This window comes from Mugil cephalus, chromosome 1, assembly GCF_022458985.1.
Source record: "Mugil cephalus isolate CIBA_MC_2020 chromosome 1, CIBA_Mcephalus_1.1, whole genome shotgun sequence".
NCBI lineage: Eukaryota > Metazoa > Chordata > Actinopteri > Mugiliformes > Mugilidae > Mugil > Mugil cephalus.
In genome coordinates, this window is record NC_061770.1 from 47,377,297 (window position 1) to 47,493,767 (window position 116,471).

Genomic DNA, 116,471 nt, shown 5'->3' on the forward strand with positions numbered 1-116,471 from the left:
CCAAACAGAGCTGTTTTTCTGTGTATGTACTTGTCCACTGATGCGGAGAAAATCTAAATCAAGTTGCGATTCTTCCCCTTTTGTGCTGAGGTCCACAGCCGGTCAACAGGCAGTCCAAACCATGAGCTTCATAAACAAGAACGAAGAAAACTTCTGACCCGCTACCCTGCCTCTTACCCGTGACTGACACCTCATTCTGCCTCCTGAATGAAAACAAGAAACATCTTGACATCTCGCCTTTCTGCCTTCTGTTTTGCTGGTGTTGCATTCTTTCCGCAACATCGGGGAGCCTTGTGGTTTTGGACTTCCTGCTTTGTTTGTTTCCCCTTCTGTCTTTTCCAGAGTCCACACAGCCCCAGGCCCGAGCCAGAGTTATGTTTTCTTATTAATAAATAGCACAGTGCTCGCATTGTGGAGACACGGTCAATGTAGCTGGCTTGTTTAACGAGCACCTGACCACACAAACATGGAGCTGCTGTTCCCGCCGCCATCCAGAGCCTGAACTTGCTTTTTATTTTTCTCTTTCTGCTGTTTGCAGAAAGAGAAAAATAGAGTTTATCTTGGCGGCACGTTGCAGCTCGTTGAAACCAGGGGTGACCTTGTTTCTCGTAATGAGTTCACGCAATTTTTATCCTGCAATTTCCAACATAATCTAACATGGTACTTTTTTTTTTTCTAGTTTTATAATGATAATATATCGAGGTAATTAATCTTATATGTTTGATAAAATGTGTGGTGGCTGTTTACATTTAATTTTTAAAGTTAGAATAAATGCACTAATCTACAGTTATTATAATTTTATAACATTTCTTAAAATGTTAACAGGTGGAACAGAGTTTGTCAATAAATTACAGATTTTCCTTGTTTTTTTTACTTCTTTGTATTTTGTATTTTAAGGAAGGCTTTGTAAAAAAAAAAAATCATTTCAACAGCATAATGCTGCTTTATTCCTCTTTATTATTTATTTTTTTAATTCTCTGCTGTGGCTTTGCGGCTTAACAGTCGTATGAAAGAGGACATCACCATCACTGGTGATGAAACACTGTACAGGTCAAATTAGCTACTGGCTCCCTACGCTTTTCACATGAGAGCAGGTTCACCCTGAACGCGTGTGACAGATGTGAAAGGGTCTGTAAGAACGACCTGTGATCGTTCAGCCTGACTGACTTTGTGGTGGCCTGTGGAGACATATCCCTCATTCCTCCTGGCGTACGGCAACGCTCAGCAATACCTATCACCGCTGACTGAACCCTTGATAGAAGATTCATGTTATTTGCACCATATTCTGACCTGATACCATCCAAATATCACAGCAAAAATCCCAGCAAACCAGGCAATATTTTCCCAATTTTCTCTTGTCCAACCTTGCAGAGCCCTTGTGAATTATAGCTTCTGTTTCCTGTTCTTTACTGACAGGAGTGGGACACGTTGTGGACTTCTGCTGGCAGGTCAGTGTAAACTGTCTGATACCGTTTAAAAGACTTTGTCCAACTTGTCAGACCAGACCGTACCTTAAATAAATCTATATCTTGTGCTTCATGTTCCTCGTCTGTCAGTGTCTGGCAGGAAATGCTTAGTCACCCGCTCGCTGACTCACCCGCCCTGTGGGGGTTCGACTTGTTTCAACCCCAGCGTCGACAGTTTGACCGTCCACAGATGGTCAGCAATGCTCAATTAAAAGACATGCTGCGTACAGTAAACACTGCATAGCAGCACTTTTTTGGGCTAAAATGATGAAAAATATACACTCCTTTAGAAATACATTTGACTGAGCGCTTGTAACAACAGTCTTTTATTTGGCCTTACATTTCAATCATTCATTCAATAATTAATATACATGATATATACAGGAGCGAACAAAGGCGTTTGTGTCTTTGTTTCACCGTCTTGCAGTAAAGGTTGGCAGTGCATTCTTGGCCTTTTTAACAGTGTCACTGGGTTTCTTTCTTCCGTCTTCGCGTGCACACACACACACACAAGCTCACTCACAGATACACACTCACACACACACACACACACACACACACACACACACACACACACACGGCGTCAGTGGGGCCAGAGCCTTATCATCATGTGTTTCTGCTGCAGAATTTCCATCCAGTTCAACCTCGTCTCAGCCGTCTCTGCTCTGTTCATCTGCGCCAATACTGAATAGATGGAGAGATAGGAACATATCAGAGCTGAATATTTAAGCTTTTTCTTTTAAATCACATCACAACAACGACTATTTGATGTTTATGTTTTAGTTTAACAGGGAGTTGGAGTCACCACTCTGACACTTGTACACACTTTCTGTATACAAAACCATTTAAATCAGATTATGTCTGTGTTAGATCACTGACTGGTGTTGAATCGAAAAGAATGCGGTAATGATCAAAACTCATTTTTGGACCTGTTAGAGTCGTGGCTTAGTTTCTATATTATGTCGATGAGTGAAATGTCCCTATAACGAGTCCTGAACATGAAGGACTGAGCTACAAAAATAGACGAGAACGAAGGGGTAGGAAAAACAAGATGAGGATTACAAGGGAGATGAGGAGGAAAAGGGGAAGAGCATGACAAAGGAGAAGATAAAAAAAAGAGGGAGGAAGTTGGAGAGAGAGAAGATGACTAAGAAAAAAAGAGACGCAGCAGAGGACGAGGAAGAAGAGAAGGACAAAGAAAAAGGTAAAAGATTTTGAAGTGGAGAGGGAAGAAAGACGAGGAAAAAGGCAGAAGGGAGAAAACTGGAGGAAGAAGACAAGAAAATAAGATTAAGAAACTAGAAGACAAAGACGAGAGGTTAGAGGAAGAGGAAGAAAGGAAGATTTATTTTTTTTCAAAGTTTGAACAATATTTCCTATTTGACCATAAACACAACAGTATTATTCAGATGTGTTCCACCTCCTCTTCGACCAGCTCTGTTCTGTGTTGTATATCTGACAACTCTTACCTGAGCAAACTTGTGTATCTGCTCGACCACTGCAGCAAACAGAGCACCCACGCTCTCATCAATCAGACTCTGCATGTAGTGGACCGCCTCCTCATCCGACAGGTCCAGCCTGAACTTGTCCTGCACCTGGAGGCAAATAAACCGTCTTGTTATTATGTTAGGAATCAGTTTCTCGTTCAATAAATTCTAATTCCGTCCTTTCTAATAATAGGCTTAATGAGCCACCCTTAACTTGACAAAACATTTGATTTACACATCAACAAATACTAAACAACACAGACTTGATTAAAGTGAGTGACTAACCTACTAACTAACTCACCTTCTTGACAGTCTTGTCAGGCTCCAGAGCGATGTCGGGAATATTGGCATCCACCATGAGTGAGAACAGATTGAGGATCAGGTTGGAGTATCTGAGGGGACGAAGGGGAGAAACACGCTTTAGTTCAGAGACTGAATATAAGCAGGACATGTGTGTTTGTTCATGATGCTACTGATATAGAAGATATAGAAAAAGAACTGCAGGAGGAGGAAGAGGAGGCCTGTCTCTGTTTGCTCGACTGTTGGCCAGAGGAATGGAAAATAAAAAAAAAGGAGAAGGAAGAAGAAAAAGGAGAAGGTGGTGGTAGAGGACGTGGAAAAATTGAAAGAGCTGGAAGAAGGTGCAGGAAGAAGACAAATAGAAGGAAGAACAGGAGAGGATCGGGAGGAAGTCAAAGGGCAGAGGGGGGAAAAATAAGAAAGAAGGAAGAAAAGCAGAAGAGGAAGGGCATGAAGAGCAAGAAGGGAAAGATGGAGAAGAGAAATGTAGGAAGAGCAGAAAAAGGTGATGAAGAAGGATAGAAACAGGAAGAAGGGGGGAGAGAGGAGGAACAGAAAGAAGAAGCAGCTGAAAATAGTTTTTCCTAAACAACTATTGCCCCCTGTAGAAATAACTGGTGACTGGCATCTACCTCCTTAGGTGAAGGAATGCGGTGTAGCACTGCTTCCTGAACTCCTGGTACTGCTCACTCTGCATGCCCCCCATCCCCTCCACCATCTCTTTACTCAGCTTCATGGGTGGAGGCAGCGGTTTGGGGTCTCGTCCCAGGATGTAGCCGAAGTCGATGTGGAAGAGCTTCCCTGGATGAAAGGAGGAGAAAAATAATCTGAAGAACCGCTCTTAGAGAGAGTCCCAAACTCATCACGTCACCATGAGTACGTCCGCCTCACCAGTCTTGGTCAGAAGCAGGTTGTCCAGATGTCTGTCTCCAACTCCCAGGATGTAAGTGATGACACAGTAACCAGCTGGAAGGAGACAGGGAGGGAGACAATGGTTAGACCTCTGAGATCAGTTAACCTGCTGGGAGGAATAATCTGTAGCGAGTGTCGCACCGCAGCTCTTCACGTAGGTGTCCATCACCTCCAAGCTGATGCCGTACGGTCCTTTTTCGCTGGGTGCATGCTTCCTGAAGAAGCTCTGTGAAAACACGAGGTCAAACGTAAGCAGCGTTTCACTGAGTTCACATCAGGTCTCGTGGTTGACGCTACTCACCTGGATGTTGCCTTCAGTAGCCAGGACTTCAGCAACAGGAACCGACTGGACAAACTGCATAAAACCTGGAACAACAAAATTCAATTTGGTAAATATTCAGTTTTTCAAATACATCCCGTCAGCAACTTAAAGCTTTTGTCTTCTGACATAACAAAAAAATCCTTTATTCCTTTATTTGGTATGGAGAGGTTTTCTTACCATGTTTAGTGCTGGTGGCTAGAACCTTGTAGGGCGTCAACTTCAGGTCCAAATTCTCTTTCCTCAACAGCTATAAAGCCAAAAATAGGTTCAAATTAAGGTTTAATTTTAGCCACGGTAAACAAGTCTGTGTTCCAAAGATGATGCTTGATCAAAAATATTAACTCATGAACTATTCATCTAAGTTAATTAATAACTGGGGGACTGAGGGATGAAAATATTGTGTAAGTGAAAATTTCAAGTCAGCAGCATTGTAATCTACTACCTCTGTCAAGGAATTTTATTAGCTATATATATTAGCTATCATAACTATATATAATAGGATTCATGAAGTTCATCTAAATGAAAGTGGACCACTGACAAGATGTGCAAATATTGATTGGGAGCTATGTTGCGCTATAGATATGTTTTCTAAGTTTTCTAAAACAGACTTATCAATTTACTTATCAATCCCCTGTGTAGGATTTTCACTGCTGAGTTTATTACTGATGACGCACACTGACTTTAAGCTCTATCCCGATTTTAAAAATATAACATTATCTTTGCCTGTGGTCCCACACCCCTGTACACTCATATCAACAGTCTTTACTTTGTCCATGAGTGAGATGATCTGCAGGATGAGCTGGTCTTGTCTCAGGTCGTCTCCGTGTTTGAAGATCACAGGGTACATGGCTCCGTCCTCCGCCTTGAAGATGAGTTTGGCTGGCATCAGAGCACTCTGACAGACACACAGAGAAGAAAATTCAGTATTTACCGCACACCGCACCGATATTAGAATCCTACCCAAGGTGAAACTTTAAATTCTAGTACTGAATGTCTTTTCTAACGTGTCAGTGATTAGATTACTTGTGCTGCAAGTAATCTAATAAATTAGATTACTGAAAGTAATCTAATAAAAGAAGAGTGTAAAGGACCACACAAGCAAATACCCAGACCTCAGCAAGTCCGCAGGTATGTTTCAATGCTGTTATATGTGGTTGTCTGAGCAGTAGATGACCTATTTAGCAGCTAACTGACAGTATCTGTGCTTTTTCTTTTGTGAGAGTTTGTTTGAACTCTGGTTCAACAACCTATGATGCAGGACAAGAAGTGTGTTTGTGTTCGTAAGTCAGAAAAGGAGAAAAGGAAAGCAGTAAACTCATGTGATTGTTGTTCAAATGTAATCTTCCTATGACAAAACTGTATACAAAAAAAGTCTTTAGTTATGCAGATGACACTTGACACTACAATGCTACTATAATGTTACTGCTAAATTCATTCAAAACTACAGAAAAAAAAAGTCAATTTATCCCCATTTTTTTTCCATGCTTTACAGCAGACCTACTATATGTGTTCTATATTAAGCTTAATGAAAATTACAAATATACATACATACATACATACATACATAATTATCGTTCTGTATTCAATATTAAGCTATTCAAATAATACACTGTTTAAAATATTCCTTTTTTTAATTTCTATTTTTTGTTCAAGTGACAAAGCGATCTATTTTGGCCTCAGTAGTTGGCTGATGGGAGCGAGCTGCACTGTTAGCTTCTCTGCTAATATTGCAGCATGCCTTTAACCTCGGGACTGACTAGGCTCTCGGAACCTGACAGAGTTGGCATGTAATGTGGCGCCGCGTGATTGGCTCAGCAGCAATAGGGACGGGGCCTACTGTGTTTAGGTTGACAGATCTAGTGTGGTGCTCGGTGTGAAATGGTGCGCTGCTGAGACAGCTCCTGTATCGTTGAATGAGTGCTGAATGAAAGATAAACTCTTCTGCCTTCTGTATTTATTACTAGAATACATTGGTTTTCATGTTAATGTGTATTTAAAGACATTTTAATTTGTGGGGGAAAACTGAAAAAACATATATAAAAAATATCTAATCTCCTGTTTGCAGATGATGGTGACATCTCCTCTACCTTAAAGAGCGTTGCTGTCTCCGGGACGATGCCTCTGATCCTGATCTGAGGCTCCAGAGGAAGTGGAATCGGCTCAATTTCGGAGAGATTCACCTTCTCATTGTCAGCCAGCAGAGCCTGCAGCCGCTCTGTCTGCACACACACACACACAAACACGGATATACTGATGTTAACACAATTGGGCAGGAACAGCTGCTACAGTCGACGATCAGAAGCTTGAAATATTATAAAGGGTGTTTTTTTGCATCAAGTGCATTCAGAGTGAAATGGAAGAAATTAAACAATTATGGTGAATACTTGCCAGTTATCAGTGTCTACAATCACTTAGATCTGAATCATAAATACATTTTGCAGGTTCAAACACATATCTACCTTCTTCTTGCGATTTCCACTCTCCCGCTGGACAGCTTTCATCAGCTGCACCAGTCTGTCTACAAACGTCTGCTGGGCGGCTAAGAGTGACCGCATCACCCTCACACTCTTATCACCCTGGAGGGAAGAGAAAAGTGTGAACGCAAAGGGGTATTTAGTATCATTCTCCTCATGCAGTGACAAATTTGGCAAATTTATTTATGACATTTAGCAGATTTCATGGAGAAAAGCTAATTTAAAGTTAGGAGGGATTCAAAAGACAAGACCATTGCAATAATTTATTATATTTCTTTCATCTAATTGTTCTTTCGAGCGCGGACCTTGAGTAACGCCTGACTGAACCTCCTCATGACGTTCAGGTACATCTCATGGGTTTTCGGATCTCTCTGCTGGGTGTCTTGATCCTCACACTCCACAATCACGTACCTGTGGAACAATTTACACATGCATGTGTGTCATAATAAACTTTAAACTGGGATTTTTAATTAAAGAAACACTATGTCCTAACTGTACTCACCAGTACAAGTAGTTGGCTAGCGTAGAGTTCTTGCAAGCGCGCGAGATGAGGAACGTACACAGGTCTTGCTACAAAGGCACACAGACACAACGTTGTGCTTAACACACCTGACCTAGATTAATATGTCTTTATTTTTTTAAATAAAAGACAATTTTGATATTTTCTAACCTCTAGAGTCTCACTGTCGGCTCCTTCTTTGCCTTTCTGTGAGACAGTGGGCGGTCCAGATGTACCAGAAGCAGACTGAGAACTACAAAAAGAATGAAACAGAGGGGGAAAAAATGATCAAAAGGAATTAACCAACGGCAAGAAATTTTAAAGACAAAAACTCAAAAGAGACGTTTCATTTTAATGTCTGCATTGTTTATCCGCGCTTCACTCTACACACAGGTCAGAACTGGTTGCAGAGCTGCGGTCGTCTGCAACCAGCCGACAGCCTGAGATTCTGAGCACAGCTGCAGATCTGCCAGTAAAATCATAACACCCAATGAGTTCATTACGGTTTCTGAAAGAGAAATAATCACATTCTGCAAGTCAGCAAACGCTCCCGCAGCCAGCGAACATTTTGGGGTAAATTTAGATCGTAGAAGTGAAGAAACACGTTTCACACTTCAAAGACATTTTTTTATCATATTTATTTTTTTTTTTCTATCAGAAAGGACGAGAACTCCTGACCCTGCGAGTGTGGCTAGTAGTTGTTAGTTTCCCGCCAGAGTAGCTTAGAAGTGCTGACCTGTCCATTGTGGAGTCATCTGTAAGTCCCTGGGTGTCTCTCTTGCCGGGGTCCAAGCCCCCCTGAATATCACGGAAGTTCTCATACTTGAGCGCCTGGACCAGCTGGAGAAGGTACATCAGAAGGTCCTGGAGAAGACATGGGAACAACTATGATGATGGTACAACAAAGATATAGCCTTTAAAAAAATGTAATGAAGTATTTAAACTATATGATTATTTTTTGTTGGTTGGGGTCAGGCTCACATCTGACCCCTGTACAATGATAAACTTTTCTTTAATATAAATATTGAAGGACAACATAAAAGTGAATGCATTTAAGATAAGATAATCCAGGATTCACGTATCCGTCCACCTTTGCCTACCTCATCATCAGCCTGCTGCAGGCGCGCCACGGCGTAGCGTCTCACTGTGGGGTTTGTGAAATGGGAGGACAGCAGCTCCAGGGAGTCCTCCACGTCCATGGGCCGCCACTTCCCCAGCAGCTCAAGAGCCTGCTTGGCCTCCTGCGGCAGATCCCAGTTCACGCACTTCAGGAACTTCGTCAGGGCCTGGATAGAGAAGAAGGCAGGTAGCACTGAATGCGTGAGCAGGGATATACAGTAGTTTCCTCTTGGAGAGAAAAGTTATGTTTTTTTTTTTTACAGCTGGATAAAGCAGAGAGGAAACTACTAAGACACTCACCTTCTCCTGTGTGGTGAGGTAGTACCTGAACTTCCACACCAGGTCCTGCTCTTCAGAGGTCAGCTGCTTGGTTGGAGGGTAGCTAACGATGATCTGTTGGTGAATACAAACACAAAATATGTCAACGTGTTCTGATTTATAGAGCTCTGCATGTTCACACAACTCTCTTCACTGATCTAGTGTAGTCCCTACTGTGGACCCATTTAAAAAAAATTCTGTGTAGTCTTACATTAATGTGAATTGTGGATTATTTGCATCTATGTGGCTTTTATAATTTCTTTAATCTGTACAGTGTTATTCTTTATTCTTTTTTGTCTGTGACACCTGTACTTAAAGTACTCAGAGCTCATAGCTGCGTACATTGAGCTGGTCACGTGTGGCAGCGTTGGGCTTCAGGTCATGATCCGAGGGCCCACTGCGAAGGCTACGAGCCAGTTTGTGATGTTTGCTCTCCACCAGGTTTTCCTGTTAGGAAAAGCAAGAACAAACCGTGAATGAAATACCAAATCTGCTGAATTCTTTTATGCTTCATCGAAGCCACTATAAATGTGTGTCTCACCATCGCCATCTGTGGGTCGGGAACTTTGACGATGTCACAGCTGGTAAGAACGGGCGACGTGTCATCTCCGTCCTGAACGGAGACGAAGTACAAATTACTAATCAGCCGACACCATCTCAACTGGTAAGATACTGACATATGCCTGCAGTAAGGATAATACGTGATCGTATGCACTTTTTATAAGAATAAGAAAATACCTTCTCGTAATAGACAATGCTGTATTCCTTGTCATTTGTTTTGACACGAGGAAACTCCACCATGAGGTACATGAAGTTAGAGCTGCGCTTCTCACTCTGCAGAAACACACAGACGGCTTTTTAAAATGACTCTTAGAAACATCACATATACTGCATTGTTCTTTCCCAGTATGTTACTGCATTCCTCTGAGATGTGCACACAAGTCTAGCAGATCTCGATGTACAGCGTACACAACATAACGCGGCTAAACCACCTCACCTCGTTGATCATCTCTATCTCTCTGAAGGTGAGACGGTCCAGCCAGTCCACCTTCACCATGTGGCCCTGTCGGTGAGCCTTCGTCAGCTGGATGGAGACGGGGGAAATATGAGAAGAGGAAAGAGGGCAGGGAGGTGAGCTGTTTATAAATATACAAATGCAGAAATTGAGGTTTTGTTTTGTTGCAGAACTGGTCACAGCACAGTGGTTTGTGTGCAAACAGCTCGACTAATCATGCACAAACTCAGTGCCAGCAGCCAAACCAGCATGTCCAGTCACACACTCAGCAGCCAATCCACTCATCAGTTAGTGAGTGTTGGGGATGTAAGCGAATGCTTGCTGATGAACACAAAGATCACAACTCAGCTGGTTAGAATTAGCACTCTTTTTAAAAAAAAACAAAAACAAAACATGAACTGGCAGCAGCCTGAATCTGAAATACAATTAAGTCAACTACACTCAGGATGAATAAAAGAGATTAAAAAAATAACGAAGGAAAATAAGAACATAAACAAATATGAAAATAAAATGGACTCCCTGACAGCATCCTTTAAGTACCTCCAAAAGTTGCAACAAGTTAATAAACTTAATTCTCTTGTGTCCACGTAGATATGAAATCCATGCACACTAAAAGACACACTGACGTATGACAGGAACTAAAAAAAAAAACAACAAAACAAAATAATGTGTGTGATGCTTTCAAGAACGCAGCCGTACACCTGGACAGACAAGTGGTCACATCAAAACCTGGTCAAAATGTATTTGTAAATGCGCTACACAGATGTAACCTACTTATGGGGCTTCCCACATAGAACAATGCAACGTGAACAGACCTTTAACGGAGAAACTAAATACTTGACTCCCCTGCCACAGTCTGAATTGTCCTGATGTGGTGATAATTAATTAACGCAAGTGGAAATTTATTTGCAAATACTTTTTAGCCATGGTCTTGTCATACACACACACACATATTCTGCATTGCCAACACTAACTCCTCTGCTTGTACTCACATCACTGAGTACCTCCAGGTCAGGGCCCTGGAACAGATGATGGTTTAGACATCGGAGGGTTTGTCTCTTTTTTCCAAACGCAGGCACAATGTTTCTCGTTCACCTTTCATCCAGTTTAATTTTTTACCCTCTTTTTTTTATCCATTTCCTCGCACACAAACTCCTATCCTCACTTTTCACGTTTGCACACGCATACGGTTATGTACCTTAGCGAGTCTCCCCATCTGGTCCTCTGCCAGGCTGCTGCTGGTGCGTCCTGGCGTGGTGGTGGGCTCCCCTCCGTCCCCCTCCACCCCGGGCCAAACCTTCAGGTCGTGCATCCCTTGCCGAAACATGCTAGAGCAGGAACAGAGAGAGGTGTTTCAAACGTTCACATCAAGGATGTATTTGTGCACTTTAAAGCTCAAACAGCAGTGAAGTTAAATTGTCAATACTCATCTTTTAAATAATGCTCAGGGGTCGTGAACGTTTTTCAAGGCAATGACCCCAAACTGAGAGAGATTAAGTAGGGACCCCCTACCTTCTCTACGTGTCCTATATTAAATTCGGCCTAGTGCTGTTCGTAAATATACATAATTATTATCATTTTGCAATTTAATATTAAGCCATCCCTTATCCCTTTACTAAAATATGTTGAATTCATGTTAATGTGTGTTTAAAGAAATTTAAATTTGTGGGGGGAAATAAAAAAAAAATTAAAAAAATGTCTAATCAACCAAAGATTTTGCGACCCCCCTTGCAGTACCTTCACAGACCCCCTGTTAAGGACCTATGCACTAACACATAATTGGTAAAAAAACAAAACAAAAGTACACTCACCCATATTTGCCAAATAAAGTAACAGTTGTTCCCCCAACAGGGACGGCTCGCCCGGGCCCATATATGTCCCACACTGTGAGGGCAACTTGGGCACTTTGGGGAAGGTCTGGGTACTTGACCGGTAGCCGCAGCCACTCATTCCAGCTGCACAGGACAAAAACAGAGAGCACAACGAGAGCTAAACTAAAGAGGAGATATACATTCAAAGCTGGTAAATGTCACCTTTCTAAAGTTATATGAAACCGTGTTTTTATAAGGTATAGTTTTAGCTCTAAAAAGCCAACGTCGTGGTTCTTACTTCCAACGTGTGCTGAACGGTTTGTACGAGGTGCGAACGGGGAGAGCAAGAGGTTTTCCTTCAGCAAACACCTGACAGGTGACATAGAGGTCCGAGCAGTTCTCCTGGTAGAGGCCGGAGAAGCGCAGCATCGGGTCTTCGAGCAGCGCTCTGTAGCTCTTCTGCTCCCGCTTTCCTTCCAAGCTTCCTCTGGAAGAGGAGAGAAGAGGAGTCGTGGCGGTAAGACAGGGGAGACGCCATTTGTTTGCTCAAGAAGAGCGCTCAAACTGGTTCACTAACAACAGTAAGCGTAAATATTTGGACAGTCTAAACTTTTTTTTTGTCCATTTATCAACTGTGCTTGTTTTAAAGTGGTTTAAAGTACGCTGTCAGGATAAAGGACATGGAGTAATAGCTTAAAGAACGTATAAAATAAAAGTATGCACCACTATTTCCACTAAGTGGAAAGTTATTGTTTTGCACATTGTCCTCACCAAGTCTTCTATTTAACTTTAGTATTGTATTGTATTGTATTGTTTAGATGGGGACAGCATGAAGAACTGGTCTAAGTAAATGGATACCGGTAGTGACTTTGACCCATATGCCACGAGAGTACAATATGGCAGTCAGATGACGACAAAGGCTTAATAATTGGCCTATTATAATTCAATATTAGTTCACATCGTGGTGGTATGATGCTAAAGGTGCTCAGCAGACACACGCTAGCTCAGTCACGATACTGAAAGTAAGCAGCCAGCTAAACTCACGAGCTTCAGTCGCTTACTTTCAGTCTAGCAGAAATGTACTGCAGTTTTCACACCTAACTAATAAATGTAGACAATTTATTTATGAGAAAAATACTAAACAAATGTGAGGAGTTCCTCGGCCGGTAGGTCAGACTATGAATGCGACCTAAACTTCTTTTAATTATGAAGTAATCTGTAGATTATACTCCAGGAACTCTGTTAATCGACTAATCGGTTTGTTTATTATACGCCGATTATAACTGGCTAAAAGGGAAGCTTAAAGTGTTCACACACACACACAACTATTTGCTTTTTTAAGCACGAAACAATCAGTTTAATAGATATGCGGCGTGTTTCATAAACTGTAAACCGTTTACGATTTAGAATAAAATGAGGGGAAAAAACCGTAAATGAAACAAACACGGCGAGCATCCTGTCAAGTCACAAGACAGATTAGTTAACACCGCCTGAACAAAAGCGGCGTATTAAGTGCAAAACTTACATCTTAAGTTGGACGTTGATGTCCAAGTCACAGCTGTAAACATAGTTGAATTTGTCAGTGTCCATCTTCCGACGGGGAAACACTAAATTCTAACCAAAAACCTGACGACTTCAACATGAAATCCCTGACGGTTATGCGAGACTTTGCGAGCGGTTGGGTTTGCGACAAGGCCTCGGATCAGCACAAAAACGCTCCACGGAGCCCAACTAACACTACGACCGCGCGGTTAGACACGTTGTCAAGACTGTACACAAGTTTAAAAGGGTAATTTAAGCGCGTGTAGTCAATGCAAAGGCATTCTTTTAACGGCTGTCTCACTGGGCATGATTTGATGTTTTTGATAGCTACACAACAACACAGCAGCAACTGAAATCTACAGTCAGGCATGAGTAGAAGATTCGTAATGTAGTGAGGCCGCAATGAGAGTACGGCAGACCGTTATTTCGTGGGTGGATTGATCGAGTCTGAACCGGAAAAGCAGGAAGTGTGGAAAGGGGCGGGGCTTAGAACGTTTATTAAAGGGCCAAGTATATTAAACCCTAAAACGCTTCAGACGAGATAATGTTCAGATCGTTGCTATAACGATTACAAAACAACACAATATAATACCAGGTTTTGTACCATCCTTTTTAATAATTAACGAATATATTTTTCTTCATATGTTTACAGAGCTTGTAAACATGATTTATTTCATGCTTTTTCTCTATTTAAGATAGGCTTTATGAATTTATTCTAAAATGTAATATTACATTATGTACTCATTACATTTTGTAGTACTGTAAACAATACTTCTCACTAAATAACTAACACTAAGAAAAACTGTGAACAAACTTCTTCTGTGTTACTTTTTCTTAATTATGGACAATGAAAAAGACGTAAAAAAATAGTGCTGGTACTATACCGTTTTTACACAATTAGTAGATGTATCAAAGCAATTGCTTATTTGATTATGTAAATAATTGTGCAACCACATATGTTTAACTGATTTAGGGAAATCTCAAGTGAATTGGTTGACTAGCTACAGTATTTCATTTTCAAGTTGTTCTTACCTTTTGTGTATTTTTTGGCCATTACTGCGAATTAAAAGTTAAGTTACATATAAAAGGCTACCAATACAATCAATAATGGGAAACAAACATATGATGTAACATGTACGACTACGATTACTTCTGCGCTGGAATTCACTTAACAATAAAAGAATATTCACACTAATACACAATGTATTTTCCATCTGTCAGTCGTACAAACAGAACCAAGGATGTTGACGCCATGGTGACGACCATCTGAACCTTCAAACAGAGAGTCCTCTCTAATTAAAACACACTTGTCGCCAATTAAGTGCATGTCCGTGAAGAGGCAATAGGCGTGTGACAGGAAAATCCTCATCTTTTGTTTTGACAAGAACCTCCCTTTTCATCAACACTGACGACAACACGGTTGTCAGATCAGGGTGTGAAGTCTGCGTCTGTGTATGTATGGGACCCGCAGGCCCTGAACAGGTCAGCACCAGTTGAACTTCTGGGAGAACACGTATCATTAAAAGACCTCCCATCCTTTGAAACTGTATGGAAAGAAATAAAAAATGGAGAATCAGAATAATCTAAAATGACCAAAGGATCTGTTCCATCAGGACTTATATTTAACAGTTTGTTTTATTAACAAATAATTCAACCTAGGTATGAACTGTGCAGCTTCAGAGAGGCAACTGTGACTCATATAGATCAAGTGAATGAAGAAGCACCCTAGCTGATCACAGAGACCCATCTACAGTTTCCAACTACTGTGGGGGTACCAGAGAAAACGCACATAAAACACAACGTTATGAGGCCCCGGGGTCTCCGTAAGAAGCTTGAGAGGATTTTTCCGATTATGTGCAGATATTAAACAAGTGGAAGAAGATGAGCTAATGTTTTTTTGCCACATGGACCGATACCTCACTGCAGAGTCAGGAAAGATGACAGTTTTCAGTTTTGATATATTTCCTTGAGTTTTGTGGATGAACTTGCACAAAGATTACAAAGAAATACAGATAGTTAAAGACAAATTCTGATATATCTCGAGGATGTACTGTGGACTTTAGCCCCAGTTATAAACATAAGAATATAGACTCTTAGTGTACAACTTTTGTGAACTTACAATATAAAGTACAAAGATTAAAGATTAATTCTTGACCTTTAAAATCTGGCAGTTTGACAAAAAGGTGCACTTGTTTTTTTGTTTTTTTTTATACAGTTTTGATCCAGTGGCTGAACATGATGTGGCATATGATTAATATATATAACATATTCTATAATATTGTACAATTTATGACCAAATTAAAGGAAATATATATAAAAATGATCTCAGAATGTGTTGGTTGAGCCTGAGCCACTTGTTTGTTGTACTCAGGGAGTGTTTCGTTGCTGCCAAAATCACCCATAAATCTTTAGTTGGGTTGTGGTTAGTAGATGTGATTGTAAAAGACTCCTCGTTCAGTGTGGGAAAGCATCTGTTCCCAAGTGTATTTATCGAGTTCATGCCCTTCTTACACCTAACACTCTAAATCTGTGCATCTGTGTATGCAAAGTGGGCGAACAAAAGAAAAATCTAAGTCACATCAATATTTGGTGTTAAGCTTATCTCCCTTTGAAATCCAAAGATGTCCAGCAGAGCTATTAGCTCAGAACTGGCAGAAACCAGTGGGACCCAGGTTCACCCATCTACTGTCTGGAGAGATCTGCCCAGAAGTGGTCTTCATGGAAGAGCTGCAGCCAAAAATCCATCCCTCTGACATGGAACCAAGACCAAGAGACTCAACCATGCACAGAAAACACAGCAACTAGGGCACAGAAAAATGGCAGGAGGTGTTTTGGGCTGATAAGTCAAAATCTGAAATATTTGGCTGTAGCAGAGGTCTGTTTGTTCACCGTAGGACTGGAGAGAGCTACAGTAATGTCCACAGACAACAGTGAAGCATGGTGGAAGTTCCTTGAAAGTTTGGGGCTACATTTCTACAATTGGAGTTGGCGATGTGGTTATGATTAATGGTGTCCTCAATGCTGAGAAATACAGGCAGATACTTATCCATCATCAGTACCAACAGGGAGGCATAGGATTGGCCCCAAATGTATTCTGCAGCAGGACAAACACCCAAAACATACAGCCAAGGTCATTAAGAACTATCTTCAGTGTTATGAAGAACAAGAAGTCCCGGAAGTGATGGCATGGCCCCCGCAGAGCCCTGATGTGAACATCATGGAGTATGTCTGGGATTACATGAAGAGACAGAAGGATTTGAGGAAGCTTTCATCCACAGAAGATGTGTGGTCAGTTCTCTAAGATGTGTGGAACAACCTACCAGCCGAGTTCCTTCAAAAACTGTGCAGCTAGAAGAATTGATGCTGTCTGGAAGGCAAAGTGTGGTCTTGATTTGATTTATATTTCTATGCTGAATGTTAACTGTTTATCTGTCTGTCTGTCTATATATCTAGATACAGAGTTTATATATATATATAGAGAGAGAGAGAGAGAAAGAGAGAGAGAGAGAGATCCATAGATCCATAGATAGATAGATATAGATAAATATAGATATAGATATAGATAGATATAGGTATATATAGATCCATTTTTAGACATGTGTTTTAGATGTGCATTAGTCACGTCTTCAGTTGCTCCACAGTGACCTGGCCTATACTAAACCAAAAGATGTTGGTGATGAATCATTTCTCTCCTCCTCCTACTCTCCTTGGACGTAACCTTTCTCTCTCCCTGCCCTCCATCTCACCTCTCTCCAACTCTTCCCTCTCTTAGTCACCACATGGATGTGTCATTGTTTCTGTCAGGTTAGAGGTTCATGCCCGCTGAAGCGCATCGAGCCGATCTCCAGAGTGGCAGAACCGTGCCAAAATGCAAGATTCCCTTCTGTTTACCCCCCTCTTCCACACAACACAGCCACCTCCTCATTCCCAACGGATGGCACCGCCGACACCTACCACAGCCAGGGCTGTAGGCCACATGACGGCGCTGACCACACCTCCACGCCGTGGTCGTAAACCCTCAGGATGTATAAAGGAGTGAACAAAAGCCAGAAGAGGAACCACAAGCCGAGAAGACCAGATGAAGATGGAGCTGGTGAACTGGGTGCTTGCAGCTGCAGGGTTTCTTCTCTGGACCAGCGGGGGCTTCGCTGCCCCCATGGAGTGCCACTTCGACTCCAGAGGTGAGATGCCACGCTTTCAAATCTTATTACACTTCAGTTTGACGCGCATCTCTGAGTTCGGTTTTTCATTCTGATCCAGCTCTGTGCGAGTTTGAGGGGAGGCACTACTCGCTGGGGGAAACCTGGATGGACAACGCTTGCATGCAGTGCACCTGTCTGCACCCCGTCGGCGTCGGTTGCTGCGAGACGTGAGTAAACAAACAGCCGGTGTGGTTTGGTGTCCAGATGCTCAGTCACTAGAGACTGAATGGAGTAGAAGGATGTAACATCATTTCTCTTCACAGGAAATTCTCCATTATAGTTGGCAAGAGTGGGAAAATGTAGTCAGTATGCAGACAAGTTTTATTATTAATGCAAATAGGAGTTGACATTGGAAGTAGTGGAGGCTAAGTTTCTGAACTATTTTGAATTTCTAGTCCTTTTTCACTTCACCGTTTATAAGTTGATTGTAAGTTGTTTATTATTTACTGTAACCAGTGCCTGAATTTGCAAAGGAATGGGAGTTAAGAGGACTTGTTTACTTTTAATAAAACTCCTTCCTTGAAATTTTTTTTTAATTTTTAGGAAAGTTAGTGCCAGACCTTGAAACTTCCTGAGATAATTTCAGTTAGAATGCTGCGACACTGCTGTGCCAGCACAGGTTTATAGTACACATTACAAAGAATAAGGTGGAAAATGCACGGAATTTTTTTATTTTTTTTTTTTGTTCCAAAACATTACCTCCATGACTGCCCAGGGTGCATCGGCCGGTTGACTTCCCTGCGTGGTGCGAGGTGCGGGTGGAGCAGGTGACCTGCAAAGTGTTTCTGGTCCAGGCGGCTGACCCCCGGCTGCCCTGCTCCCCGGGTGACGAAAACAAGGACCCGAGCCATGGATCGCTTCAGCTGCAGCAGCAGCAGCTCGAGGGCTAGAGCGCCACTCGCACCATCTGTTTGCCTGTGAAGCGGATACTTGCTGCAGTAGAACACCAGTAGATATTACGAGATAGTAACTTTCAAGTTGTGCATCAGTGTAGGAAATGTGAAAGATGCTCGTGAGGGTACATTCAAGTAACACTGCAGAATTATCCAGAATATTTACAAATGTAACAACATTAAGTCATGTTACTTCTTTTTCATTTATGTTTAATATCATAATAAGCTGTCCCTGTATTAATGGCTGATCTGAGCTACATACTTAACGAAGCAGAAGCTTAACAACTTTGTTGCAGTCAGTTTTACAGGCTAGACATCATCAGTACTATATCTCTACTTTATGTTTTCAGTTCAGTTAATCCAGTAATGAATTGTAAATATATTCATACATTAATATATAATTCTGTTTTCTGATTTTGACCTGTTCTCTGCTGTAACTCATTTATGCTGCAAATAAACCTCTCGTTCACAAATGACGCCGACTCAGCGAATTTTAAGCCACTCTTTTAATTTTCTCTCGTAGTTGTTACACGCAAGAGCAAACCGAAAGAAAAGCAGTCGTTCGGAAAAAATATCTTGCGTAAGAAAACGGCTGAATTCCTAAAAGGAGAATGAAATAGTGTGCATAAAAGGAATAAATGAAATAAATACAGAAATGCACGACAACCGCAAAGATGAAATCTTCCAAAAAAGGGAAGATGTTTAAAGTTCATCGGCAGAATGAACTGAAACGATGAATATGAAAAAAGGTAAAACGTACAGTAGGTCCAATACTTTACAAATAGTATCCAGTCTGGCTCTGCTTATACACTGGAATAGCTCCTTTGTTCCTGGAATAAAAACCTCAGAGCTAACATTTCTCAGGCAAACACATTTCTCATCTGGAAAAGAAGAAAAAAAAACGGTCCATCTCTCATGCACACACACACACACACACACACACACACACACACACACACACACACACACACACACACGCACACACACACACACACACACAGAGGCTGACGCTCTGAATCACAAAATTAATCCCCGATTAGCTCATGTTAAACAACGTCATACACACACACACACACACACACACACACACTCAGATATTAATGCTGTTGGTCCCTGTGAACTGGGACACGTAGGACGCCAAAGCTGGATTTGTAGGCAGCACTTTGATTGGCAAATTCCAACTGAAGGTGTCCACTTCAACATGCTCCGCCCCCGCCCAAACAGTGACCTCTGATTGGTTCTGCAGGACAGTGGGCGGTTCCACAGGCTCCCGGGCAGTGACGAATTCAAAGTGCAGGCGCCATCTCAGGGTCACTAGATAGAAAAATGTGAAAAAAGTTTTTAAAAAAAGACGTTAAGAAGAAAGACATCATCATTTGAAAGTGGCATTTGACTGAGACACTGGCGTCTGACCTATGTCTGTGCTGAACCCCGGCGTGACGTTCAGGGGAATGGGGAGAGAGAAGTGGCTGGACGCGGTGTGGAGGCAGGACTCCATGTGTCGCCCATGTCCGGTCACACTGATGGCCTGTCCGGGTCGCCGTTGGTACTGTTCCTGGATCTCCTCCTCGCTCTGAAGGCTCACTGAATACTGGAAAAAAGAATACGTGGCCATACATGAATCACATGCTGATTTGAAATTAGAGGTGTTAACAAAAAAACTGAAAGCCAAAAACACACCTGCAAACAAGGAATGTCTCCCTCTGAGAAGTTGAATGTGCCAATGATGTCCTCGCCGAGTCTGTACACGATCTTGAAGATGCAGAACTTTGCCACTTTTCCACGCATATTGGTGATATTAAACATGTCTGTACAAAAAGTGCACAAGCATGGATATAGAAATAAAAAAAATACATGCATACATAAAATACAACATAAAAATATGTAAAAAGTAAAATAAAGAACTACTGTATATGTCTAAAAATACTTAATTTTCCTTATGTAGCTATCAATCATAAGTTTTTGTATGATGATGCTAATTACTAAACAACTATGCTACCATTGCTATACTTACGCAAATTTGCATACGGTTATAGGAAAACATTTATTTTTAATATAGTAAAATATTAATAATCCAAACATACAAAAGCTGAATAAGGATTTGCATGAAACTTGAGTGAAATAATGTGAGGGTTTAAACTGAGACAAAGACTAGAAAGATGGTGAATGCAACTCACGAGGGCATCGTCTCGAGGTGGTGACCATCAGCATGTCCAGTGCTCTCTCTAAAGACCGAGCATCCCTGCGGCTCGCTTCCTCTTCCTCCAGGAATGGGTTGGAGGGAGAAACCTCCTCATCCTGAGGAAACGGGGGCTCTGGCATGCCTTCCGGTTAGATGGGAAATCAGACATTAAAATGTGAGACAGAAGTCAAATACCGTGATTACACCAAGGCATTAAGTTGGTTTTACTTCAGAGAACAAAGAATAAACGTAAACACATTTGTAGGCATATTGTAGGCAGTTTTTATGTAAAACCGTATGTGAGTTAACGTTTCACAACTTTTGTGATGGCAAAGCAGGATGAGAGCAAAATGCAAGAAACTTAATTTAAAACTTGTGCGAACTCATCTCACCTTGCAGAACCAGAACTCTGAAGGGAACTCTGAGGAGTTTGATTGGAGAGTTGACCCTCTGGCAGCCGATGGTCAGTTTGTAGACGTACTTCACGGCCTGACCACGGAAACTGGGAGGCCCATCGCTGGGCACGACCTCACTGTATGAATCTGTGGGAGAGTGACTAGAGAATGTCAGACCGGCTGAATCTGAAAAGACTTTAATTTATTCCTCCAATGTATTTGTTTGTCAGTTTTAGGGACACAGTTTGTTAAAAAAAAAAAAAATCTGGATTTTTAGAATCCAAAATATTTTAACACGTACAGGTTTTACTCTCTCCAGGATCGAGGCGCAGGTCACAGAATAATATCTTAGGGGGTGTGTCCAGCACACACTGTCCACGTTCTCCTGTAGAGGAAGAGAGGAGATTTGAAGCAAATTACACACGGCGCAATAGAGGTATAATATCCAGATACTTTTAGATCTTTGTCATAGGATTTGCAGCAAAATATTTTTGGTTAATTCAAAAGATGACAAATTATCATTACAGATTACATCAGATGTAATATTTTCCTCCTTACTTTTAGTCCTACTCACCTCTGCTTGGAATCAGCACTGTGTCGCTTTCAGCCTGGACATCCTGTTTGTTGCCCTGGGCCGGCAGGGCGACTCTGCTCTCACTGGCATGAAACTGACAGTGGATCTGAGCGCTGGCCCAAGCCAGCATCTCACTGGGACACAGTCAGAAAACAGTATTACAGTATAATGTAGGGGAGAAGGCATCATGATTGATTGATTAAATCAGAATACACACGTGTTCTTACAGGGTGATTGATTAAATGTTTCATTTAAGTGTCCTGCATTTTCTCATTCACATTACATCAGATGACTTAACTGCCAAACCAAGATTAATAAATTATTTTCGTATCAGAAAAGGTTAAAAAATACTGGAATGTCTCTTTTGGACACGGTAATGTGTCAATAAATCTTATGTCAATACAATATATTCATCAAAACACAAGCACGTTAGCAACAGACAGCAGAATAAAAAACAGTGATCTCCCTTTTTAATACCAGATCATTCAAATATGGCAAGGAAATACGATCATGCATTTCCTCTTCAAAAATCGAAAGGATTAGCTTTACTACTGTGCAGTGTGGTGGCATCTCAGCTGGGCAGACACGACTTCTTTTTCAGTATTTAATTATATTACACAGCAAATTCAGAGACAGACACTGAAATCTTATATGTGCAGATCTGTGACAAGTGAGGAGTACACAAGGGTAAAAATCCTACCTGCTCGCTGAAGTGGAAAGATGAGACATCGGGTTGGTGAACGTTATAAGACACTCCATAAGCTCCCCGGCCAGAAACACCGGGCCTCGGGCCATGGAGGCCACCACCTCGATCATCTGTAATGTTAAAAACAAACAACGCCACGTTACCAAGTTAAAAGTTAGCCACTATTACGGAGAACACGACACATTAGAAATAGATTATATTGTTAATCCAGTACATTAAGTTTCTGAATAAACGCACCTCTAGCAAAACTAAAGAAGTCAACTTGTTTGGTCCTGTTGTTTTAAGGGCAATTTACACACATACCTTGGGTCTCAAGCGAATCTGCGACGAGACAGTTGCACTGTATTTTTCCGAGACAATCGTAAATTCACTTCTCGAATAAACCCATGCAGATAATTACAGTCTTTGCTGAAAAACAAAGCATCGCTTTTTTAGGTACTTAGCATTCCAGCTACAGTAAACAAGAAATGTATATGAAGGCATTCCATTTCCGCTGTTGCACGACCATAAACTAACCATGGGGAAACGAATCGTTGAAGAAAAAATATTTATCAGTATATTGCACATAGATCTACGTGACAGTTACTTATTTCAAGCAGATGTTCTACTAAATATACCTACTGTATTTCACTTTTACGTTTTTAAAGAATAAAATAAGAACGAAGTGTTTCGGGAACGTTTTTGGTCGACCCTTCAGAAGACGTCCCACAGGTTAGTAGGATGTGGGCTGTTACTATGGTAATATATAGGGAGGAGGAAAGGCAAAAAATAACAAATAGCCTTGACTTTTCTACGTTAATAAAAAACATTCAGCATAATAAATCTATTAAAATACGATATAATAATGTATATTTATCGTAGTGTATCAACTTTTGTAAACTGCATCGGAAACTACGAGTTAAGGTTGAAGGCGACTTCCCCCGTTTTCCAGTCGACATGGCATAACCTTCCCAGCGGCTATGTCCGCATTTGCTGTTTGTATCCCTGCGTTTGGGTTGTCAGGCATAACAGACGTCCTGGCTCCTTGTTAATTGTTGCTCCATCACACCGCTACACAGGAACTATTACTTCATGGGTTTTTATTTTAAAACGTAGCTGATCGTTAGGTTGAGGTTTGGATTTGCCAAATTGTAGAAAGAGCAGTTATCTACAAGCAGCCTGGGAGAAATCGGTGCCTGAATTTTGAGCAGAGATAAAAACTAAGCCCTCTGTCTAAGTGACAGTCGTAAAGGATTGGCTTCAGAGCGCAGTGCTAGCAGGAGCTTCGGGACTCAGAAACAGAGGCTGTCTCGGAGAAGCATCGGGATGACGCCGTCGCTAAGGTATTTTCTAAAACAGTTATTTCAGAAGAGCGCGTTAGCTAACGAAGCGGCCCCTCGCTCTTTGGCTGGATGTTAGAGGGGTGTTTTTGTTAGCCAACGGTACTGATGTGGGTGGCATAATGTTGTGAGTTTGCAGCTTTGGAGCTAACCGCCTGTTAATGAGATGCTTGCCTCATATTGTCCCTGGTGACTGAAAGCGATGTGAATGTGTAAGCCACTTTCTAACCATTCCCCCCCTCCCTCCCTTTGGTCTCATTGTAGGTGTCCCGGCTAAATGAGCGAAGCATCATTCGTGGTCAGTGGTTGGCATCAGTCTGTCCGGGGTCCAGATCTGACAGCTGCACGGACTCCAAGTCAAAGGGGCGAAGAGGGTCGAGCTTCTCTAACAAAAACACCCAGACTGTGTTCAAGACATCTCTGGAGATACGATCAGACTGAGCCGGAGAAGCTAGATTCTCATGAGGACTGTAATAACTACATAATGGCACTGGAACCTCCAACTTGAATAATCACTTATTTATTGCAGATCCGGTTTACATGAATGACTACTTCTAGTTTATTTCGGCATTGCTAGGGAAACTGTGACTACCTCCCGAGTGATTTTGCGCCACAGCGAAAGCACAATAAACTGATTGTGTGTACAGAAGGTGGAGGCAACTCCCTGCCAGTAATCTCAAAGCATCTTGCTCCCATTCTCTACACTACAAGCTGCTAGAAAGCCTGCAAAGAAAGAAAAAAGGAAAAATGACTTCAGAGTGGGGTGAGAAATCCACTGCGGACCTCATGAGCAGGTATGTCTCCAAGGAAGTGGGATACGGCGTGCCCAAGGAGGGTTGGCGGATCTGCCTGGCCCACGAGTTCAAGGAGAAGAGGAAGCCCTTTCAGGCGAAAGATGTCTCGCTTTCCAACGTCTGGGAGCACATCGGCCTCGGAGTCAGGTTAGACACTCTCACGCGTAAAGATGCAGATTAAGGAGTATCTGTTCTGTATGAAGTGTGGGATCCTCCACGCAGAAATCAGCTGCCGCTGAAAATGAAAGCATTTGTGCATCATGTGCACAGAGTTTATTTTTTTTTATTTGTTTCACTTCTCACCTCCTTATGTCATAGCCGCCTTTACCGTGTGTTTTTCAACCCATATGCCTGTTACCATGGCGTAGCGCCTGGGGAGGCCTTTCCTATAGGCTCACATTTCTCAGCACGCACCAGAAAGCAAGTGTGAAGTTTTCATATCACATTTCACAGAAACAAACTAGGAAATGCTTCAATCGAGCAGAAAAAAAGCGCTGAGACCATGTTGCACATGATACTAGTTGTTGACACTGTGTGTTTTAGCAGTTCCCTTACGTCTGAGCGTTGCTTGCTCAGGAGTAAAAAGGTAATCAGCCTTTGTGTTTACATTGTAGTGAACTGGACATACATACTACATATTTTGCGTTGGGCGTTGACAGACAATCCCTGCTCCTTTGTGAAGAAGTCATCATGAAGTTGACCCTTTTTCAGACTGCCTTATGAGCTCTGGTTCAAGTTCAAGGCGCACGTTATTTACCCTCTTTATGGCCTCTGCGGCAATAAAGGCTGAACATTTGCAATCCTAAAACCTTACATCTGCTACAGCCGTAGAGAAAACCAAACACTGGGCTAGAATGCAAAGCAGTGCAAGTGGATTGCAGAGCCAGTGATGCTTTCTCCCCCGTGTATCGATTCAAACTTTGACCTCGGAGTCCATTGCGTTAGCGGGTCAGCTCTCTGCTTTTTGGTTTTGACCTTAACTGAATGTGTTTACTGTTGGAAACGAGCTCTCTGCATGTTACTGGATCCATCTTTTATTTTTAGTCTCCCATCCAAATTACATCCACTTCGCTAATTACACATCTCTCCATGTGATGGCTCCAGTGTAATGGAACAAATCAAGACATGTAATTTCATCTAGCATTACACAGTTTGAATACTTGCCTTTAACATCAGAATTGCTTTACTGTTTCACTACGCTGCAGTAAAACATACGTAATGGATGCTCTACCTCTCATTGGTTCAGAAGCTTGTGATTGGCTAATTGACGTCATTTGAGTCAGTTAGAGGCAAAAGGCATTGACTATGAACAAAAGTGTGGCCCTCCAAAAGTCTGATTCCGATTCCTCCTTGAGAGATTTTTCCAAATGCCCGATTCTGTACAAGGAACACGTCGCCAGTATGAACACCATGGGACCAGCGAGATCAGACCACTCGAGAAAAGGAGTAGCTTTCTGTTTCCTACAAATGAATGCACTGTGGTCCAAAAAGAAAAAGATCCATTCCAGGAAAAAACTAAAGGAGCTTGCGAGGGCACTGGAGGAAATAAAAATTCCTGTATCCACAGTCAAACCGGTCTTACATCAAGATAACCTGAAAGACCGCGTGGCAATGAAGAACAGATGCAAGATGAACAATTTGCAGCTGTACACGGAAACAACATTTTGACTGGTCCAGTGAAAAAAAAATGTAACTTGTTGGTCGCAATGACTGTCGCTCTGTCTGGAAAAAGGTGGAGGCTTGCAAGCTACAGAACTCCATCACACTTATAAAGCATGAGGGCAGCAGCATCATGTCAGACTTGAAGGAGTATCTTGCATCTTTAGAAGTGTACATTACTTATACATTGTCCATTTGAAAGACCCATATGAAACCAAGCTTTAACATCCTGACCGATGTCTAGAGGTGTTACTTCAAAGGTCAGTTGCACCTAACTGACCCAAGACAAGGAATAATTACTAGGATTAAATGCTTTCTGCTTTAGGTGTACGTGACCCTCTGACTTCAACCGTACGCACTTGACCGCAATTGTTCAAAGACCCTGTCATAGCCGCACCTTCATCTCTCTTTTATTTGAGAGAAGGGTGTTTCACAGTGTGATTATTCAAATGTGGAACGTGTTTCACCGTGTCGATGTAAACTAGATGTAGATTGGACTTCCGTAGGAAGCACTTAAAAGCAGCTTGAGCACAAAACAGTTTAGGTCCACGTTTGCATAGTTGTCGTGTATTGACAGATCAAGATCAGAGGGAGGGCCATTGTTTCCATTCCAACTGCGCTGCAGAACAACGAGTTCCTGACAGCAGCACAATCTGCTGTGGCTTCACATAACGTGCTTCAACTCATCCTATTCATGTCCTCCTGCGTTTTTGGGTCATTGTCGTTTCCCTGGACTCAGCTTTGTTGTCATTGTTTGTAGTGCAGTCGGCGGTCGTGCACTGAAGCGCTGCAGCTGTACAGGATCCTCCTGTCAACAAGTAGAAAGCCCTTTGTGGCAGAAACTTTATTAATTATTCTGGCACTCGTCCCTGCCCTATTCTGACTCCCCACAATGGTTGCTTCACCAAAGGTTTGTTGCAAGGTATTGCAGCGCAGATGAACCACTTCCTGCAATTAAAAAAAAAAAAAAAAAACACCTCAACTAATGCGACCATGGTGAAAAGAAGGGGCTGCCTGTTCACACAACAAAGGCCATGTTTCAATGGCCACAACAACTTTTTAAGCTGTCGCCTGCTCTCAGATTTGAGATGAGGCGCTGCAGTGTCTCTGCTGGAAAAGTTTGTGGTGAAAACCCTGCTTAGCTGAAAGCGCAGAGACGTATCTGTGCGCCTTATTGTGTGTTTAATGCAGCCAATGCATGTGTCTCAGACCACATGACAGCGTAAAATTGTGTTTGTGTTGGTAATAACAGGTGGAATCGCATCAGTGTCGAGTTGCTGCTTTTGTTCGCCAGCCTGTTGAGCTTGCTGCAGATGTGGCCATTACTAAAGACAACAAGAGCTCCTCTGTGGACATAGAAGCAGTTAGATAATGAGCTGTTTAGTTGAGTTATTGCTCAACTAAAATCCTTTATTTGGCACATAATCAGAAAATCCAGCATGCCTCGGAGGATCAAAGTTCAGAATACAAACAGATTAAGACCGTAGGATTTAGGAGTCCTTTGATACGGTAACGAAGCCTAATTAATATTTGAAAGTGGCTGGAAAGAGAGTGCTGCACCCAGACACGCATGCATGCACGCACACAGACACACGCAAACGCACACTAACACACACACTGGGTGTTGCTCCAATAGAGCGGACCAGCCACCTTTGACCACACTCTTCTCATTTTACAAGTGCCTCCTTTCGGCAGTTGAAGAATTCCTCTTTTTTCTGTCTGGGTCTCTCTCTGTAAGTGTGCGCATGATGTCCACCGACAGATCGAGCTGAAATCAGGCTCGAAAATAGAGAAAATACACAAGCGAGGCGAAAAACATTCTTGCTAACTGCATTTGTACTCGTGATGGCAATTTCTAAACTCCTTCGAAAGTCGAGAGCCTTCCTAATCAATACCTTTCAACAGGTGCTCTTACATTCCTTACACATTTGTCCTGTGATGCTATCAGTGTTATCAGTCTGCTGTGTACATGTTATCGTCCAGGTATCTAAAATGGTGGTACAAGAAGACCCAGGTGGAAAAGAAAGCTCCATTCATTGACATGTTTGGCGCCCTGCCCTTGCGTCAAATATATGGTGAGTTCAGGTTCACTTGAAGTGTTTCAGGTGTTTACACTGTCAGTATAAATCTTTCAAATCTTTTCTTTGCCCTTCTTTGAACTTCCTGTTGTACAAGATATGGATCGTCCTTGACTGTGCTCGTGGCTCGCTCTTTTTTGTGCTCTTACTCAAAGGTGCTCCGCTCGGTGGCATTGGAGGAGGTACCATCACGAGAGGTTGGAGGGGGGAGTTCTGCAGGTGGCAACTTAACCCTGGGATGTACCACTACAAAACTGTCACAGCTAACCAGGTATGTAGGATTACTGGGTGAATCTTGACACTGAAAGGAAATTCAGATTGCTTTGTGTATTTTGGTCTCTTTAAGTCGTACGTGATGGCTTGTTGACTTAAATTAATGTCGGCAAATAAAGTCGGACAATTACAACTCCAGCACCCGTTAAGATTTACAGCTATAATTTATCTAGGCTTATGTGTAATACTACATCCAACCTGCCAATGGGACTGCAGATGGAAACTAGCCTTCGGGCTATAATTTACATGTACACTTTACTGTACTGTACATTAACATGTCAAACCAACACAGTACACCAATCACTCATAATATTATGACCTCCTCCCTAACATTGTCTAAGGTCATATTCACACATACCAAAACAATCTTTTTTTCTCTGATTTTCCTTGGCTTCGTAAAGATGGATCCATTGCAAAACCGCATCTAGTTGTAGAAAGGCTGTAGTACATATCCCAGGCCTATGTGTGGTGGATTGCAATGGATCGATATTTTTATGGGGAAATACTTGAAACAACGCCAAGCAAAACCGTAGAAAAAAAAGATAGTTTTGTGGATGTGGTCATAGACTCCACTACACCTGTGATGCTGTGCTTTGGCGCATTTGACACCAAGATGTTAGCAGCAGATCCTTTAAGCCCTGTAAGTTATGAGGTGGAGCTTCCGTAGATTGGACTTGTTTGTCCGGCAATTGGATTGGATTGAGACCTGGGTAACTTGGAGGCCAAGTCGGCAGCTTGTTGTTGTGTTCCTAAAACCATTCCTGAACCATTGTTTGTTGCTTTGGGGCATTGAGTGCATTATCCTGCTGAAAGCTCCAGGTGGTGGTGCGTGTCAAAGTTACATCCATATGAATGAGAGGACCCAAAGTCTCTCAGCTGAACAGTCCTCAATGCGCACAACACAGACCAGCTTTCGCTCTCCACGTGCATCACTGACCCTTGGCCACACATGACCCTGTCACTTTATCACCACGTGTCCTTCCTTGGATCGCTTTTGATCGTGCACAGCCCACAGGAGCTGCAATTTTGTAATGTACTCTGACCCACTCACCTGGCTATCAAAATCTGGTCCTCAAGTTGCCTAAATCCTTCCACGCCCACTTTAACACTTTGGGGAAAACATGTCCACTAATATATTCCACACACTGACAGTTGCCATAATAACCTCATAACAAGTGTTATTTACTCACCACCCAGATATGATGTTATACTTGATCAGTGTCTCTCAGATGCTTCTGCAATTTTCATGTGGATTCAATTCTCAGGAATACATTCCTTGGCAGGCTCGTGTTTGTCTTTCTAGAAGAGGGTGTGACTCATTTAGTCCTTCCTGTTTGTGCCTTCCTGTTCTTACTATTACAATCACTGTTGTTGTCTCCCCATGAATAAACACATAATAGCTGGAAGCACATTTCATGTCAAGAAATGACGAGGGGAAATTCACGGGGGAAGAGGTTGCTTACAGTCTTCTCTATTCACTTCCTTGACAAGACCTAATGTCTCCTGACATCTACTATAAGCTGAAGATAAAGAATTTATTATTCTTACTTTTCTGTTTCCCCAGTTCACAGTGTGTTTGCGTCGCGGAGGGCAAACTGTTTACCAGCAGGTGCTTTCTGTAGAGCGTCCGCCCACATTACAAGGCTGGAACTGGGGCTACTGCGGGGAGTACGCCTTCTACCACGCCTTGTACCCTCGCGCCTGGACTGTCTACCACTTGCCTGGACAGAATGTCACCCTGACCTGTAGGCAGATTTCACCAGTCATTCCTCACGATTATCAGGTAACCGGTGTGTGATGTTTTTATCTGCCACTCACACTTTATCTGCACCAGGCTCTGAATAGTCTCTCTACGTCTTCTACTCTCTCAGGACTCGAGTCTCCCGGCGGCAGTGTTCGTGTGGGACGTAGAGAACAAAAACGACTACGCCCTGGACGTCTCCATCATGTTTACCATGGTCAACGGATCAGGGCACAAGGACGACAAGAGCGGCGGACACTGGAATGAACCATTCCACCTGGAGAAGGAGGGAGAGGCGGTGTCTGGGGTCTTGCTACACCACTGCACCACAGTGAACCCTTACACGCTGTGCATCGCGGCCCGAGAACAGGTTTGATATCTGAATTTTTACGGCTTCACGAAGGGTTTAGTGTTTGGCTGCACGAGCAGTTCCCAGGGAGTGCACTCGTTTTTTGTAGCAATAGTCTTTGTTACACTGCTGTTATTTAACGATACAGGGGGTTTATGTTTGTGCTCACTTCACCAGCCCGACAGGGAGGTCAGTCATCAGACAGCGTTCAGCCCGAAGGGAACCTGCAGCACTCTGTGGAGCGACCTCATCACCGATGGACGGCTGGACTCTCCTACAGGTCAGTGGCCGGAAACTGTGGGAAGATGAAACAGATGTCTGAGCTTGTTGTTGACCTAGCATGAAGAATGCAAAGAAGAGATAGAAATAGAAACCACATAAAAACTAAGCCTCAGAAAGGCTCTAAGCCTATTCCTTTATTTGTTTTAACACATGCTCATTAGTGTAAACTGTATTTATTAATTTCCAAACAGCTAGGGTTAGGGTTATCCTTAAAGAATTAGTTAGGGGGGAGGAATTATTTAGATTAACCCTAACCCTTACCCTTGATCTGTTTCTCTGTAAATCATTGTTACCATTACAGAAGTAACCTATTAAAGTCTACCGGATTTGTAAAATCTCCCCTCTCGTTTTTTTTCTGTCATAGTTTAATCTTCCCTAATTCCAGGGATTTCATCAGCTCAGTTATTAAATCTGTCAGTTGCAGTTTTCTCTTTTCCAATTACATAACAGTCCTTGCAGACAAACAATACACCACATCCTGTGATGCACTGTCTGGTATTACGTTAGAGTTTGGTGTAGTCACACAAATATTTCTTCAGTAATCTGAATGAAGGATGTGTGTCAGGAAATATTATTCCAAGCTTCTGTTTGTAGAGGATCTACCACCTTGAAATGAAAATTGTAAAGTAGATTTTTAATGTAGTTTCACCTTCTTTTAATTCTTTTCATTTTTGTGTTTTTAACCATAAATTACTCTAAACCTTAATTTATTTTGATAAGGGTTTCAGTTTCTCTGCACAGCGCCTTTTATGAAATGTGCTTTGTAATTAAAACTCAATGAAAACCCAATAACTACATGTCTTTGTCTGTCTGACTTGCAGGATCCAGCCCGCCTACACCGAAGGGAGAAAAGGTAGCGGCGGCGTTAGCTGTGGGCTGCTCTGTTCCAGCTCAGGGCCACAACGCCCTGGAGTTCTGCTTGGCCTGGGACATGCCCAAAATCACCTTCGGGTCTAGGGAGAGAGAACACATTAGGTACATGAGACACACAAGCAATACGCTTTGTAAAAGACGCTGATGTCCCTTTTTTTCTATGTGCCTGTGGGTATGTCCTGTGATGTTTTCCTCATTGCCGCACTTCTGCAAACACAAGAATCTCCCTGTTATAAAACCTCTGACTTCATTCTTAAATTATTTGAAACACGTTGTTTGCTTTTGTTTCATTCGTTTGTGTCTTTGCTGTTTGCAGGCGATACTCTCGTTACTTTGGGAGCAGAGGGGATGCCGCCCCCTCGCTCAGTCATTACGCATTAACGCACTACAAACAGTGGGAGAGGAGCATTGAGGAGTGGCAACGGCCCATACTGCAGGACAGGTATCCTAAACCTCCGAAAGCTTTGAGGGTTAAATAAAAACCATCTAGTGACACACGTCTCATATTAAATAGTTTATCAGAGTGTGCGACTGATTTCCTTCATCTCTTACGCGTCGTAGTTCTCTCCCCTCCTGGTATAAGTCGGCCCTGTTTAACGAGTTGTACTTCGTGGCGGACGGAGGGACCGTGTGGACGGAGCTGCCGGAGGATGTGGACGTCAGCGGCGGCAAGCGCAGCGAGGACGGAGGACTTCCGGCTCAGCCTCCTGTCGTCAAGGAGTACGGACGCTTTGCTTACCTTGAAGGTGAGTAAACGAGTCACAGTGTGCAAAGCTACTTTAATGTTCAATGTTTAGACCTTTGTTGATAGCCGTTAGCATCTAATTCATAATGTGGCACGTCTTATTTGAGAGTCAAGATACCAGCCAGTGCATAAGCATCAAAATTACAACATTTTCTGCAGCACAAAGTTTAATCACAGCCTCAAACATTTAACAAAAAAATGTATAGAAAGTCATCCATCTTTAACACACATTATCTGTTTTCCAGGTCAGGAGTATAGAATGTACAACACCTACGACGTGCACTTCTACGCCTCCTTTGCCCTTATCATGCTGTGGCCCAAGCTAGCCTTGAGCGTGCAATATGATATCGGTAAGTGAAATCTTCTTGAATTATCTAAGCACGGGTGATTAAAGGCAGTGACACGCCACGCCGACTGCCGGGCCGTCTGGGTGCGTCTGTTGCCCAAGTGTCAAAGGTTTCTACCACACAGTTGCCAGTACTCGCACTTCTGGTGTCTGCTTTTCAGCCAATTTGGCTTGTTGAATTGGCAGCGGAATAAGCCAGAGAGAGAGATCGCTTTGATTGGCTGATCATCTTGGCAAAGCAGAAACGTGCTCATCTAGATCACCCAGAATGAATGAACTGCAGACCAGCATGACTCAGAAGAGACCAGCTCTGTACGATTGTTTGTAGCTCTTCCTAGCGTCCTAGCTAGGTAGCGTCCCAGCTCTGTGGTCTCTGTGGTGTGTTCAAGTGCAACTGTTAGATCCACACACAGAGGTGAGCTGATCTCCCAGTTGGCCTTTTGTTGCTGGCGGTTTTTAGATGTCGACTTTGTGAGTCAGTGCCTTCGTGAAGACCTGTACCAGATCCTGGTTTTAGCTTTTTTTTGTCTCTTCTCAGCCGGCAGCGTGGTTCAGCAAGACCCAACAGAGAGACTCCATCTAATGAGTGGACTGTATTCTCCTGTCAAGGCCAAAAATGTGGTGCCTCACGACATAGGAGACCCAGGTAGGAGAAAGAACACAGAGTGGTGCACATTTATTTCCCACAGTATCCCTTTAAATTTGATTATACCACAAATTGTCTTTCTCTAGATGATGAGCCTTGGCAGAGGGTGAATGCCTACCTCATACACGACACAGCGGACTGGAAGGACCTGAACCTTAAGTTCGTCCTGCAGGTCTACAGGGACTTTCATCTTACCCAGGACCATCAGTACCTCCAGGACATGTGGCCCATCTGCCAGGTATAACTGATGAAATGTGCTTAATTAATCTAAATGCGGAATTGTCTGCGACTTGTTCAGCATTTGTTCTCTCCACTCTTACTCTGGGACCCGTTAGGCGGTGATGGAGTCAGAGATGAAGTTCGACCTGGACGGAGACGGCCTGATAGAGAACTCTGGATATGCTGACCAGACCTACGACGGATGGGCGGTGACTGGACCAAGGTGAGAGTTTAAGGAGTCGACAGGATGGAAAAAACATGACAGCCTTCTACACCAGCCTGAAAATATATACAACTTGGCTCCAAACGGCAGAAGAATACAAAAGAACTTATATTTTATATTCTCTGGTAATTTCTACAAATTCCCTTCCCCCTGCCTGGATAGGATGCCCGGGGGAGGTTGACGAAGGAAGGAAATGGGGCTTGCTGAGGTGTGAATGGCTGCAGTTTCTCTTTAAAAGTCTTACACTTACACAGCTTCTAAAACTTTTCCACTTGATGCGGGGAATATGTAGAATTGTCACACAGTGGTTATTACATGTGATTCTACAGCTATAAAATACATCCTGTGTCATCTCATCTTCCTACCGCTTAATCCTGCACTAGGGTCTGGGGGGTCCCAGCTAATACATCCGATGTAATACTGTGTATCTTTGTCACCGTATTTACATCAAATTAAACTGGTAATAAAATATACACCTACTTTTAGTTTGAACTTTACTTAACATTTTTTCTATCAAGTCAAACGTTTCAGGTCTGCGTGTTTACAGCTACGTAACATTTGACTCAGAAATCCACACTGAGTGTTTATGCAAATCGTTAAAGATGTTCCAATCCAGTATCGGGGGCTGATCCAGGCATGTTTTACTGCATCTAGGTCAGCTCCTATAAACCCAATGAAAATATTTTCCTCAGTGAAAGTGAGTTTCTTTTTTTAAAAGTATTTAAGTGTTTAGATCTAATACGGTGTGTGGTAAATCTAAAAGGCTACAGCGTCAGTGTTTTATTCAACATGGAGGTTAAATTAATGAGTATGTATGTAAATCCAGGTGGAGAGTAGTCACGTTAATGCATTGATTTTTTTTTTTCCTAGTATATTCTTCTTTTTGTATTTTACAGTGCATACTGTGGCGGTCTGTGGTTGGCATCCCTGTGTGTGATGTGCAAAATGGCCAGACTGGTGGACAGCGAGGAGACGTACCAGCGCTACAAAGACATCTTGAACAGTGGAAGTGCAGCTTTTGACAAACTGCTGTGGAACGGTAAGTTCACACGTCTTTGTTTAGTACATACTCTAAATGGAAAGGTTACTCGCGGTTGCACTTCTCGTGCACATCATAAACAATATAAAGATGGATTGTGGAACTGCTCCTCTAAAGTGAAGCCAAAGCAAGTAGAGCTCCCCCTGGTGTCTGGCTGCAGTATTAGGTCATGACCTCCACCTCCTCGATGTTAGTGGACGGGACGTCAGATACAAAGGTGGTTTCTGTCATTTTATGTAGTTAATATAATGTTGGTGCTTGTTCAAGTGTCAATTGTTTCGATAAGTTTAGTTTTAGTTTGTTATTTGACGTCAGTTTGGCCAATGTAATGTGTTTTGACCATGCATGTCAACTCGACTGATTATTCTTGTGTTACATTACTGACTTAGTTAAGTCCATTCTCCCATCGTGTTTAGGCAAATACTACAACTATGATAGCAGCGGTAGAGACCTGTCTAACAGCGTCATGTCCGACCAGTGTGCTGGCCACTGGTTCCTGAAAGCATCTGCGCTGGGAGACGGAGACTACCAGGTAAGTTCAAACACATTTTCACCTATAGGGAAAAAGTAAATGCAACAGAGATTACTTCAGGAATTCTATGCATGTAAATATAAAGAACCAGCTGGCCCACAGCGCATGGAGAGGTGCACTGCTATATGGGAGATCATGAAATTAAAACTTCATATTCATGTGTTAGTCGATTTAAACCATTAACACGTAACATAAACAACATTAACACAATGAATTACATGGTGTGATTATATGGTTGTGTGATCTCAGCATTACTTTCTCTCTCCCTCCAGGCTTTTCCCAAAGAGAAGATCCAGAGTGCACTAAAATCCGTTTTTGACTTGAACGTAATGAGCTTTGCTGGAGGTCAGATGGGGGCAGTTAACGGCATGCGTCCGGAAGGGGTCCCTGACCGCTCCAGTGTTCAGTCAGATGAGGTCTGGATCGGAGTGGTGTACGGACTGGCAGCCACCATGATCCACGAGGTAAATGTTCGTATATTCTCACCAGTTAATAATAGAAGTGGTAGCAGTAAGTCAAAAACATTGTTTTTAAGTACAGAATAGGATAAGGGCCAATTTTTTTTTTTTGCATTCTGACTTTAATCTCAGAATTCTGAGATTAAAGTGATAATTGATCCATTAAGGAGTAAAATAAAGTAATCATACAATTTACAGTGTGTGAAGTGTTTTAAGCGTGTCATAGACACGAGGAGCTGAGGAATTGCCCAACAACTGTTGAACCGTTGAAAGTAACTGCTCTCCAACTTGAGAAATACTTCCTTGTCGCCTCCTGACTCTAAATAAGCGCGCATTTGTGTGCGCTGGCACTGTGACATTAAGTGAAATACATCCTCATGCTTCAGTGACCGTGTTTTTTTTTTCTCAGGGTATGCTGGAGGAAGGTATGCGCACGGCGGAGGGTTGCTACCGGACTGTGTGGGAGAGGCTGGGCATGGCCTTCCAGACTCCCGAAGCCTACTGCGAGAAGGGCATCTACCGCTCCCTGGCCTACATGAGGCCTCTGAGCGTTTGGGCCATGCAGCTGGCCCTGAACGCCTCACAGAAGGATCACACCACGTTGACTCAAAATGGAGATGGAGCGAGGACCTGAGTTATCAGATAGAGCCTGGATAGAGTAACATAGAAACGCTAATCTGGACTGACTCCGGTAGTGGGCAATCAAACGATTGCTGACCTTGAATCCACAGTTTGTTTGCCTTCAAAATGTCTTTCAAGGCCAGGTCAGAACGGTAGTTTATGTTTGTTAGCTATGAAGTAACGGTTTTTAGGTGAAGACATATTTCACGAGACGGCAAGTCACCTTGCAGTGAACGGTGTTTGCAGGGCAATCTCAAAATCCTAGCCTACACTACATTTCACAATCATGCCAACATTAATATTTGCAGACATGGAACACAATAATATATATATATTATTCTCCTTCCCCCGTTTGAATTTGAATGCTGTACTGTGTAATAAGTGATGAGTGCTGTTGAAAAAAAAATGAAGTCTGAAAAATATATATATATTTTACTTTCTTTTTTCTTTTTATAGCATTTGGTGCCTTGTTGCATGTCAGCCTATATCTATACTGTATAAACCTAGTGGCAGCATTTACTGTTTTATAGAATCCACTATTCACGACAATCATGTTGAATAAATGACTGAATGAGATGCAACAGGAGATTTGTTGTGTTATTAATCAGCCTGTGGAACCGTTAAATCCCCCAATACTGGAAGCAGCTGCTCACAGAGATGGTCCTAAGGTGTGTTAGAAAGGCTATTTTGGAGAGCTCCTTTAAAAAGGAATCTATTAAAATGTATCTGCTTCACTCAGCATCAGGCTTGGTACATGTAACCGTGCAGGCCTTGAAACGAATACTCCAATTAGGTAGGTGTGAGTGTAGTTATCTGTCTCTGTGTTAGCCCTGCAAGACACTGGAGACCTGTCCAGGGCCCAATGACAGCTGGGATAGGCTCCAGCAACCCCATGACCCACCAAAGAAAAAAAATAGTTGTCATCAGAGAAAACAGTTTGAACAATGTTTCTTGGGGGATGAAGGATAAAGATTCGTCCCTGGGTGGGCTCGAACCACCAACCTTTCGGTTAACAGCCGAACGCGCTAACCGATTGCGCCACAGAGACGCGCTGATCTGATCTTGTGGCCGTGCCGACCACGCCCCCTCATACGTACCTCTTCATGTTTTCATCTATTAGCAGATAAATTGGGCTAAAATGTTCCATCTCAATGAAGTCGTCCTCCAGGAAATGTTCACTTCCATCCGGGGGACTCTTTCTCTGCAGGGGACAAGTTGTTTACCTTTAATGCTAGGACAAGCTCTGAAATATAGATGATAAGATATACGTAACATATGACTGTTGCACATTCGTTTTTAAACTTCTAAGCTTTGTGCATCTGCTTTCAATTAATGATTCTGCAATCTACAAAGATGCAAATATATATTAGATCACCATGACCTGGATAACTGAGAACCACAGACACATGCAAATATAAAGACATCGTGTATCGCCTTAACATTTTGGGTGTGTCTACACTTTTGTTGTTGCAAGTTGGTTTCTGTGGCGCAATCGGTTAGCGCGTTCCGCTAAAGCTGGGGAACAATAGTTTGGATGGGGGGGGGGGGATTTTGGAGAAGCGCCGTCGTGATTGGCCGTCGGAAAGATGGAATTGGCGGGCCGCGATTGGTCCGCCTCGGCAATTTTGGACAATGGCTACGGGGATTGGCCGAGAGCAAAGATGGCGAAAGATGGACACGGGGCGACGTGATTGGAGGGGAAGATACAGACTCTCGCCCTCCCGCAAACCGAGAGGTTGGAGGTTCGACCCCACCCAGGGACGACGTGTTTTGTTCTTACTTACAATGCCATGTCCATTCCTAGATTTGGACTAATACACTAAATGAAGTTCTGGTGGGGCCCTGCAGGAAATTCTTATAACGCAGTACAGAAATATCATAATCACAAACACACACACACAAACAGTAGCAAGTGAGAGAGAGGACACAGCCCATGACAACAAACAGGTACGACAAGATTGCAAGCATTTGGTTGGTCTCATGTACTCACTGGACTTGAGCTATCCAACAAAGCAGAAGTACACTTTTGAGGTTGTGCAAAAACATTGTGATGGAACTAGATGGCAACATACTCTTAAAGACGACCCAAGTGCTAAAGGACAGACTGTTATTTGTTAAACAAATAAGTTCAGTAATTAAGTTATGTGTAATAATGTAAAATGACAGAGGGAAAAAGTATTGAACGAGCTTAATGATATTTCTTTAATATTTTGTACCAAAGCCTTTGTAATGACAGCTTCAAGACGCCTCCTGTATGGAGAAACTAGTCACATGCATTGCTCAGGTGTGATTTTGGCCCATTCTGCCACACAAACAGTCTTTAAATCTTGAAGGTTCCTTGGGCCTCTTCTATGAATTCTGATTTTTAGTTCTTTCCATAGATTTTTATTTGCATTCAAGTCAGGTGATTGGCTGGGCCATTCTAGCAGCTTTATTTTCTTTCTCTGGAGCCAGCTGAGAGTTTCCTTCGCTCTGTGAACGGGAAGTCGTTTATTTTAATAGTTATTTATCTCTTCAATATATCATTAATATCTGCCTAGCTACCCGTTAGTTTATTTAATACAACATTAAAAAGGAGCGTGTTTACGTTTTGCGATGAATGAAAATTTAACTCCGACCAAGCTAGACAGTTGACGGAATACAATGATATTAGCCACATATTTACCTTTTGTAGTTGCAGACAGCTGAAGGTTGGACGTCTTTCTAATAATTTGAAGCGGTAATTTTGAAATGACAGTAGAAGTCTTCTACGCCTGCGTGAAGGCCGGTCGGTTGAATTTTGGAGAAGCGCCGTCGTGATTGGCCGTCGGAAAGATGGAAATGTCGGGCGGCGATTGGTCCGCCTCGCAATTTTGGACAATGGCTGCGGGGATTGGCCGAGAGCAAAGATGGAGAAAGATGGACACGAGGCGACGTGATTGGAGGGGAAGATACAGACTCTCGCCCTCCCGCTAACCGAAAGGTTGGTGGTTCGACCCCACACAGGGACGACGTGTTTTATTCTTGAACGGGATCATTGTCTTGCTGAAATGTCCACCCTCATTTCATCTTCATCATTCTGGTGGATTTCAGCAGATTTTTCATTGTTTTTTTTGCATTAATTCTCCCTTCAATTATATGAAGCTTGACAATTTTGCTCTAATCTGACCAGACTATGATCTCCCAGTATTTCACAGGCTTGTCCAAATGCTGTGCAGAAAACTTTAAAAGAGCTTCAACATGCTTTTTCTTCAGAAATGAAGTCTTGCGTGGACACAGTCAGGACAAACCGACTTAAAGCACCTCTTTGAGTGCATTAAGAAGCATGAACGATCAAGAGTTCATTATGGAAAACTGTGTCAAGCTAGCTGTGCTAGTAAAGATTAGCATAGCAATGCAGCTGGATGATGGACACTGCCTTGCGGTAAGACCACACAATGAAGAATCGGTAAGAACGGCAGGGTCATTGAGAAATTTGCCGCTCAGAAAGACAGACGAGGAAAGTCCTTATACAAATGAGAACTATATTCTCCTCCACTCACTCACTTACACTCACCTTAGAAACACAAGCATACCTGTCTTTCTCTCGCTCACGCACTCACTTACTGTTGATTTGTATAGATTCAGCTGTTCACAGCCTTGCTGTAAAGTTCTCTCAAGAACTACAATATGGTATGCTGCTATTGTAGGCTGCTTGTGACTCAGACTAAATTGGCTGTCAGCCTGCGAACTACAAGAGCAACTACAGACGTTTTAGATTTAAATTATTTTAGTTTTACAGATAACTACTAGATGGCATTTGGATTTACTATAATGACAAGATGTCTTCATGATCTGCCCATCAAACAAGTTCCACTTCAAAGAAAACAGAAATTCGGGAGAGTAATAGATTTTACTATGAAACACTTTGTGACACGAGAAACGTGCAGCACATGTGTTTTGAATTTAAAATTCCTGGGATGATAACATTCCTTCACAAATCAGTAGTAAGCAGTCTACATTCCTAGTTGCCTGATTTCATACACGTGTGGCCATGGAAGTGATTGGAACTAAATTCAATTATCTGGATGGATTAACAAATACTTTTGGCAATCTAATGTATAGATTGGCTACGTTTTAATCTGAAACTCTGTACATAACGGTCATGTGGTCTCTGTGGCGCAATCGGTTAGCGCGTTCGGCTGTTAACCGAAAGGTTGGTGGTTCGAGCCCACCCAGGGACGACTTGTTTTGTTCTTACTTCCATTGTTATATGCATTCCAAAATATCACAAAAAAGCCCACCCAGAGACAACTTTTATCTGTCAGTGGTCTGATTCAATAACTGCTTTGATAAAATTTTTGATAAATAATATCTCGTCTCGTCTTCTGCTACCATTTATCCTCACTAGGGTCGCAGGAGCCCATCCCACAAATTCAATATTTCGGAGTGAATTTAATCTCATTTTCTACGGAACGGATCATCAGAAGCAAATACAATAAGTTTTATTAATTTTTTTATTTTATTAATAATTAAAAAAAACTGCCGTCCCTGGGTGGGCTCGAACCACCAACCTTTCGGTTAACAGCCGAACGCGCTAACCGATTGCGCCACAGAGACGAGAACGCGTCACGTTTGATAGTTTAAGGTCTTTGTCAAGAAGAAAGAGAAAATAACAGAAACGTTGGCGTTTAGTATGAGTGTGACGAAATGATGACGTCTGTCGCCGCCCGGCTAGCTCAGTCGGTAGAGCATGAGACTCTTAATCTCAGGGTCGTGGGTTCGAGCCCCACGTTGGGCGCAGTGTTTTTGTCCCATAAACCTAGTTAATTTTATTGTGAATTCTGACATGTACAACACAATACAGGATTGAAATTACCTTCGTCAAAGGCCTACGATGCAGCAGCTAAACAAAAATGGAGAGTCCTTGGTTAGTGTGAGTTTATATTCTTCTTAGCAATCAGTGAAAACATTCATAATACATTATTGCTGAAGCCGTTGTAGTAGCAGCAGCAACACTAGTAGTTATTATCTAACACTTTGCCCCCAACTTTCCTCCACCCGGACACTGAGCACAGGTTCACTACAGGGCTGCATGCTGAGTCCCCTCCTGAACTGCCTCTACAGTAACAACATCATCATCAAATTTGGTGACGGCAAAGAGGAGGTCCAGAAGCTAACGTCCTGGTGTTCAGGCAACAACCTGGCACTGAACACCATAAAAACAAAAGAAATCATCACAGACTTCATACTTAAAATATTCAGGGTCTTGGGAGTCCAGATCTCCGATGACCTCTCTGGACAGATGTTGTAATGAAGGCTCAGCAGAGTCTCCACTTACTAAAAGTCCGCAGGAAGAACAACCTGGACAGAAAGCTGCTGCTGGCCTTCTAGATTAGATTAGATTCAACTTTATCATTATTGTTGTACAGAGCAACGAATTGCAGTTTAGAATCTAATGAGTGCAATAAGCAGTAAGTGCATGTAGCATAAATAGTATATTAGAGATATGGTACAAGTTGTTTTGTTAGCATATGGACAATATTTACAGATGAAACCTAGGTACAGGTGAGTGAGCAAAATATACATAATGATTGACTGAGGTATATGAACATATTATATAGATAAATTGAGCCTTAAACAGTGCATGAATAATAAGCAGTGGCTACCTAATGATACTAAACTAGTACAATTGGTATAGAGCACAGTACAAAGTGATTATTGCAGAGATACTGTGTGTTTACATGGTACGTGACCTGCACCGAAGAAGACAAGGCAAGGAACAGAAGATTAACAAGAGGGATTTAAGGGGGAAACGTAACATATTTACCTTTTGTAGTTAAAGACAGCTCAAGGTTGGACGTCTTTCGAATAATTTGAAGCGGTCGGCCGGTTGAATTTTGTAGAAGCGTCGTCGAGATTGGCCGTCGGAAAGATGGAAATGTCGGGCCGCGATTGGTCCGCCTCGCAATTTTGGACAATGGCTACGGGGATTGGCCGAGAGCAAAGATGGAGACGGCGGGCGGCGATTGGTCCGCCCTGGCAATTTTGGACAATGGCTACGGGGATTGGCCGAGAGCAAAGATGGAGACGGCGGGCCGCGATTGGTCCGCCTCGCAATTTTGGACAATGGCTACGGGGATTGGCCGAGAGCAAAGATGGAGACGGGGCGACATGATTGGAGGGGAAGATACAGAATCTCGCCCTCCCGCTAATCGAAAGGTTGGTGGTTCGAGCCCACCCAGGGACGACGTGTTTTATTCTTGAGCGGGATCATTGTCTTGCTAAAATGTCCACCCTCATTTCATCTTCATCATTCTGGTGGATTTCAGCAGATTTTTCATTGTTTTTTGCATTCATTCTCCCTTCAATTATATGAAGCTTGACAGTACCATATGCAGAAAAACAGCCCCACACCATGATGGTCCACCTCCAAACTTCACTGTCAGTATGGAGTTTTTGGGGTGATGCATTTTGTCCACCAAAGATGGTGTGTGTTATGGCATCTAAATAGTTAAATTTTGCTCTAATCTGACCAGATTATGTTCTGCCAGTATTTCACAGGCTTGTCTAAATGATGTGCTGTACCACTAATATACTATTTATGCTAGATGCACTCACAAAACGTTACAGTAGAGTGAATTAACACATTATAGGACAAAAACATTGCGCCCAACGTGGGGCTCGAACCCACGACCCTGAGATTAAGAGTCTCATGCTCTACCGACTGAGCTAGCCGGGCTGGTGAGCTGTGCGACCCAAGATGACGTCATGTATGACAAAATTTCACGATTAATCGAAAGAGTCTTACCATTAGGGTCTACTGCCGGAATTTCTTAGCAAACTTGGCTTACCCATCGAAGAATTAAAGGGACCAAGCACATTTTCCAAACACAAGAGAAGTAGGATAATACAGTATTACAGTAGTAATCTTGTCAAATGTTACTATGCACAGTTTGGTCAAGGGCTATTTTATCACTAAGGGTAAATAAGTTTGAAAAAAACAAACAACAACAAGTAAATGGGACACCCCTTTTAAGGGACCGACTGGTTCATTCAAAGATAAACTGCACGACAGAAAGGAACTATAATTTTAAACTTGTGGACACAACTCACCACCAGGTGGCGCTTTCCCTCTACAATAAATCACCGGGGGCTGAAGAAATAGGTGAGCTGCTGATTTTACGAGCGGCTTTGATTGCTATTCTTCGCCAGTAATGAAAAGTAACGAGAAGGTATTCAGCTAACCAGCGGAGCGTGTATTATTATTTAAGCATGAGTGGAAAAGCTGAATTGTAATGTGAGCAGAGTGGGGGCAACACCACGTGATCCAATGCGGAAATTGTCCAGGAGAGACCTAGAGAGAGCTGAGGGGAGTGGAGCCGAGCTGCAGATGTACACTTGTGTCTGGAGCCGAGGCTGTGTTACACTCTGCACCGCCTGTGTTAAACAACAGTTCATCAGACACTTCGCTTTGGGGTTTCTGCTCAGGTTAGATGTGCGGCCTCCGTCTGTTGTGAAGGGAGCAAGGTAAGTTGAGCTTGACGGGGGAAAAGGAAACAAAGCAAAGGGACGTTTTGACAGTTTGCTTTAACGCGACAACTTTTTAGGAAACACCTGACTGCCCAGAAAAAGAAATGCACATTTGGTGAGACTGCTAGCCGTAGCTAACATGTTGATTCATATTCATGTTCCTGAGTCACTAGTTAATTAATAATTTCTCTGCTGTATGAAACAATGTGTTATGTGCCTGATACCAGCTACTCCTGCTGTAATATCTCAGTCATTTTTTCTGTACACGTATTAGGTTACAAACACAGCCTTTGTTTATTTTGAAACCGTACTGAGACGCAGATTAAGGCATTTGTGATTGACAAGTAACTTTACATTTATTTATTTTTTTCTGCTGTTTTACTTATCCACCAATTTCCTGATTGTCTGTGAAGATTCTCAGTCATCCAGGTCATGGCAATCAATTTCCTGATAGTTTATACTCTTATTATAAAAGTAAGAGATTCCCCAGTGAGACCTACATGCCTGGTAATGTTGTACACACAACATTTACTTTATATGTTCTTCTGATTCCTGTCGCACACTGCATGCACCTGTTCCTCGAAATAACACGCCAAACAGGAAACGACCTGCCCCTGCTCTCTGTGACATCTGCAATGTTAATTTGTCAACAGCAGCTCAGAGGGCCGATGGTAACAAAGCCTGGCTGTGCTTTACGATTTAAATGAGGCGGCTAGGCATGTAAATGAAGCTCCACGCTCACGTACCGCGAAGGTTACTGTAGGAGGAACGAGTGCTTCTCAATCCGCAGGTCAACGCGGTGTGAAGATGAGCAGCAGAATCACGATGAGCCCCCTCATTGCTGGGGTTTATCTAACCTTGCAACAGTAACATAGGAAGTTTTTACTTAAGAACAGGTCACATCCGCCATGGATATCTGTCTGTATCAGTCATGTAAAACAGTGGCGTTATAGGTAATTCCTTTTCATTGCTGGAGAAACGTCAACGATGGATTTGAGAGAAAGTCACATTTTATTACAACTTGACTTCTATTTTTGATGGTTTTAGCAGAATTCCCATAATGTTTCCTCATTCAAACGTGAATTGGGCAGATATCTGGCTGTGTAGTGATCAGTGAAGTTACACACTACAATACAGTCTTAGTGAGATGATCTGACAAGTTGCAAACGGTTGAGCCAGATTATCTCAAACTTGGCGCACCAGGACGTCTCTATTATACGAGAAACAGTGAGCGTGGTGTTCATGTACGGGGGGATTTCTTTTCTTCATGCAAGTTTAGCGCACTTGGGCTTTGTTTAAAACTTGTCTGATCATCTAATGATTGGGATTAACTACAAAACTGCAAAAACGCGCTCGGTGTATAGTAAACTGGTATTGTCGTCGAGGAAGCTGCGCACGGTGGCAGTGGGACCAGTGAGCTCGTCGAGCTGTTTTGATTTTCTGCTCGGTCATGCTCGCCGCGTATGTCACCCCACTACTTTCACAGCTGGAGGCTTGTGCATCCGAATCCCACCGGTGGTCTACTAATCATAGCGACCCAATTTAGGTGCCCAAAAGCGGCACGGGTATTTTTCAAAAGTGGATCATCCCCTGGTTTTTGCGAAACTCTCAGTGGGTGTGACACTGTGTGAGCTTTCTGTTCCACCGTGTTACACCATTTAAGCGATGACTTAACTTCTTGCCTTGGCTCATGAAAGAAGGAAGTGAAAACACGCGAGGGATTCTCTGTGTCGCTGATCTCACAGGTCAGGTCGGTGGTTCCTGTTGGAAAGCGTGTGAAAGTGATGACACTTTTAAATGTTCATTCTTTGAGAGGTTTTTAATATTAACTAGACTAGAAAGCATCCATGGACCTGATGTGACATCTGTTGAACCAAACAGGGCGCAGGTGTTATCGTGGAATAAGGAACGAGAGAAATCAAAGTTTATTAAATTAAGTCCCTTTTAAACAATTATTCTCCGATGTATATATTCAGAGTCGCCACGCAACAGCCTGCACAGCTGTGTAGGGAAAGAAACACAAAATATGTAGGCGCCAAATCTAGTTTATTGAGAAAATTCAGATAGTTTCGATCTCAAAGGAGGGCACTATTGCTGAATTATAACCTCAGTAAATCTTAATTGTGAAAGGTACCTGAGTGAGAGCAGAGTAGGGCTACTGAAACAAATGAAAACACATCAGCAGCAGTGTTTTTATTAAACTTGGCTCTCACGTGCTTCCTAGCACGCAGGTTTTTCACAAAGCTCCAGTAGGCATGCTTTTGTTCTGGTAATAGCATTAGTTGCCTCCCCAACTTTTGCGGCTACTTTGCATGGATTTAGCAAACTTTGCTGTTTATTTTTCTCTTTCTTTCTTTTTAAAAAATGTTTTTTGTACTTGTCATTACAGTATATCACCGCTGCCCTTTCCAAACCACCATTGAGTTTGTGTAATAATGTAATCACTTGTTTGTGGTCATTTGCTGCTTTCTCCCGGTTTTTAGTCTCACGCAAAGTCACTGCTTTGCAGAAATGTGTCAGTCTCACTGTGTGTTGGCTATTGTTGTATAACAGCCTGATAATGGCTGTTATACAACCACATTAACACAACCAACACCTAAATAACACTGCTGTCTGTCTGAGTATTATCATGACAGCCGATTATCTAGAGCCAACCACTGTCCCTTCGCTCTCAGGCTTCAGCTGCGTTTATTTCACCATATAAAGCACTAAATGTAGCACCTATTCTCTATATGTCCATGTTTATAATAAGAACCTCCCACAAATACGATGGACATTATCCTCCCGTATAAAGCCCACCAGCAGCAGCAGCAGCAGCAGCAGCAGCAGTGGCTTCAGCCCTCAGATAATCCTCTTAGACTATTTTGTTGTTTTCCTTTAATTGAAGTCTCCGTCGGGAGTCTCTGGTACTCCTGGCCGGACTTGCACGGCACAGCTGTGCTCCCGGCTACGATACAGGCTAACCCGAGGATTGTGGATTTAGACAGACAAACTCCCAGGGAAGCATACGGTGCTGAGCCAGTGTTTCCCCATTTACTCTTCACTCACGTCCGCCCCTTTACGTCTCTCCTTATCTTCCAGTTCTCATCTGCTGATCTGATCATCTCCTCTGGTTCTGCCTTCCTCTTCTCCCCTCCGCTCTCCACATAATGATAAATGCTGCTCCCTCATCGTCTCCTAACTTGTTTTTGCAGGGTCGCTTTGAGGTCAGGCTGCTGGGATGACAAGGCTGTGACACTGTGTGTATCCAAGTGTGTCTACATTGGACCAATTCCTGTGACATGGCTACTGCTAAGAAGAGTGAGTTTTTATCATCCTATTCGTCGTCATCTTTAATGGCTGTAGTAACCACATTAAAATGGAGATTCCTCTTTTAGCGAGACAGTAGAAAACATGTCATGTTGTGTGGTTAATGTAGTGTGTTGCAGTATTTTTGTAGGTTCGATTCTGTAGTAGCCACAGACTTTACATGTAGTAAATGATGGTTGACAGTTTCGAAGCCTTGTGGTGCGTTCACAAACTACATGCAACCAAAGCTCCGTCAGCGTAGTCGTTGAGTTGCCGCGCAAAGAGTGTCACTCAAAGGCTCGGTGACGTGAAGTCAACTCATCAACGTATCAATGTTTGAGGGACCAAAAAGAGTTGGAACTGGCCTAACTTGATATGTCGACATAAAGCATTGGAGCTACGTGTTGGGCTGCCGCTACAGATCTCTGCCTTCCTTTGAAAATCTAACGTCGCTCTTGTGATTGCACACTAGTGTCACGCTCAGTCACCGTGACCCGCTAGTTGCTCAAGCGCTCGTTGGCGTCGTTGGTACAGTTATTCATTTCAATGCATAAACGCATATCATTGGTTGACACGGTGAGGATGAGTTGAAACCGGCTCAATTTTGACTTGTAGTGCGTCACGTCTGTCACGTAGTCAAGTCTTCACTCGAAAAACCGCTGGGTTAAAATATAACCCAACCTGTAACCCAAGGTTTGATCGACAACGGGACAGAACACGTGCTGGGTTATTTTGACAGGGTGTTGCAGCTGTGGGTGTGTTGCATATGGATGAGTGTTAACCAGGAATCCTGGGTTCTTCATTTGAACCCCTCACAATGAGTAAACTGGGCTGTCTCATAACATCACTACTTTTATATATAAAATCAAATGAGTCAAACTCATTTTAGTTAAAGAGTCACATTCACCCCAATTCATTCTCAAGAGGTCAGACCAGTAGGCAACAATTGCAAGACATACGACAACAACTCCACATTCTTCTTTTGTGTTAGTGATTTGCAATCCTCCTCCTACTTCAGCCTTCTCCTCCTTCTCCTACTCTTCATTGTTCTCCCTCCTCCTCATCCTCCTCCTCCACTCCAGCGTTTTTACTCGTCATCTCTTAACCATTATTTCTAGTGAAATGACATGACAAATGTAATATGATAGCTAGTGCTTGTAACATTAAACTGTACTGTTTATTATGCCATGTTAAAGTTTGAAGATAAGTGTGTGATTATGTGCAATGGAATAGTGAAGCAAAATTATGGCAACACCCTGAACCACCAACCATTTAAATGTGAAATTCAAAGAGCTATTGTTATGGTTAGCTACAGAACGTTAGCTTAATTTAGCTAGGAAAACAGTTGCTAGCTTAACTTTGTTAATAAAAGAATAAAATAAAACATTAAACCCTCTTATGAACCATGATGTGAATTGTGAATTGTATTAAGTTTGAAACTATTAAAAATGTAAGTAAATATTCAATTTAACCTACCAGAAAAATCTTGTGTCTGATCACTCGCATCCAGAAGAAAAACTGATTTCAACAATAAATGAGCGGGAAAATTAATGAACCAGGAGTTGGGTCAAACCCAACCAGGTGTTCAGCTATAAATGAACCCCTTTCCACCACTTTGACCGACGCAGAACAACCCAGCAATGTGTTTAAAGTGCCTCAAAAAAAAAACAGAAATATGAGCCAGCATGAACAGCCCAGAAATGTGTTTACAGAATCAACACAGCAATTTTAAGAGTGTTGTGACTGAGAACCAGAGGTCGGTTTGTCATCAACTGACCCATCAATCCTGCCATGCACATCCCCAAACGTAACTTTTATTTGCGGCCAAAACTTGTGTCTCATTTTCAAGCTGCTAAGATAACTGCATATGTTGTGTTGAGAAAGTCATCGCTAAACCAGTTTGAGCGCATAAAATAAACCAGTTAAGAGATGCACGCAATACAGGAAGCAACAAATGGTTCAAAGCAACAATCATTCACATTCATGTAAACTGTTGACTCAGCTGGGAAGTATTTCTCCCGCATTCGGTGTTTGCCCTATGGGGCTGGTTATTGAAATAAATAAACAGGGTGACACATTGTTAAGTTTTTTTAGATTGTGATTGTAAACCTCGAGCGAACCTTCTCACCGAACTGGAGGCGTTCTAGGAAGGATAATCAACGGCATTTCAATTCACAATCGATTCTTCTCTTTCTTGGGAATAGGGTGTGTTTATGTGTCAGTGTGTGCAACAGATATTTGTTGAGGCAGGCAAATGCATTTTACCAACGAAATGAAGGGGAAATAATTCTTGGAAACAAGCCGTGCAAGAGAACAATGACTGATCCCAGGTTTACTACTGCCATGAATAAGCTCCATCCTCTCCTCAGTGCAGGAAGGGAGTACTCGTCTTCAAGGACCACGTCGCAGGCCTTTGTTCTCTTTGATAAGGTCACTGAGTGATGGCTTGTGCCTCTTCACTGACACGCAGTTGATGGCATTTTAGAAAGTGTGCATTTCATGTGTCTTTGATGCAGTAAAATGTCACAGGAAGAGTGTATCTCTTGTTCCCTTTTCAGGGAGAACTACATATACAGTATATTGCTACCTTTGGGAGACTAAAATAATTTCATAAATAAGCTAAGCTCATTGCATAGGTTCAAAGTCTGTCCTGTTGTCCAGATATGACTGAAGATCCAGCACACAAGTAGGAAAATGCAGATATAGATATTTTCTTTGGTTTGTTAGACTGTCTTTCAAGTCGATCCTTTTTAAATGCTTGTTGTGAGAATAAACAGTAAAAACATAGACATGCTTGTCGTCTGTCGTGCTTTAGATGACTCTCTCTACCATATAACTCGTTTTCTTTTGTTAACGCAGCCAACCGTAATGTACGGGTGTGTGGTTATTAGGAAGCGTTTGTGTTGAAAAATGCGGACGAGCTCGGCGACTCCGAAGAAGCACTCGCAGGTAGGAGAGAAACAAAATGAGAAGGGTAGACAGAGACGAATGTGTGCAATCTCACTCCTGCAATTCCAGCCATGCACTTAAGAGAAACTAGTTAACAATCTGTTGCACCGAGCTTACAAATGCTGCATTGATCAAAAAGCACAGCCGTCATTTACATTGGGGGCGATAGGGACGGGTCCCCTGGGGTAAATGACAATAACACTATTTCAAATAGCTGGTTTTTAATAAGTAAAAGAAAATGTTCAGAAAAATAGCATGCACCAAGAAATGTTAACCGACAAATGATAATACTTGGAGCAAAAGACTCAGCATGAGAAGAAAACATACTTATAAAGTATAATGAAGATTTGCTTGAGTCATGATTGGTTGACTCAAGCTATTTTAATTTAACGTTACCTACGCTGGTACTAACAGTCCTTCAGTTGTTTCTATTGTGTCATCTGTTGGGGCAGTGTTGTTGGATATTATTGCTTGGCTGACATGCACTGGTGCCTTCTACAAAAGTGATATTGGCAATGTTCAGTCGACGTAGTGTTGCGACTGTAGATGTGCTGCATGGTCAACGACGTGCGTTCCACACTAAGGATTCCTCTGTTGTCAATTCTGTGGTAGCCATGAACTGTATACTGTAAATGACTGACATTATTTGTGGAACACCACTTCGCTGCCCTGGAGTTTAGCATTTGGACGTTGCCATCTTGGTTTTTTGGAGGCAGAAGTGACCATATTTGGACAAGGGATGGATATGACTTGGGCCATATCGCCACGAATATGATATTTGAGTGAAACCAAACAAGTCTTGCATGTTTAGGCCATGACGAATTTGGATTTTTCTGTGACCGGAACCGCACCTTTTTGAATCCTGGTCCCAGGATTCAAAAAGACAAATACACAGCCTGTGCGGTTTCGTTTTGTCATTTGTGTAGAGGCCTGATAAGAAAACAATGATGTCTTGCTCCCGACGTCTGATAACAACAACATCAGTGGTGGACTCCAGGCTTGTGATGATGCTTCATTAGATATTGATCCTTGTTGGGTGGCTAATATATATTGTTACTTTGTCACTATGTTGAGCTAAAAAGGATTGTGGACTGTAATCTGGAGTCTTTGTTTGTTTACGGCGTGCAGGTTTGATGCACGCTCCGCCTCTTCTTCTTTTCATGGCTGAGTTCTGTAGCAGAAACAGCGCCATGCATAGGTCTGGCATATATACTGCAACCTTTCTACAAGTAGATGTGGTTTTGTAATGGATCCGTCTTTCCAAAAAAACATATCTCAAAACGATGCCAAGGAAAACTGGATAAAAAATATCGTTTTGGTATGTGTAGACATGGCCTTAGTGTTTGACACCAGCCGGCGTCCTCTGGGTCTGAGCATGAAGCCTATGCGAAGTGTAAAAAGCTGCAGTTCATAGAGTGACCACTTGAGGCTCCAAAAAGATGCAAATCCCCACAGACCCCCAGGCTAAAAAGCCCAACTTTACAGCATTATTAAACATGTTTACAGCCCAGTACTAAAAATTTACAAGGGGTGAAAATAATTTGTTTAAAATTTTGCATAATTGAGGGCTTTCTCACTCTGAGTGACAGGCAGTAGCCTGAGCCTGAGCCTGAGCGGAGAGTTGGGTGGGCGGGTCACAACTTCCAGGCTGCTTTCGCTGTGTCCCAACACGACCCCCATGTCCATATTTGGAGTATCCGAGCGTGGGCTGGGTAAAGCTCATCCAACAGCTCGTGCATCAGGTGAGGTGAATCTAGCCAATGACTTGAGAACAATAGAGTATTTCGTTTGAGGGCGTTGGCAGTTATTTGAATGGTAGTCTGTTGGTGCCAGCACCTAGCAACCACCCACTTTCTCAGGTAGTTTCACCTTTCAGACTTTATGTCCAACTTTTACGCACCGTATATTTCTGCCCTTCTCCAATGTGACTTTACACAAAAATATTTTTCATCTAATTTCATGTTATTCCCTTAATTAAAATCTTAATCAAACCCAAACATGGGTCTAAACCAGCCACTATCAGGTTATCGTGATATGCAGCAGTAGCAGAAACGGGTCCACAGACAGACAGATGGATTACTGGTAGGACACAAATAGATATAGATTAATCTGAAATAAGCCAGTAGAGAATGCGTGCATGTTAATTTGTTTGTGCACGTGGATCTGTGTTGTCACTAGTCAGCTAGTGAGAGGCTACGAGTCCCTGCTCCCACTGTGTCTGGGATTATCTAACCGATCTAAAAGGCCCCAGATATGAGTATTGTCATAATAAGCCTTACGCAGACGTTTGTCCCACATCTCTACCCCTGCTTTGATGCACGTCCAAGTGACTCAAATACTCATGAAGTGGGGTTGGCAAATAGCTGGTGAGACTGTAATGTTATTCATGCTCCAGCTTGTGTTGCATTTTATAGCTTGTAAGCAGGAATTGTAGTCGTTGCTTTACAGCTGAATCTGTCAGGAGGACTCCTGAGGGCATGGCAGGGTAATTGGAGCTGTAGTAAATGCAGAAGTATTCAACAATAGTGACAGTACAATAGTGTATTTTGATAATCTCCTTTGATCACCAACATCTTAGAATGTCCCCAAAATGTATACAATACCAACTCTAACTTGAGATAGGTTGCCTTAGACAGTAATAAAGCCACCGTTATTAAAACCCTTATGCCCTCCTCTTGCATTATTGTACATTTTGTTCCAACTTGTTTTCTTCATTGGGTGACTATTTTGGCTGTGTTACAGCTTGTGGCATGAATTTCTGCAAGAACTCTTCTTTTTAGTCAAATTTCTGAAATCCAGTGTCCTTTACTCTCACTTGTCATTTATACTTTAGTGATGCATTTTGCACCTTCTGGACACCTTTGTGGCCGTAATGTACATGTGCTAAAAACAGCCATAAAATCCTCATACATGAATATTTTTTTTTTGCTGCTTTCCCACTCATACTATGGAGCTGTATGACTACCAGGGGCCCCACCCACTTGGTGTCCATGGTAGTCATACGGGTCCATGATATAAATGGGAAATTCACAAGAATTGCATGCATCGGCCTATTTGACTCTGATCAAATGTATTAAAAATGTCAAATATCACTACTTTTCTTTTAAATGAAATGTTGACGTTACAGAATGATTGGTATTATACTGAAATGACAGATTAAAAATGTTGTCATAATGGAAGTCTATGGGGCATTTTTGGCTGCGAAGGTGTCCAGGGGGAGAATCTAGCACTGCATAAAAAATACTAATGCAATCAAATCAGTTTTATTGCTAATCTTTGACATACCCAAGACCCAATCATCACCTGCTGTTTATTTTATGGGTGGAAAAAGTGCTTGTTTTTTTTTTTGTTTTCAAATCAAATCAATATTTTCAGACTGGCATTTAAAGGGTTAAAATCCTAAAAAACTATTGAAATTTTGGTAGTTTTGAACAAGGCGGACGTTGTTTAAGAGATTTATGGAAAAAAAGTAGAAAGAAATGTTGATTCATGAGGATTTTATGGCGGTTTCTTTATGCGTGTACATTGTTGCCACAAAGGTGTCCAGAGGGAAGTACATTTGAGGAGGCCATGAAGGTTAAGCCCACTGTCTGCCAAGAGAGTGTAATTACTCTGCCATGGAGCCTCACTGAATGAACTGCGAGGCTTTATACAAAAAGCCTCTTATAGCGGGAGTTGAAATAACTGGTCCCGTCACATGATTTAGATGATGTCTTCCCTGAGGGCAGGAGCAGGCGCTCACGAAGACGAGATTAACCGTGAGATACCCAGATGCATGTTAAACGCTTATTAAATTAATCACCACAGTGTGGAGTAAATGAACACAGCAGGTTTTTGGTCCTAGTCGAATCAATTCTCCACCTTAACTCCGCTGAAATCATAACATCTCCAGATCCATGAGCTCTCAGAAGCTCTTACATATGATCTCTTCCACTGTGAGGTGCTTTTATTTTTGTGGACACTGCTTTTTATTTTCATGCTCTTATTTGTCCATCACGTCCACTTTCGGGTTCACTGAGCGTTATGGACTTTTAAGGACTTTTAAGCGGTGCGGGGAACAAAGTGTAGAATTTAACACTGCCAACTGTGGCAGTCATGAAGAAGCAGAAGCACTTTCCCTCTCGGTGCGCCAAATGAAAGGGTGTCCAGTCAAAATCAACCAGCCCCGGGCTTTTACACATGATGTTTCTGCAGGGTAGCAGGAGAGCTGTAGTGTGACTTGTGCACTGGAGGGGATTCTGACGCACATGCAGGCAGACTGTGGCGGGCAGGAGTCAACTTAGAGCTGTAGGACAAACTTTAGAGCATGAAAAGTTACAAATGAGGTGTGAAATGCTCTAAATTTTGTATTTTTATAAGCAGATAACGTATACAATAATCTATCAGGTGCAAATACTGCAAGCATTCACGAATATCCTCAATGGCCACGTTCGAACAGGGTTTACATTAAGAGTATTATTTTTATTATTTATTACTTTATTACTTGCATAATGAGAGTGTGGTCTGGATGTTTTTTGGATGTACCATGTTCTAGATGACTGAGACGGACACGCTACTACTAAACAGTTGCAAAAAAATAAAACTGATATCACTGTTTTTCAAATGCTGTACGTATAACTTGATTTGGGAAACCCCCATTATTAATATTTTAATATGTCCTGTATTTAAATGAAGGCCCGGAGTCAGATAGGAAAACTCATTTTCAGACGTCGACCTAGCGTGACTCCCTTTATCTGGATTTGGGAGAGGCTTAGAAGATTTCTCTTTCTAGGATCACAGGAGTAATAAATTCTGCGTACCGCTCGTTTACATTTTTCTTATCTTTGATGCTTCCAGAATGGGATATTGTTAACATTTCCAGGTTTTTAGCGCTCTTCCTCGGTGAATAGAGCCTTGGATATTAAACAGCATTTCTCATTTTCAAGTTTAATTTCTACGCAGTGATCCCGCACATACGGAACATGATGTAACTCCCAGACTCATTATTGTGACCCAGATTGCTGATAGCAAGGTTTTTTCTAATCTCTAATATGACTCTAAATAAAAGTTTAATGGAACTGGGTCCAAGTGGGACAGTAAGAGTCTATGAAATGTAAGTACGTTACATTATGTTACCAACTGAATGGGCTGCAGTTGTACGCTGAGAAAGATGCCTTTAATATTAACCACAGCGTTTCTGAACATATAGTACATCGGGCTGCATTAGCTCAGCAGTTATTACAGATGGACTTCTCCGAATGTTGGCAGAGAAAGATGGACATCTCCTGCCAACTGTAAACTCACTGAGTTTACGGTTGGCAGGAGACGTCGAGCTTCGAATGTTTGAATTAAAGAAACATTTCTGGTTCAGAAGTGGAGTGAGAAAAACATTTGGAAAGATATGCACATCCAAAAAAAGAGTTCAGTGCAGGGTGCTGGACCATGGAAGTTATGACAATGATGGTTGTTATAGAGGGATGGACATGGTCACAAACAATATAGGTACTAATGTTTGTACTGAGGGGCCAAGTGTGCCAAGAAAATATCCCCCACACCATCACACCACCACCACCACCACCACCGAACTGTAGTCTCAGTTTCCTGTTCTCAGCTGACAGGATTAGCACCCGGTGTGGTCTTCTGCTGCTGTAGCTCAACTTCTTCAAGGTTGGATGTGTTGTGCGTTCAGAGATGGTATTCTGCATTCCTTGGTTGTAACCAGTGGTTATTTGAGTTACTGTTGCCTTTCTATCATCTCCAACCAGTCTGCCCATTCTCCTCTGAACTCTCACATCAACAAGGCATGTTATTGGCTGATTTGTGTTAACAAGCAATTGAACACGTGTACCTAATAAAGTGGCAAGTAAGTTTATATTTGATATTTAATTGGAAAAAGAACAAAATCTACTCAACCGTCATGATAGCAGGAAGCTAAGGTAAACGAAATGACTCCTGTTTGGGTTATGTTTTTGTGCACCTTCATTAATTAATAAACAACAATTAAGTCACAACCGTGTCTTAAATTTGAAATCGTACATCTGCAGCATCTTGTGTGAATAACATTTAGCTACATTTAGCTCACTGAATTGTTGATGTTGAATCCTGATACTTGTTCATGGCAGGATGAATCCGGCTATAAATATATAAATTTGTTCCAAATTTAAGAGGCACATATTTCTCCTCAAAAGTTGTGAATGGTGAGTCAGTCCTCACAGGCGTCGACGTTCAAGTGTTCATCTTTAAAGCAGAAATAAACATGTTCACAGCCTGGGTTATATGGAGAATTTACTCTCAAAACAGCACTACCTAGGCTCAATTATTATATAACTCTGTAAATTAACTGTTTAAATTAAATCAAGGCTTAAAGGAACATAATTATGCTTGGGCATTTTGAGTGACATGTGGGTCCTTGCTCCTCCACCTCAGCCTCGCTCATTATACACGACCAGTGTCCCACACAACTGAGCTGCTTCAGAAATCATGTTGTTTCCAGGATTTCCAATGATTTGTCCATCTTTACGTACAGTCAGTCGCTCAGTTTTTAATTAACTGGACGAATGGTAGTAGTGTGTGTGAGGCAGGTTGGACATGCACTCAAAGACACTGCACTCCAGAGAGTATCTGTGGGAAATCCTAGTCCAATTCAAGCACTTGATAAGTTCTAGTGCTTCATCTATTAATAGAGTCTTTCATAAACATTTAAAAGGTTGTTTAGGCATATCATTACTGTACATGTTTAACATTGTGAGCCTCTGGGAAAGTGAAGCTCTAAAATCCGGCCCTTTGAACCCAAATTCAGACATTGTTGTCTCAGAGAATTATTATTATTTTTCATATTATCAGGAGGGGGTTTAAGTTTCCATCCTCTCACACTGGGAATGACTGGCTGGGCAGGAGGATGATTAATATCAGTGTCTCTGAGGGGAAATCACATGTTTAGGTTGCAAGGTGAAAACTCTCACATATCGGTGTAATGCGATAATACTGTGCTCCACCTGAAGAAACAGGCCCGTATAATGTTATGATCCACTGTACGTGTGCAAGCTCCTGTGTGTTTACAGCTCCCAGAGAATCCAGACTGCCAGAGTATGTGCTTGAGTGTCTGTAAAGTGATCTGCGTTGCAGCGCTAAAAGGAGGCGGCCGGGCTGGTTAAAGTGTCCCGTGCACCTTTAAAGGGAGTCGTTCGCTGGGTGTCCATTACCCACAGAAATGCGCGTAACCTAAATATCGCAGTAAAAAACTGGTAATGGAAACATCTAGATTTCGAAAAACCTCTCAAATGTCAATAAAACACTTTTACGCTCTCATGGGGTGTTTTTTTTTTAGACGTATCGATTTGAAAGTGTCTCACAAAATGCAATGGAAGCACTTTTTTTTACATTTACCCATCACCAGCATCACCTGAGATGACACAGGGGTCACATGACCAGTTCATTTGAAGTGGATTTCCTCAAAGCGAGGTCTCACGTGACGAGAATTTAAGAGAAACGTAAACGTACGAAGCACGTATCCAAATTTCAAAAGTAATACTTTTATTTTGTGCACGTGTCGAACCTTGAGCAGCTCTTCCCTCTTCCTCAGGTCGTGCGAAGACAGGTGGCGTGCGCTTCTCCGAGGAACCCCCCGCTGCCGGAGCCCCATCTCACGTTCACTTTGACGAAAAGCTGCACGACTCGGTTGTCATGGTGACTCCTGAAGAGGATGGGAACTTCATGGTCAAGGTGCGTTTAAGCTTGCAACGTTCTGACACTTGGCATCAATTTACCCCAGCTTTCACTTTAGATATTTTTCTTTTCCTTCAGTTTATTTTCTTTTAGTGTTATTGACGTGGCCTCTTGAGTCCCAGCTCAGCCCTCTTATCGTCTAGTGTAGTTTTCAGCCGCATCTTGCACTGAGTCCGATGGAAGAGGCTGTTTCTGCCTGATGGAGATGATTCAGTTTATACTTGTCCCTGTCAAACTATATTTCGTCAACCCACAACTGATAGTACCGCAGTTGTTTTGTCCGAAAGCGATGATGTAATTTAAAATAAACAATAATTAGGCACAATTTGTGTCATGGTGTTAGTCAGAGTGTATCACTAGGATTGAGGCCATATTTGAGAGCTAAATTCTATGTAATTAGAGATGGTATATAATTAGATTGAGTGTCCAATTCTAATAACAAAGCATCAGAAACAATTGCACGCCTGCCTTCTCTTTTCATCATCACCATCAAAAGTTTCATTCATAGCAGATTGTTTGTTCTCTACGAGCCAGTCCGCTGACATTTGAGATTGTGAATGTGCGCTGATTTCATTCCTTAATCAAGACTAGTAATCATAATAATCAGCATGGTTTTTATAAACAGCCCATATACTTAAAATGTGCCAAATGTAGATGTAATTTAACGTTTTCATGCCGTGACACTGGAAGAAAATGATTGGTGAGACGTGCAGAAAATGAGACATGCAGCTTATATCTTACTTCAAATGTGCATTTGTGGTGTTGCAATCACATGACGTGGAGGGAATCTGTTCACTTTCAATGAGCTTCAGAGACACGCTGGACATGTTTGGAGGCACTTATTCATAAGATAATCATCATCCTCTTCCCCTAAGCTCAGTTGTCTGGCGTCATCACATGCTTTCTCGGATACGGTGGTTTTCTTCCAGCCTATTATTCATTCCCTGTCTGCTTCATGGAGGCCACATACACCAGGGAGCCTAATTTAATTTCAGATTTAATTGTCCTTGGGTGCAGATAACACCGGCCGAAAAAAGGTTGAGTAAAGGTTGCCAACACAAAATGATAAATTCATAGTGTGCGAGGATAGATTCTGGCAACAATGAGCCAAATCAGACTAAATAAAGCAAGCAAACCTTTCATATCTGCATGTCATTCTGACTCTGAAGGTTCTGTTGTTGGCTCAAGAGGTTCCAGAGCGTCCAGAGAGTTTTCAAATGGTGGATGTAATATTTTGAGGCCCCTCTTTGATCTAGTGTGCCAGCTCCCCTGCGCGTCTTTGAGAATTGATAGGCTTTATCTGTGAAACATCCAGGAGAAGATTAAAGTCTTCTCATCACCATTAATCTCCACTGTCAGCTATAAAGAACAGAGAACAATGATATCAGAATTCTCATCTGTTCTCCGCCGCCGGCTCTTAAACCCTGGAGGAGCTCAACTCTGGAGCACAACAACAACAGCAACAATGACCACTCACTTGCAGTCATTTTTCAACCATAGCTCTTTAATCCTGCCTCATCCTAAAAGCATTTGCTATTGATTTTTATGTTTAACTTATTTTGTACTGTTGTGCTCATGTGTCAAGATTGCACCATAATTAGATGTGAGAACATGGAAATAAATATGGGCCATAGCTTCCAGTAAAGACCCATGGCTAGATTTGAGCCCACTTCCTTTATAATGCCACAACCAAGGCTCAAGTTGTACACAAAGAGATTTAAAGCTTGTTAAAGTCCTAAATTTCCTGATGTACTAGTAACAGCATAAATTCTTTTTATCCACTGGTGGAAGATTTTGCACAGCTGAGTTTATTTGACTGACTTTAATGATCTCCAGAGTTTTCCCAGTGCTCCAACCTTGAGGTTGTTTTTTTTTTCTTTTGAGGAAAATGGACTATTGGATGGATGATGGTTGAATTTGGTACAAGCATTCGTGTATCCTTTTTAGATTAGCTCTAATAATGTTGATGATCCTCTGATTATCATTAGAACAAATATTTTCAAAAAGCAACCCCCATTAGTTTAGCTATACTTTGCTGTTAGCTGATTTTTACCAGGTATGCTAAGCTAAGATACTGGTCACGCTAAATATAATGACGACTATATCTCACCGTGACTGTGTTCGATTGCAAAAATTAGTTAGTTTGAAACACCAGCTGTTTGAATGTCGACTCTTGTGCGTGGTTTATGCTTCTATGACTATGGCGACAACCCAGACCCTGGGCAGACCCTGACGCCATTGCCTGACATTCACACTTTAGCATTTCCGGCTGCTTCTCCGTCTCCGCAATTTTCCAGTTGATCGTTTGTGGGTCAATGAAGATGGAACACATAAAGGAAAGGTTAACTGAAGGTTCGGAGATAAAAACATTTGTATAGCCCCTTTCTCATCGAGCGAAAACCCGGGATTTTATCGGCTCGGCTTCGATGTGAACAGGAACGCCGCATCAACCCAGGTTTTTCGCTCTGATGTTGATGTATTTGCCTGTTACATTCTGATTCTGTCGCTCAATGGCCTGGCAGACTGTATCATTGTAGAAGCTCCAGCTCAAAAACACAGCAAAGTTTGGCTCTTCTCCCATAAAGACTGATCTCTGAAGGGCAGAGATTTTTGTCCTTTTTTTTTTTTCAAATGTGTTGTTACACGATCGTTAATGGAAGCGCATAGGTGAATTAGTCTTATGTCATGTTTAGGATATATTGCAATATCCCACACTTTTTTGACAATCATGGCAGCGCTCTGCATCTGAGGAGAAGAGGCGATTCAGCATCAGATATTGGTCTCTGTGCAGGACACAGTGATTTATTCAAATATCAGCAGCCTTTTGAAAGAACAGAGGTTTGACCGGTCCATTCTTCAAGTAATCAACAAACTGAAAAAATACACCATGCTGCCCATTGTTTACTTGCAATGTACATGACGACGTATTAGAGGAAGGAAAAAACAGGCGCGCAGCTCTCACAGCGGGAGGTCCGACCCAGGACTTCTGGCAATGTGAAAACGCACCAAAGGTGAGTCGACCCGGGTCTGAAAATTCCCAGGTCGATGGGATTTTTGATGTGACAGGGGTATATGACTCATCTTCAGTGAAATTTTGCCAAAAGTTTCAGTCGCCATTTTTGAAAGTGAAATACGAAGTAGAAATAAAAATTAACCTGACCTGAAAAAAAAAAAACAGCACTGACTAGGGTTTGGGTTTTTACAGACAGAGCCATACGGTGTACGCTCACACTGGCGTATGCTACATGCGTAGGCTATGCCGTCTATATCCTGCTCCCTAAAAGAACCTTTAGATTGTCCACAAGTATGAGCTAAGACACTGAGCAAAATGTTTGAGAATAGACACCTACACAAACAGAGGGCAAGATTTATCTGAACAGGTCATTGTTTACTTCAAATGTCTGGCACAGAATATCAGGTCCATCTCAAGAGGCTGACATTTTCATAATGGCCTCTGAAAGATTTCCTAGGGTATGCCCTACAATAGTACAAAATAACTGAAATGTCTTTGTTCTCACTAAACAAATCTAACCCTTCTGCTTTAGTTGTTTTCTTAGTTTCTGGTTGTATTTTAAGCAAATGTAAGTCTGACTTTCCCAGGATTAACATGTATTAATAGAAATCAAATTCAGAAAGCTTTCAGGTTAATCTTCTTCTACAATCTGTTACACCAAAATCTCAAAGGACAGTTCTGTCCACTCGCTGTAACTGAGCCTGTGTTGACTCTAATTCACAGCCAGAGCCATTTGCTTAAAACTTGTCCTTTTGCGCGAACATGGACCGCAACAAACTTGGCTGTGACCTTCACAGTTACAGACGAGCCTGTTTGTGTGTTTCTCAAAGCTCTTTAAGCGTGCTCGAGAGTGGGAACAGAGTACTGTCAGCCCGACGTCGTGGAGACAAGGGGGGTGGTGTTGCTATGGAAACAGCCGGGGGGGTTGCCGATGCTCGCAGGCAGACCAAAGATGAGGTGGGAGTGAGTGGGATGGAAACGGTATGCGTACAACAGCTGGATGAATACCAGTTTTGATGAAGAGCATTTAAATTTCACACTCCATGATATGTCCATGAGTCGGGAGGAGGTCACACAGAAACATTTTCCTGTAGGTGTAACCATTGTTTACGAGTCAAACTATAAAGCGAGGGGATGAAACGAGCAGTTGTCAGTGATGAGTTGATAGGCTGAAGTGTTGCTGTGGATGCAGCTCGTTTTTAAATTCAAATGCTGCGTTTGACATGGGACACCACGCCCTGTGTTTCTTAACTTCCACCACCAGTGGGACAGAAGATCAGGTGCCAGTCTACACAACATTTACATGCAGATTCACCATAATCATGTTACTCTTAGTAACCAGATTAAGGGTTATTGAATGAAGGATGCGTTGGATGTCTACCAGAAGCACTGACACAAGCCCCATATGAAAGGCTGTACTGGCAATCACTCATATTAATCCACACAAACAACAGTGCTCAGCATTTTTTAAATCTGCAATGGATCAAATGTCAAATGTTTTGCTTGTAGCGACAAACCCATAGAGGAAACTTGACCGAGCAGTTCCTGTAAAAAAAAAAAAAAAAAAAACTGTTGTTTTTTTCTGTTTTGTTTCAGCCCTGGTTCGGTTTATTCTCAGCTCTGCTTTCATCAGACATGTTCAAAGACAAAGTTGGCGGCTGGCTGTGTGAATTTAGCATCTAGAGAAGCAGATACTCCATTTGGGATTTGGTGGAGACCAAGTGGAGGCTGAAAAATGGGGGATATTGGACTTTAAATCATTACTTGGACATAAGCATACACATTTTCAATAATTAAAGATAACTATGTTTGCTACTACTATTAAATTTAGCAAAAGCTTCACCAAATATTAGTTGTTACAACGACAACAAAGAAATTACATAGTGTCTGCCTTCCCAGTTTATTTCACCAATATATTCTGCTTTGTATCTAGTTCCCTCAATAGCCCTCTGGCAAATAATCAGAGCACTGACCGAAACCAGCTTCAAGTGGTAATTCTGCATGTCGTTCAATAACCCCAGTCTGTTGATTGGGTTATTGAGCGCTCGGTGCTTTAATCTGCTTAAGCTGCGTTTCAGCAGTCTGAAAGAATAAAGCTGATTTTATTAAGTTGCCCTATGAAGTCACACTGAAATAAATTAAATATGTGATATTATATAAGTATTGCCAGCGGCTGTAAAGCAGACTTAAACCTCACTGAGGTGCAAGAGCTCACAAGTCAATCTTTGAAGTCTCAGACGGCGCCCGCAGAGAATTGTTTTCCTCCATCTGACATCTTACAAGTAATGTTTTCCAGTTTCTCGTCAGTAGTTCGTGTGTTGGATCTTTGTAAGTAGTGGCTGAACTGTCTTGGTGAACACAGATGACGTACATGTTATTAAAATGTGTGGTATTCCACACAAGTTGACGGAAGAATTGCACCATTGTTTTGGGCGAACTCCCCTCGTTTCTGGACTTAACACATGTTTACAGATGACACGTCGCTGTCCTTAATACTCTAGCCTAGGAAACTAGTAATGCTCTCAGTTATATACAAAGTGAAAACTTTTGTATGGATTTGTCCTATTTCATGCCCCTTAGGCTTTTTACTAACCTCTCTTTTTTTCTGATGACATTTGGATTAAATCCATTTGTCAGAGATGGTTCATATGCGTAGGACTTGGCTCACAGAATGATTGTTGTTTTTCTCTGCAGTGCTCTTTCAGTGTTCCCTCTTTTTCTTTTCACTTAATGCAGTTTGGAGCCTCTGCTCTGCCCGTTGCTTTAACCGTGGCTCGCGTGGAGTCGGTGCTGCCGTTTGGAGCTCTAGCTGGAGGGGACTTTATGCTTATCTCTCCTTGCCTGTACATCCCTGCTGCTTCCTCCTCTCTCCCTCTCCCTCATGCTGTCTCTTTTCATCCGCTCTTCCTTGCTGTGATGATTGCTCGTCATGAATTTTTCTCTTTGTTAAATATCAGGCTGCTGATTCTACATCGTTGGCCACATCCAGGCTGATGGACACCTTTGTATAAGACTGATTCTTGTTTTTGTTGTTAATAAATCTCTCATTCTTTTCGAATATTTTTTTCTGAAACGTCAAGAAACTTTTGTGTTTTGTCAAAATGGAAAAGGCGGATGATCCGCAGGGGTCCTTCCCTTCAACCCATAGGACCCAAAGGCCCCCACTGATAACATCCTGATACCAGACACCACAGGACGCCCTCAGAAGACCCCTGTTCACTCTCTGATGAGTCAGTGGGTCATAGTTAAGCCTGACTGGTGTGAACTGTATTAATCACAGCACATGAAACTGAAAATACAGACAGCACATCTAAACGTTTGGGAAGCTCTAACCAGATAACCTTTTAACTTAACTTAATAAATGACTGAAGCTTTAGTCGTCAACATTGTTATTGATTTCTGTTGCTTTATTATTAATAAAAGAAAATCGCATTAAGCCGTCACTGAAGGATTGAGAATGGAAGTTGTGTTTGGGTGTTCGAGCCGTTGGGGCGTTTCCACTGCAGCCTCCACAAGGTGTAATAAGACCGAGCTCTTGAACTGTTGACAGATCTATTCTCATGGGATTAGCATTACTGGAAGATTTTGGAATTTAGCGACATACAAAAAAGGTTATTTGGTTTTATTTCCCGTCAGGCTAAAGTTGCAAATCTGGCAGAGGTGAGGGGGCTTAAGATCACCAAAGCAATAAGTTAGCATTTCAATTAGAGGACTCTCTCGGGGGAAAACTCAGGCGTGTAGCACGCAAGAGAACAGATCCTTTATAATGGAAAAGTAGCAAACTGTTACAGTTTTATTCACTAAATCTTTGCATGACCCGTTGCCCATAAACTTTAAATGTCTCTTCTTTTCTCTAGGTTGGCTTCCTGAAGACACAGCACCGGTACGAGATAGTCTTCACCCTGCCTGAGGTCCCAGCTCTGGGTAAAGACGTGTGTCCAGCGCCGGTACCAGGTCCACACCTCCGGATCACTGAGATCACTCCAGCACCAGAGGGTGAGTTCATTAATGAAAAAAACATAAATGACTTTCAAATCCATCAACAACTTTTCTCCATCGTCAGAGGAAAAACATCTTACTGATGCACCATAATCACCTGTGTCAAGGATATTTAGCTATCCATGAACAATGCTGTTTAAAAAAGTGGAATTATAATAATATAACTTAACTGGCTTAATTTTTATGTTCAGCTTGACAATGTGCAGAATGTTTGTTTGATAACTGTGCTACAGAAAGTCATTATTTTCTTATTATTTTAGACTTTTCTCCTTTATTGTCCACTTAAGCAACTTTTAAAACCGATTAACTTTAATAAATATTAAAATGATTCAAGGCGAGTGTCATCGTTATTTGAGCTGGATGTGATTAGGTATATTAAATTTTAATGGTTGTAGCACAATATTCATCATGCTTCCCTGAAGTACTGCTAATTAAGATTTTAATCTAATAAAGTTGCACCACACCACGGCTGCCTTTAATTCTGTCAAAAATAAACATGTGAACGGTGAAGTTTATACTTCAGCTCGGTTGGGCTGTCGAGCTTGATAGATATGCAGTCTAGTTTTATGGTCTTATTAAGGTCACACTGCCCCCGTTTAACCTGCTGTGGCTGCCAAAAAATGCTGCACACACGATATTCCATAGATAGATTATATTATATTATATTATGTATCACTTTTGCAGACTATATTCATGTGTCATTAGGATGAGAGAGGCTTTTTCATAATAATGTTTTATTACCTACCCTCTTTGCTACAAAGAGCAAAGATAATCAGAGATAATGTGGCATTATCTTTGATTATCTGATTCTTCCCACGCTGGAGTTGTATGCCAGTAAAAACACATTTTCAGTCCTTTACCCTGGGTTCAGTCTCAGCCACAACAGCTTCCACCTGGAGGACGGGCCACACATGCGTTGCTTGAGGGAGGAAATGCTCCAGGGGCACACGAGTCCATAAATGATTTGCTTTTACTGCTGAATTAAATTTGTTTGAGAGTACGGTCAGAACTGCTAAGCCATAACCGGATAAATGTTTCGATGTATTTTCCTCTTATGCAAATTAACACAATACTGTTGTGGTTTGCAAAGACATACAAGACACCAGTTTTTCTAGCAGTTTTGTAATTATGTTTATTATTGTCAAAATGGGTTAATGTACGCACTAGATACGCAATGTGTGCTTGTGTAGCCATATCGTATAAAAAGAAAAGGATCGTTGCATTGGCCGGGAATCGAACCCGGGCCTCCCGCGTGGCAGGCGAGAATTCTACCACTGAACCACCAATGCGCTGATGTCGAAATAACGGATGGTTCAGATTTTCTGAACGCGCCTTCGACATCACCGCGATGGTTTCTGTCGTATGTAATTTTCTGCGGTTATGATGGCGTCTCTCTGAAGGCGGGATACATTAGGCAGCGAGTGAACATGGACGCACATGGGCAGTATAGGCTGGTCTGATCCATCAGCTCAGCGGCTGTAGCTTTAGTTGCTGAAAAAGTGGCGTGTAGCTGGGGAACATACGACACCAGGATGTTGGTAACACCCCTTAATGTTGCCATAAGCGTGTCCTTAGTCTGCGACAAGCCACATCCACATAAATACGCGTTTCCCAGAACATCATTACATGGTAACAAGATCACCGGTGTGATTCACTTCACAGGTTGATGGTTTTAAATGTTGCAGCTGATCAGTTTAGATTCCCTCTATATTAGGTCACTGGTACTGAACCACAAACAAAGGTACAATCATCAGGATTGTTTTTAAATAACATTTATTATGTGTTCGCTGTTTTGTTCCTGTGTGAAATGCTGTGCAAATTATTCTCAGCAGTATTGTTAGAGGCGGCGTAGATGTCCAGATGGCTGAGGATTACAGCAACAGGGTTCAGATAGTGCTAGCGTGGCAATCCATCTCTGAGGAATCCTCACAACAAAACTTGTCTCGAGTTCCCGACACTCGTCATGCTCCCTTCAGGCGTTGAACCCTAGACACCTGGCACATTTGTAGGCTAAAACTCCAAAGTGTGTTTCCTGCTCGCCGACAAACCGGCCGAAATGGGTCAGAGGTGAACCTCTAATGTTTCTGAAACCGAATCAGGTTACTGACCTTTACCATCAGCTTACTGTCCCGCCCTTTATATTACTCTGTGCTCTGTCTGCACGCGCCTCAGCTGATGTTAACAGGTGTGCTACTATGTTTGTCTCTTTGTGCATTCAGTATATTCACAACTGTTTGCTTACCAGTCAGCTGGGTTTATGCTTTTTCCGTTGTGTTGACATTTCGTCCTCTCGGCTGTTGATCGTCTCTCTGGTATTAGTCTGAGCCATATTAAAAACATAATTTCACACAGAGACACAAAGAAAAACAGTGTGTGACTGTGTGTGACTGTGTGTGTTTGTGTGTGTCTGTGCCAAAGAAGAGCAAATCTAATCTCTCTGGTTCTTTGTGTTTTTCTCGCTGTGTGTTCCCAGGAGGGCTGAAGATAAAGTGTGAGTACATGGCCCATCAGGAGGGAGTATTATGCGAGGAGGTGCAGCTGCTGAGCGAGACCAACGAGGACGTCTGCGTCAAAGTCAAAGTTCACGCCAGAGTCATGGGTGAGGTTAACAAACAGCAAAGTGATTCATGCTTCAGCACTTCCTTCGATTAACCAGTTAATATTGCACCACACTGTTGATGGATTCAATGATCTTCAAGTTTTTCTCTCAACCGCTGCCTGAAATAGCTGCAAAGCTTCCACTGCTTCCTTTTTTGAGGCGTTCCCACTCATACAACTGAGAGATAATGATTAACACTCCATTTAAGGACAACCACAAACACTTTGTCCTGCATTCACTCCTTGAGCTTGGACAGTTTTTAGCCATTAGTGTTGGACACAAAGCTTAAGAGAGACCAACAGTTTAATATGAGCAAATCCTCTAACTACAGGTGAGTATCTGGCCGTTAACAGACCCTAGTCAAGTAAATGTCAGACTTCAGCACCACATAAAGATGTTCCTAATAAAAAACTAAACCCCACCAGTCATTTAGAACAGGAGAACTGGACAAAGCATCTTTAAGAAACCTCAGCAAATCCAGTTGCTTCGTCTTAATTCTCTATTTTGTCTTGCCAAGGAGATTTAAAGCACCTCATTGTGTCTTTTGGGCAGACCTCCTTTACTGTGTGGGTCTTGCAGCAATATCAGTTCCTGGTTTGGATGGTCAGGATATGAGGGACTGATACATTTTACACATATTTATTTATTGTGATTTCAGTCACAATTCCCTAAAATCTTAAGAATTATTTAAACTATTTCTCTCGTTAGTGCAGCAGATTAAAACATTTAAAACGACAATTAATTAGTAATAAAAAGTAACCTAAAACTAATCTATTGATTAATCACAGTGTCCTTTGATATAACATAACCTCTTACTTGCTGATAATGGTTTTAGTGTAGAGCCATAACCTGAAAGATGAACCTGGATTTACATTAATAGTGCTCTGCTGCCTCCTGCTGGTGTCTGCACACTTACTACATTGTAATCGCCAGTAATAGGGTTTATACATAGGTTTTAAAATTAAAGTTCATAAGAAATACTGCTAAAGTCCTCTGTTTCTAATCCTTTTCCAGGTGTAGGAGTGAGAATACAGAACAACTCCTCTGAACTGTAGCTATGTTAGTCTGGTCCCTCCTGCTGCGTGGAAGCTGTAATTGATTTGCTTTTTCCCCCACTTAGTACATTGTTAGTGAGACTAAATCGTGTCAGCAGATGTAGAATTAGTTAATGAGGCCATATGTGTTGTTTGTCCATCTGTGTCTGTGTAAATATAGCAGGACTTCTTTCTGAATCCATGTGTTTGAGGATGAACGGCGGTTGCGTTGTTGAGCAGTTATTTTTACTCTCATAGCATGGCATGAACATCTGTTCAGAGGTTTGTGTGTAATTGAGGTCTGGATGAAAACCAGATCAATGGATTAAGCTCTGCCTCCACCTCTGCTGCTACTCTTAGCTGCAGAGATCTAGACTGAATGAATCAAACATAACACTGTGCTGCAGAGGCAATTCTTGTCCAGAGATAGCTGGAATTTAAATGTAGGTTTATATTTTAGATATTTTATGAATCACAGTGTTGACCAGGGAGTTGAGCATTACGTTTCAAATACTGCAAAAGCATTTAAAATATCATATTCACATCACATTTATGTTCAATAAGTTGCTGAAGGATTGCTACTATTTATCCAAAAGTTTTGTTGTTGCGCTCTCATAGTTCCAAGAAGTAAAAGTGTTAAGGATCAGCATGTGTTTTTGTTTAGAAGACGGTCGTCTTCTATAATAAGAAAATAAGGGGAGGATAGAAAAGGTTTGGATTTCTTATTTCCTTCTTTGCTACAAAACCGACGAGCCATAAGTAGCATTATATGGACAGTAACTAAATACTATTGTAGGTTGCAAATGCATTTAATTTTTTCTTAAACTGTTCTGTGGCATTTTATTCACAAGCGCGTTAAAAAAAAAAAAAAAAAAGAAAGAAAAAGAAAAAACTATATCATGTCGTTGTCTTTTACTCAGTCTCTAACAAAATAGAATAAAGTCTAGTAAAAGATCGTTGCATTGGCCGGGAATCGAACCCGGGCCTCCCGCGTGGCAGGCGAGAATTCTACCACTGAACCACCAATGCTCGGATGAACGTCACCGGTCATTGAATGAGGCAGCTGGCTGATTTTGATCATTTACCTGCATATTTATCGTTTTAAGTGGTTAGTGTTTAATGTCTGCCTCTCTTGCAGATCGTCACCACGGGACGCCCATGCTGCTGGAGGGAGTCCGCTGCCTCGGTATGGAGCTGGAGTACGACTCTGAGCAGAGTGACTGGCAAGGATTTGACTAAATCTCAAGCTTCCGCTCCAGCTTAAGTTCACAAACACACACATATACATTAAAAGGCACACACGAGTCATATTCATGTAGAGAAAGTAATGTTGATTTACCATAAACACACGTATGATGCGTGCCATGCACTGTGCTGCATCACAGTGGTTCATCCCAGCCTCAGTGTTCAATGTTGGACCTTGGAAGATAAAAAAAAAAAAAAAAAAAAAAAAAAAAGACAAACATTCCTCGGCTGCAGCCGAGCAGACATTTCAGCTCCTTTCTGCAAGTTCTCCCTGTTTTCACTTGTCCAGCTGTGTTTTCCTTACTGGACCTCTAAGGGGCAGCAGCGCGTCGTTAACTTGGCGGCTCTTTTTCTGTGCTGCTCGAGCTCTGTCCCACGTAGATATATATGTTTGGGAGGAAACAAGGGCTTATTTACCAATTAAAACACGTGATCCCAAAAGAATGAAGAGATCTTCACAATTCAGGGAAACCGAGATGAACTGAGGAGCAATGCCGGACATGCAATATCTCTTTTGAACCATAAGGGGGCACTGCAGACCACTGGATGATAAAACGCTCTGCTGCATTGTGGCCATATTTGTAGGAAATAATAAACACAACTGGTTCCATATCTTCAATATTTGGTGTTAATGCACTTCAGGAGTTGTAACTGACATTTCTGTTCTACTCACTTAACCTCAACCTGCCTCGACTGCTAGTACCACTACGGCTTTTTCTTTTAACTGTACTCCAGACTGCTTTTCTTTGAGCAAATCCAAAAGAACAGGTGCCAGCTGGCCTCAATAGGTGTAGAGATGGGACACATTTGTTGCTGCAGTACAAGTTGGAGGTGGAAAATGATGCCCCCAAAACATGTTTTGACACCGTGTGCACATGTGTCAGGATTTCTAGGATGGATTTCTCGCTGTGTGCTCGTTGTTATGTGTGTAACATAAAAGACGAGCTGACACCTAGAGCTGAGCTTTGCTTTTGATTGGACACAGCTCGTGTTTTTTGCTACTGAACTCCTGTGTGCCCAGTGTCACGTAATTTTAAAAAAGGAAAACAAACAAAATGCCACAAGATGTGCATATCTAATAGCTGTTAATAAATGATTAACAATTCGTTGCTTTGGCTATATTTTATTTTTTAATCAGGTTTAGGATTTTCTTGCCGTTCAATAGGAATAAACCATTTTCTGTATTTTCTGTGTTGACACTGAACTTTTTACCCGTTTATCAAAAGGATAAGCAGTAGACTGTTCAACAATCTCGTGGTATCGAAGTGTTTTAGGTGGATTTTTCCTTTAAGAAGCGTTTTGTTTCTTTTGCATGAATTCGCGAAGCCTTCGGAAACAAACAAGTGCCTTTCACTGCACCGTCCTGTTTCTCTCTTAACTTCATTTAACCGTTTGCATCCTGCCTCTCACTGTAGCTACGGGACAAACGTCCAGACACGGTTTGAGGTGAAGTGAGTATTGGACTGTCTGGGAAATAAGCAACTATCTGCATTACTGTTCAGCATGACACGGTGTGTTGTCTCTCCAGTGTCTCAATAAGGCGTTTCAGTCTCTCTCTGGCATCTCATTGCTGATGAGAGGGAGCTGACACTTTGTCTGTCACAGTTTATGTTTGTGCCATGATCTGGCTGCACTGCCATCTTCCTTATCCGCATCCATTTAAAAAAAAAACAAAAACAAAACAACTCCTTCTTGTGTGTCTACTTGTTTTGTGTTACATTGAATGCATCCAGCCTTAAAGGAAACGTTTCAGTGTGTAATTTCTCTTTTGGTTAGATCTCAAGCTGTTGGTGTAGTACTGATTCAATAATTTGATGTTTGCTCGTGCACAATAGGTCAAAGTTCCTTTTTAGTGTGAAACTAAAGTGCTCAATAGGTTTCAAGAATGTAGCAGTTTAGTTTGTGCGTTCCCGGTGTGTGTGTATGTTTGTGTGTGTGTGTGTGTGTGTGTGCGCGTGTGATTTTTATTTTATAATGTGAAAGATGAATAAACAACTGTTTGAGTTACTCTTTGTGTCCGCTTGTCATTTCACTGCAGGGCCACTTGGTGGCGGTCTGTGCTGCAAAGACAGCAAAATGCCTACAAGGTATTCTGGCCTGGCGGCTCTTCTGTTACCAGTATTTCTTCTTTCAGTGGAGCCTAAAGAAAGCATGACTTTCTTTAAACAACTTCACGTGAATTGTAAAAGTGCATCGTCTGAATTTACGGGACCTTTGATGTCCCACATGAGAACTGCTTAAAGTTGCAGTTAAATCTGACAAGTTGGATGTAAAGCTTCTGTTTGTTAACATACCTAAGAGCTTCACTTATTGCACATAATCTGGTTGTGCTGAACTTTCAAAGAGACTAAAATCAAGCAGTTGGAAGTCAGACTGCAATTCATGCTGCGTTCAAGAGCTTTAAACCTTCAGATCACTTTAAATGCATTTTTTATAAATAAAAAAAAAGAAGAAAAGAAAAAGAAAATGCATCAGTCTGACTGGATTCATTTCATTTACACACTCTTGTTAATATAAATCAATAATTTCAATCCACAGCATTAAACACATGCCTCCTATATATGGTCCTTGTCCACTGTTTCAGAGCGCATTAGGCTTTAATATGTAACTCTCTCATGTTTTTATTCTTTTAATCCTTGTAAATATAGCTAACCTGTCTCGACCGTCTCTTCATGCACCTTGGACTGTTTAGTCATCCCATTCCACCTCCTTCTTATTTATTTATTTTATTCTTAAATAACTTTCACATTTCTAACTAATTTGCGTCAGTCAGGAGTTGTCATTCATGTCACTGCTGCTGTGTCTGCACTTCACACACGTGACAAATACAGGCTTTAAAACTTATTCACGATTTATTTATTTAGCTTATTTAGAAACAACAAAAAATTTGCTCCACGTGAAGATGCATTCATATTTTTTTAATAAGTTCTCTATTTTATGAGCTGTTCAGTTTGTATTTTAGTTTATAGTTTAGTATTTTATATATGGTTTATTTTTTGTCGCATATTTCCCCCAGTAGTTTGCCTTCCATTAATGAACTGTGTCCGGAGAGAACTGGCTGGTCTGGATATAGATGAGGACTTTCTGTAGTGATCCTGCAGTTATAAAAGTTAGGAAAAAGTTGCCGCTTTATTCCTTGTTGCCCCGTGGACCAAATACCTAATGTGGAAAATAAAATGCGCATGTTTCAAATGTGTCTGCAAACGTAAATTAAACACGCAAGATGAGAATCAGATCTCTTTATTTCTCTCGAGTTCGCTTCCAGTCATTATATAACCGATATTTAAGGACTGGTATTCTTCATATGACACCAAAATAGAATTAATAAGTCTGTATTTCACATTATAATTTGGCGGTCAGAAACGATTATCGGAGAGGATCCCAAGCTAAAGTTTGAAGGAACTCTGCAGGGTCAAGAGCGGGGAGCGTCTGTGGAGAGGTTCGCGTCCTGAACTAAACCCGGACAACAGCAACTCAACACGGCCGCAGACAAACCAAACAAAAAAACAAAATCATTACAGACATCCGGGAGAATGAGCTTCATGAGCTTCATGACCGCGAGGAGAACTTTGTAAAAGCTGGCGCAGAGCTGCAGATTTGTAAGACTTTTTCTTTTTACAGTTTCTTCTCTATGGTTCGTTTGTGGCCAAAGTCCAATTATTGATTAAGTTCATAAAGTCGGAATTCATTTTAAAGTAGCAGAAATGAATTAGGCCGTGGATAAACGTGTTATTATTTACAAGCAGGGGACTTTTTAATTATTTATTTATTTATTTATTTTTGCCACGTACAACTATAATGTTTGGAGTGAACCAACATGCATTAACTATGATCTGTTACAGGAGAAAACAGGACCAGTGTAAATTATTCACGAAAACTGTGAAACTCGGAGCTGTAGTTGTTTAAAAGTAGAAAAATAAAACATTTGATTAAGTTAAACCGAACGTTTGTTTCAGTTAATGCGAGTAAAAACATAACGAGTTTCGTGTCACATTACGCCCATTTCTATACTTTTAATTTTATTTTATCATTTAAAGTCTAATTCAAAAGTATTTTGTTTGTTTTCCATTCGTTTTTATTTACGTGTTTTTTGAAAGAAAGAAAGAAAGAAAGAAAGAAAGAAAGAAAGAAAGAAAGAAAGAAAGAAAGAAAGAAAGAAAGAAAGAAACTTTTTGTTAATTAAAATGAATGATATCAAAACTTCTACCGGACTAAATATACATGCTATTATTTTCCTTAACAATAATAATAATAATAATTTATTGTAAGTATTATTGTTTATTTTATTCTCATCCGTGTGGAGAATTAATTTTCCTTGCTGTTTTTAAAAAGTAGGCTAAGTAACATTTCCTCCAACTTAGCAGCACACGGTGTTTTTTTTTTGTTTTTTTTTAAGAACCGATATCATTTCCATTCCCTCCTTTCCTTATTCAATCTTTTATTTTTCATACCCTATCAATTACGCATAATAAAAAAAAACATTAACGTCTTAATTCGGACAAGTTGGATATTCACTTTATTTATTTTGCGCTAAAAAAAAAAAGAAAAAAAAACGTGTTCAGATTCACTCACTCTCTTCCCTCTTCTACTGAGGCACTGACCTCCTGGGTTCTTTTTTTTTCCTGTCCAGTATCTCAAGTCTAGTCTGGTCACCAAGAGCAACATGGCGTTCAACTTATTTAAATAAACAGGAGTCACACAAAGGCTTATGGGCGACACCACGTGACCTACTGTTAGCATATTGTGTGCGCAGGCTTTTTATTGCAAGCGCTCATTAAAAGCGTGCAGTTGCTGTAAAGGAGTAGAATATCTCCACTGTCACGGTGTAGCCAGAATGCTAAACTGTTTCGCTAAATTCAGTACAAATCCTTAATAAAAAATAAATAAATAAAAAACAGGTGCACGGGCTGTTGTAACAGGAGGCCAAATGGTTGCCATTCCTGCACAGATTTGTCTGGAACTTGAGTGAACTCTGCATGGCCCCTGTGCCCTCCCTCTGACCTCCGGGATTACAGTAATCTCTGTTGATTGATCTGATTGATCAGATTCATCTCCACGAGGCCGCGGCCCAGCCCAGCAGCACACGGGATGAGTCGGTGCATGGTGCAAACAAACTGTTTTCCTTTTGGCCCGTGGGCTTTACGCGCACGGGCAGCGGAGCGGATCTGCGCGGCCGCGAAGCACCGCTGTCATGTGATAGGAGATGCGCGCCTTTATCTCCCGTAATGTAACGTAATGAGGATTTTGAGCACGGCAGAAGTATTATTTATCAGAGGCTGGGCTTTTTCGAGGTTTGCGGGACTGAGCTCAGATTTGATTATGTTAATGAAAAAAAAAAGATGTGCAGAAGGGATCCAGCCTTTCTGCCTTTTGTCGCACTGTTTCCAGGCAGAAACTTCATCTGGGTCGTTGTGGGATAAATAAAAACTTTGTGCCGCCAAATTATAACCTGATAAATTGCGCAATGGAGAGCGTGCAAAGTGCGCAAAGTCTGACATTTTTCTTTGAACGTATGTCCTACGCATAAAATCAGAGAAAGCTCATTTGGTGCAAGTGAAAAATCCAGTTTTGGAAACGTCACTTAAGTATAGAACTGCTCTATTATCGGTAAGATGTGTTGAGAGTGGAAAAGGTAAAAGACTTTTTTAGAGGTTTACATATGTTTATAATGTGTATGCATCAATATATGGCAGCAATGTAATGTTATCTATCTATCTATCTATCTATCTATCTATCTATCTATCTATCTATCTATCTATCTATCTATCTATCTATCTATCTATCTATCTATCTATCTATCTATCTATCTATCTATCTATCTAAGGCGAAACTGGCGCGTGACAGTCAGCGTGCGCCCTGAAAGGCGACGCCGAGCTGTAATTTGACATCAAATGTGCCTGTTAGCCAGAAAATCCCCAACGCCTGTTGAAATATTATAATCACAGATTGAAAATGAAATCAAAATATGAGCAGTCTTCAGGAAAGTTAAACGCGGAGAAGAAATCTGCTTCTTGGAGGGTTTTAGTTGTGCACCAGTAAAGGGAAGAGAGTGTGAAAACACTGGAGAGAAGGAGGAAGAAAAAAGTGTGTGTGCGTGCGTGTGCGTGCATGTGCGTGTGTGTGTGTGCGAGAGAGAGAGCGCGCGCGCGTGTGTGTGTGTGTCGCAGCTCAGCAGCAGCAGCAATCAGTCCCCTCTTGTCTCGCTGCTGAGTGCAGCGTCTGATTGACAGTTTCTATTCATCCTCTGTGAGATTAGGCCAGCTGAAAGGAGTAACGACCCATAGCTGTGTGCAGTAATTACGGCCTCGGATAAGAAAAATAAGAAAAAACACACACAGCAAAACTATAATTATATAATCCCGCCGCAAAATGCCTTTTATTCCGCTGTGTTTTCCTAGACGTTTCACCTGTAAAGAGGAAATTCCACCCAGTGTTTCAGTCGTCCCCGCGACCGAAATTATCTCACAATCACAACAAACTACAGGCTGCAACATCAACATCAAGCTGGCAGAAGAAAATAGACTGGGGGCTGATAAAAGATGGCTCTGCACATATACAGTAAATGACCGGGAATGAGCTGTTTCATCTGGACAACAAGCCGTAACCTCACTCCACGCTCGCGCCTGTCGATGTTTAAGTGTTAACAGCTTACTGGGGGGTTTTCTGCGAGTACAGGGTACAAACGCCATTTCGTAAAAACAAGGCCCGGGGCAGTTGCGTGCGTTGAGAGGAGGTGGACAAAATAGCAAGAACACCTGTTAAATCTAATTACTTCCACTCTCGCTCTCAATTCAGCTTTTTGATCCTTTCCAGGCTTTTGTTTGTGACTGGATTTTATTAGAGTTTGCACCAGTAGTTCTAGATTATTCAGCTTATAAAGATAATGTTTATCTATATATCTTTGAATTGAATCATTTTCTTGGACACTTTAGACAAAAAACGCTTTTGATATTGCAGAATTTTGGTGTCATTTGACTCGACGTGCACCTGAAACAACATTACTGACAAAAAATGAGAATTATAGGCATCACCAGACCCTTTATGCTCAAGTTACACTCAGCAAAGGTAGTAGAAAAATTCATTCATGGCCCACAAATCACGAAATTCCCTTTAAACTAGTCATTTAAAATGAGATGTGGCAAGACGGAACTTTGTTGATCTGCAAGGAAGTGATTCTTGTGCGAGAAGGCCAGATCAAATAACAGTAGACTACAAAGAGAAAAACCTTTCTTCGAATCATATTTATTGAGGAAGTGATTTTGTGTTTGGTGCCATGCATAAACTAAACAAAAAGTATGAAATGAATCAACATAAACAGTAAAAGTCAGGTGAGATGTCTGCTATAGTTGCACGCCATTCATTTAAATTCAAAATGGGAAACTCTGAGTTCAGGTTAAATCTAGGAAAGCACAGAAACAAATATTTCTACAATATTTATGTGAGGGCACTTTTTGTGTACCTCTACTGCGTTTACTGCGTAAAAGGATTTGACATGAATAAAACATTTTCGTATTCATATATATTTTTTTCCACAAGCGTGTTAATTAAATCCTGTATAACACCTTATTTTCGTGTAGGGGATTCTGAGGCCTGACACTGATCCACAGAGAATGAATGGGGGATTCATCTCCACTGCACCTCACTGGGACAGAGGTGTTCGCCGTGCGCCCTGCGCTGCTCTGCTCTGCTCTGCGGACCAGTGAGAGGAGCTCAGAGCCCGGCTTTCAAATCAAAATCAAACCGAAGAAGAAGTGTGACTTTACGGCGGAGGGGAATCTCGCACCATCGCCGCTTTTTTCCAGCCGCTTCCGAAGCGGAACAGGACACAGAAACCATCATCTCATGTCTCCGAGCCTGATCTCGGGCTGCAGCTCCGCTCATCCTCTTGTCAAAACGTGCCCTGCCCGCCGACCAATCAGCTGCCACCCAGCGTGGGCAGGAAGTGACGTCCCGGGTTCCTGCCTCCGTAAAGTGCACCGTGTCACCACAAATATTATCCACACACCAACATCTCCTCTGTGTTAGGAGGCAGGGTGTGAGAGCCGCCCCGCTCAGACGTGATGCCTCAGCTGTAAAGCCAATTATTAAAAAGGAGAAAAAAAAACTGACAAGAGTGCTCGAGACTTTATTTGTGAGCAAATGTGGCCATCTCCCACTTCCCGACAGCCCCCCTCCTGAAGGGTTTCAACACAGACATCTTTTCCTTCCAAAAGCTAGAAGACCACCGACCACCCCCCCTTCATGTGGCCATCTCACCACCACCAACATGCAATCAAGGATCCGCAGAGGCAGTCGATGTGACCGGGAGTGAAGTAACAGGCTGCTGCTTTGGACAAACCAGGAGAAACTTTGCTTGCTGGCTTGAGTGCGGTGAACTGTGACCGTTGCTGAGTGATTTTTTTCCCCCTTCTTTTTGGCGCACCGCCTTTTACTTTATTTCTCCGTGGGTGAGCAGTGCGTGCTTGTTTTTGTGGCACCTCCCCGCTCCTCCTTAGATCTCCGTGTATCTTCCAGGCTGCACCATGCATTTCTTCCACACCTCCTGGCTCCTATAGTTAGTGCAGGATACCGAGCTTTCTCTCCTCGCCGACTTCACCCCCTCCCACTCTCCCTCCCTCGCCTTGGTTTCGGACGCCGGACCGCGCGTCATGCCGCGACACCTGAAGAGCTCACCGGTTCTGTTGCAGGCGCGCGTGGTTCCTTTGTAACCGGATCTACCCTGTGCGCGTTTTAGTCAAAGGGAGAGGTGGGCATGCTCCCCTCGTCTCCGGAGAACATTTGCATAAAGGAGAAGAAAGTAGAAAGAGAAGCTTGAGCAGCGGCGACAGAAGGTGGGAGAGATAATCTCAGAGACTATAACTTACTTGTAGATGTTTGATCAGGCCACGACTATGGGCGATGGGAACCACCGCTGTGGACCCAACCCACTGTGTCCGGACAGGATGGAGACGAAGTGCCGCGCAGAGATTGGGAGCCGGTCCCCGGTGCAGAGCTCCACCGACACCCCGGGGACGTCAGCGTCCACCCCGACGTCCTCCAGCGAAGACGGACACGACAAACTTTTGGGAGTGGACCCTGACTACTGTCGGAGGATATTAGTGAGGGGTAAGTGGACAAAAACAAAGCAATCAGTGGTGTTTAAAGCTGTGCGCAAAAAAAAAAAAAAAAAAAAAGTGGCCGCTCGCTGCTGTCTCCGAGGCTCCATCAAAAATTGCAATTTTTTTTAACTGTAGTCATATTTCATACACGATTATCAAGAATAGTGAACAATGTCTGTCCTGGTCCAGGTCCTGCTGTCTCCTCATCTATGGAGGCTGTCAGCGAAATTAATTACATTTAATTATGTTGTTGGTTCGTGGACAAATCCTCATTAATCGTAATATTTGCTCACATAAAACTATCAAAACGCATCTGCAAAAATTATTTGAAACTTTGAAACGTTTTTTTATTTTTTTTTGGTTTGCTTTTATTTATTTATTTTTCTCTTAAAGGCACATGCTAGTTTATCTACACCCAAAACTTTGTGTTAAAGTTGAACACAAAAACACATGACTCTAATTTCTAGATAATATTTAGAGTAGAGAGGACGATAAAACGTCCCTGCGGTTAACTTTAACCGTACAGAAATATAAATATACGAGCATTTGCTTTAATATTATTACTTTTTCCCCCCCAAGTATCAATAGGAAATCTCTGGATAAATTATTGACGGGCCCAGGCCACACCTTTGTTCCTGTGAATGTATAAAAAATTGATTTACCCAATCACTGATGAAAACAAGGAAATTTAGCTTCAGTGAAATGCTGCCTCGTGTTTTTTTTCTTCTTCTTGTTCTGTATTTAAACCCACACCTATGTGCAGATGTTTAAAATTAGACCTGAGGGGATGAAAATGGAAACAAAAAGCCCCTGAGCAACATGTACCGTCATCAGATTGAGCCCTGGCCACAGTGCTGCTCAAACGAGCTGAACATAAATTTAAAAAAATAAATAAATAAAACAGAAATAACAGCCAATGTAAAGCAGTGTGTGTTTTAGGTTCTCGGTAGCTGATTGGCTCATTTCTTTGTGCTCCAATATTATGATAATGAGCACAAGAATCATTTTTTTTTAATTCATGTTAATCCTGAGTCCACGCCCTCATGCAGCAGGCCAGTGGTCCCTAAGTGATTTTAATATATATAGAGAGAGAGAAATTCAAGTAAATATTAAATAAAGTATGTTGTCGTCAGCTTTTTATTTTTTAACAATAATAATTGCAAAAAATAATTTCCCAGTATTTTTCACAAAATTATTGGTTGTGTAAGAATATATATAAACACACCTAAACGTGTCTATTCAATTACTGTTTGTTAATTAAATTTAGGATAGTTCAACTGTGAGTTAAATGCATTTTGTTGTGGCCTGTTCGTTTTTTGTTGCGTGTACAGACCATTTGTTATAATTATCGTAATTATTTTTAGCACATAACACAGTGTTATAATCTGAGTGAGGGAGAAATCTCAATTAAATATAAGAAATGTTTTTAAATTCTGAGTCATCGTGTCGCTTCCTGCATATGTTCGATTTATTTATTTATTTTTTAACTACGGCTTTTTGAGATAAAATACCCGCAGGTCACAATTCAGAATTACACAAAGAAAGAGGATAAAACTTAAATTTTCACTAATATTTTGCTGGGACGTTGTCTTCAGAGGCGTTTGACTGTTTACCGCGGTGTGTCCACGGTAAACAGTCAATATGCCAGCCTATCAATTCTCTGTTAATGCGGCGGATGTTGTTACTTCTGGTTGGTTTTGTCTTACATTGTACGTTTAGTGGAGTAGTGCAGTGTCCTGCGTTATGCAGAAGCACAACATTTAGTTGGAAAACCATTCATTTAATACAGTAATTAAAGGTCGTTATACAATGCAAATTAAAAAAAAAAAAGAAAAATGCACATTCTTCGAGCTTCACTAGAGGTGCAAAAAGTATTTATTTTCGATCTTTATTATATTTATTATATAGTGGAATTATCGTCCATCCGCAATTTGTTTCTCGACCTCCCACACACACACACACACACAAAACATATAACTCGAGATGTATTTTTCTATGAGGGAGAGAACCATTCATTCAACCCTGTTAAAGTTTGTGAATGATAATCACCGAGTAAAACAAACAGTCTACACTGTGCTTCATCAGCACTGACATTCTTTGGCCGGGAAGTGTCTTTTGGGACAGATTTCTGTGCCGATTGTCACATAGATACTTTGCACTTCGTCATGGACGCCCGCAGAGCGAGGATTTTTTTTTTTTTTTTTTTTTAAAGATGAGTCTGTGTGCTCCGGTTTTACGCAAAGCGACCGGGGTCACCGAGAGGTCAGCAGGTCTCGGTGCTGCCGCTGTTTCCCTTCCCTGCATGCAAATGTTTCCACGGTTTGAGCTGTTAATTGGCTTTGGGGGCAACGAGCAAAAATGCAAATGCATTGTCCCATATGTCTGTATTTATTAGGAAGATTTTTGTCTCTCTGTTGAAGAATTTACGACGCCGCTTTACGCAAAGACGCCATACATGCGTAAAGATGGAGACCTCATAGGCATGATTCATCATGTAGCCCAGGCCTGGAGGCTAACCAGACGCTTAGGAAAGCATGTCTGTGGTACCGTGATTGGAAGATTTTTTTTTAAATTATTATTTTGGTACAGATGAATTTCTCCCGAAAAAAGCAAAAACGAATTTAGATCGTATCTTTTACGCAACGATTCTGCTTTTAATGCACCTGTTGTAATTTATCAAACAAAAGTTCTTACTTGATTCTTTCAATTGAAGCTAGTAGACAAATAAAATAAAAATAAATAAGAAAGAGAAAAATAAATCAAGTTTTACGCACAGTACATGTGTGTTTAGTCTGACAGTCGTGGCCTTCCTATGGAAGCTTTAAGGGCGCTCAGTTCATTCACTTTTGTTTCATATTTAATTCAGGGCTCTTCATATTTTAGTGGGCTGCATATTTTATGAATTCAAAACCCCGGACAAAGAGGAGTCCTAGTCTGGCCTGTGCGTCCACTGTATGTGATAAATATGAACAAATACTCTTGGACTGTGCTGCTTGTATAAAAATGTTAAAACCGTTAATGAAAGTAAAATTAAAGTAACACGACTTGATTTCATTTTGTTTTTTTATTTATTCTTTTTTTTGTTTTAAATTTGATCTAGGGGCACCCGCCTTGACACACTATTTCGTTATGCAATGTGTCCAAGTCTAAAACAACAGTAATAATATTATATTTGATTTAAAATAAGACATTTTGCATTCTTTAATACTTTGCATTCTTTAGTAACCCCAAGGTGCAGCGACTCACGGGTCAGTGTAGATGTTTTTATTCGTACATTAATACTAAAAACCATAATGACAGTACAATAACAACACCGCTAATGAGTGGGGACTGTTCAGAGTGAAGCAGTTGTCCAAATAATGTTTTGGACTCACTAGAAAATACACAATGCAGGTATAGACCGAGTCAATCAGGAATTGTACTTTTATTGTTACGTTTTATCCTATAAATCCTATAAATGTTCACAAATCTACATGCAATGTTTCGGTTAACCGATTTAATTCGCGTCGTGCCTTGAGAAAATGACGCAATGTTAAAGACTGTATTCAATACTGTAACCTGGGTTAACTACGACACTACGACACCATATACGCACACAACAAAAAATACTGACGTCAGCAAAATTTAATACATTTTAACCTCGTCCGTTTGCTGTCGTAATCAATATACATTGTAGATAGCTATAACAAATGCAGTCCTACTTTACAGAACATTGTTCTGATGGCCTGTTATCTAGTGTTAAAAATAACTCAAAATTTCTTCCCCTCCCTGACGCCGTTAGCATATACTTCAAACTATGAATTTTACATCGCTAGTGTCACTGAGGCCATTAAAGTGCGTTTCTGTAGATTAAACCTCATGAAATTTAGATTCGAGCCGGTTGTAACTGAAACACTTGAAAGATGCACTGAAAGTCGTGTTGTTTTCCTCTGAGCAGACGCCAAAGGCACCATCCGAGAGATCGTGCTGCCGAAAGGCCTCGACCTGGACCGGCCCAAACGCACGCGGACCTCCTTCACCGCCGAGCAGCTGTACCGGCTCGAGCTCGAGTTCCAGCGGTGCCAGTACGTGGTGGGGCGCGAGCGCACCGAGCTGGCCAGGCAGCTGAACCTCTCCGAGACACAGGTACGAGCTACACATGGACAGTCGGTTACATAGCCAGCAGTACGGCTAGCCTGGAACAATACTTTAATAATGTCTGTGACCTCTAGTGGTTACCTAGTTTATATCGTTTGCTAACGCAGGTGGTTTCAATTAGCATTAGCAATAGATTTTCTGTCTGTTTTTTTCCTTCTTTCTTTTGGGTGCGACTCGATCACAGGTGCGCTCGGAAGCTTTAATTGGTTCTTCAGCCAATCACAAGGCAGGAGTGAAAACAAAGCCCCGCCCTAAATCCGTTTGTTTTCACATCTAATTTCACAGTTATGTAAGTGCAGTGCAGAACTGTGTATTTACAGGACTAAATGTTTGATTTCAAATTAAACGTATAGCCCACTGCACGAACTGAGTAAACAACAATCAATCAAACCATCCATAAACAAACCGCAGGGGTATGTAAGAACCCGTCGATAAGCTACAGGCCTGTGGAGAACAAGAGGCTTATTAGGCTAACGGGCTAAAGTGTAGCCTCCTGTTTATCAGTGTGTTTTGCTTATACCGCACCCATACCACCTTTTAATGGGTGGTATGGAGCATTAGTCACATAAAATGGCAGTATTATTTTATTTTATTTTTTTATTAAAAGCAGCCTCAAAATTAGACGAGTTAGGCCTGCCACCCCCCACAAAGGACGTTTTGATGATGACACTGCTGCGAGGTTAAATTGTATCTGCATGTGTGTGGCCACAGGAGTTAATTTTTAAATAAATATTAATTTAATAAATATTCTGTCCAAGGACAAAAATGCAAGACAAATATAGCCCGCAGTGTAGACAGCATATAGTTCATGTGGTTATGTGCCTGAATTAAAAATTAAAGTCACATGAAAACGCAATAAAAATCGTTAGAAAATGTTTGGCAGCTGTTGCGTTTGAAGCGCTGCAGACATTTCGTGGAAATCAATGGTGCGTTTCATTCAAACCTCGACGAAGCACCAGAGGCCCAACCCCTCAGTTTCCTCTGTCATAGCGTCATGGCTATATGTGGAGCTATGCTGCAGCCACGAGCTGCAGAGACGTTTCTTTTTGCAGCATATACAAATGTGTTGGATGACATCAACAGTTGGGTAAAGTCCGCAACATCGACACCTTGACCAAAATGGCCTCTTTAGATAAATAAAAGAGAATATTTATTCTGTAGGTTTATTTTGTAAGTAGACTGTCTTGTTGACTATCTTGAAACACATCTACTGTATTAAATACGCAGTTAATTACATTTAAACGCACGTGTTAACGCTAAACGCTGACTTGCCACTTCATCAGGTACAATAGTAATAAAATAATTATATTCTAATGTAACAGTCCTGCACTAAAACCATTAACGTTCAGTTTATGTTGAAACAATGGTCATTCAGCTGTATGATTCTTTTAGAAGATGCAGTTGTGGTGCTGTTAAACTTTATTTATATTCTGTTACTTAGCCTTGCCTACTTACTAAAATGGACTTACCAAAATAATAGAAACACGTGTCGCTGTAACGCAACACAGTTCAATACAAACCACAGCCTTCACACCGGCAACAGAGTTGAATGAACAACTATTTATTTTAAACAAATACCAACCGAATACCACAACCACCGTGGACGTACGATTTAATGACAACTAAATAAGAATTAAAAAGCATCTGTTTTCACAAGTGTACCTAATGAATTGACAAGGAGCCTCACTTAGTAACGAAAAAATATCTGCGTTCGCATATGTAAAGGCTTCCCCCTCACACCTTCCCAAAAAAAATATAGCTGAATCACAGGAAATAAAGAAAACCAGAGGTTTCGTTTTAACAACAAAAGCCTCAAAAATAAGCCCACAAATAAAATGATTAGATAGTTTTTGTCCCATTCATTTTATTATGTAACCGAATGTCCAGATGAATAGCACGAAGCTGGTTTGAAGGCCTTTACTGCATTGCAGACTCATCATAGCACTTGTTGCAACCAAAAACGCGCAAACTTTAAGCAGCGTCGCTGCGATCTGCGGAGTAAACCGAGAGAAAGGACCAAACGACAGAAAACGCAAACGTTAGTGGGATGGAGATGTGTGTGGGTGTGTGGGTGGGTTTGGGAGCACAGAGCAGCCACTGTGGCCCTCATTAGGGCTGACTCTAGGGGTGTTAATGGGAGAGCCTTAGCTTCCTGCTGCTGCTGAGGAGGGTTGGCTGAATGAACCGAGAGGGCCTTCGAGACACAGCAAAATGTAAATACTAAAAAGTCTCTTCGATAATGATGCAAATGATTAAAGCCACGTTTTAATGCTACGTGCTGCAGAAGCAGCTTTTAAGCTGATTGAAAGGCTTTTAGTTGGCATTAGTGGAGGTTTCTCTCTCATTATGATCTTCTTTAGCTGCACGTTTTTAAACGAACACGGCATTCAAGGCCAATCAGGAAAAATGGCTAAAGGAAGATGGAAGCTCTAAAAGTTAGTAAGACAAGTGCGGTTTCTCTTGATGTTTTGCGCTCCTTGCTGAATGTTTTGTCGGGAAATAGTTTGATTAAGTTACTAAATTAAAGACAGTTGCGTAGAAGGAGGTATATATCCATTTTTATTTATTTTTTATTTATTTATAAAATATCCATAAACACATCATGAGTCGTTCCTGTTCTGCTCCACATTGAGATTGCGGCCGTTGGGAGACAAACGCATTGTTCTACCACTTAGTTGAGTTTGGAAGTTGGCAAAAGACAGTGGCTTTACTTCAAAGAAACAAAAGGCTTTGGAACTTGGAGTAATTTGGAATATGCTTGGTGGGCTTTTTTTCTTCTAGATTTTGTTTTGAACACACACAAGAGTCTTAGTAGAAACAATTATCCCCTACATTATTAGGATCCAGAAGTTCAAAACGAAATATTGAAATCAAATGTCAGCAGATTGGTCTTCAACCCGGTGGTATACCAGCCTTTCGATCTGTTTTTCTTTTTTCGATCAGACTTTTCTTTCTGTATCTTGTGCCAAGTCCTTATTTTTTTATTTCACTTTTATCTGGGGGGGAAAAAAAACAGTTACAATTTAAAGCCCAATGTCTCAAACAAACACCCCTTAAGACATTTATAGAAGCCTTTAAAGCATGAAAGCGTCAAACTACATGTGGACGTCGTCTTTATCAGTGATTGAAACACATATACTGCAGTAAAATAGGAGACTGGATAGTGAAGTGTTCTTTAACAATGTTTGGGGATTTGTTCATGACCCATGCGCTTTGGTCATGGTATTCAAACTGATCACGCGACGACGCAGCAGTTAAAATCATCATCAATAAGGTCTTTATGAAAAAGAAAGAAATCATAAATAGGCTAATGTATTTGTTTTATTTCCCCACATCTTTTTAAAATAACCCTAGCAATGATTGATAGAAGTAATTATTATTATTATAAATTTGTAGAAGCATGAAAATACGTCGAATAACGTTAAAAATAACACCTGGTCTTTTTAAATGATACCCAGGTTAAAATCGTGGCCACGTTTTTTTTTTTTTTTTTTTAATAAATTCACGGAGACCCTAACAGTTCTTCCTCGATGGAAGCTCATGTGCATTGTCCAACAGGCAAGAAAAATAAATATAAGAAGTTATATGAATATAAGCATCTAAAAGTTGTTGATATGGGGACAAAATAAAAATATAGCCTAGTGCTTATTCAGTGCTCTCTTTCATAAATAATTCAGTAAAACGTTAAGATGCGTTATAGCCTCGTGTTTTTACTTTAACGTCCCATAATCTAAAACAAATGATGCCATGGATTCACTCTATTAAAAATGAGCAGCTTTATTGCTGTGCATTTTTATTTTTATTTTTTTAAATCCTATTACAATGACTCAAATACTCTTGTCTTTGGATGGTTTGATATCATTCGGATAGTCCAAACGCGTATGGAGACGCGTCTTGTTTATTGGTGGTTGTAGCATCGCGATAACATCCGATAACTCATCCTGCGCTCAGTCGTCTGTCTGCTGTAACGCGTTACTCAGTTATCCGTTACTTGCTCGGAGCTCTCCCTTCATCCCGGCAGGTGGCTCCCCGATACAGGATAACACAGCGGGAGGGGGTGGCGCGCACATAAACCCACACATGCACACAGGCTCCTCCGTTACATTTATGAACATTTCCATAGATTATCACAGAGGGTTCAGCTTTTATTTTGAAGGTATGTTATCCCTATACGTGTAATTTAGGCTCAGTTCATTTTTTCTAGGGAGAATTCCTGCTCTACTTCTATCTTAGTTCATGAATTTACCGTTTATCTTAATGTTTTACTCACATATATAGAGTTAAAAAAAATATGACATCACTTTCCTGGCAGTGTTTCTCTCAACATATATTTTCCCACATGTCTTCTGTCAGAGGACATTTGAGGACACGGTGCTGTTAAGCTCCCTCTCTGTCCTCCAGCTGATGTCTAAGTTCCCTTTATATGAGTTTATGGTTGTTTGCATCCATTCCATGGAGAAGCTATGGATTTAATTGCTGCCTTGCTACGTTAAACTGGGCTAATCCTGCAGCGAATGGGGAAGAGAGCGCTAAATCACATTTAATCTTGAATGTAAAGCTGGCTGAAGGACACACAGATGTGGGCAGATGTTTCTCTTTGTCTTGCTTCTTTGTCACATGTTTCAAGACACGTTGAAGATTTTTTCTCCTCTGAAGTCTTTGTGAATGGCAGTTGAGACGTACTTGAAATAATAATAATGCATCTGTTTTATGTAGCTCTTTATCATAGACACACAAAGACGCTTTACATTGTAAAATATGAAAACCGCTTACATTTTACTATTTTACTTCGCTTTACCTAATAATTAAATTCCAAAAAGGAAGGACACTACATTGAAAGCTTTGTTGTCGCTCTTTGACATGGTGTAGTTACTTTCGCTCTAAATGGAGAATTTAATCATACAAATGTGAGTGCAGAAACACAGATTTGTTAATGACGTGGAATAAATTGAATTATGAAAAATATCAGAAAATCCCATGCACACATAAAATACTTTCGCAAACGATTACACTGGCCTTTACAACCTATTAAATCTAGAGGTTAGTGTAATAGAAATCGACTTTATTCAGTTTATATTTGAATGTCACATTGTTACGTGTTGGATGAACAGTGTTGTTTTCATGTGAACTTTACAGGAGCGTCCTGGACTCTGAGGTCAATGTGTAGAACTATTTACGCGACGATTTGCCCGAGAAAATCCATCAGAATCCACGTTTTTACTTCAGAGCCATTGCATTCATGAAGACACAACCACTGTTAAACGTGCATAAAAGCAATATAAATTAACATGGTCATATATAACACATACTTAAATTCAACTTTTAATGTAGCTGTTAAGACGTAACTAACCACAGCTAAATATTACACCTGCTTAGAAGACTGGACGTGTCATTTTCATGCAAAAAAGTGTAGAACGCTGAGAGTGTTTGGCCAGCAGGTACAGAAAAAAGATATTTAATGACGGATATTCAGATATTTTAGTATGTGAAGAGCCAGAGCACGAGTGAGCCTCGCCGATGCAGGCGCACGATTCGGGCCCGACGTCCACTTTAATGTAAAACGGGGCAGCCTCTAACAGGTGTATGAGTCACAAACGGTCAGCGTCACACTTCTGTTTAATGTCCTCCTCGTGTGTCTCCTCTCTCAGGTGGACGATTTCTTGATACAGAACAGCCTCGGGCACAGTTTCAAATGACGCGTCCTGTTGCTGTGCTTTTGCCTCGTGGCTTTCTATACCACGGGGAGATTTGAACTGTGTCCTGACCTCAGATAACACGCAGGCTCTGTAAAAAGCCACGCGACCGTTCCATGACCTCTTATAAAACCAGGTAAATCTAAATCTAAGAGAACTTACAGCAGCTTGTGCAACTTGATTTTAGGATTATAATATGAAATAAAGACATGATAATTCTTTATAGGTTTCTTATAGGTTCACCAGTATGAAATGATTAAAAAACATTTCCACACTTTCACCTCTAAAAACACGTAACGATTGTTTGTTTGACCGGTTTCCTCTGCACACAAAAGGATCCCTGGAATCCATCTATCTGTTTTCCTTTGCAGGCCGACGATAAACGATGACAAGTTGTGTTTATGTGTGTGTCTACTTACAGTGAATGTCCTCGTTGTGTGTATTGTTCTCCATGACGGCCCAGACAGACGATGTCTGGCCACTTGTCTGGAGCGTAGAGGACCCGGCCATGACGTGTAGCTGTGCAGATGTAGCAGAGGGGCGGCCTCACAGTACGAGGATTGTCCAAACACTCAGAAAAGAGAAAGAGATAGGAAGGGAGGCCGGCGGACGGACAGATAGACTGACAGACACTTGCCGCCTTTGTGCTCTCTGTTTTGACTTGGTTTTGTAAAGAAACAAACTCTTCCCTCTCACCAAAAAAAAAAAGAAAAAAAAGGAGCATCATATTTTAAACGAGACCTTTTGTCCAATGATGGTCAGGAAGAAACCTGTAGGGCTCTGATTATCTAATCAACTGATTAGATAATCAGCAGAACATAATAGCAATTATGTCTTAGTTGCCTTTGTCCTTAATCACTCTCTCAGATTGAATTGACTTACTTCATCAGCTTCTGGCAGAATGAAGAGTGTGTGAAGCCAGGGATAGTGTAATTTTCCAAACATATGGAGCATCATGGAATCCTTCAACTGATGTGGAAATGGGAAATCAGCAAAATTGGACACAAGAGGTTTTCACTTTTCACACACAATCAAGTGTGAACCCGCGCTGCCAGACAATCAGCGCGGTCAAAGGTCGTTCATTCAGCCATTTTGTGGCATTTGCCAGGCAAAGGAGAACCGCGGTGACACCCATCAGTGTGGGAGCTCGCAAACATCCTCCGGGCTCCACAGCTTAGTACTTTTAAAAGTGTCAAATAATTACAGTGAATTAAGAGTACAACATTTGTTTCTAAAACATTCCGAGGCATTAAGAGTCAGATAAATAAATAAATAAATGTCCAATACGGGCATAGAGTCAAAAAGTGGCTGCACAATCACTCACAAAAAAAAAGGATAGAAATGGAAAAGGCTTAACGAAGAGCAACAGAGGAGGGATCCCCGGACAGATTTCGTGTGCACATAAAACATCAGAAGAAAAGAGCGCTGGCTTTATTGCGTATTGCTCTTGCCAGCTGTGGCAACGAAATCAAATATGATAAAAAATACAAGAAATGTCTTAGTTGGTTAAGTCAAACATTTCGGGAATCATAAGGCTGTGTGGCAAAGAGACAACCCTACATTTCATGCCGTAGGTGATGAAAAATTACAGCGACTGCAGGACGACAAGCAAGAAAAGTCATGGAGCACATCCAAACCCCCGCTGACTTTTTTTGACGAACGAGCGCGGCACATGTTTAAAGTGACTGTACGAGGAGGGAGGAGGTAAAAGCTGTTATCTAAACCCAGGGAGGGGGTTCACCCGGCTGGGACGAGGGCGGTCAATGGACAGAGGACGGGAGGGAGGGGCCAGACAGAGAGAGAGAGAGATGGAGGGATGAAGCGAGTGAAAGAGGTGGGCCTCATAACAGTCCCAAGTGCTTTTGCGTTAAGGAGGATTAGGCAGCCATATCTACCAGCGATTCTATAAGACGGAGTTAACCCCCGGCTGAACCTGGCCGAACATGCTCCGGTTTAGAGGTCAGGTGAATTGTGATGATGCCACTGGCAATACTGTAACTGTCTGGAGGAGCGTTCACATTGGGAGGAAGGTGAGGTCAGGTAATGAGGACAGAAAGAAGAGAGGTGTTGTCCTGTCCCCGCATCAATGATGGATGTGTTTATGGAAAATGACTTGTAACGCAGAGCCAGGGGGGGAGTTGTACTTCATAACCCACCGGCATCAGAGTGAAGAGTGTACGCAGCTGTAATCACAAAGCTGAAATGACTTTAAAGATTTATGAAACAAGAAAATAATACACTGTAACCACTGATATATGTTGCAGCGCCTCAATGTAGAAACTTATTTATTTATTTAACGTGACACCTGTGTTGTTTTTAGCGGCGATAGGACTGAAGCAGCGGGTCAAAAAAATTGCTCGAAACCAAAAAAAAAAAAAAAAAAGCTCTAAAACAAACCAACCGATGCCTGAAATTAATAATATAATTCAGATGTAACACTTAAACCACTTTAAGCCAGGGTTGGCAAACCTTCAAATTCCCCGAAACAACAGTGAGGTCATGTCCTTTTTAAAACAATGCTTCCACAGTGCTTCAGAATAAAAGCGTGTAATGCAAATGACTAAGCAGGTTGGAGGTGAACCAAAGAGAAACACTGTCTGTGAGCAAATATGAATGACACTCATTTAAAAGGGTTTGTTGACTGGGATGATCTCATAGCGGAGAATTATTCCAGAGTATAGGTGCCAAGGCAGGAACACACGTCACGTACATTTCCGGTGTTTTGCTTCATTGTAGGGCAAAAATGATCTGATTGGAGATGCTTCAACTTATTAAAGATGTAGTTTAATATCCCTAAAAACTGTAAGTTTATTGATCGACAAAAAACGTAACCAGAAAAAATAGCAAAAAAGCAGAACCTTTCATTATAAGGATAAGAAAAGACAATGAAACATTAATATAACTAGGAGTCATTTTAATAAAAGCCAGTTATGTTGATTCTTCACACACTGTTGAGTAAGACTTTGGTTCGGACCATTATCTGTTTTGTTTTTTTTCTAATGTAATGGCCGCCATCATCCCATCGCACACAGCACAGCTGAGTGACCACTGGCTCATTACATTACATATACGTAGTTGAGTATTCAGTGGTCCGTTACGTACAGTTCAGTGGGCCCTGGTGTGCCTGGTACAATGTCCACGGAAAAGAGTTTTCATTGTGTGGTGGTCACATGCCTGGCATCAGGGGGTCTGAACAGGGTCACGATGGGAGCACCGAGCTGCTGCAGGGGTCATGGAAAGTGTGAAAGAGTCACCGAGTGTCCTTCTCAAACGCAATCCTGTGTTTCACTTTGCATCATACAGCCAGCGGGACGGCGTGTTTTAGGCAATTACTGCCTTCCATCATCGTAGCTCATGGCGTTGTGACAAATCACCGAGGTTAAGGCATTAAAAGTAGCGACAAAGTTATTCAGAAAAAAAAATACACCCAGAAAAGAAAAAAAAAATCTTCTTTTTATTCCAATTTTCTCCTTTTGTTCATCATTAACTCGTCATGTTGGGGCAAAGCGGAGCTGAGCTGGTTGATGGAGCACACATATGGATGTCCACTTGATCTGTACACTGGGCCTTGATCTGGCTTAACCTTTCTACCTCTAGCCCAGTTCGCCTGACGCTGCGTTTGCAGCTGCCCCGATTCACGGAGTCGGCCTCTGATTGGCTGACCTCTGCCCGACTGTTTTGTGTATTCATGCATGCCGACCAGATCATTTCCCTGCCTGTCCTTGAAACCGCTGCACCCCATCTCCCCACCGTTAACCCCCTTCGTTTTCATCTCAATCCCCCACTTCGCGTATTTTCATCCGTCCCACCCGAGTCTGGTCACTACCTGGTTTTACTTCACTTAAAAAGTACAAACAGGAGCTTAATTCAACTGTTTACTGGCCCGTTCAGATGTAAAGCTATATATTTGTGAGCCATTTAAGTATTTACATCTTAGATAGGAATCAATAGGATTTAGTCTGAGAGCTACAAACAGTGTAGGGAACACTGACAAGACTTATCCTTTAATAGCAGCTGTTTACTCATCATTAGGATTGTGGAAAGGTTACACCCTTTATTCATGATTCGCCATCTAATAATCCTCTGTCTGCTTGTCCCTGAAAACACAATGACATGGATATGACACAACAAGGTGAATACGTTTAAATTGAACCCACCATTGCGCTTTTTCTATTTATCACATCCGTGCCTCCATCTGCCTCCGTCCGCCTCCGTCCGCCCTCACCTGGCTCCCAAATGCCCCCAACAGGCCAGAGTGCATGGGTGCCTGGCGCAGAGGGTGAACCCGGGGCAAATGCAGGTCACTCCAGATCCAGATCTCCCTGGGTAATCTCTGCCCCAGCTTTGAACCCTGGATCCCATTAAAAAGGATTTACATCAAATAGTGTAGATGTACTAAAGGCAGATTTGCTTTCTTCTCTTCTCATCATTTTCCCTCTCTAATAAAATCCCTGTAAAACACCAATAAGCTTCCCCCCCTCCCTTTTTTTTTTTTTTTTTTTTTTTAGCAAAGGAGAGGCGGACTGCCATGTTAGCGTCACGCCGACAGCGCGGGGATGAAGGGACGGGATTGGTCGGCTTTTTATGGGACGTGGATGTTTGCGGGCGCTGGCACACGAGCTAAAGTATAGATCTCAGAGAGGCAGCGCGTGAGCTAATGAGGAAGAAATTTAGCCCGAGAGGAAGGAGAAGACGCAGCTACGAGGATCATTTCTGCTGCTTATCCCACCCTCCCGTTGTCCCCCCCCCCCCACTTCCCTTCTCATCTCTATCTCCGCTGTCCCTCCCTCTGTGCCTCCTCCGGCTCTTTGCAGTAAGACTTGCTGGCGTCAGTATTCCTCTCTGAGCTGTGGGATCCCCTCCGATCTCATTATTTGTGTCGTGATCGTTTGCTGAATCTATTCTCTCACTTGTCCCAGCTACGTGTTGAGCCTGCCTTTACGGTGCATTGATACTGTAGAGGATGCCAGCAAGCCTGATTACCTCCACACAGGACTGGGTTCATGGCCTGTGCCACGTAGTTTGCACATGACAGGTCGACAGATGCCAGTTGTACACAGGTGGTTTAGTTAGTACTCATGTGGCTTATGGGGAAAGACCGTAAGAAGTTTTCCACACAGGAAGCAACTATTGTGCTTTTTAGGCTTTCATCAACAATCTGCAACAATCTCCATGACTGATAACATGCACTGGTTCACCTTTACAAAACATTTCTAGATACACTTCTGCTGTGGAGCATTGAGAAGAATATGGCCATGATGACCCGCGTCACCAACTTTCCAGAACTTTCTGATCCAGTTTGAATCTTTCTTTTCACCACTGACTTGGGTCCAAACGAGCTGACTACAGGTTGATGAATTATTGCGCTGTCCCTCTGCATGCTGTTAACCGGCTAACCTGCGCAGCGCAACGCGGCGCTCGCTGCATCTCGGCCGGGATCGGATGCATTTTTAATGCGTGCGGCTCCTCTCAGAGGTGGCCGTACGTGCGGCGATCTCCCGTGACCCCGCCGTGCCCTCCGGTCGACGTCCCACCGAGCCCCGGCTCTGCCACACGCTATACATTAAAGCCACAGCGCGCTGAGCTCCATCAATTAAACATGGCGGACAGGGACAGGCAGAGTTCAGCGGGCTTGTTCCAATCTGCTGCGAGCGGCGTGACGGCTCATGCGGTGAAGCGCTTCGGTTTAACCGATGACGATTCTATCTGATTCCGTCATGTTCAGACTCTGCATTGCGTTGCTGTTTCTCCGTGTCTCAGCTGGGTTTCAGCTCCCATTTCCTGCTTTGATATCTCTGCCCATGTGCATCTATAGCCTTTTAGATCCATGAAGTGTGAGAAAAGTTGAAGTGCAGCCCTGATCACATGTAGGCGAGGAAACAGCGGCGTCGATCCAATAACTGTTTCCAAGGGATTATGGTATCTCAGGCTTGTTCTGCGTGGATTTGTGCGCGCATACCAAAGTGTTGCTTGCTGTTTCTCAAAGAACATGCTGCACTGAGAATCTGCAACAAGCAGAGATCAAAAAGAAGGCGCACACGTTCGGCCTGTGGAAACAATATTTAGGCTTTAAGAGGATAAGGTCAGGTTATGTAAAAGCAAATGTATCCATCAGTTCCCTGCATAAATCACCAGCGCTGAAAAGAAGAAAACCGCCTTGACAGCTCATAACTTATGAAACACAGCAGCAGCTGAAGAATCTTAGAAATATTCAAGCAGATCACATTTTCCCCTTGTTTTTTCTTTTTAAACTGAGCTTAAATGTGTGATTTTGTGTCTGGTTGTGTTGTCGCAGGTCAAGGTGTGGTTCCAAAACCGCCGGACCAAACAGAAGAAGGACACCACCAAGGATTCAGACAAGCGCTCGTCCACCACATCCGAGTCCCTGGCCACCTGCAACATCCTCCGCCTCCTGGAGCAGGGCCGCCTCCTGTCGGGCCCCGCCCCGCCGCCCAACTCCCTCCTGGGGCCCCCGGCCCACCCGGCAAACGGCTCCCTGCTGAGCAGCCCGGGCGGGGGCTCCTCCGGTTCCCCCGGGATCAGCAGCAGCACCCCTCCCAGCTCCCTACCAGGGGGGACGTTCGGCCTCTCGCTGCCGTCGCTGGGCGGCACCCCGCCGTCGCCGCGCCTGGGCGTCCCGCCGCCGCACTCCCTCTGCTTCTCCATGCCGCTGCTCGGGGGCGCTCACCACGAACTGACGTCCACCTACGGCTGCAGCTCCTCGGCTTTTGAGCCTTACATGAGGCTAGACAGGAAAGAGGCAGACCTGGGTGGGAAGAAGACGGTCTCTTAAGCATCCGGCGTCCCTCTTTTAGGGACCACGGGGGACCAGGGCTCGTCTTTGTTCGAACATTTCTCCTCCGTCTCACGCCCTGCCACCTGTTTGACACTCGAGCGGCCCCGCAGACAAGCGAAGAAAGCATCCCGGGTCACGAGAAATGCCTAAAAGGAAGTGACTGGGCTGCTTTTCTTGCAGCACCATTTTGTGCCACGGTTACCGTTTAGCACAGCGACACAAAATGGTGAAAAGAACTTGATGTGGCAGAAAGTGATGACTCCGCTCCACCACATTAAAAAGAAGAAGAAGAAGAAGAAAGAAAACTTGTGAATCTTGGCAAAGATGCCGTGCGTGTATGTTGCGTGACACCCTGACAGACACTGACAGATGTTTTTATCACCACTCTCTTTGCAGTGGTTTTAAGCGACTCTTCACTTTTTGTCCAGTGAGTTTGTGTGTATGTGTGTGTGTGCGTGTGCGTGTGTGTGTGCGTGTGGTTTTCTCTCTATACAGGCCTTCATTTACTGTTTAGGAACAAAAAAAAAATGTACTTGACATGGATATTCCAGATTGAATCACTGTCTGAATGGGAAGAGTGGCATTTCAAAGAGCAGTATGTACACATTTCTATTCCTGTACCAGTGGCCATGTTTGATTTTAGTTGATGTGCTATCACAGTAGAAAGAAACACTGAAGAAAAAAAAAAAAAAAGAATCGTAGCATTTTAATATCAGTCTGTTTGGTGTCCAGCCGTAGTTTTTTGTAAATTCTTTCTTTGGTTGTGTTTGTGTGTGAAACAATACGTGGTAGGATCTGGACAAACCGTGCGAAAATCACATATCTAGATCTGATAGTTGAATATAAAAGGACACGAGGAGGAAGTAGTAGTTGTGTGAGAAACCTGGTTAGAGTCTGCCAAAGCATTGATGGATGAAGCTTCGGAGGTGCCACATTTCGCCCTCCAAGCCAGTGACGCAAGGTCAAGGTGAGGCTGAGAGGAACAACCTCTCAATTCGGACCGACTCACAGTTTCGTCTACACCACACACTCTTCACACGCTCCAAATCCGGTTTTTCGGACGATTTTTGTATTTAAAGCACCAAACCTCAAACTTCTGCGTCTCGTTTGTCGACGCTGGAGCTGCAGCTCTGGTGGCGATGAATCGAAATGAATCCGTCAAACCGCTTCGGTCTTCATTGAAAAGATGTTTTGGGTAATGTTTGAAGCACGAAAACCAAATTCATGTCGAAAAAAGATTAATTGTCGGATTAAGCGATGATGGAAGTAAATGTTAGTTTCAGCACTAGTCGGGGTGGAGAATGTAGGATTTGCTGCTTGCTCCTTTTTACAAGTTCAGTATTTGTTTTCCAACAGCAAGTTATTTAAACGCCGCCATTATATCTATAATGTCTTTTACACATGTTCATAGAGCATTAAGCGTCACGTGAGAAGATTTGAGCTTTTACCCTGTTCCGATGTACAATGACATCTCGCTCGCCCTCCTGCTTTTACACTTTACTTTTCGTTTTGAAAAGATTCTCCCTCATTGAAAGCACTTTATGCTTGAAGGTTTTTATACATCCTCCTGCATCTCCATTTTTTTTTTTTTTGTTGCTTCTTAGAAGGAGCCATTTAAAAAAAAAAGAAAAAGAAAAAGAAGGACTCGGTTTATTCTAAGGAATTCCAAATCGGGCTTTATTTTCGCCGTTATGCTGTTTTTAATTAACCGGTTCGGAGCTGACCTCAGAGCGTTCGGACTGAGAAGGCATACGTTAAATTCATTCAGAAAAGGGAGGAAGATAAAAAATGGAAAGATCAGCTGTTTTTATATTCCCCTTCCCCGTGAGATGCCGTTTGTCCGTGCTTCCTCGTCGTCCAAAGAAAATGAAATCTCACCTGCGAGAACCTGCGATTCGCAGCAGCTTGCCCTCAATTTGCGCGTGTCAGACGAGTTACACCCCCCCCCCCCCCCCCTTCCCCTTCAGTCCGGTTTCTTGTCTGTTCTCCCATGTATCTATTCATTTCTACATTTTGCCTCACTTGGGTTTTTTTTTTTCTTTCCTTTTTCCAATTGCTTTCTCGCCGTATTAAAAAACAGAGACGAGCCTACAAGTAAAGGCCAGAAAACAACCCGAGCGCGTTTGCGGCTCCAGATACATTTCTCGGAGGGGTTGTGACCCCGGCCTGTGAAAGCTCCACGTCTGTTTGGCTCGCCGGGCCTTTTTGCACCCGTGTAGCGGCGCGGGCCGGTAGCTTCGCGATGTTGTCGTGTTTAGACCGACTCATCGTCGCAAAAACCCTTGTCATCTGCTCTCTGCAGCGCTGCTGTTGTTGAACGCTGTATTATTTTCTATAAGCATCATCCATAATTCACGCCCTCGGCCATCAAATATTGAGCAGAGAGATGGAGCTGAGAGGTCAGGAGGCCCGCTTCTCGTGTGAGGCTGGTTTTACAGATCCACCTTATTTGTCTTTACTCACAACAGAGTCGTTTTGCTTCCCCGCCGTGTCATAGGTGAAGTAGCCTCCCCTTTTTTTCCAGGATATATTTAGGTTTTGTTGTCTTTAGCTGCACAAGGTAGTCGATACAGGAGCTGTTAATTAGCAACGCTTGCTCATTCTCAGTTGTTTCTCAGTGAATGTGACATGGAAGGAGGATCATATATTGAAGAAAACTTCATTTTTTTTTTTTTTTTTGTGGTACAGTGATTACAAAAGAATCTTCTCCATGTTTCCACTGAGCACTGACTCCTTTTCCTGTCACTGTGCGGTGCTGTTTTGTAATGTAAATCTGCAGTTTCTGTATTGTACGCTCAGCTCGGTAGGCGAAGGATTCAAGACGGCCAAGGAAGGGAGACGCCCGCCTCTCTTCCGCAAAGAGACGAGGAATGTTGTAAAGCCTTGCGTCTGGTGAAACAAAGACTCCTGTTTTTAGTTTGGGTTTCTACGTTTTCTTTTCCTTAGAACTTCTTTGGGTTTTTTTGGGTTTTTTTTTCAGTTTCTTCCGAATCCATCCAGCCGAGTGGAAGCGTTGCTCTTGTTGTGTGCGATCCGCGACATCCTGCACTTGCTGAGGTGTTATCACCACTTCAGAAACTTTCCGGGCCGTCTCTGCGGCTCTCGCTACTGCATCAGGATTTTCTTGAGTCGATTTGAGATTGTGTGAAAATCTGACTTTTATTTTAAAAGCAAACCGATTCAGCTTGGGTTTTTTTTTGTTTGTTTGTTTGTTTGGTTTATCTTATTTTATTTTTGTTATGCACAGTAAAGGTCTCGCCTATAGGCCCTAACTTCTTTTCTTTGAGCAGTTAATGTCAAGCTAATGGCACCAGCTACTACTTACGATGAACAGACTCTATGTACATAGATATAAATTTATATATAAATATATATAAATGGGTCTTTGCACAAGTTATCTCAATGTCTGCTCCATGTGATTTTAACAGGAAAAACAAAATGTGAAAGAAAGTTCAGAAAAAAAGACTTTATATATGCTTTACAATTCTTTGTCTCATTAACATTTTGCACTTATTTAAAGAGGCTTACTTCTGTTTCTGGGCTGACAGAGCGGTTTTTCAAGCTCGGCCAGGATATTGTACAATATGTATATGTATTTTTATTCATATGCATATAAATATATGTCTATGTAAATTGCTTCCTGTGTTCTGTTGTTTATTCCCTCACTGGAGTCAAGGAAATAAATCCAACACGTATGCGAGTGTGAAAGAAAATAGACGGAAAATGGGTTATTTCACAATTTACTGTGATTACTATTCACCTCACAAGTAGAAATATCTTTTTTTGTAATCGGTCCGAAAAAATTTTAACAAACATGACTGACATCCGCGGGTTCGAGCTCCCTCTATTCATGCGGAGGATTGTGGATGTGCCTTTGCTTGCTTACAGCTTTATTAAAAACCTTGGCCTTTTCCTTTTACCGTGGCAAATCAAGGCAGTGGACGTTTCACCTTTTCAGGTCTTCCCGGGTCCTTTAAATTCCTTCCACTTTTAATTATGTTTTGGTTCAGATGGTGGTGCACAAAGACTCAATTGACATGCCCTTGGGACATTAATTGGATGAGAATATACTTCACAAAATGGGAAATGACACGGGTGATTCTGCATTCTGCCTCAACGAAATGAATCTGATATTTTTTTTTATTGCGAAAATATGTATTTATTAAAAAGTCAAAATAGTTGGGAGAACATCCTGATTGCAGGTGACTCCACAAGTTTTATTTGCACCGTGTAAAATGTCAGAGCAGCTGGCCAATGTCTGCAGGGCCGCTTAAAAGCCTTCTGGCATGGAAAGCAAAAGTCATTATTCCATCCAAACAGCAGATTTAAATATAAAAGGCTGAATGACATTGAAATATACACAAAAATATCATTTTTTAATCAAAAAGTTCCAGAAAGTTAAAGTCATTTGCACTTTAAAAATGAACTGATCCTCGGGTTTGTGATGTAATTTCTGCATAAAAAAAAAAGACATGAAAACATTATTTTCACTGGGACTCTTCATTACAGAATTGTAGAATTTGTTCATTCGCACGTTTGAACAGATTTTAGTCAAGGGGAAAAAGACGATTAAGTCAGTTTTTCTGATCACCCCTGTCCATGTCATGTCTTCAGCATCCAGATATTGATTAATCCTCCTTACACAGAACAAAATGCAGTCTCTAGCACTAATATTAAAATCAGTTCTTTCTTTTTCACTCAATGAATGGTGTACAAACATAGAAGATACGTGTTTATACCATTAGCTCAATTTATTCTAACTCCATGTTCATATTTCATGGACCAGAAGAAACTGGAGACACTTATTGGCAAACACAAAAGGAAAAAAATAGGCTAACCCTCACCCTAATTTCAAAAATTTCAAATACATCCGCTGTAGTGAATAATAGAAATGTTTTGTGCAGTCAGAAATCACAACAAACATTACATCAGAATTAAATGTAATACAACTTGCAATAAATGAATAAAACGAAGAAGCAAATACTCAGTACAATGGAACATTTCAGAAGTAGTTGTTGAATGCTGTAATGATAAAAATGGAATTTTGGGTTTCGAGTCTTTGCCAGTCAGTACGGCTATTGTTACAAAATGTAGATTTGATTTTTCAGTAATATTCAAGTTTTAATAAAAAGCTTTCAACTTTGCTATCAGTTTGTTGCGCAACTGCCAGAAAAGGCCGTTAATGTGCTACATAAATCACATATAGATGCGTTTCTTATCCTCAAAGTACTGGCAACTTCACTAAATGTAAAGGTAACATAGCACATATGTACTCCCCTGTTGGGCCTAACTTGAGCCAGGGGCACCTTTCTAAACTGGGACAATTGACCTGCGGGGTGCCAATTAAAGTGATTGGCACCTTTATTTGAGTGAGGAAGAGGTGAGAGGGCCAGCAGAAAGGAGACCAGATGGGTGGCCTGTTTTAGGAGGAGTGGGGCAGAGTGGGCAGGAATGCACTGGAGCGACTGCCCTGCAGCAGCACAAGAAACTGTGGCTTCCAGACAGGAACTATAGGACTCAACTAATTGCTCATTTATTGCAGTTTTTAATTGGAAATCTTTATCAGCTGCCACATGAATCACTTAATTACTGCCTTTTCCTTTAGCTTTGTATGTGCAACAGAACAAGAAGGAAAATACTCCCTATAGCGGGTTGTGGAAAAAACAAAACATGAAAAACACATGGATTAACGGGTCACATTGTTCCTCAGTGATCTGATCTAAATTTGCATGAAAAAAATGGTCATAATCTGTTAATTATTTTAGAGGAAATAAAAAGAGTTTAATTACAATAATTATTAATAACATCTAGTACAAGGAGTTTTTTTTTAATTGAAACTAAGAAAAATAATAATTTGCTTAGAACAAGCAATATTTATGAAGAGCAACCATTTAACAATAATAGATTTTTTAAAAAAAGAAATTCTCATGGAAATAGTTATATAAAAAAACTGCCAAAGAAATCTCTGTGGTGCAAAATAAAAATAAACAGCCTTGTTGCGGTTTCAAGCGTCTGCCAAGGTTTTTATTAAGGAATTAATTCAATTTAAATTAAAAACAAAAATGTCTTTTATTTTTTAGTTAGCGCTGTGTGCTGTGCACTCATGCTGCAGTCTCTGTTCATATTTAGAAACACTAACTGTATATAATTTTCCATATTGTTCATTTATATGCAGACGACACCATCGTTTTTGCAGGTGATAGTGGAATAGTTCATTAGATCTCTTGAAATCCTTATGTGATATTTGTCTGAAACGATACAACACAAACCTGAATAATATAAATAAATAAAACCAGAAAACCTGAAACAATATTTGCGTGTCACTTTGTGTGATTTGTTCTTTCAGATTTGTGGTTTCCTCAATTGAAATTTCCTAACTGGTAATTTATCCATCTCTCACAGACGCACAAAAAAAGGATGTCGAGTAAATTTACCCAGAAGGGATCTTCTCAGGACTGTGTATAACGTTCACCTAGCCTCAGGTTTACAGCCTTGTGTAAGTGAACATCAGATCAATTCCACGTCACCACTCAAAAGCTGTTTGTTGTGCATCAACAAATGAGCCTTCAGCCCCACGTTGGCTCGGTTTTTCTTTTAACAGGCCCTGTATGTGTTTGTGTGTGTGTGTGTGTGTGCTCCGGGAGGGTCCACAGACCTTTAGGAATGCTTCACTGTCCTGCCGCCCCCACCTTTTCTCTGCCCACTCTCCTTCCTCCATCCCTCCATCCATTCTCCCGCCTCCTCCTCCTCCTCCCTGCTCCCTCCTCCCATGAAGCAGCTCAGCGGCCCATCAGGGGGGCCTCTACACTAATTAGCGTCACTAATTGGGGGTCAATCGGGGCAGAGACCCCTCCACACCTGCGTGGTCATGTGACTTTCAAAGAGGTGCGCTGGGTCAAAGGTCGCGGGGGTGGATTAGTTTGACCAAGCAGACAGAGAGAGGGACCTCGGGAGGCAACAAGGCAGTGGAAAAACTGGCATTTTCTTCTGTGAAACGCAATCATAATTACTGTAAAATGGGACTAAGTACATAAAAAAGAGCCTCAGCAGATTAGCAGACTAACCAAACTGGTTTCTTTCCACAGTCCATTTACAGGTGTTTACCACAGAATTCTCAAAAAGCTGCGACACGATGGTAAAAAGCGTGCTGTGCACTAACTTTAAAAAGAAGAAGAAAAAGAAGTAAGGGAAGACACAGAGAAAGACAAGTTGGGAAATTAGGGCAAGGACACTCTGCCAAGTCAGAGGCTAATTTCCAGGTGACCTTTAGGACAGAGAGCCCAGTGGAGGCCCCGAGCCCGCCTGCCTCTCTCAGCTTGTGTCGGCTCTCGCGGACTAAGTGACGTCTCTTTGTTTTGACACGATTCACACAAGAGTTGGGCTATAGCTTAGAAGAAGAAGATTCACAGCTGCATTCCTGAGAACCAAGCAGAGCCCAAAACTGCTGGCGGAGGCAGGAGGTAGGAGATGTGTGTGTTAAAAATTGTATTAAGCATGTTAGATATTAAAAGGCACTTAAAGGCCCTTGGGCTGAGGGAGTTTGTTTCTCAGCAGACACTGTTGCAGGACAGAGTAGGTAAAGTAACCTAACGGTTTGTTGCCCAGAATTAAGTAGTCCCTGGAAACACTTTGAAAAGGGACAGAATAAAAGAAAAATAATCAAACTTTCACAGTTTACTACAGATTAAGTACAAGAAGCTGCAGTTTTAGGATCTTTGAAAACTGGCAAGCAGCCATTGTAGCTAGCTATGTAGATAGCAGGTGATTCTTGTTGTCTTTGTAAGGAAAGGTTGCTGATAAAAAGTCGTCCCTTACAACTCACCTGTTTGAGTGGACACTTTGCAACCGGATATTGATTAATTTGCCTTAATTGTTCATTAACTATGGAAATCAATTACATATTTCAACCTATCTACAGCCCTACAGTTGCTGCCTGAGCACAGAAAATTCACTTCAGTTCAATTTACTTCTCAGTTGGTTCAGCGGTTTTAAACACCATCTATTCTCTTCTCTGCAGTGCAGTGATTTCCGTTAAAGTAACAGTTGTTCAACATTCACTTGCTCCAGCATCCTCTCTTTTAGTAGCCAACGTGGGAGGTACCAAAGGAAACGCAGCATGTCACAGGAACAACACAAACAAGCACTTGGGTGGTGCAGTTTCAGGATAACACACCAGCGTGCCAATACAAATGCTTAAACACTGGGCCAGTCGGTAGGCTACATCGTAGACTCCGTTGCAGAAGTGTAAACCAAGCTCTGGTAATGACCATCGTTAACAAAAACAAAGGTGAAACAAAGGCAGCGCAGACTGTTGAGTTTTCTTAAAGACGTTTCCCCTGTCATCTAAGTGGCTTCCTCAGTGCTAAATGACGACTTTAGATGTTCATTTGTATCGTCTGTGGCTGGTGCACACCTAAAACCCACATGACTAGAACCTCCCAATGACCAGATACTGAACTGTGACTGGTGGAATCCATTATTTGATAAAACCCTGACTCATTTCAGACTGAAGAAGCCACTTGAATGAAAACAGGCCCTGTTTCTTTCAGATTGTACTGGATATTCGTGTGTTCCTCTACTATTTGACCACTACCCAAAAGAAAATATATTTTAATTGGATTTGTTTAGTGGTATGTCGGTGTATTAGATACAAGAGAAATGGGAAGGCACCTTTGGCCAGATGACTGGGTTGGACATCTTCAAATTAAAAGTGCTTCCAAGGTGTCTCCAGTAATCCAACAGAGGACAAGCCACAAAGCACTGAGGGTGTTGAAGGACATACTGGAGCATCTTGAAACCTACAGGACTGAACGCATCTTTTGTTCACAAAAACACAAGGCATCTCATCCATGGCTGAGGAACCTTGAGAGAGCACCAAGCCCTAGGTGGGGGTCTACTGTGTACACGAATGAATGGCTCCCAATGAAAGGTCAGTACAGTACATTTTTTGCATTTCTGATGGACGAATCCATACATCTAAAGCCCCCCCCAAAAAATAAAATAAAATAAAATAAAATAAAATAAAATAAAATAAAATAAAATAAAATAAAAAAAGCTATTGCCACTACACATGAAAGACCACCACAAAACTATCCTGTATTTTATAGTGTGATTATATAAAATGGTGCAGCATATTTTCCCGGCTCATTTTGAAGGTTGATTGACGCATTGTTGTGCAAAAGTAACAACGCCTGACTTTTCAGAGGACAAACGCATTTCATTTTCGGCCCCCATCTGCAAACACTAGAATCAAGGCCTAATTCCAGTTGAAACGAGGACGCGCACGCATTTAAACTAAAGAATTGTATGTGACCCATCACAGTTGTATTTTTGTGGCATTGTCACTCCCTCGCTCAAGCACATAGCGCACTCCGTCATCGCTTTGTTCCCATTTCAATTTCTCAACCTTTCACTGAGCTGAATGAATTTTCCCTTCACATACAAAGAAGACCGCTGAAGACTCAAAATGTTGAGATTGCACATTGTGCTTTGCCCTTATGCACAATGAATTTGAGATTTGGTGTTGTAGGAGGAGAGGACACAGTCTCCCAGTTCTGACGACTGAGGCTTTGTTGCTTAAATCTGCTTCCAGATCCAAATTCTTATGTTTATACTCACTGCTGTTGCAGGATTCAAGGACGGATTCCGTTATTTTCTTGTTTTTCCCCTGTCTTTGATTCACCTCCTCTTTTACATCTCTGACTGTTTAGCCTGTATTGACATGCCTCGGCTGTAATATTATGTGGAACAATCAGCAAGTGCATCAGCAACATCCCTGCGTTTTTGTCTGTAACGTACTGCGAATCAATGTTCAGAGCACCGAACTGACGTGATAGGTTTGACCATGGGTATAAAGCTGCTTTTGTGGGAACAAAAAGCTGCTCCCGTGCTCATCTTGCCTGATTAGGTCAGTGGATTTTCAGAAAGTGATCACACCTCAAGGACACATGATGGATTCTTCATTTGTCTCCCATTGCCCAGCGCGCCCATCCCCTAAAGCGGTGATCTTCCGAGATTCACCACTACCATTTCAAAACCTCGGAGGAAACTTGATGATCCCTGCTTTTAAATCCACGGCAGCGTCTTTCACTTTCAGTGTCTACCTCCGCTATGTGTCCGATAGGAGCGCCACGCGCTGCTAATGCAGGGCAGAGTGCCTCCTCGTCTAATGAATGCAACGTTTGGCACAGGAAGCGTCTTGTATTTTATTATCGTCACGCACTTCGAGACTCGCTTAACTGATGAAGCGTTCCATGCAAACTGACAATGGCTAATCAGATATTCAGCCTCGCTCAAAAGGAATGTGTTATTTACAGTCCAAAGGTGCAAGAGTGCCTTTGGAAATAACAGGTGAGGGGATGATAATAAGAAAAAAAAAATGAAGCAGTTTGTTTGAAAGACAGATGACAGTGAAGAAAGTCCTTAAGATTTTGTATAAGACAATTTTGTGTGTGCATGTCCTTGGGTGTCTAAATGCTGCTGCACCGGAGTCTTAAGTATCTTATTCAAAGCTTAAGGACACTTGTCTCATATGAATGAAGTTTTATGAGGATATTAGTCTTCCGTCACTGTCTCTTGAGCAGATATTGATTTTGGTTTCTGAGATGTTTTTAATGATAGGCTTTCATTTCATTCGCTTTCTGGAATTTCATCTCGTCCCTCCATTGTGCTGTGTTAAATGAGATTTTTCTAAATAATTTCTGTATCCAAGGTGTGTGAATGTTTGTTATTAGCCGCTGCTTCAAGGCAGATATTTGTAGGAAATGTTGCCAATTGGCGATGCAATGCCCGCCAAGCTTTCCATTCCCCGACGGCACGTGTGACATTTACAGCGATTAACAGGAAATGCTCGGCCAACTTTATATGGAATCCAGGAAACAAAACTACCCAATCAATGTGTCATGTGGTCAACCTTGGCCTTTAAAGGCCACGACGCACCAAGCGCGACACTGACCGAAAGCAAAGCATCCATGGGCATAGTTTCTGCACCGTTGTCACTAGTTGGACCCCCGATGCTAGTTTTTCAGCGTGTACAGGATGTTGAATATGTTCACAGCAATATGATCATCTAGAACAGGTTTTGCGACCCGCCTGCAGTACCTCCATGGACCCCCTAGGGGTTGCGGAACCTGTGTTGAAGACCTATGATCTAGAATAAATAAAGTGACCAAGTGATCAGCAAGATTCAGGTGAGGCAAGCTCTGTGTGGTGTTCAAAAATACCAGCATGCTAACAAAACAATCTAGGTCTACCGCCACCTGCTGGTATGGAGAGTTATTTCATTTCACATATTGGTGTGGCAGCTTCCAGGTGTTGATAGCTCCCTGTCCTGCTTTGTAACCGTGTCTCCCATGAAGCTAGCATGAGAAAGAGCAGTCAGTTAACACTAAAATGTATCCGCCAGCGCCGATCGATTCTACCGCTGTTGTTCAGCCGTGAACATGTAGCTCGTAGCCGGGAGAGATGGATTCCCGAAAGTTCAATCCCATGAGGATCCGGCCGCCTTCCAAGGTTTGTGAAGCTTTGCTCCTCAGTCGTGTGGTCTCTGCCTTAGCAACAACAAGTTTCTTTCAGCAGTACTTTGATTTTCAATTATAGAAGAAAGATTATAACGTATTTAAATTTTTATTCAGGCATTTTCAAAGTTGCAAGAAGAATAAAGGGTGACTCCATTCCTAGTCAGCCATGACAGTGAACAAGCATACACAAAAGAAGGACCTCCCCCAAGGGACCTGCAGCCATTATTAATCCATCTGATTTCCCTGTTGTGACAAGTCAAGATGTCTGCCTTGAAAACCGTCTGTCATAACTTTATCTCAAAGTTTTTAATGTAATTTTGACGAGAGCAGCCGGCATCTTATATGAAAATGTTTAATGCTTCACTTTTAATTTAATTTCAGCTCTCTTGGATCATCCCAACGGGTTTGACTTGACCCTGGTGGCATCCCTGGGGTCACTGCAGTTGCCCTCATTAGTAGCAGGAGGTCTCTGCCACGACCCAGTCCGTCACCCTATTTGTGTCCTCCCTAATAGAGGGAAAAGCGACCACACATGAGCGGAGGTTCCTACCCAGACTGTAACCTATAACCTCGGGATCTTCACTTCGTTCTTTGCCTCCATTCAGACTTCATTCACTCGGACTCCGGCAATCCGTTTAGTCAGTGAAAAGGGGAAAGACACACATGGACACAAGAGATCATTTCCTCACCCTGCCCTCTGCTCTCGCACACACGCACACACACACACATGCACACACACACCAGCATACATCCAGTGTTCATGCAGTGCTCTCTTCCGGGCTGGACTGAAAACAGAGGGAGCTAGAGAGAAAGGGAAATTATTATCGAGGCAGCGAGGGAGAGGAGGGGGTCAAGGGAGGGGAGGGGGTCAAGGGAGCGGAGGGGGCCCCTCTCTGCTTTTCAATGGACGTGTGAACAAAAGCTTGGTCAAACTGTCGGCCCCGCAGCCTAGGGTGTTTACTGCTCTTGTATCTATAACCAACAAATCAAGAATCGCCCCCTCACCCCCACTGCCAACTCCACAGCTCGACTCCCCCCGATGCCCCTTTTCCTTTGAGCTGCCTGGCTTTATTGGGAACAGCAAATTAAGGAACCATCCATCTGGGTGTGATCACCAATTACGGAGGGAAACTGTCAGCATGCATTAAGGCCTGCAGGGAAGGCGGGCGTGTTAGGGCGGCTTTTCACCAAGACTGCCGCAAGAGAGGGAGTTTAAGGAGTCGGAAGGTGGATATGATTAAAAACAGATTTTGAAAATGAAAGTATTTTCACGTAATTGAAGTCAGAAGGCCTCGCTGGGGACTCCGAAATCAACCATGCGTCTTGTTTTGTTTGTCTCGGCTAAACAAAGTCCCCTCATTACTCCAAACAAATATGCTGTTTCGTTAGCAGAAACGGGGATGAGCGAGGGCACTATCCCTGCGTGACATAAAGCGACCTTGTAAGCGATACAAATACGACAAAAACTCCGCGCAGCTTAAGTCCGGCCACCTTTGTAGCTGCTCACTGGCACAGGCTGTGATTCCCTCTAACACTTCTTCTCCGGCCAGCTTTCTCACAACACAATAGGACCGTCATTAACTTTTTGCTCCATCGGAATGCTAAAAGACCCCGACGACCAAGCGACCCCTTCCCCTCCCCTGCCCACCCCCTCGCTCCACCACGCACCCCGCTTTTCTCTCTGCTCGCCGGTTTTCCAGGGCCCTAATTTGCGAAGGCCAGGTGTGCGCAGACCCACAGTTGGGAGGGTGGGGGGGTCTGGGGTGCGAGAATGAGAGAGGAAAAGGGCCAAGCATTGGGAAGGAGGGGTGGCCGGCACACAAAGGGAAGCGACAAATAAGGGGACGTTGGTGAAGAATGCTTTCTGGCGGATTCTCTCAAGACTTGTTTGCACATGATTTCTGTGCTACTGTGTGAATTGAATCAGTAAAGACGGTTCTAAAAACTGTGGGTCGAGGCCTTCGCAAGAGGACGCAAAATGACCTGAGGTCGTTATGAAGGCTCTTGAGGTGTTTTATGACTTTTTTTTTAAGACTTGGTTATTTCATCTCTTTAGCAAATGGCTTCAATTTATAGGTCAATGTCCAAAAATGCTGGAAAACAGCGACAGATTCTCACTTACATAACAACAGATTATGAGTTAAGGTCTTCAACGGGGGTCTGAAGCACCTAGGGCAGAGGTCGGCAACCCTCAACACTCAAAGAGCCATTTGGACCCGTTTCCCACAGAAACTGGGAGCCACAAAACCGCTTTGACATCTAAAATGAAGATAACACTGCATATATCGTTTTTACCTCTATGCTAGGCCTATAGTGTGTTGCATTTGTGAAATGAAACAACTGCTATAGAGAAAACGAAATTGCATTATGCACACATAACAGGGATTTATCCGTGGTTGGCTTACCTGGGGTCGAAAAGTCCAATAAACTGGACCTGCCGGTGGGTGTTGCACGTCGGCAGTTGTGACGTATATTTTGAGCGACAAAAAATTAAATTATTTTATTTTAATGTTACAAGATCATCGTCAATTCAAATTTAGAATTAAATTTAAAAAACTAACGCACTAAAATAAAAATGCATTTGAATTAAATACGCGACAGCAACTAGTAAATGTGCTGCAATGCACTGTGGGAGTCCAGTGTTTTTTGGTTGTTTGATGTTACAAACGTGAGTGTGGTGTGGCATTCAGTGTCATTCAGTTGTGTAACTCTCGCTCGTTCACTGATGAGTGACTAGTTGCCGCTATTCTTGGGTAGTTAGTTAGCGTGAAAAAGTGAACGGCTTTGATCAGTGTCCTTGCTCCGCACCGCTCGCTGCAGAGAGTCGCAACAGAGGAACGAAAGAGCCGCATGCGGCTCCGGAGCTGCGGGTTGCCGACCCCTGACGTAGGGGGTCTGCGGAGGTACTGCCAGGAGGGGTCAGAAAATCTTTGGTTGATCAGACGTTTTTATATATTTTTAATTTCACCCCACAAGTTTATTTATTTTTTTTAAATACACATTTACATGAATCCAACATATTTTAGTAAAGGGATAGATTCATACGGAATGCAAAATGATAATAATAATGTATATTTATAAATAGCATTAGGCTGAGTTTAATGTAGAAGACATAATAATAGGTAAAGGGGTCCCTGCTTAATCTTTACATCAGTTTGGGGTCCTTGACCTGAAAAACATTGAAGACCTCTGCAGTAAAGCACTAATTTGACTCTTTGTCCAACACTCATGAGTTATTGCTCTGTTTTTGGTCTCCACCAGGTTGGACTGACTGATTCGCCGAGATGACAGTGAGAAGGATTCAAATGAATGTAGTTAATAAATTTGCTACAAACAAAAGCTGAAATGTTGCATGGAGTTGTGAAATTTGGCAAAGTTTAGTGATAGCCCTGTGTTTCCTCCCCACAAACAACGCTTCACAAATTCACTGCTATTACATAAATTACTTAAATCAACCGTTATTTGTTATGTTTGTGTACTTATTTGTGTGTTAATCATACATGTACTTCATGTGCATGTGTCTATGTTGCTCCTGACTTGGACCTGTGGGGGTTTATGTGCAGAAAAGTAAGTTTTTTAAACGACGTGTCACTTTGGATTTCTGGTCTAACGGTGCATACCACTATGAATGTGTGAATGAGTCATTGTGTGTGTGTGTGAAGATAATTGGGGGACGAGGGGTTCTGGGGAGCTACAAGTCGATCCAATGTTGTTCATCAGCCGGTCTGCCAGGCTGAGCAAGTTGCTCAAAGCTCGGCAGCTTTTTTGGAGAGTCACAGCGGGGGGACGGAGAGGAAGGTGGCAGCGGAGGGAGGGGAAGGGAGGGGGGGGGACGGGGCGGGGGGGTGGGACCAGGACTAATTGCCACTAATTGAATTGGATGTGCTGATCAGATGGGAGGCTGTGGAAGTAATCTGAGTTGTCACAGCAGATAAGGCTGGGCCGTCCCAGAGTGTCCGCCTCATGTGACAGCCTGTAACATAGCCTGCGAGAGGGCACTGGCCCCCTTTGTCATCGCCACAAAAGGGGAGAGAAGCAAAGTTGCTAGTTACAGTGAGCAGCAACGGGGCTCAGAGCATGTGGGGGGGAAAGAGAAGGAGAAGGAGGAAGAGAAGGAGGAGGAGGTGTCGGGGAGGGAGAGGGGATGGGCGGAAGTATGAAGCAAGGAGGGGAGAGATGATGGAGATGAAAGAGGAAAGTTGAAGGAAGCGAGATGTCCAGAGACGCAGGTCTCATTCACAAACAGCAGGAGATTTACACGTCTAGGATGGGACAGAGAGACACTTTTACTCAGAAACCTCCGGAACATGTTGCACATTATGTTTCAAGATTGTTGCTTTAATTATTAAAAAGCATTAGACTATGGTGTGTAGTGTAAATCATATCATACAGTCTGACTTTATACTGATCCTTAACTTATTGGCTGTGAGTTTACTAACGGAAAGTGTTACAGATTGTACAAAAATGCGAAAAGCTACTTGTGTATTTAATGTGATAACAGCAGCATCATGGATGAGCTGAAACATGAACTACAGTTATATATGACTATATGAGTTTGTAGTCTTGGGAGGGACACATATTTGTTAATGCTCCAACCATCTGGGGGTTACTACAAAGAGTGTCTTGTACTCGACGAAATACGTTTCTAACGTATTAAAAACAGTCTCAATGCGATGAAGTTCCGCTGCGCAGCTTCACGGACGGTTTTCATCAGATCCCGTGGCTCCGATCGGCGCACCTGATGAGCTTGGCTGCGCGTAAACACCTGTGCGCCGATCAGAGGAATGCGCGATAATAGGAGGACAATCGTGGCGGCGGCCGCTGACGATAAAAAGAGAACATAAATTGAGAGAGAGAGGCGTGAGAAAAGTAGAGAGAGAAGTGGAGAGTGACTGTGGGTCTTTCCCAAGCCTGCAGCAGTCCAATTAAGCAGGATTTCTCCCACTGCACATCTGACTCACACACACACACACACACACACACACACACACACACACACACACACACTTACGGCCACAGCAGCTGTGCAGTCAGTTGGTGCTACCGAGGGAGGGGTTAAATCTTGTCAGCACGATGAAAGCGGGCCGCAGTTTTGTGTAAATCTGTGTGTGTGCGTACACATTTGTGCATTTTTGTATCGCCGTTTGTGCATGACTGTGTCCGCGTGTGCATACATGTGTGTGTGTGTGTGTGTGAGTTATGCACGCAGTGGGCATCCCGGGGCACGCAGATGTGTGAGTGTGCAGGACTAAGCCCTGGTGAAGCCCGCTGCGAAGGGTCACGACCTTTACAGAATCAGTGCCTCTGCATGTCAGGACTAATGGAAGGGCCCCACCAGCTGCACACAGAGGAGGAGGAGGAGGAGGAGGAAGGAGAGGGAGGAAAAGAGTGAGATGTATGAAAAAAGGTTGAAAAGCGAGTTAACACTGAGGTGGGGAAAAAAGGAGGGGAGGATGGGGAGACTGTTGGGAGTTGAAGCAGAGAAGGTGGGAGGAGAAATGGGGAGAAAGAGGAGGAAGGAGGAAGTTTGAGAAGGGGGCTGGAGTGGGAGGGAGAAAATGGAAACATCAGGAAAGGGAATATTTTAAAAGGGGGGTGGGTGGGGGGTGGGGGTCAAGAGAGAACTGGCCAGTAATACGTATAATTTAGGGAGAGTAAAGTAAAGAAAGGAGAAGAGAAGCAGAATACGGGACTAATGGACAGGCAGAGGACTGGAGGAAGACTTAAAATGGGAAAGATCAGGAAAGAAAGGTAAGAGTGAATCATGGAGCTTCACACAGACTGAGTCAGGAAAAGAAGAACAGGCAGCACAGAGAAATATGAAGCGATGCATGGAAGAGGGAAGAGTGATGGAGGGACGATGAGATGGAGGGAGAGGCAGAGGGCAGATATGGGTGTGGCCTTAGGAATGAATGCAGATTTTTTCATATATATATATATATAATAGGGTATAAGGAAGTCAGTTCTTGCAGGCAGTGAGTTTGCTGCTATATGACACTATATATTCCATCAGTTCCCACTCATCAGCATTTAGGACCATGTTTTGTTTGGCTCAGTGTTTGAAAAATATGCTGAAGTTATTCCTTATTTCCTTATTGCACAATAAAATATTAATTAAATATTAAAAATATTAATAAAATAACTGTTTGAAATTAGATCGATTAGATTTTTAATACTTTGCTTCAGTCTATGATCCCATATATGCCAAAGTGAATGTGTCGGCTCTATCAGCAGACACGCAGTAACTGAACATTTAGAACTAGTTTGTTCTTTTAATAGTAGCAGTATTGTAGTGTTTACATGCGACGGGTTCCGTGAATGTGGTGTGTGTGATCTCTGTAAATCTCTGGTCCAAGTTTCTGGACATAATACATCATATCCATTAATATGACTGAAACCAGGATGATCATATCAATGCGGTTCATTAGAGTGAATAATAAAGACCATGATCTGCTTTGTATGAGACATGCAAGCGGCAGTTGTGTGGTAATTTATTTAACAAACATCCAATAAGGATGTAATTCTCAGATCTTTTACCCAGAAATAAGCATTTTATTATCAAATAAGACTGATGAGAACAAATTGGTTGTGACATTTTCTCAAGAGAAAATTAGCAAAAGCTGAGATGAGGTGACTAGGCATGAGGGAATATAACATTTAAAAGCCAGAGGTAATAAAATATAGTTTGAAACAATTGCATTTACATTCATTTATTCTGTTCTTTTTAACAATAAATAAATAAATCAATATTCCCTCCCAGACAGCCAGCTGCTGCTGGTAGAGTCTCCTGCCTGTGTGCGTCCAGTGTTCGCCTACAGACAGTGCCACTGTGTGCCCATCATGACCAGACACCCTGCTTCCTCTCCTGTTATGACCCGGAGACGGCCGTCAGACGCCTGTGCCACTTTGTGCCAGGTTCAGCTGACGGCTTCCCCTCCATGACATCATCACAGTGAGGTGGTGATGTAGCTGTAGCCGCTACAGGAGACGGGGCAGAAACCACAGAGGGTCTGGGCTTTAGCCGGGCCGGCAGTGCGTGACTCTTTCTCGTCTTCACGCTTAGAGTTCAGTCAGTCATTAAAAATCTCCCCTTAAATATCAAGGCAGGTAAAAGCAGAATTCCAACCCTACTTCTTTACACTGACAACAATAAACCGCAGTGATTATAGATGCCGTGTTGGGTTCTACAATGTTGGACAAACAACCAAACACATGCTTCTTCTTCTTCTTCTTCTTCTTCTTCTTCTTCTTCTTCTTTTAAAGATCAAAATGTTTGGGGGAGATCAGCAGACAGTCAGCAAGAAGGGCCGGGTTGAAGAGAAGCAGCCGAAGCAACAGGTGGTAGATCACAGGGTTAGAGCGACACCTACAGAGCGTAGAGGGAAAAAAATAATGATAAATAAATAAATAAAGAAGAGGCAGCAGAGAGGCACACACTCAGCTTGTTGGAATGAGTCCTGGCTTTAACACTGACCTTCATCATGTCTGTACATCTGTGCACACAAACCATAGATGACTGCAACTCTGGCCTTCATATGTTTTTAATATTATTCTTATTATTTTACAGGATATATTTATATATATATATTTATATATATATTATATATATATATATATATATATATATATATATATATATATATAGATATATATATCCATTTAGAGATAAAGCTAAGATAGGCTTTTATGACAAATAAATATAGTTCCTCAAAAGTTCTTTGTAGATGGCAGCAAAGTAATATATAATGAGTCCACTGAGACAATAACTTTAAAAAAAAAATACACATACATTTAGTTTAATAGCTTTTCCCTGAATGTCTATTAATCAATTTCAAATGTTTTTTTGAATAAGGCTTTAATTTGTGGTAATGTTCAGTGTGTCTTCAGTTCCAGTATTGTATTACGGTGTGTGGAAATTGATCAGTTCTTCATTTTGTAATAATGTAAACTATCACAAAAACAAAAAAACAAAAGTAACCAGGCTTGTTGGGTTTATTTAAACCTGTTTTTTAGACAAGTGAGAACCTTCACAGTGTAAAAGTATTGAAGAATTCTGTCAAAATAAAACAGGTTGAAAATTGTTTAACTGAACTCGCTTCAAAACACTCAAAATCTCCCTTTATGGAAAATGGTTTGCGAACATGTTTGTATGCGCGTTTGTCTAAAAATACAAAGTAGGACAATGCCTGAGTGATGCAATGCATGATTCATGTTAGACACGAACACGACATGGAAATGAAATAGAAACTGCAGATTATTATAAATGCACAATCCACGTTGCGTGCTGGATTTGCACATTTTGACCTGCGGCTGAACCTTTAATGTCTTTAAAGTTGCCCAGATGATCGATAGCAGCAGCAGCAGCAGCAGCCGTGCCGCTTTTCAAAATATTTTCTCCCGTGCTCGTCGATCGGGAGCGTGTGAGGCGGCCTGTGTTTGTGTGCCGACACTAATCACAGGAGAATATTGTCATTTACTCACTCTAATAGACTCGGTCATCATCCTCTGGTCTAAACTAATGTAGAGACAAATCACCCGCAGGGAACTGTCTCACATGCTGCTATTCTCAGTGACGACGCCGTCAAACCCGGCCGAACTCATTCATTCATTTACACCTGAAGCTTCAAATATTCATGTGCGACTCCTACGACAGTGTAGGAGTGGATTATAAAACACAATAACACGGATGCTCTTCAGAGCTGTGACTACATGACATAATATGAAGTGGTAAACGTGGCCCACATATTAAATATCCCATTAAGCGCTTACAAAAATCCCTCCTGGCTCCTACCAGATGGTTAAAGGGTAGTTTGGGGTCATAGAATATGATATCCTACTGTTTCGAGGCAGACACCAAAAAGAAAAAAAAAAAAAAAAAAAGTGACGCCGTTTGTTTGGACAAAACTTAATGGATCGGATGTGGCTTTTGTGGAGGAGAAGGGAGATAGTGTGATGGGGGTGGGGGGAGGAGAGTCTCACGTTGGGGTGAATGGAGCCGGTGGCTGCGGTGGCGGCCCTGTTTGTTTGTGTTTCCAGCGTACAGTGGAGTCACCAGGAGGCCAGCGATGTCTGCGAGGCTACACTGTCACAACGCATCCCGTCTCCCTCCTCCAAACACAACTTTCCTTCCCCCCTCTCCTCCTCTCTAGCCTCTGCGTGCTCCCCTCCGAATTCCCAGAAATCTAATCTGTCAACAACAACAACGGAATAAAACATCACGTGTCTCCAGAAATCTTTCCCCTGCCTCTCCCCCCCACCCCCCCCGCGCGCTGGATGGAGACCTCGTCTTGTGCAAAGGTCGTGACCTCGCTGGTTTCTCGTTGCCCCCGGGTTGACCTTAGCAGGTTAGCTTCTCTGTCACCTGCGGCTGTGGTGCTGCTAAAAGCCCGGCTAATCCAATCACGCTCATTAGTGCTGAGCGGGCCAGAGCCGGAGCAGTGTGCGGCTGTGCCGCTATCTCCCTCGTAATCTTTCCCCTGGACTCCGGTTTTT

The 116,471-nt window shown here is 42.2% G+C and overlaps 6 protein-coding genes and 7 non-coding genes across 15 annotated transcripts; 6 read left to right on the forward strand and 7 right to left on the reverse strand.

Moving 5' to 3' along the window:
• Positions 1-1,776: 1,776 nt before the first annotated feature.
• pik3c3 (phosphatidylinositol 3-kinase, catalytic subunit type 3) lies at positions 1,777-13,637 on the reverse strand. Of its 2 annotated transcripts, XM_047571850.1 has the most exons (26): positions 13,249-13,637; positions 12,022-12,210; positions 11,724-11,867; positions 11,111-11,240; positions 10,905-10,931; positions 9,895-9,981; positions 9,636-9,731; positions 9,439-9,510; positions 9,240-9,344; positions 8,880-8,972; positions 8,561-8,746; positions 8,197-8,324; positions 7,632-7,713; positions 7,464-7,531; positions 7,267-7,372; positions 6,947-7,063; positions 6,575-6,706; positions 5,254-5,382; positions 4,665-4,734; positions 4,467-4,531; positions 4,307-4,391; positions 4,145-4,219; positions 3,886-4,054; positions 3,255-3,345; positions 2,936-3,061; positions 1,777-2,150 (listed from the first exon to the last, which is right to left on the reverse strand). In XM_047571850.1, exons 1-26 carry the CDS (start codon positions 13,311-13,313, stop codon positions 2,136-2,138), a joined length of 2,652 nt encoding a protein of 883 aa, XP_047427806.1. In that variant the 5' UTR covers positions 13,314-13,637; the 3' UTR covers positions 1,777-2,135. The 2 variants fall into 2 exon arrangements, with proteins under 2 accessions (XP_047427806.1, XP_047427815.1); XM_047571859.1 differs by lacking the exon at positions 10,905-10,931.
• A 3,688-nt stretch (positions 13,638-17,325) lies between these two features.
• On the forward strand, positions 17,326-18,836 carry msmp1 (microseminoprotein, prostate associated 1). The gene is made up of 3 exons (XM_047594479.1): positions 17,326-17,446; positions 17,526-17,634; positions 18,183-18,836. The coding sequence occupies exons 1-3, from the start codon at positions 17,344-17,346 to the stop codon at positions 18,355-18,357; spliced, it is 387 nt and encodes a 128-aa protein (XP_047450435.1). The 5' UTR covers positions 17,326-17,343; the 3' UTR covers positions 18,358-18,836.
• A 582-nt stretch (positions 18,837-19,418) lies between these two features.
• rgp1 (GP1 homolog, RAB6A GEF complex partner 1) lies at positions 19,419-22,934 on the reverse strand. Of its 2 annotated transcripts, XM_047594467.1 has the most exons (10): positions 22,839-22,934; positions 22,521-22,625; positions 22,212-22,327; positions 21,512-21,645; positions 21,239-21,322; positions 20,935-21,084; positions 20,538-20,684; positions 20,041-20,168; positions 19,774-19,951; positions 19,419-19,674 (listed from the first exon to the last, which is right to left on the reverse strand). In XM_047594467.1, the coding sequence occupies exons 3-10, from the start codon at positions 22,325-22,327 to the stop codon at positions 19,451-19,453; spliced, it is 1,161 nt and encodes a 386-aa protein (XP_047450423.1). In that variant the 5' UTR covers positions 22,521-22,625; positions 22,839-22,934; the 3' UTR covers positions 19,419-19,450. The 2 variants fall into 2 exon arrangements, with proteins under 2 accessions (XP_047450423.1, XP_047450413.1); XM_047594457.1 differs by lacking the exon at positions 22,839-22,934 and having other exon boundaries at positions 22,521-22,717.
• A 300-nt stretch (positions 22,935-23,234) lies between these two features.
• gba2 (glucosidase, beta (bile acid) 2) lies at positions 23,235-36,995 on the forward strand. Its single transcript, XM_047594442.1, has 18 exons — positions 23,235-23,539; positions 23,801-24,477; positions 27,973-28,064; positions 28,223-28,338; positions 29,905-30,123; positions 30,212-30,451; positions 30,608-30,710; positions 31,534-31,687; positions 31,902-32,027; positions 32,147-32,331; positions 32,576-32,680; positions 33,215-33,322; positions 33,409-33,560; positions 33,658-33,764; positions 34,661-34,803; positions 35,220-35,335; positions 35,608-35,799; positions 36,203-36,995. The coding sequence occupies exons 2-18, from the start codon at positions 24,284-24,286 to the stop codon at positions 36,425-36,427; spliced, it is 2,577 nt and encodes an 858-aa protein (XP_047450398.1). The 5' UTR covers positions 23,235-23,539; positions 23,801-24,283; the 3' UTR covers positions 36,428-36,995.
• Positions 36,996-37,388: 393 nt separating this feature from the next.
• trnan-guu lies at positions 37,389-37,462 on the reverse strand. Its single transcript has one exon. It is a non-coding gene; the product is annotated as a tRNA-Asn (tRNA).
• Positions 37,463-40,542: 3,080 nt separating this feature from the next.
• On the forward strand, positions 40,543-40,616 carry trnan-guu. Its single transcript has one exon. It is a non-coding gene; the product is annotated as a tRNA-Asn (tRNA).
• A 302-nt stretch (positions 40,617-40,918) lies between these two features.
• trnan-guu lies at positions 40,919-40,992 on the reverse strand. The gene has a single exon. It is a non-coding gene; the product is annotated as a tRNA-Asn (tRNA).
• Positions 40,993-41,100: 108 nt separating this feature from the next.
• Positions 41,101-41,173, forward strand: trnak-cuu. Its single transcript has one exon. It is a non-coding gene; the product is annotated as a tRNA-Lys (tRNA).
• A 1,868-nt stretch (positions 41,174-43,041) lies between these two features.
• trnak-cuu lies at positions 43,042-43,114 on the reverse strand. The gene has a single exon. It is a non-coding gene; the product is annotated as a tRNA-Lys (tRNA).
• A 507-nt stretch (positions 43,115-43,621) lies between these two features.
• On the forward strand, positions 43,622-71,744 carry c1h20orf27 (chromosome 1 C20orf27 homolog). The gene is made up of 6 exons (XM_047607869.1): positions 43,622-43,902; positions 47,100-47,205; positions 57,704-57,843; positions 64,717-64,855; positions 67,332-67,457; positions 69,630-71,744. The coding sequence occupies exons 2-6, from the start codon at positions 47,187-47,189 to the stop codon at positions 69,728-69,730; spliced, it is 525 nt and encodes a 174-aa protein (XP_047463825.1). The 5' UTR covers positions 43,622-43,902; positions 47,100-47,186; the 3' UTR covers positions 69,731-71,744.
• trnag-gcc lies at positions 66,077-66,147 on the reverse strand. Its single transcript has one exon. It is a non-coding gene; the product is annotated as a tRNA-Gly (tRNA).
• Positions 69,450-69,520, reverse strand: trnag-gcc. Its single transcript has one exon. It is a non-coding gene; the product is annotated as a tRNA-Gly (tRNA).
• A 5,262-nt stretch (positions 71,745-77,006) lies between the features above and the next one.
• vax2 (ventral anterior homeobox 2) lies at positions 77,007-99,097 on the forward strand. Its single transcript, XM_047577366.1, has 3 exons — positions 77,007-78,841; positions 82,772-82,959; positions 94,960-99,097. Exons 1-3 carry the CDS (start codon positions 78,607-78,609, stop codon positions 95,455-95,457), a joined length of 921 nt encoding a protein of 306 aa, XP_047433322.1. The 5' UTR covers positions 77,007-78,606; the 3' UTR covers positions 95,458-99,097.
• Positions 99,098-116,471: the final 17,374 nt, after the last annotated feature.

What these genes read in the sequence shown, in the direction of transcription:
- pik3c3 (XM_047571850.1), bottom strand. Translation starts at nt 13,313, where the DNA reads ATGGACACTGACAAATTCAACTATGTTTACAGCTGTGACTTGGACATC. An exon ending in GCATTGTCTATTACGAGAAG is followed by an intron (nt 9,511 to 9,635) that starts GTATTTTCTTAT and finishes GTCTCCGTTCAG; the next exon opens with GACGGAGATGACACGTCGCC. An exon ending in TCAGTCAGGCGTTACTCAAG is followed by an intron (nt 7,064 to 7,266) that starts GTCCGCGCTCGA and finishes TCTTCCCTCCAG; the next exon opens with GGTGATAAGAGTGTGAGGGT.
- msmp1 (XM_047594479.1), top strand. Translation starts at nt 17,344, where the DNA reads ATGAAGATGGAGCTGGTGAACTGGGTGCTTGCAGCTGCAGGGTTTCTT. An exon ending in GTGCCACTTCGACTCCAGAG is followed by an intron (nt 17,447 to 17,525) that starts GTGAGATGCCAC and finishes ATTCTGATCCAG; the next exon opens with CTCTGTGCGAGTTTGAGGGG. An exon ending in GGCGTCGGTTGCTGCGAGAC is followed by an intron (nt 17,635 to 18,182) that starts GTGAGTAAACAA and finishes ATGACTGCCCAG; the next exon opens with GGTGCATCGGCCGGTTGACT.
- rgp1 (XM_047594467.1), bottom strand. Translation starts at nt 22,327, where the DNA reads ATGATCGAGGTGGTGGCCTCCATGGCCCGAGGCCCGGTGTTTCTGGCC. An exon ending in AGTGCTGATTCCAAGCAGAG is followed by an intron (nt 21,323 to 21,511) that starts GTGAGTAGGACT and finishes CTTCCTCTACAG; the next exon opens with GAGAACGTGGACAGTGTGTG. An exon ending in TCCTGGAGAGAGTAAAACCT is followed by an intron (nt 21,085 to 21,238) that starts GTACGTGTTAAA and finishes ACTCTCCCACAG; the next exon opens with ATTCATACAGTGAGGTCGTG.
- gba2 (XM_047594442.1), top strand. Translation starts at nt 24,284, where the DNA reads ATGACTTCAGAGTGGGGTGAGAAATCCACTGCGGACCTCATGAGCAGG. An exon ending in ACGGCTGGACTCTCCTACAG is followed by an intron (nt 30,711 to 31,533) that starts GTCAGTGGCCGG and finishes TCTGACTTGCAG; the next exon opens with GATCCAGCCCGCCTACACCG. An exon ending in ACGCTTTGCTTACCTTGAAG is followed by an intron (nt 32,332 to 32,575) that starts GTGAGTAAACGA and finishes TCTGTTTTCCAG; the next exon opens with GTCAGGAGTATAGAATGTAC.
- c1h20orf27 (XM_047607869.1), top strand. An exon ending in ATGGGAACTTCATGGTCAAG is followed by an intron (nt 57,844 to 64,716) that starts GTGCGTTTAAGC and finishes TCTTTTCTCTAG; the next exon opens with GTTGGCTTCCTGAAGACACA. An exon ending in GATCACTCCAGCACCAGAGG is followed by an intron (nt 64,856 to 67,331) that starts GTGAGTTCATTA and finishes GTGTGTTCCCAG; the next exon opens with GAGGGCTGAAGATAAAGTGT.
- vax2 (XM_047577366.1), top strand. Translation starts at nt 78,607, where the DNA reads ATGTTTGATCAGGCCACGACTATGGGCGATGGGAACCACCGCTGTGGA. An exon ending in TCGGAGGATATTAGTGAGGG is followed by an intron (nt 78,842 to 82,771) that starts GTAAGTGGACAA and finishes TCCTCTGAGCAG; the next exon opens with ACGCCAAAGGCACCATCCGA. An exon ending in TGAACCTCTCCGAGACACAG is followed by an intron (nt 82,960 to 94,959) that starts GTACGAGCTACA and finishes GTGTTGTCGCAG; the next exon opens with GTCAAGGTGTGGTTCCAAAA.